Below are 124768 nucleotides of genomic sequence, written 5' to 3'. Positions count from 1 at the left end.
AGAGAAAATGGAAAAAAGTACAAGGCAAGTGGATAATTTAATGATAAATTAGTAAGTTCAATGAATAAAGTTAAAAAAAAAAATGAGAGTATAATGGTTTTTACATACTATCCAAAAATAGAAATAGGAACAACATTTTGGGTCTCCAAAATAGGAAAACAAAAACTATATTGTGGGACAGAGGGAGTATATTTTTTAATTTTTTTACAAATTTGAGTAATTTTTACAATGAAAAAAAATCCAAGCAAAGCTAGAATGCCTGATTTTGAAAATACCAACCTAAAAGTAAAATTAGCTTAATATGAGTAATGTGACTATGTGAGTAAAGAATACAAAGAGTTAAAAAAAATGTCAACTACTTCGTATCAAGTAATTGTAGCCATAATCCTATGGTGGCAATTGGGAATAAAAGTTTACTACAATAGTTACCTAATTTAATTAGCTACTGAAATTCACAAAATATAGTAACTTAACTTTCTAATAATGGTTTTTATAATGAAAAAACAAATCTAAAGTGTTGATCTATAGGCCTAGTAAAAAAGGTTTTCTGAATATAAGGCGATTGCCACGTAATTATGGTACAATTGTACAGTAATAAGCACCCAACTCCTTAGGTAAAACTTCAAGTAATTACAATATATGATCTTAAATTAATAATAATAATAATAATAATAATCATCATTATTATTCTTCTCCGTACTTTAAAAAGAAAAAAAAAATGCCCTAAACTAATGGAATAAGTTCAACAAAAATTGTATTTACATACAAGTACAAAGTAAAAAAGGCTACGGAGTAATTAATACGAGCAATAGTAAAACCTGACTAATGGTAACAATAAATAAACAACTTTACTTTTAGTTGACATCAAGCATCAAGCAAAAAAGTGAATTAAAAAAGCGACGGCAACAATTACCTAATGTTGTAAATGGAAAGTTTGTTAAAAAAAAAACCCATAATAATATTTAAAAATGAATATGACAAATCGTCCTAGTTTAACTTATTCAATTTTAAAAAAATAAGTTTAAATAAAATAAATTTGGAGAAAAAGTTCAAAAAAAAAGTTTACATCAACTAAAATAAAAAATAAAAAAAAAAGTTTTAAAAAAATTAATATAAGTTCAAATAAATTTAATTCAAACAAAATTAGAGATACTAATGAGTGCCATAATTTTATTTTATTTTTAAATATCAAATGGTGAATATAATTTCCTACAATGTTTTTTTTTTTTTACAAATTTTTTTTTTATAGATATTTCCATTTTTCCAAGAGTGGATTATTGGGATATAATGTAATACCCCACAATTTTAAATATTATTTTCTTAATTATTTTAATTTAGGAAGGGTATTTTAGTAATGTTATGTTATTTGAATATAAGAGCCAAATTAAGTTTTCAAATTTAGGCGCCAAAATATTGGAGTAGATATGAATATTTTATCACTTTTGAATTTTAAAGTCTTTTTTTTTTTTTTTTTTGAAGAGTTGAATTTTAAAGTCTTATTTAGTTATATTTGGATTTTAATGTCTAGTTTTATAATTAATCACATAATAATATTCCAAAATTTATTTAACTAAACTATGTAATTTAGGGCTTGTTTGGCATCATTTTTTGTTTTATGTTTCTTTGAAAACAAAAAATCAAATACAGAAAACAAGAAAAAGGTGTTTCCACTTTTTGTTGTCAATTTTCAAAATTACCATGAGTTTAATAAATTTGACTAATTTTTTTATTCATTATATGACATATATCATACGATTTTAAAAAACAAAAAACCAAAAAACACAAAACCACAGTGATGCCAAACAAACCCTTAGTTTAGTGTTTTATGAATTTATTTTCAGATTTTATTTATTTAATTTAGGATTTATAGATTAATTATATATAATTATTAATTATTATCTTAAAAATTCTGAAAAGTAATGATTAATTATGGAAATTAATTTTCTGATTTTCAAAGTGATTTTATCTTTCGAAATCAATCTTTAACTAATTATTTTGAAATATCTTGAGCTTTTTACAATATTTTTACCGTGCAAGTCAAAATTAATCATTTTCGGTTTATAAACTTATCTAGCTTCAAATTCTTGGTCATGAAAATTATTAAATGATATCATATTTATCCTAAATTTTCAGATTTTTAATTAATTAATTATTGAATTTCCGAATTGATTATATATATATATATATATATATATATATATATATATATATATACATACATATATATATATATATATATATATATATATATATATGATTTTCTTATTTCTTTTCACACTCTAAATTCTATCCTTTGCTATTCATAAAACCCTAATTTTATACTCCCTAAACACTATATATAAATACCCCTCCTCACCTCTCATTTTCTTCACACCAAAACTTAATTCTCTTCTTCTCCCTTAATTTACTTTCCCTAAACCTTTTCTTACTTTTCTTAACCTTTTTCGTAGAATAATCAGCCCGTATACATTTAAAGCTAGTTTTCGGGCGGAGTTATATTTCAGGAGTTATGACGTTTGCAAGTTCTGGCTATAATTTCCAACGCGAATTCAATCTATTAGTCCTATTCCTTTAATTCTTCTATGGTTAGTTTTCTAAAATATATATTTCTTTTCAAAGTTATAACTTTATGAAGTCTTGATCCTTAAAACATAATTATAATGTTTGTTTAGGAGATCGTTTGTGATTGTAATTGGTGGGATACTAATTCTTGAAGGATGAGGTATGTATAGATGGCTAGACCTTTGATAAAGGTTTATATATATATATGTTTGAATAAATTGTTTAAAGGATTGATTTTGAAATTACGTTTGAATTAAATTGAATTTATTTATGATCAAAGGAATTGAATTAAATTTGCAGCTTATTATGGGCCTGAGTATTTAATATTTATTATTGTCCCTCTATCCGGGACTGGTTAAGTAAGACCATGAACTTTGTATGATCTGTTCTTTCCTCGAGTATAGTCTTACTTGCTTGGGGGGTATGCACACTTAAGAGAGAAATTGATTTTTTTGGAAAGTTCTATCTTTAAATAATTTTTGTTGGAAGCCTATATTTGGAAAGTATAATTTTGGAAAGTGACGAATTTTGGAAAAGTCATATTTTAGCGTTTGAATTAATGTAATTATTTCGAAAGCATGTTTGCCTAATAAAAGAATTTGACATGTCTTGCATTTATATGTATTTAACATTTTTGCTAACACGTATTCCTATTTATTTTGATTCGCCTTGTTTACCAATTTTGATAAGCAGTCGTGATTTCAGGTGGAGTCTATGTGCTGCATCATACATCGGGAGTTTGGGATTGATCACCTGGTTAAGAGTTTATTTTGAAGTTTCATAATGAGTTTGTACTCACCAACTTTGGTCAAGTGTTTAATAATATAAAGTTAGTTTTGATTTCCGCTGCTAAGTCAGTTGGTTTGAGTTAACCTTATGTTTTCACGTGGCGGTAATCGCCCAAATCTATCTCTACTCTATTTTATCCGTATTATTCTAGTATTTTGTAGAGGGAGATTTGGGGCCTTTACATATAAGGGCAAAGCGATTCAAAAATATCTTAGCTAAACCGTCCACATAAGCACCCGATTTTTAAGTACCGTAGATATTTATTTATTATACGTACACTTTTTGCCCATCTTCTCTTTCCTTTCTCACTTCTCTATTTCCCCTTTCATCCAAACACCCCTTTACTTTCTCTCTCTAAAAATTAAATAAATATTTTAAAAATTAATCAATCATCCTTTTTTTCCTATTTTAATTTTAATTTAATTTAATTTTTTTTTCTTTTTTTTTACCATGGGAGAAGTTAACGGCGACTACGACGGCAGACTGTACATCGCCGGCGAAGAAGAAGAAGACGACGAAAAAGTTCACGAGTGGGAATTAGGTTTACCTAACTTTGCCGACATAGCGCCGTTAACTCAAGGCTTAATTCCAATCGAACTTTTATCGGCGTCTAACATCAAGCCGGAACCTTACCGGACCTCCGGCGAAGTCACCCAAGCTTCCGAGGACACTCTCTCCATCCTCTGCGGCGCGAATTACAAGGATTTATGTGAGGAAAATAACGACGATGAGTCAGGGACGAAGAAGCAACGGAGGACTGATTCGCCGGATGATGCTGATTCTGCGGCGGCGGAGGTTGCGGCGGATGCGGCCATGTGAGGCGGCGGAGGCGGCGGCGGAGAGAAGGCGATGAAGAGGTCGAGGTTGGTGTGGACGCCGCAATTGCATAAGAGATTTGTTGATGTGGTTGGACACTTAGGGATTAAGAATGCGGTGCCGAAGACGATTATGCAGCTGATGAATGTAGAAGGTTTGACTAGAGAGAATGTTGCGAGTCATTTACAGAAGTATCGGCTTTATTTGAAGAGGATGCGAGGTGATTCGATTGACGGCGGGTCGAATTCGTCTTCGGAGAACGGGAATGGGAAATCGGGTTTGGTACCGGTGATGGGAATGGGGATGACAGGGATGGGGAATTACAATGGATTTGAGCAGAATCAGAATAATCATAATTATAGTCATAATCAAAATCATAGTAATAGTAATAATCATTATAATTATAATCAGTTTAGTAATGGTGGGAATGGAATGATGATGCAGTCAGGGAATAACTATGGTTCAATGGTTTTTTATCATCAATCTCCTACTGTTGGTCCTGGTAATAATTGAAGATGGAGCTGATCTTGGATCTTCTCTGTTATATTTTTATGACAAAGGTATAAAATTTTCTGATTTCATTAATTTTGAGCAAATGATGATTTTGATTTTGTTTTTGTGTGAAAGTTTTGAATTGTTTGGTTATTGACTTGAATTGTGAAATTTGATTGTTTGATTTATTCTGATTCTTGGGTAGTTGGTTTTTTGTGCTAGATTGTTGTGTAGAATTGGAACTAGCTTTGAAATCTTAAACTTGATCTGCTAATTAGGATGTGTTAAATTTAGAAAGGAAAAGGGTCTACCTTTGAAAGTTCTATTTTTCCTGCTTTCATTATTTGATAGCTTGATTGTCAGTTTTCCATGTATTTGGATGGAGAGTTTAAGAATGGTCGGGCTGTTAATTTGATGTATGTTATCTCGATCTTTCGGAAATATTGTCAGTAAGATAGTGCAAGTTAGTCTGAAATAGTAATGAAATCTAACACTTTCACAACTAAATTTGGAAATAGGTGGGTATCTATCTGTTTTGGTTTGGTATTCGTTTATGTAGTAAGTTTATACTTGTTGCACATGGAGGCTTTTATATTGATCAAGAAATTGATGTGGTTGAATTGAGGATGGGGATTAACTTCAGTATCAGTGGTCTTGCGTGTTTTGTTTCGAAATGTCGCATGTATTAGAAATCATTAGGGTTGTATGATGTTGATCTGAAAGTATATATCATGCAGCATGATTGTCCATCTTATTTTTGCTATTGAATAGGTTATTTTCCTTGTGCTAACGAGAGGGACACAGCCCCAAAACAAACAGTTTTTGATTAGATTATGCTTTGTATCTTATAGATTGAGTGACTGAACATTCCAACATTGGGAAGGCACTTCAGAAAACAGAAGTGCTTCACATAAGTGACATGAAAGAAATTCAAGGGAATCAAATGCCTCCAATGTATGGACGACTCGTGTTCAAGTCTGAAGAAGTTAACACTCCTGTCTGGTGTATATCTTTCCGGTGTCAGTCTTGTCACCATGTCTAGAGGAAAGATTCTCTCATGGTTCATGTAGGTTATATATATATATATATATCACAGTCTCAAGGATATGATCTAACGTGTTTTTGGGATTGATGTACAATTGATTTTAGCATAACATTGTATCTTTCTTTTCAGTTGTGAAGCTGAAGCAACACAAGAAAGAGAACTACATATTAACTAATAACAAATCTAACTGCTCTGTTGTCTTTGATAACCAAGCAACACCGTCTCAAGAATTTGTTTCTAATGTATTTTTGAGATCACATTTGGTTTAAGCATATATAACGTTGTATCTTCTTTTTCAGTTGTCAAGCTGAAGCAACACAAGAAAGATGAACAACAGATTAGCTAACAACTTTGCTTTTTTTTTGCCTGTTCGGCATACAAGTGCATTGAGTATTTCTCTCTCATTTTCATTTGCTCCCTTTACCGACATATTTTTCCCTCCCTCTTTCCTTTTACTTCTTACCGAGAAGTAAGGTAAGGGTGCCAAGGGGGTGGGGGATGAGCATCATCGTATATACATATATGTCTTTGTGCTTACAGAAGTTGAAGGCCAATCTTAGGGTTAAGATTATGGGAGTTCTTTGGGGGTGGCTTGCCTAATTTATAACTATGATATGCTTATAGGGGACATGTTTGGGTTATTTGGAGTTGTTAGATGCAATATTTTTATCTCACATTTTCTAATCTGGGAGTTTCTTCTTTCTTAGGATAGATAGCTGAGTCAATGCTTCCAGTTTATGTTCTCTGAAGATGTTGATTGGATTCAAATGGGTATGTTAGAGGGTGGGTGGTGGCAGGAGGGGTGATGCTTTACCAATTCAGGGTAGTATGAAAGTGGAATTGGAGGTACGATCATGAGTTAGAGGGTTGTTTGCGACAAATATCAACAGAGGTATCAATCGGGCAAATATGACGCACTTTGCTTTAAAAGTTTAGATTGAGTAGAACCTGGAAAGTAAGAAGTGTGATATACGTTTCTTGGACAAAAATCACTGAAAATCTAAAGGTGGAGGCCGAGGGTGACACTTATCTTTTATGGGATTCTTATAAGCTTAACTCTTGATCAGAAATTTAGGATTTTCCAAGGCCTGCTTTTTAGATAACCCTCAAGTGGTTGGTGGTCCATTTTTTTGAGCTTCAAGTGTTGATCGATTAAATCTTTATGAGCTGTATTGGTGGTTAAAACACCCCTACCCCTTGCAAAAATATATACGTATTAAAAAAACACAGCTTGTGTAAATTAACTGAGGGTATGTTCAGGAAAAACAAGTTTGTAAAAATTAAATCTAGATAATTTAAATTCAAGTCTAATAAACGATACTTAAGTTCAATTTACATCTACGAAAAGGGTATTTAGGTTTATTTATTGTTAATTTCTCTTTCTATTTGTTTTATGATTATCATAACAATCAAACTTTTTATACTTATAACATTATCTTACCTTAGCTGTCATTGCAATATTTTTTATACAACAGTGAAGTTGTATACATTTAACTATTTAAGTGATGCAGAGAGTGAGGGATAACTCAAGTGGTTAGAGCTTTTTCTCCGGTTCGAGGAGATTTTGAGATCGATTCTCACCCCGTCCTTGTGGTTCTCAAAACAACAAAAAAAAAAAAAAAAAAAAAATTTAAGTGATGCAAAGCTTTGTCCTTTGGTCCCTTTGTACATATAGAGCTTTTGTGCAATGGTTGATTGATTGTGTGGCTACGCTAAGATGGTTAATCTATATGTAATGATTAACTAGCTTCTTGTGTATGTATCAATAATTCAAAATTAGAAAATATTGTGAGGATTCTATTTTTAGGAATAAATTTATGGTCTATTAGACGTTTACCAACTCTTGTAAAAAAATAGAAGAGTGAAAAGTAAAAAAGGTCATAAAGTACTTTCAAATGTATTATTGAGCAATCACTATGAAAGGATTGTAACTATCAAGGTCAATGTATCTATGTTGGTTATTTTATTATTCGAGTAATTAATATACTCTGTAGAAAAGATTTGGTTAATTACCAATTTACCAATTCCGTGTAAAAGATTAAGATCGTGAAAGTTTAATGCATCAGTGATAAATTACAAATTTACAACTAGGGTCGAAGGTTGTTGAGTGTCATGTGTCAAAGTCAATGAGGTTATTTTCTTACGACATGCCATTTGCATAAAAAATAAGTTTAGGGGTCATTAAAAACTCATGAAACATGACCTTGTCAAGAACCTAAAACACCATTTTCATTTGCCAACAGCCCAACAGATCGATCTGGAAGGGACCACCATATCTTCTTCTTGCAACTTGCTGTAATTAAAAATCTTATCCATAATAAAATATGATTTCTTTTTTTTTTTTTGAAGGAAAATAAAATATGATTCCTTGAATAATACTACTATAGTACTTCGTATTAAATAATTTGATAAAGCAAGAACGACCAAACTTCCCAATTACAAATTTAATGGCAAATTGCGGTTTAGAGATGATGTAAGAGTTTTAACTCCAAAGTGGAAAGGATTAATTAATAAAAACGAAACAAACCCAAAAATGACACAATTCCAAAAAACAGTGTTGCTTTTTGTTAGGAAATTTGCACAAAAATAAAGTACTTGCTCATCAGAGTCATTACCCTACTAACTTAAATTATTTTCTAAGTGGATAAACTGACCTTTTGAGTTGTCAAAGGTGACATTCTAGATAATGATGATGTAAAAATACACTTAGGTACAAAATCTAAACAACAGAAATTGTTTCCATTTAGGCACAATATAAGGATGTCTTGTTCACCCCCTCTTAGGGAAGCTGTTGTGTATCAGGCAGCCTCTATCCAGCTGCACCCGGGAAAATTTTTCGATCTCTTCTTCTTCATCAGCTTCTTTAGTCTTGCGGCGTTTCCCCAACTTCCTGCTCCAGCATATAAATTTGACAATAAACTTGTCCCAGAACCCTTAGGTTCGAGTTCTGACAGGTGTTTTGCTGCTACTTCTGCTAGCTCTATGTTACCATGCTGTCTACAGGCTCCTAATAATGCTCCCCATACGAACAAATCAGGTTGAATAGGCATTGCGTTGATTAAATCATAAGCCTCGGTTAGTTTCCCTGCTCTACCAAGAAGATCTACCATACATGCATAATGCTCAAGTCTCGGCTTAATGTTATAATTCTCTTGCATTGATTCATAGAGGCTTCTTCCGAGGTCTATCATCCCACCGTGACTGCAGGCTGTTAGCACTGCAGTGAATGTCAAGTGACTGAGCTTCCCTGCATCCTCAATTTCCATCCTCTTGAAAAGTTCTATTGCTTCCTTACAATAACCGTGGTTAGCATATCCAAAGATCATCGAGTTCCATGTAGGGGTATTCCTTCTAGTCATGTTATGAAACAAAGTTGATGCCTGAGATATACATCCACATTTAGCATACATGTCTATAAGCGCGCTCTGCACATATATATCCCGCTCTAGTTCAACCCCCAAAGCAAAACCATGAATCTCCTTCCCCCTTGACACATTTGCTACATTAGCACAAGCAGATAACAGAGTGCTGACAGTATTTGTATTCGGAAAACATCCAGAATCCATCATTTTTTGGAATGTGACAAAGGCTTCGTCATTTTTAAAATTCTTCACCAACCCTGATATGATAGAAGTCCATGACACCACATCTGGCTCAATCTTGTTATCTCGCATCACTTGGAAAAGCTCATCTACCATTAAACTATCCCCTGCTTGCGAAAATCCTGCAATCAAAGTATTCCATGTCACCACATTAGGCCTCAATTTCATCACTTGCACATTCTCTACAAAACTCAATGCCTCTTTCACTAACCCTACATGAACATACCCTGCAACCATAGCATTCAGAGCAACCAAATCCTTCTCAATCATGTTGTCGAAAACCTTCCTTGCTTTATCAACAAACCCACATTTCGAGTACATATCTATAAGAGCACTACCAACAAACACATCATTATGAAACGACCTCCTTAAACTGAATCCGTGTATCTCCTCTCCGGTCCGCCTTTCTAACAGATGTCCACAAGCTTTAAGAGCACTAGGAAGCACAAAATTGTTGGGTTTTACACCTTCTGCAACCATTTCACATAAAAAATCCAATGCTTGCCTGTAAAACCCACATTTGGCATATGCCCCAATAAGGGCTATCCATCGTCGATAATTACACTCGGGCATTTCATCGAACACTTGGTGTGCAATACCCAATTCCCGACATTCGACATACATTGCAATGAGCTTGGAAGCAATATGACTTAAATTAGCTAAGCCATTGATGATCAAATGAGCATGTAACGCTTTACCCGACATCGAAGATCGATTTAGAGTGTAATTTTCGATGCATTTGATGTAAGAATCTGAGGATGTTTGAAGTGAACGGTTTATGAAGTGGGTTCGGTTGTAGGATGTCAGAAAAATGGTTAGTCTGAAAATTGGAAACATTTGACTGAATTAACTGATTTTCACAAACTACGAGTAACAGTCATATTACATTACTGTACTACTGTTGGTACGGAGTAGTACTACTGTTTTATCCGTACAATCTGACTTCATGTCTGGAACCAGCAGAACTGCAGAAGTACCAAATCTAGCTCTGATAGACATGTTCATCATAAGTACAGCTGTACAAGCTGACTTCTAGTTTTTTTTAACTAAACAATAACGGAGTAATAGTAATGTTTTTCAAAAAAATAATTGGGTTTAAGATTAAAATGAACATAAAATTAATAAAAAGTTTAGACGTTTAGTGTCAATACATATGTTAAGTTGGTAATCCAATCTTATTTTATTTTTTTCAAATAATATAAAATCTATCTTTAAAAAAGGAGAAATAATTGGAAAAATGTTGTTTAGGTAAAACCTAATCCATCCTATAATTGAAGTAAATTAAAACGTAATGAACCTTTATCTTAACCCTGCTCTCTAACATGGGGGTCCTTTTAAGTTTCTTTTAGGGGTTTTTAGTATGGTAATGGTCTATTCCTTTGAGAAGGGACCAAAGATACCCACGGTTAAGGGTATCGACTCACTTGTAAAAGTGACTGAAATTATGTTGTTAAGCCTTGGTCATCTTATCTTCCTTCCCTTCTTACCTAGTATAAAAGAGTGTTTGTGTCTTGTTGAGCTCGAGTTTATGTATACCAACAATCGTGTGTGTTCCGCTCTTCCGTTCTATTCCCAATATCAACAAAAATGGGGTTACATAGCCAACAAAGGTCAAATGTGGTATCTCCAGCAGCATGTTTGAGGGCAATCACTTGGATTTTCAAGCCGGCATTTTCTTGTGAGGAAGTTGTGTTTAAGTTTTATAGGTTTTGTAATCTTTGTAACATTGAAGCTCCAATGAGTAGCTCAGCAAACTTGATCCGTAGTTTGTAATAGTTTATTTTGTCAATTAGGCGTATGTCAAAAAAAATATAAAAAAATGATATCAATGAGATGTAAGGCATTTACTACGGAAAATTTGGACAAATTTTCATCAGTGGATCTTTGAATCTATGAGATTTAGAAGCATTTTCTATTAACATACAAGACAATCCTCAACAGTACAAAATAGTTTTGGGACAATAATTGCTGGTTCAACAAATTGTGTGCAACAGTACCTTAGCATCCTTCAGCACGATTTCACTAATTATTACTTATATAAATTTCAATTCTAGCCTTACCATTATTATACTATTGAAATCATTCTTTTTTTTTTTTTTTTTTTTTGAGATAGATTGAAATTATTCATTAGATTTAAACTCGACCTAACTAAGTCATTTTTATATATTAAAGTAAATCGTACTACATATATCTTAATCTAAGTCATTACTCATAATTAATCTCGAGGAGCAATAAATCAATTAATGGCCTACAGAAAAAGAAGACAACAATGACACCTAAATTTGTGGCCAAATATAACTCCTATGGGCCTCCCTACACCACTCCTCCTTCCCCTTCCACAACCATCCAAACCTTTCTTGCAAAAAATTGAACCAACAAACTTTGCCATTTAGCCAAAAATTCCTGTAAATGCGAAAATTTTAGTACCAAAAAAAAAAAAAACATTGAATTAAATATGCGTAATGGATTCACACTTCCTTCAACTCAATTAAAATCAACTCCTCAAATCCTAATTTTCTCTCATCACAATCAAAATTACTCCCCAAGAACATATCTTTATCCCTTTACTCTTCACCTTCAAACTCATTTTCTCTCTCCTACTTCTGTACCTGTACTTAGATGCTGCTATGGCAGTCATGTAATTGATCTTTTGGTGCTGGGTTCACATTCTTCAATACCCAGTTCAATAAATTTGAGGAAGAAGCAGAGATATAAAGTAAAAGCTAGTGTTAGAGAAACCCCATATCAAGTTTTGGGGGTTTCTTCTTCTGCTACTCCTAATGAAATTAAAAGGGCTTATCGAAAACTTGCTCTTAAATATCACCCAGATGTTAATAAAGAGGTATTTTCTTACATTTTATTTTAATTTTTTTGATTTGGGGTTTATTTGATTTTACTTTCTTGTGCTTGAATTGGATGCTTGTAATTGATTAGTGAATTGGGATGTTTTGATTGTAAAAAATGGAATTTTTGTTTGTTGGAAATTTTCATATGTACTTTATGGTGGTGATGGTGTTTTTGCTGTTATTTTGGTGCATGTATGGATTGGGAGCTAATGGGAATTCATGTGGACAAGATTTGATCACAGGTTTTGGGTATCACCCGTTGCGACTTTCGAATTGCTTAGTTAGGTTTTAGCTGATGGTTGAACACCATTGTTTTATTTGAGAATACTGCAATTTCCTGTTTCTTTTTACTGAGATGTTCTGGAGTTGGAATAAGGCAATATAATCATCAGTGATTAGTTATGTTAGTTAGCTTCTGTTTTGTGTATCAGAATTCAGAAAATTTATGGCCTTGTGCTAGCTGTTATATTGTGGTGACTGATGGCCTTTAATTATGGTTTTTGTGTGGAATGGTGGATTGGCAATGTAGTGTTCATCATTCACCTATCACGTTTGTAACATATGAAATATCAATTGACTTGTTGCTAAGGATTTTAGAGAGATGAGATTCTTAGTTTGAGTTGCATCATCCTTAATCATTGCTAATTGGCCTAGACTATGTTCCTTCGAGTTGTCATTGCAGCTATAAGGTGTCAGACATCTCTTAGGAAACGTTAAAACCATTTCCCTCCATGTGCCTGACGGGGTGATTCCCATGGATTCCATGACACCCGGGAGGTCATTTGAGTGGTCGTAACCATCCCCTTTGTCTTTTAAGCGCCAGTTTAGTCATATTCGTACACACTTCCCTTAATTAGCTTAACCACGGGCCTTTATGTGACCGAATAATGGTCGTATTGGGATGCATCTCCTTTGAATCTGTGATTTTTCGACTCGAAAACTTCGAAATATAGCCTTTCAATTGGCCCAAAAGCGTGGATAGACTTTTAAACAATTTTCGAGTTTTTTTTAATCCGGAAGGGAAATATGTCGGGGTGCTCCCCATAGACCCCAAGACACTCGGGAGTCCATTTGATGGTTGGAATCGTCCACTTTGCCTTTAAACTGCCAATTTATCTGTTTACACTTTATGTTTCCTTCATTAATTCAAGGGCACCATGGGACTTTATATGGCCGACTAGTGGTCAAATATGGTTTCAAACAATATTATATGGCTCTGATATGCATCCCTTACATTCTTGAAATCGATCTTGGGACCTCTAAAATTGGTCCAAAAGCATGGATTGTTACCTTCAGTTTTGGACTTTTCCGGACCGGAAAGAAAACTTTCGGAATTCTTCGCATTGACCCCAGGACATGGGAGCCCATTTGGATGGTTGAAACTACCTACTTTTCCTTTAAGCAATAGATTTAGCCATTTTTGTACACGCCTTCCATAATTGACCCAATGCCAGATGCCACCACTGGTCTTTAAGTGACCAGCTAGTGGATGCATCCCTTACATTCCCGAGATTAAGTCCTGAAATCTCAAATATTGGTCCAAAAGTGTGGATCTTCACTTTTGAACATTTTTTTACTTTTTCAGAACAGAAAAGGAAATTGGTCAAGGTTCTTCATATGGACCCCACGACACCTCGAAAGGCCATTTGGGGTGGTTAGAACCATCCATTTTGCCTTTAAACCATCAATTTAGCCATTTTCGTACAAGCCTCCTTTAATTAAACTAAGGTCACCACATGCCTTTATGTGACTGATTAGTGCTCATTTATGGTTCCAAACAACGTTATATAAACTCGGGATGTATCCCCCACAATCCTAATATTTTTCGACACTAGGTCTCAAAACCTTCAAAAATTGGTCCAAAAAGCGTGGATTATAGCCGTAAGTTTTGAACATTTTTTACTTTGTTGGACCGCATAGGAAAGAGGTTGGGGTGTTTCCCATGGACCTCATGACACCTCGGGAGGCCATTGGAGTGATTGAAACCGTCCACTTTGCCCTTGAAGCGTCAATTTAGTCATTTTTGTACACACCTACCTTTTTAATTCAAGGCTATCACAGGTCTTAATGCGACTGACTTATGTCTGTATATGGAATTTCAAGGGTTGTCTGGGGCGCACCGGACACCACAAAACATGCGGTGTTCTTCCAGCTGCTGGACTCGTCTGGCCACGGGCACGAGTTCCTATTGCTTTGTATGTACTAAATCTATGTAGCTGACTAGCTAATTGATCCAACCCCACTGATATGGGCTGAGGCTTTGTTAGGTAGGATAAATGAGTTACATGGAGGATTAGATAAGGTGTTGCAGAGGCATGTGTGTTTGCTGCAGTTGCTCATACTTATATAGGTGATTTCATAGTCAATTGTAAGACAACTTTTGGTATTCGTTCTAATAACAATGCATGTGTTTTTCCCTTCAAGCATGGAATCTTAGTTTTGGGGGTTTACTATTCTCAACCTTCTACAGTAGTTCTAAGTTCATTTCTCAATTTACAGGCAAATGCTCAAGAGAAATTTATGAGAATAAAGCATGCATATAATACGTTGATCAACTCTGATTCTCGAGATAGATATGATGCGGGCAATCGCAGATCTGACTTTTCGTATTCATCTTCTGGAAGAAGTCAGAGCACCCAAGAAGAGGAAGAATTCTATGGATTTGGTACATTTTCAATTCATCATAGTGGTCTATACATACTGATTTATTATAGTTAACATTTTAGGTGATTATGCATACTCAGGTGATTGTTTCTATTGATTACTCACCAGACTGAATTGGAAATAAATAATAGGCACTTGTTTTTATGATTGTCGTTATAACAATTATACTTTACGGACTGACAAAAATTCCATATTGAGATTATTTTCTAGTTGTTTTAACCTCATACAAGTAGCTTCCTAGTTAGGGAATTATGTTGAATAGGTTTTGATCTAGTGTGTTGGTGGATGTAAATACCGGAAATTCTAACTAAATCTAGTTGACTAAAGTATGTATAATACCTTAGCAAACTCTTGATCATATGACTAGCTGCAACAAGCTTGCGGAGAGAAATATATGTGATTCAACACATTCATAATTCCTTGAAGGTACATGCTCTTTTGCAAGATCATGGTAGCGATGCCCTGTTGTCCATATATGATATATATGGTTCTATGCCCCAATATTGAAACTTTGAAAGTGAATACCACCACACCTTTTATGATCTGTCCTGTGTGGTCTAGCGCTGTCGTAGGAATGTATTCTTATGCTGAACCCATAGCTGTTGCAGGTGAATTTTTGACGGATGTCCAAATTACAGTAGGTAGATTATTTATCTTCTTTGACATATGCAAGGCTACAGTGATAATTATGTACCATCTCTTCAATACTAGCTACCTAGCTAGCAGAAATTGCTTCTCTTTTACTTCCTTTTTTCTCCTGGCGCATGAAATTGTTCAATAAAAGCATAATTTTGCTTCCTTATTGCTGCTTAAGTCTAGTTTTGGGTGTTGCAGGTGACTTCTTTAGAGATCTACAGGAAGAATTTCAAAACTGGGAAGCCAATGCCTCATCACAAGGGAAGCCGAAGAGCTTATGGGAAGAGTTATCGGTGAGCCAATATTTACACATGTTCTCATACTTCAGGTTTTGGAAGTTGCAGTTAGCAGCTAAATGAGCTAAATATGATCTACTATTATCTCATACAGGAAATAGGTGAAGAGTTTGTTGAATTTTTGGAGAAGGAACTTAATATAACCAATGAAGATATTGGTGGTGAGGCACCTAGAGAAGATTCTTTTAAAAGTTCTGGTGCTCAAAGAGCAAATAATGTTGATAATGGAACAGGAGGGAAAAACAAAAACAGCATTGAAGAGAGTATTGACGACATTGAAGCTGCTCTTGCTCAATTAAAGAAGGAATTAGGCATATAGCAGTAAAATTACTTGTTCTTTTGCTTAAATTTTGGTGTATATTATAACACAAAACTATATCATGATACCTAAATACCTTTTTGGTCATGCTTTAGTTGTTTACAAAGATTATGTCCTACACAGGAGAACCTATGCTCCAAATGGAGATGCTTCTTTTCAAATGAATATAACTTGAGTTTAATCAAGAACTCGACATATTATCTATAATTATTATCGATATACAAGTGCTAAATATTCACCAGGACAAGTGTCTTGTTCATTCATATGTGCCATAATAATTGAAGTTATCCTTTCGACATCAAAAGCAGAAAAAATGACCTTTCAATTGAAATATTGAATACTGAATACAGTAAAAAAAAAAAAAATAATAAAATAAAAAAATAAAAATCAGTTCTTATTTTTGAATTCCTAGAAATCCGCCATTTACCTTCAAAAAACTAATTTGGCCTCTCCATTCTACACAACTCTATCAAAAGCTAAATTAACCTCAGTATATTAAGGCACGATTGGAAACAAAAACTAAACTGAGCTCAAAATCTTTCCCCGAACCGGAAGAATATTGCTCCAGTACCAGAATTGTGATCAACAGCATACTCGGCTCGCACAAGACCTAGCTTGACACCAGCTCCATAAGATGAGCCCTGACCCATTCTTCTATAAACTTCTGTAGGATTGCCCTTGACGTCTTTGGAAGTTCCAAGATCATTCCCGTGTTCTGCAAAAATATACGCATGTGTGTTTTTGATAGGTATCCGCAATTCAGCAGCAAGCTGTGGACAAAAAAAAAGAAAAGAAAGGTTAACAACACTTGTAATTCAAGCTTTGCATCTCTATCTTAGCAGTTAGCACGATAAAACACAACTATCACTTCTCATACGATAAAAGGCCATACATTATATCGAGTTTATATGCATCTTTCTCATAAATTTCAATAAAGATTCATCTATGTTAATCATGTCATCAATATTTACCTATTGATTCTGTGCTGAGTGCTGCCTATAAATAAAACTGTGAAGAACTGAAGATAACTATAGCTGAATAGAAACTTACCTCAAGAATGCTTCTAGCTGCACCAAGTTCTCCCATGTTGTAACCCCTAACAGAATAGGGTCCTCCAAGGGTAAAAGCATCATAGCTAGGAAGGTCTCCCACACAGCCACCATAGTGACCATGAAGGACAAGAACAGGCGGTGGTGGCTTCCCAGCACCTTCTTCTACGTTCTTCAACTGAAGAAACCTGGTTAATGTCAGTTGATGGCGGTTGAAGAGTGGGTTTTTACTGCCTATGCCCAAGCCTTGGTCCACCTGCAATCAGAAGACAGGAATCAAATCAAGTTTAAGTTTTTTTTTGCATATGAAGATTCATTCAAGTCCAAAAAATGCACCAATGAAAGTAAAACAGCATAAGCAAGATATATTTATCACGCTGGTTAAAAGATGCCAGGCCAATTTGACATATTGCCATGAAATCTTGTCACATCTAACAGCATACTAGAGCATTGACCCCCACCCTCTTCCTCCCTCCAAACACTGACTGGTTTAAACAACACTATGTCCAAGAAGCTTTTAAAGAGTTTCATTTAAGGAGATTCAAACATATGCAACCTTACCCCCTGTAGATTGCTTCCTATAGCAAAGTTTGGCAATTGCTACAAATAATTATTTCCATCAGGAATTAGTTTTTGACAATCATGTAAGCTTATCACCTTTTGCTTTCTGACCCATTAACTGGCAAAACCAGTGGGGAAAAAAAAAATTATTGCTTTGACTGTAATTCTTTTTATTAACATACATATATGAATGTTAATACATAGTATAAAGGATGTTTTTAGATTCATCTCAATTTATATTCAGCATATCAGCTTTGCATACTTTTTTTTTAATTGATAATTAGAGATATTAATGGTAAAGTGTGACAATCAAACTGTTGCATTTAGCCTAGAAAGGAAGTAGAAAAATTGATACTATGTAACAATTTTATCTTACTACCCTAATGGGAGAATGGTACACAGAAAGTACTAATTAATTTGTAAAGCTATACCATCAATGACATAAGAGAATTGTACCTCCTTTTCCATTTTGCCTAATGTTTGTTCAAGCTCCTTTTTGGATGTCTCCAAAATTTTTTATATTACCACAATTAGTAACTATGGAGTACCATTTGACATCTTCAATTCAAACCAACTTATTATAGATTGAGAAATTCCAACATTAATCTGGTTAAGACAGCTAAAAAACTACCATACTCAATAAAACATCTAGTCTAGCTAACATTTTGGGACAGATTACACAAAATGTACAGAATAAAAAAATGGCGACTTCATGGACAAGTACAATATTGCACAGAAACAGCTAAAAGCTCACTTGGGGAAGGTAAAATGGTAAAACAATTAAGCAAAGAAGTTGACACAGCCCACCCCGCCTCCCAACAGGGTTGGACCTCAAAAACTCAAACTAGAGTTTTTTTTATTACTGCATTAGGCAAGTTGACATGGGACATTAAACAAAGAGAGCATATGCTCAATCTCATGGGTTCATTCGCAACCATACATAATTTCAATTAGTACCCCCCCCCCCCACAACAAAACAAATCATTGCAAACAACCTATCTATACTAGAATTTTTAAACTTAGAAAAACCTGTAAACTCATAACCATAAGATATGTGACTTAAGCTGCTCAAATTGGAATGTTGCATAGATAATAGGTGAAATCCACAATGTGCAAAAGAGGAAACTATGCTAGACCACTTCCGAACAAGGAGAATTCCTGTCTGTTTCTAAGGTGTTCATAGCAATAGTGTTTCATTTGTCAGTCAATCTTCATGACTATAAAGACTTAAATAATCGTAAATTAGGGTACTATGTCTAATACATTCCTGTAACAGCTATATTAATAATAGTGCATTGATACAGTACATTAGTACAATGGGAGAAACTATTCAAAAAGGAAGGACACAAAAGTTACCTGAAACACATTTCTATCACCAACTATAGCTCCATTTACAAACTTTGTGTTATCTCGTGTAATATTTGCTTGTAAGAATGCCACTCGGTCAATACCAGTATCGCTTAAAGTTGTTGGGGGTCCATCAGCACTAATTCCACCATTAGGCAACACCCTTTGACCAGCTATGGCGATATGGCTGCTTTCATCTCGTGTTGTTATCTCTTCAACCACAAGCCCATAAGTAAGCTTGCTCTGCCGGGTAAGATTCTGCAAAAGTGGCATCATTTTGCAACAAATATGACTAATATGAGAGGAAGAAACAATATAGAACTAGGCTAGCAAAGTCAAATTTAGAATCAAGTACCAACCTCAGTAATATTAGCTTTCACACCAGACCTATCAACCCAGATAGGAGGAACTTCATCCAGTCCTGGGCCACCAGTAAACACAGGACTCAGCTTTCTGCTATTGAAGCAGCTTGTTCGGAAAGTGCGGTTTTTGGGACTATATACACCATCGATATACGGATGCACATATTCGAACTTGAAAGCAAGATCATCCTGAAAATGTGCTAGTTAGAACCAGAAGAATAACATCCCCAGGAGGTGAAACACAAAAGAGTGGCCTGAACATTTTCATTCCTGAGAATGATACTGATATCTCTTGAAATAAGATAAGCTATAAATACAGATAATCACTGAACAGAGACTGTAACAAATCTGAGCATCAACCAACTGACCAAGAGGATATGAAGGCTAAGGACCAAGAAGGGAAACATATTAATGGAACAGTCATGCTTAGAGGGACAAGAGATGAGCCGCCTTTTAGGGTGAAAATAGTATCACTTGGTGCATTTATTTTTTATTAAGTGTAATAAAAAAAAAGAAATTTTTTTTGAGGACTAGTAATTATAAGTAATATTACCTGTGGGTTGAAGAAGTTACTGGTGGTCACTGAGCCAAGGAATGATCTATTGAGACCTTTGATGTTTCGGTGTTCAAAGGAGACAGTTCCGCCTGGCTGGATAGAAGCCTGGGGAGGTTTCAGGAAGGGAAAAATTAAAAAAAATCAGAACTTTACACAAAATTCATAAGTTGTGATAGGAAAAGATAATGAAACCTACCAGTGTTGGATGCCCTTGACGTCCAGGAACAATACTCCACTCAGTACTCACTTCAGCAGACTTCTGATCAAGTTCTTTAAGCTTAATCTCAACAATTATTCCTCCTTCAGACTTTTCATCAGGACGTGGATTCACTTCAATGTTAGAAAATAAACCCAGAGAGTTTATGTTTCTCAAAGCTTGCTTTCCTGCTTCTATGTTAAAGACATGACCTACTCTAAGCTGCAAAATTGGACACCACAACAAACTAATTAATGCTTTAGTATAACACAGAAATACTTTAGATTACAGCATAATCAGCAACTATGGCCATTTTTTCTTGTCATTTCTGATTACATTAGCAGATAACTTAAAAGTAAAAACTAAGCAGCCGGCACCACAATGATGGCCATATCATTATGTATAGCCATGCATCAAATAGTAAATCTATAACTTCCACAAACTATGTGTGCTTAACCTCATATTGATCCTAAATTTTCCGATACACTTCTAATCTTCTATATGTGAAAGTTAACGGTCCAAAAATCCTGCACATACTGCAGAATATGAATATTTTCATTTCCTTTGTTTTCCAACAGCCATGTATAGTTCTAATAATATTGACAATTTATGAAGTGAATTCTAAGTCTTAACCACGCAAAATAATAGAATAGTTTCAAATTACATTAAATTGACTTTATCAGTGTTTCCAATGCTCATCCAAACTCACATTTTGACAAGAAACACAGCAGTACATGTATTACGTATTACTCGACATCTTCATCACCTTTCTTGTTCAGGTGATTTGGTGATTACGGGGTATTACACGTATCAAACTTCTTAGGTATCATTTTAGACCACTGATATGACAGCTTAAGGTACTGCTACATTATGCTTGGAAATATCAACAAATCTCAAATATTAAATGTTCAAAACGATTAATTAACTATGGATTTGCAACGAAGATTAAAATGCTATTACCTGCTTAGGCAATTCCCTCCAAACAACGGGAAATTGAGTATTCCCTTCAACTACATTTCCAAGTTTATCCTGGAATTGAATCAACAACTGGGTAATATCCCCTTCCACCACCTCACAAACAACTTCCTTAGTATTCAAATTCCCAAAATTCACAACTTGAGCGCATGCATACCCCTCATCATGGTACCATTTCTGAACTGTATCTCTAATCTTCTGCAGTGACCTTGCAGTCACCTTCCCCTGATCACTCAACATCTTCATCACATCCCGATAGATTGGGGTTGGCAACAAGCATGGCCGAGCCCGGTCAATCCTCCTCCTATAATCCTTCTCCTGGCTTATAAAGAAATCAAGCTTCTCCTTATCAGTCATATCAGGATCCATCTCCACCGGCTTCGTTTGTGGCATCAACCCCACATTAATGCACCTAAGTACCAATAATCACATACATTAAAATCAAATCAATACCCATAACAATTTCTCCACTAATTACTTGCTACTTCCCCATAAAAAACCAAAATTGAATCAAAACTTCCAATTAAAACTATCATACAGTAGTTCATTCCAATTATACTGGATAAAAACATCACAACAATCAAATCTTTACAGAAATAAGTAAAGAAAAAACCAAAATAAAACCTGAATTTCTCAGCAGATTGCCAGGTACTTTCAAGAAAAGATATAGTAACCTTAATAGAACCATCAGGATTAGTTTTACCCTCCAAATCAACCCTCTCAAACATTCCACAAGTAGCTAGGGTTTCAAGCTCTTTCTGAAGCTGCGCCTTTGTATAAACACCATTAGGTCTAAGAGAAACCATCTCAAAGAAAGAATCCTCGGTACCAACAGTGGAACGACGTCGTTGATCGAAGAAGAGGATATCGGAAACCTTATACTTCTTAAACCCACTAAGCTTATTAAGCTGAACAACAATGTTAGCAGGAAGACCATGAGGATCCCAACCCTCGGTCTCTTCGTCTTTGGCGAAAGCGGGGGGAGAGAAAAATCGTGACCACCACGACCCATCTCCCCCTCCACCTCCCCCACCTCCGCCATTAAAAAAATTGTTACCTCCGCCACTGCCGCCACCGAGGGTAAAGAGTAGGATGCCGGCGGGAACGGAGATGATGAGGGTTTTGGAGATAATGGGGTGGGAGAGGAGGGATTGAATGGGGGCAGAATTGGAAGAAGAAGAAGGGATGTTGTTGTTGGAGGTGGGGTTGTTGTGGGAAGAGAGAGAAGATTTGATGGGGTTGGATTTGGGGAAGGAAGAAGGGAGGTGGGTTTGGGTTTTGGGGCGGCGAGAAGAGGCGGAGTTTGCGGCGGTGGAAGGGTGGAGGGAGATGCGGATGGCGCCGGGAAGAGTGATGGACGCCATTGGGGATAAGGAGAGGCGAGAGGAGGAAGGAGGAGAAGTGACAGAGAAGAAATGAGGATTTTGTTTTATAAGAAAAAGGGTTTAAAGGGAAGAGGAAAGTTTAGCTGGGTTCTTGTGTTGCACCCTGCAGGTGGATCTGTGGATTCACTCGCGGGGTGTTTGGCACGTGGGAATGGCCAATTTCTTGTTTGACATATAATTGGGAATAAAATTAGGATTAAAGGTCAAATTTACTATTTTATCTTTATTGCTTCTATCTCAAAATTTAACCTATTCCCACTCCCTAATTTAATTCCCATCAAACAAACATGGGTTTATGGAGACTTGATATTAATAATCCCATTCCCATCATATAATCCCACATACCAAACACCCCCTCGAAGTACTCCCTTCACTCTTTAAAGATATAGTGATACGGATTTTCATCGTTCTTTAAAGATCGTTTAGGTTATGGGTCTTTATCAGGAATAAAATTGTCCTATTATATGTTTTGAGTCAAAGTCTCTAAACTCTTATCAATGAATCATGAATAGTGTAATTAAATCAAAAAAAAATTTATATTAATGAGATTACACAATTACGGCGATGATTAAATGGGTTAAAGAGGTTGCCATGATGGAAAAATTGAGTTGCTTTTATCTCTATTTCTTACAAAGTGGTTGCTTCAAGGTTGATTTAGGCTAAACCTAACAAAATATCGAAGAGAAGATTAATTCTCTATAGAAGGGCGGTAACATTACAGACTTGAGTTCGATAAACAAATGTCGGCTATACTTCATATAATGTGTGTGATTGTATGTGTGTTTTCTAGCTAGATAATGTTTGGTGTTTGATGCTTCTAGATATTTGCATTTTATACGGAGTAGTTTGCAAGTTTAATTTGTCATTGGTATATAGTTTGATTTCTAATAATATAATTTGGTTGCAATAATTATATTTGATTTTGGTGATCACAATTTGAACACAATTTGAAAGGAAGTGTATTTAATTATTCGTGATATCTATTATGTTTGAAGCTCATTTTAAGACTAATGTCCAAGCTTTATTAAAATCTTAACAAAATTGTTTTGTATTTGACCTATATGATATATCCATTAATGATTTAATTGTTAAGCTTCATTTTCTACTTTATGTGATTATATATTCCAATAAAAGAGTTTCTTGAAAAATGTAAGGGGAAAAAAAAGATAAAGAAAGAAAATGCTTCATTTTTCACAAAGATTGAGGCTGATGTTTAGGAAGTTAGTTATAAAAACTGATCAACTTATCAGGTGGACATTGATAGTTTGCCAAGTGGCTAACTAGAAAAGAGTGCTTCCTCAACCATATGTTTCTAACTGTCCTGCTAAAGCTAGAACATCTTTTAACCAAATATTACACCATTTTTTCTTACATTTTTAATCAAAACTTTAATTACCATATCAACTTTAGTTTTAGTCTTTGAATTGATTTACCAGTTTATTCAATTCTCAAATTATGGCTGAAATGGATGTCAAAACTATTGAACAACTTCTTCATCATCGTATGTAATATCGACTTGTTAATTGCTCTTTCGGTATTATACCTCTATTATGTTTTCTTTTGTTATTGTTATTTATGTAACATAACTATTTTGAATAATTATGTGTGCAGCTGAAAATCCAATATCCGGTGGGAATACATTGTCGACGGTAGGAAGAGCTCATGACCAAGAAGACGACCACTTGCACCATGGAAAGAAATTATCTGTTCTTGCCAAAGTAAAAGAGAAGGCTAAGAAATGGCGACAAACTCTAGTTAGAAAGAAATCGGGACATGATAATGATGGTAATCATACACCTTCATGGGGTGTGGCCTTGGAAGATTATGTAGATGAAGATGAACCCGATCACAATATTGGATCTCTAGGTATTGTAACTCAAACCTTGATTTGGACTTATTAATTCAACTCAATATTTATATGACGAAAAGGAAGCAATTCAAGATTGTAAAAACTATAGATAAACTATTATTGTATTTTTGGTAGATAGGATGATAATATGTTTGTTGTGCAAATAATTTTAGTCCATCTTTAGTTTATAGGATCAAATTGGATGTCTCAATCTCTCGACATCAAATTGTTATTTTTTATATTTTTTTTAAAAAAATGTTCTTGAATATAAATTTAAATTGCTAGTTGAAGGTTAAATTTTAAAGATACAATTAGATTATGTTTCAATGGTTCTTTTAATAAGCTACTTTTTCCTTTAGCTTATGAGTCCAATCGCGAACCCAAGGGTTCTAAAGAAGTTAGCAAACACGAAAGAGCAAATCCATTGACATCCGAGAAGCAAATATACAACAACAATGCCGAAAGACAAATTGATAATGAGGTGAAACAAAAGCTTCCTACTTTAAGGTTGAGGACTATTGGACCTACTTTGGGTAAAAGCTATTCAGCTAATGCAGTAGGATATCCTTCAGTATCAGAAGATTCAATCAACGAGGCTCCTCGAGCCCAAAGCTTGGGCAATCATTTACGAGAAAAACACCCTAGTCCGAGTAAATTCACCCTTGATACACTAATTGCTCAAAGGAAATCCAATAAGCAAAGGGAGAAATTACCTCATCCTGAAGAATTATTGACAGGAGAAACTGCTATCGACGAATCTTCTGAAAATGATATCATTAAGGAGAAGGAAGAACATCATAGTAATGAGGCAGTCACAGCTCAAAATGTGATCGACGAAAGTACCACTAAGGAGAAAAGAACTAATACTGAGGGTGATGATGATAACATCAATGCCACAAGAGAGCAAGAGCAGGAATCTCCAATTACAAAGAAGACCATGTCTGAGGCTATGTCAGAGAAGTTGGCACCATCTTATGCCACTGCTACAGAAGCAATCCACGATATCAACAATACCAGGTTTTCGAATACCCAACAATTGCCCATGGAAAGTCCTCAAAGCATTAAAGAAGAGCAAAAATGGGACAAAGGTGTTTCAGTCAAAGAGTACTTTAAAAATAAGTTAGAGCCCGGGGAAGATGAAAAGGCGCTATCTCAAGTGATTACAGAGGTAATTAGTCCTAGGAGGAGTCCTACTGAAAAGGGTGTTGTAGAGAAAGTAAAAACAGCAGTGTCTATGTTGCTTCAGACTGAAGAGCCATCTTCCCCTTCATCAATGAAGAGTTCGCGATCATCCTCTTTAATCCCAGTGTCCATCAATGCTCATGAAGGTATCCTTTATCCTACAAAAGATTTTCTTTTGCTTCCACCATTTTTCAATACATGTAACAAGTTGACTTTTAATATTTTTACGAATCCACGATAATGATGTCATACTTGGCTAATACATGCTTTTACTCTGCAGTAGTTGAGGAAGAAAGCCAAGAAGGTGGTATGCAAGCAAACTAAAAGTGCACAAAATCACAACTTCACAAGTTGAGGTTCATGCCTGGACCTGTTCATAGGCATTATATATCGGACCATAGTTTATATACATGGACCAAGGACCAGGCCCATTTGCATGCTCATGTAGTCATGTTATAAGGGTTATGAACCTATACGGCCTCTATATTTTTATGTAACTAGGAAACCAATCATTTTGTGGATGTTATACAGAGATGACTAGATGAGAGATCCCATCTCACAATTGTGCTAAACTAGTGGACTATTCCTTTATCTTTGATTACTAGTCATGTTGATTTACAGATTAATAATTTGAACTAATATAGTTACATTGCATTGGCAGTGTAATCTTATTATTAAAGGAAGTAATGTTAGTTAAAGACTCACGACTATTCTTGATACTCCCTCTCTTTATATATTTTTTTACGTTTGTTTTTGCGAGTGTAATACTATACATTTGTAATTAAAAGGTTTAGAATTTGAAATGAGGATGAATTTTACAATATCTCATCATCAATTGAAATTTCATTTGAAAATTTAGAGAAAATACAAGTTTATCATCTTGATAAATATAATCTGTTTATCAAGGGGCAAAACTGTATATAAATCAACAACTTTTTATTAAAAATGGGCTCACAAATGTCGATATAATTACTAAAATGCCATGATGATAGGACAAACTTGTTGATTTATTTACGATTATTTTACCATTTGATAAACAAGTTTTGTTTATCATTGTGATAAAATTGAGGCTCCCTCAAAAACACAATTTTTTATATGTGACTGGCCATACCGTGTGGCAGAGGTTACTTGTAGAGGGTTACTCGTTTGTTCAGGGGTTACTTATTTTGGGTTATTCGTTTGGTAGGGGTTACTTATTCAGGGGTTACTCGTTTGGCTAGAGGTAAATTATAGGGGTTCCACTCCTTTAGTGAAAACCGAGAGACAATTTGGGCCTCCACTCCTCTAGCTATAGCAAATCTTATCCTAGTGAATATATGTCAGCAGCAAGTGCCCCAATATCTTGAGTCTTCGAGAACTTCTGGATCCGCTTCAGCAATGTAACCGCCTCCTTCTCTAATTCCCCAAGTAAAGAGAAAGAGAAAGGAAGGAAGCCATATCTAATTGCCCGGCAATCAGATTCGTACTTGACTATAGTTTCCGATGAGCTGCATCAGCCACAACCCGTATTATTATTATTATTATTATTATTAAATATCAATTATTATTATTATAGAGTAGATTTTAACGGAATAGAGCAGGAATCAGCAAAGCAGAACAGCTCAAAACAACATAGTCTTGCACGGTAGCCACTAATCGGATGTTTCATTTCTTTCACGAAATTTAGCCGATTTAATGCCAAGCAAAACCCTAATTAACACACACAAAAAAAAAAAAAAAAAAAAACAAGAAATGTCAGACCAATCAACTCGCAAATCCTTAGTCTATGTGCAATTTTATACATCTTCTTCAGTAATTTACTGATTCTCGCGGCTTTCATCGTATTATAGTTCTTCTAATTCATAATGATACAGTAATTATTTGAATTACAACAAATAATTACTGTAATTCGGTGTATGATTTCCTATATTTCAGAGATATCCGGAGATGGATTCTCGAAGCTCTCCTTTTCTTCTCCGAAGAAATTTCAGACTTGTTGCAGCGTTTAATTTTGACCATCATAAGCGATTGCACCATTTCTTTATTTATTAATTTATATTTAGTAGTATAATTTGCTATGTTGTTTTTGGTGTGTCATGGAATTATAGTTGTGGAAAATGTTTATTAAATTAAAGTCGTATAACGACCAAACATTAATAAATATTATATAGGTGGAAATTGATTTGTCTGATTCACATGATTTTGAGCACATCTTATTATGACTAATAACTCGAAAATGATACTACTTTGAGCTGGTTTGAAATGTCAAATGTACGCAATTTACCTCTACAAAAATAATGAGGTTTGTTTTTAATCGACCAAAGTTATGCTAAGTTTTTGAAGAATTCATGACCAAAGTTATGCTCTTGTACATCCTAATAGGTTAATAATACCTTCTCCAACTTACGTAGCGCGTAGAAGATTAAGAGGATTCAAATGAAATGTACATTTTTAAAGAAAATTAACTAGAACAATAGTAGCAATCACAATTATAAGAAAATTATCTAGCCACCCATTTACTAACGTAGGCCACATGCTTTGACAAAATAAAGAACGGGCTCTTCATTTCACATAGGTGATTTTCGTCAAGCATGCCTATTGTACAAGTTGCATAGCTTTGTTTAATGTATAATCTTTTTTTTTTTTTTTTCACCAAAAAACAATGCAAGTTTAACCGATCGAGCACGATTAGGCAAGGGCTTCTCTAAGTCAATGAAAATATCTAAAAGAGACAATGTCACTCTTTGTATTCCACATATTGTGCAAATTAATCTACGCAATTGAGTGGTCTGATCTTTAGTTTACTCGAGTATAAGATCAAATTTTGATGTGATGACCTATGAAACTCGTTGCTCTCTTATGTTTCATGGCTGAAACTTGCTCACACCTTCACCTAATATTAGTGCTTATTTTTTTTGTTCGACTTACCTTTGCTCAAGATGAAAAACAGTTCTTGTTCAATGGCTTCCGAGGAGCCAAACTTCATCTTGATGGGCTAGCAAACATCCACCCTAATGGTCTAATTCAGATGACCAACACTACGATGCAGAGTAGTGCTCATGTTTTCTACCCAAAACCCTTGAAGTTCAACAAAAGTCGTTCATTTTCCACAACTTTTACATTTGCCATCGATGTTGATGTGCCTGGTCATGGTGGCCATGGAATTGCCTTTGTTATCTCCTCATCCATGAAATTTGAGCATGCTATTCCTGAAGAATATCTAGGGCTTTTCAATACTTCTAATAATGGCGATTACTCTAATCATGTATTTGCTGTAGAACTAGACGTTATTCAAAATCCTCTGTTTGAAGATATCAATGGCAACCATGTCGGCATTGATGTTAATGGCCTAAAGTCTATTGATTCTGCTTCAGCGGCGTACTATTCTGATGAAGAAAGGAAGAACGTGAGCCTTCGTGGAACACCTATGCAGATTTGGATAGATTATGATGGAGAGAAGATGCTTATGAATGTGACATTAGCTCCACTTAAACATCCAAAACCCCAAAAAAATCTCTTGTCTACACATGTTAATCTTTCATCAGTACTCCTTGATTCTATGTATGTCGGTTTCTCATCAGCTACCGGTCTTACTGGAACTAAGCATTACATATCAGGTTGGAGCTGGAGTCAGATTGGTCAAGCCCAGGATCTTGATCTTTTCAAGCTCCCTCCATTTCCCAAAATTAGAACCTACAGAAACAAGCTGAAATTCCTTGTAATAGCATTGATTGTTGTTTTATTACTGTTGTTGGGAATGATTGCTGGAGTTGCTCTTGCATTATGGAGGAAGAAGTATGAAGAGCTGAAGGAACCATGGGAACAGGAATACAATTCTCTTAGATTTTCATTCAAAGATCTCTATGCAGCTACTAAGGGTTTTAGAGACTCTGGGCTTATTGGTTCTGGAGGTTTTGGCAAAGTTTATAAAGGTATGATTCCATTTACACACACCCAAGTTGCAGTGAAAAAGGTTTCACATGATTCCAGGCAGGGTATGAGAGAATTTGTATCCGAAATTGTAACCATGAGACGGCTAAGACATCGAAACTTGGTCCAGCTTCTAGGTTATTGCCGAAGAAATGGAGAGCTTCTACTGGTGTATGAATACATGCCCAATGGAAGCCTTGACAAGTTTCTCTTCAAGAGTAAGAGCTCCAACCTTTCTTGGTCTTGGAGATTCAACATTGTAAAGGGGGTGGCATCTGCCCTTCTATATCTTCATGAGGAGTGGGAACAAGTCGTTCTTCATCGTGATGTGAAGGCAAGTAATGTTCTTTTGGATGCTGACATGAATGCACGGCTTGGTGATTTCGGGCTGGCTAGGTTATATGATCATGAGAGCAATCCTTGTAGTACTCGGGTAGTTGGAACATTTGGATACATTGCACCAGAGCTCAGTATAACAGGCAAACCTAGTACTGCCACTGATGTGTTTGCTTTTGGTATATTCTTACTCGAAGTAGCCTGTGGAAGGCGGCCTAACAGCATACATGATTTTTCTACTGGGGACTTTGATTTGGTTGATTGGGTATACAACTGCTGGAAGAAGGGAACAATTCTCGAGACAAGTGATCCCAAGTTGAAAGGAGATTACCAAGGCGAAGAAATGGAACTTGTTTTAAAATTAGGCCTGCTGTGTTCCCATCCCAAGCCTGAAAGAAGGCCTAGCACGAGACAAGCGGTCCACTTCCTTAATGGGGATGCAATTCTGCCTGATATTCCTTCAGATTATGACCATCAAAGCAATAATTTCTTCGGTGGTATTTGGGGAAGATCTATGTCCGTTTTGTCATCTTCATCATCTGGTATATCTCAGGCCACTGTATCTAGTGATAATTCTGTTTTACATATTGGCCGATGAGTCTCTGTATTTTAATTCTTGTTTATACTTGATAGTAGGTTTTGCATTTTGTGTCTTGCAGAAAGCCTCATAGATATGCAGAAGGATGTATTCAGACTTTGAATCTGAAGTAAATAGTATTCCTGTTCTCTTTGGTGTTTGCTTCTATTTGATATGAAATTATACTTCTAAAATTGAGTGAAATGGTTATAGCTATTTGCGTACACAACTCTAGATATTAGATGCTTTTGAGATCTTTGTGATCATTCTGTGAGTTTTGTAAATTTTATGTGCTTTATAGTTTATACTGTAGATAATATTATCATCTGACAAATTCTCAGAAATTTTTTTGACCACTTTAATGATTAGAATTCAGAAATATTGATAGTTCTTGGTTCCTGTGAGACAAATTCTGCTTCTAGTTCTTTAAAATTAAGGAATTGGACAATCCACACACAGTATGAGCTTGGAGATACTCACATCTCTGTACTCAGATTCCTCAAATCTGTAGTATATCAATGTTAACTCTATTATCTTATTTAACTTCTGGAAACTTTGATGTCTGAAAAATGTAATTTGAGTTACAGGAGTACATAACAAGAGTTCAAATGACAACGATTTTAATCAGTATGAAGGGGATGCTTGAGACTTGAGTATTGACATATGATAGAATTCAATGGTTATAATTTAGCCTGTATTATTTCTGACATTTCCCTGCATAACTGTCTCTGCCCTCTTATTCTCTTAACAAGGCATTGCTGACTATATTTTGCTTGATTTTCTTAATTCCCTGTCTTTCAGGTAATCTAATACGACAAGTGCTGCGATTTAAGTGGAGCTTCGTTCGTTAGATACAGTAAGTTTTCTTCTTTTGTTTTGACTGATTCGTGAGTTTGTGACATTCGAACGATTTTTATTGGATAACTTGAAAGAAAATTAGAAGAATAAATGATCAGAGTTTGTGACAGTTAAGTAAAACATTAAGGTGCAAACATGTCTGAAAACTCTAATATGCCTCTTCAGTAGTTAAGTTGACTCAAGTACTTCGTATATGTTTCATAGAGTATAAAGTGGGCCAAATCAGGTAGGGTTGGGCCTTTTTATTTTTGGATTGGGCTTCGGGTTGAACTCATGTTCGTCATATTTGGATACATGGACCATGACCCACTTGCTAGATTGATTACTCCTAAGCCTGTTGAGCTCAGGCTAATCTGGCATGCTTTGCCTGTTGAGCCCAAGTACCTAACCATTTTGTGGAAATGTGGGTGTCACATTCACATAGAGATCATATCTCACATTTTCATTTGCTTAATTTAATAGTCATACTAGTCGTGTGGATAATCAAGTAGCTTACTTAGTTAAAGTATTGAGTGGTACGGAGTACTACTTAATATCTGGATCAAATCTTGTCTACATCGTTTGTCCTAATGGCTCTATATATATATATATTAAATTTCTGGAAAGTGATTCTAGAAGCGGTACTTTTTCTTCTCCAATGACATCTCAGTTGAGTCGCAGAGTTTGATTAAAGGTGAGGAAATTGCAATAATACTACTTTGTCTTCTCCAATGAAATTCTTTTATGGAGTACTAATTATTTTTTGTTTTGGAGTATAAAATTTGCTAATTGTGTTTGGTGTGTTATGGTTGTGGAAAATTCTTTATGTTGCATATAAAAAGACAAACAAGTGGAATTATTAAATTGAAGCCGTAATATAAGTTATGTGGGTGGAAAATCATTTGTTGAATTTACATGGATATAACAATTCTTCTGTACCCTAATACTATAAGTTATGTAGGGTATTACTATGAAGTATGAACGGGGTTGAAATGTCAAGTTTACGTGCTAACCCCTAAGATAATACAGAGGTTGTTTCTAATTATTGATCGAACTTAGGCTTTAAGTGATGGTAGACCAAAGCCGTTGTAGTATGTGTTTCATGCAAATTGAACTAAGTATTCATGATAAAGCCTCGTCCATGCTTTGAAGCTTAGTTCAAAGGCTTAATGATCTTTGGACTTCTAGCCAAAGCTTGTGATAAAGCTCAAATCTATATAGCCAAGCTTAAGCCACGGCAGTGTAGAACCATCACATCTTTCATGATCCTTAGTGACTCCTGACTAATACTAAGTTGTCTCGTTTGAGACTACCCGAGTACCCGTGCTAAAAAACATTACTTAATTGCTTACATAGATTTCTTCAAAAAACTTAAAATTATACCCTAAATTCCTCAAATATTAACCCTACCACTAATTTGAGTATCTTGCTTGTCAATAATCATGATACTCCATAGTAATAATAATAAATAAAGGATTACGGGTAATAACCGTAATATGGGACCACTGAATAATCTTGTACCACATATTACCTTTTCCTTCTTTTTTTTTTTTTTGGCAATGACCTTTTTCTACTTATGTTGCGCGCACATGTGGGAATTGATGTAGGACATGAAGGCAGTGCACATCTTAGGATTATTGTAGTTGTCACTGTCCTTGAACACCTTTTCCAGCCACCCATACTCTAATGGAGACCACATACATTTGACAAAATGACCAAAGAACAATAAACAAGGCTCTTCATTTCACATACTAGTAGATGATTTTACATTAAGCATACCTTCAGAATAGCAGTGCATACAATTGTACAAGTTGCATAACTTTGTTAAATATTTAATCTACCTTTTCCACCTACAAACAATACAAGTTTAGCCGAGGGGGCATGCTATAGGTAAGGACTTCTAGATACATACAAGAGGTTTCTCATGAGTCAAAAATTCTCTGAAAGTGAAAATAACACGTATTCCATTTCCTATAAAAAGAAATTAAGTTTTGTGTGGTCTTTAGTTTACTTAAGTATAAGATCTTATTTGATTGAAGTTCTGATGTTTCATGGCTGAAACTTGCTCACATCTACTCAATAAATTAGTGCTCCTCTTTTTTGTAGTACTTACCTTTGCACAAGATGAAAAACAATTCATGTACAATGGCTTCCAGGGAGCCAAACTTCATCTTGATGGGCAAGCAAACATCCACCCTAATGGCCTTTTACAGATGACCAACTCTTCATTGCAGGGTAAAGGTCATGTTTTCTACCCACATCCCTTGAATTTCCACAAAAGCCGTTCATTTTCCACAACTTTCACTTTTGCCATCAATACTGATGTGCCTGGTCATGGAGGCCATGGAATTGCCTTTGTTATCTCTGCATCCATGAACTTTGAGCATGCTGTTCCTGCTGAGTATTTAGGAATTTTTAACACCTCCAGTAATGGAAATAAGTCTAATCATGTATTTGCTGTAGAATTAGACACGGTTCAAAATGCTGTTTTTGGAGATATTGATGGAAACCATGTTGGTATCGATGTGAATGGCTTAATGTCTGTTAGTTCTGCTTCAGTGGCGTACTATTCTGATGAAGATAGGAAAAACATCAGTCTTCAGCTATCAGGTGGAACACCTATGCAGATTTGGATAGACTATGATGGAGAAAAGATGCTTATGAATGTGACATTAGCTCCACTAAAGCATCCAAAACCCAAAAAGAATCTGTTGTCCACTCCTGTTGATCTTTCTCCTGCAGTCCTTGATTCTATGTATGTTGGTTTCTCCTCATCTACTGGTCTTACTGCAACTGAGCATTACATATCAGGTTGGAGCTGGAGTCAAATCGGTCAAGCCCAAGATCTTGACCTTTCCAAGCTTCCTCCAATTCCCAAGATAAGAAGCCACAAAAAAAAGCTGAAAATCCTTTTTATAGTATTGATTGTTGTTTTATCACTGTTGTTGGAAATGATTGCTGGAGTAGCTTTTGCTGTATGGTGGAAGAAGTATGAAGAGCTGAAGGAACCATGGGAACAGGAATATATTTCTCATAGATTCTCATATAAAGATATCTATATAGCAACTAAGGGTTTCAAAGATTCTGAGCTTCTTGGTTTTGGAGGTTTTGGCAAAGTTTATAAAGGTGTGATTCCATCTACACACATCCCAGTTGCAGTGAAAAAAATTTCGCATGATTCTAGGCAGGGTATGAGAGAATTTGTAGCCGAAATTGTAACCATGAGAAGGCTAAGACATCGAAACTTGGTTCAGCTCCTAGGTTATTGCCGTAGAAAAGGAGAGCTTCTTCTAGTGTATGATTACATGCCCAATGGAAGCCTTGACAAGTTTCTTTTCAAGAGTAAGAACTCTGATCTTTCTTGGTCTCAGAGATTCAACATTGCAAAGGGGGTGGCATCTGCCCTTCTTTATCTTCATGAGGAGTGGGAACAAGTCGTTCTTCATCGTGATGTGAAGGCAAGTAATGTTCTATTGGATGCTGACATGAATGCGCGGCTTGGTGATTTTGGGCTAGCCAGGTTATATGACCATGAAAGCGCTCCTCGGAGTACTCGTGTTGTTGGAACTGTAGGATATCTTGCTCCTGAGCTGAGTATAACAGGCAAACCTACTACTGCTACTGACGTGTTTGCTTTTGGAATATTCTTACTTGAGGTGGCCTGTGGAAGGCGGCCAAACAGCCTGCAGGAATTTTCTACAGAGGACTATGTTTTGGTTGATTGGGTATACAACTGCTGGAAGAAGGGAGAAATTCTTGAGACAAGTGATCCCATGCTGGAAGGATATTACCAGGCTGAAGAAATGGAACTTGTTCTGAAACTAGGCCTGCACTGTTCTCATCCTAACCCAGAAGGAAGGCCTAGCATGAGACAAGTGGTTCAATATCTTCATGGAGACGCAAATCTGCCAGATATTCCTTCTGATTATGACCATGAATGCAACAGTTTCTTTGGTGGGAGTTGGAGTATATCTATGTCAGTTCCATCATCCTTGTTATTCGGTGTATCTCAGGCCACAGTATCAAGCGATAATTCAGCTGTACATAATGGTCGATGAGTTTTTGAATTTACTATTTTACAATCTTATTGAAAGTAGGTTTTGCATTTTGTGTCTTGCAGAAATCCACATAAACATACAGTAAATTGTCTTTGGCCTATATAATGTAAGAATTTGGATCTGAAGTAAAGAGTTTTCTGGTTTTCTTTTTCTTTGCTACCTTGCTTTTATTTGCTATGAACATTTACTAAAAGAATTATGGTTACTGTTATTTGCATACATAAATTTATGTGCTAAGACAGCTTTTGAGGTTTTCTGGCTTATACCATGAATAAGTCTGATTGTTCCTATTACTATTATACCAGTTGTCTGTTCTTCAATGCTGAAAAAATTTGGGCTCCCTGATGGTTTTAAAATCACTGTTGTCTATTACTCTCTTCAGACTGTAAAAGACAGGGGGGGGGGGAGGAAGAATGTGAGTAAAAAAAAAAACAAAACAACAAACAAAAACAGACAAAATTAAGTCTGAAAGCTCACCGAGGTCTTCAGCAAAGCCTCGTCTTCTTCAGCTGCCCTAGCTGCAGCTTCTTCTTCAGCAGCCCTGGAGGACCCTTCTCCTCCTTCACAAGCTTCAATAACCCGTGCAACCTCTTTGGCCGTACGGGCAGCTTCAGCTTCTTCGTCCAGCAGCTGAAACCAGGGATCTCTCTTCTTCCACCAAGGCTTCTGCCTCTGATACAGAGCAACAACCTCAATTTGGAAATGGGAAGAGTCTAGATGAACTTCTCTATGCCTCGGTTCAGTGATAGAGGGAGCCCGATCAGTTACAACTCGTTCTCGGTTGACGCCAAGACGAGCGTAGTTAATGCCGACGTTGGTCTCGTCCCGCTCTGAAAAAGAAAAGGGGAAAGGTCAGTTAAGTTAGGTTGGCACAGCATAAACAAGCGAAGTGAAAGAGGAGAAAAAGAGATAATTAAAAGGCCTCGGCCCCAGCCGAAGAAGCTTACCATCCTTAAACTTTCGGCTGAGGCCGACAGCTGCTAGCATGTTCTCTTGGAAAACATAATGCGTATCGGGGAGCCAAGTCTCCGGGATATGCTGCATTCGGCCGCTGCCCCCCCGGTTCGGCAGCTTGCCGAAGATATTCTGTTGATTAAGGTTCGGATCTGGGCCGTTATCTGCGGGGGGACCTAAACTTCCCATGTCGGGATCAGGCTCAGCAAGGTACCGGGGAGCGCTGAAGATGCAAGGGTGGCCCGGGTCCGTGGGTGCCCTAACCCAAATCCATTGACCTCTCCAGTCCTTGTCTGAAGAGTCGTTCGGCCACATGGTTAGGTACTGGGGCCGAGACTCAATCCGGTACCACCCAGAACCATGACTTCCGTGCCCACTTTGAATATTTGGCACTAGCCGATGAAGCTTTTTGAAGCAGTGCAGGTTCGGCACATACCTGAAGAACTTGCAGACCCATAAGTATGTCATCACCCTTCGGATGCTAATAGGAGTTAGCTGACATAGGGAAATATTGTAATGGATCAGCAAGTCTCGGACGAATACGTCCAAAGGGAACCTCAGCCCATACTGAAGTTGTCTTGTGTACACCCCCACATACCCCGGGGGTGGACGATGGATTCTATCGGATGCCACGGGCATTCGGCACCAATACCCATCAGCTTCAAGGATGTCGTAATGCAACTCAATTTGTTCGGCAAACCGATACTGTTCAGAATTCTCCACCCACCATGAGTAGGGGCGGTTCTTTATCATGGCCGAAGCTACTTCGACATCCTCCCACTCTGAAAACCCGGGAAGGATATCCCAAAGGACAGCGGGAACTTCATCGTCCCGCTCAGAAGCGCTCGGCCCCTCCGTTCTCTGAGGAGGAGCCGAAGAATTTGGAGTCGCCCTAATCCCTTCAGCAGGGTCAGACTCTGCTCTTTGTCCATTCCAGGTCCCAATCCTGTTCCTGGGATCGGGAATTGGCCTTGCTCTTCTTGGAGCACGGGCTCTACCCCTAACTCCTCTCGCCATTGATAATTTCGAAGAAAAAAGTCGAAAAAAGGGGAAGGAGTTCAAATTCGAAGAAAAATAAACTAAAATCAAAGGAATTTACCTTAATCTGAAGCGAAAGTTGCCGATTTATGAATTGGTAGTGGCGATTCTCAGTTTCTAAGCTTAATGCTCGGGGAATTTGCGAAGTTTTGATGCGGGTTCTTGGGTTCTCTCGAGAATTCTGGGTTTGTGTTGGTGAATAAGTGAGGAGAGATGACGCGCCTCTAATTATATCTCCAGAAATGGGAATACGGGAAGTCCGCGTTTCAATTTCTCTTAAATACCCCACTAAGTAACCGTTAAACACACGACCTTGCGATTAAACTGCCCATTATCCGTCCAACTTCCACAATTATCCGCCTTAACTGTTGTTATCTCATTAATTACAGTTTAATTACGGTTTAAATTCAAATTTTTGGATTAATTAAATCATTCACTTCCCTCCTTTTCTGATTAAATCAAACCCGACCCGTCATCCTTCCAAATCGGGTCTGGGGGGCAAGTTGTTTGGGTCCAATTTAGTCCAATTGGGCCTAGGCATTAAATGATCCAATTAAAAGCCCAAGGTCAAGGTTCATCTCTCCAATTGTGCTAAAGTCAAAGATCAGTCCTCAAGGCAAGCCAATTGGGCTAAGGCCCAACTTCTCCATATATGCAAAGGTATAAAAGCCATCAATATTACATTTGTACATTCATTCAAGCAAAGCCTCAAGCAATTAATTCTCTTGCATAGTGTTCTCTTTCTACACACTGTACTGACTTTAGCATCGGAGGGGCCTTCCTCGGCAACACCCCCGAGGCTAGTTTACGTGTGTTTACTGTGCAGGAAACCTTCGGCCCAACATCACTTGGACCGAATCCAGTCTTCTCCACTTCATCGGACAAGGTCCCATTGTTTTCACCCGAAACAACTGTGATCATTCCTAGAGTCTTGTCATTTTCATGTACCGTATAGATTATTTCTTGGTTACCTGAGGGACATATTCTGCTGTTAACTTTAGCAAACTTGGGAATTGGACAATCTTGATATATATGAGTTGGAAAATTCTCACATCTCTTTACTCAGAATTCTCATATATATCAATGCTAACTCATACAAAAACAAACTCCAATTTTTTCAGTTACAACCAAACACAGAACAGAGACTACATTTCATTCAACTTCTGGAATCAAGTACATAAAAAGAGTTCAGATGGAGAGTGCTTTCTTTCAATAAGTAGGTGATGTTTTATGTATCGACCTATTACTAGAATTCAAGGGCTATAATCTGTTTTATTGCTGACATTTACTTGCATGGTTGGCTTACTGCCCTCTTATGAAGGTAATATTGACTATATTTTGCTTGGTTTTTCTGATTCCCTGCCTTTCAGGTAATCTTGTACGACAAGTGCTGTGGGTTAAGTGGAGCTTTGTTTTTCAAATTCAGTAAGTTTTCTTCTTTAGTTTTGACTGGATCGTTACATTTGAATGATTAAGATGATAATACGATATGGAGGACTCCAAAGAAAATTTAAGAAGAATAATGATCAGGTATTGTGAGAGTTAGGTAAAACATTAAGATGCAAACATGTCTGAACACTCTAGTATTCAGGTATGAATCACACATTGTTTTAAGTGTTTTCAAGTGATACTCCTGGTTCTTTGTTGAGCTATTTTTCCCAAGAGCAACCAATACAGCTAAATTCACATTATGTTAAAGTGTCAAACCCTGCCTTTTGTGATTTGAATCTGCAACCAATATACTAAATAGAGAATATACTTTTTGTGGCTCTAATTAAGCTACATATTAGATCTTATCTTTACATTTCAAGTTTATCATGATACATACTTGTATAATGTAGGAAAACAAAAATACTTTGTAGTCACACATTTACCATTGTATTACCCTAGTGCTTAGAACGAGTCTCCACTTAGGGCAGGGCAGGGGAGTCAGATATGTATCACCTGTAACCGCCTGCAGTAGCAGATAGGCTGTTTTCATCCAGAAAAATGCCTCACAATTATTAATGTAAGATGATCTCACCTAAAACTAACTTCCTGTTTCAATGTTCATGGAGCTTATGAACAGTAATGTTGGAGATTTCAAATCTGAATGACTGCAACGAAACTTTCCAATATTAATTTACTATAATACATTGAAATTTAGTAAGGTGTAGAAATCTAAAGAAGAACAATATCGCTAGTTTTGCAGCATAGTAGTTCAGGTGTGATGATCTGGGACTCATGTCTTGACGTGGATACAAAAATACTGATTTCTTTGGCAATGATACCAAATTAGAATAGAAAATGGTCGACCTTAGCATGCTATTTCCCATATATACTACTGAAGCATCACTCTTAATAGTTTTATACTTCTATCCACATCAACCTTAGAGGTCAAGCCAATGTTCATCCATTCTTTTTTGTATCCTTATTCTTTGAAAGTGCTTCTTTCTGCCATGTTATGTTTTTATGCTTCCTGCCACAATAAATGAAGGAGCTTTATGTTGAGAAATCAAATTTATGGGATACTTATATTAGTTATCTTTTTTGAATAATGGTTGCAATTTTCTGGAAATGTTTTGATTATTTTGGTAAACAATTTTAGTTATAATAATGTTATACGAAGTATATAAAGAGATGCTAGCTGAAAGAACATCTTACTTCAACAAGTCTATTAAAGTTCAAACGAGCTTATGATAAATTAGTAGTACCATATGTTTAATTTTAACCCCTGACATATTATAAAAAATTGGAAACTATACCCTTGTCTTATTTTGACATTTTATACCCAAATTTGGACTTTTATAGATTAATAAAAGCTTGAAACTTTAACTTTAAAATATCATAATACTAGTCAAAACATGGATCAAATAACATTGTTTTTGTATTGTATGTCATTTTATTTGCCGGGAATATTATTAATTTTCTAGCTAACCTTTATTTAGTGAAACTTTTATACATAATTGGTCCTCCAAGATTTTTGTACATTAACTTGGTAGGGTATGTTTATTGGTCAAAAAACTAAACAAGATTTGGTATAGTTGGTTGAAAATTCAATTTATAATCTCGAGGTTACAAGGTCAAATCCTCCCAATTATAGGTGCGTATAAGGGTGAAATTCCCTTATCCTTCCCACTCACTTCCTGTTATGTTCGCAAAAGCTGAATAAAGAAACTGGGAAGGTATGTTGATGTTCAGTTAGGGTCCTCCATACCTTTAAAAAAAATGGTAAAAAATAGAAAAAGAGAAAGAAAAAGAAGGGAGACTGCAATTAATTCAACTGGATAACAATAATTCACAAAAGTTTGTGATTTGCTGCCTTTTTTCATAGTATTTGGTGATAGAGTAGTTTAATTATGGTGACGGCTAGACCTTTGTATAATAAGAATTCTATTTTGTCTCGCTTTTGACATTCTTTTTAAAATTTCATTCCCAATCCACCATCTGGACTTTTTCAAGCTTTTGTAACCGGGTTTCACACTGAAATTGATGGGTCTGGCCTTAAAAAAAATGATAATATAAAAGGTATCCTGTGAGGCATATAGTTGTTAAAAAAGATCTTAGTGATTTTCTTATAGGATAAAAATATTTCTTGATTCTGTTTTGTTTAGTTCTGAGTCTGACCAAAGAATCCCTGAAACTCCTTTCTATGTTCCTGAGTTTCATGGCAGAAGCTCGTTTACTGCAGTCAGTCCTAATCCTCTTTCTTTTTGTGGTTGTCGTAGCTCAAGATGAAACCCAGTTTATCTACAATGGGTTCCGAGGAGCCAACCTCCATCTTGATGGGCTTGCAAACATCCAACCAAATGGTCTTCTTGTCCTTACCAACACTTCAAAGCAGCTTAGTGGTCATGTTTTCTACCCGAAGCCTTTCAAACTCAATGCAACTCAATCCTTCTCCACGAGTTTTGTGTTTTCCATGTATCCTGATGTGGAAGCTCATGGTGGTCATGGACTTGCCTTTGTCATCTCCTCATCCATGAACTTTGAACTCGCTGTTCCAGCTGAGTTTCTAGGACTTTTCAATCTTTCAAACAATGGCCTTGCTTCTAATCATGTCTTTGCTGTAGAGTTAGATACTATTCAAAATGCTGTTTTTGGGGATATTGATGGCAACCATGTTGGGATTGATATCAATGGACTAATGTCTAATGATTCTGCTTCAGCGGCATATTATGATGCAGAAGGGCGGACGAACAGGAGCCTTCAGCTTACTAGTCGTGAAGCTATGCAAGTTTGGATAGATTATGATGGAGATGAGAGGCTAATGAATGTAACATTGGCTCCACTTCGTCATCCAAAACCAGCCAGACCTCTGTTATCTACTCACCTGAATCTTTCTGCAGTATTTCTTGATTCTATGTATGTTGGGTTCTCTGCAGCTACTGGTCTTACTGCAAATGAGCATTACTTATTAGGTTGGAGTTGGAGTCAAATCGGGCAACTCCCAGGTTTTAATTTCTCCGAGCTTCCTTCACTTCCCAAGATAAGAACTCAAAAGAGATGGCTGGAAATTGTTTTTATAGTACTTCTTGTTGTGTTTGTACTATTGTTGGTCATTATTTTAGCAGTTGTATGTGCTATACGGAGGAAAATGTTTGAAGAGGTTAAGGAACCATGGGAACAGGAATATGCATCCCATAGATTCTCTTTCAAAGATCTCTATGTAGCAACTAAAGGGTTCAAAGATTCTGAACTTCTTGGTTCTGGAGGTTTTGGGAAGGTTTATAAAGGTGTACTGCCTTCAACAGAAACCCAAGTTGCAATAAAGAGAGTAGCCCATGATTCAAGGCAAGGAATGAGGGAATTTGTGTCTGAAATTGTTAGCATGAGAAGGCTTAGACATCGAAACTTGATCCAGCTTTTAGGCTATTGCCGAAGAAATGGGGAGCTTCTTCTGGTCTATGATTATATGCCAAATGGGAGCCTTGACAAGATCTTATTTCAGAAAAATGAATCCAAATCTGACCTTTCTTGGCCTCAAAGAATGAATATTATCAAGGGGGTGGCGTCTGCCCTGCTATACCTTCATGAAGAGTGGGAACAAGTTGTGCTTCATCGTGATGTGAAAGCCAGTAATGTTCTGTTGGATGCTGATATGAATGCTAAATTGGGTGATTTTGGGCTAGCTAGACTATATGATCATGGTAGTAATCCTCGAAGCACCAACATCGTTGGAACAGTTGGGTATCTTGCACCTGAAATCAGTTTAACAGGCAAGCCAACTCCTGCCACGGATGTGTTTGCCTTTGGGATATTCTTACTCGAGGTGGCTTGTGGAGTACAGCCTTTCCGCTTGCTCAATTTTGCTGAGGAAGACATTGTTTTGGTTGATTGGGTTTTTGACTGCTGGAAGAAGGGAGCGATTCTTGAAACAAGCGATCCTAAGCTGGGAGGATCTTATGTCAGCGATGAAATGGAGCTTGTTCTAAAGCTAGGCTTACATTGCTCACATTGTAAACCAGAAGCAAGGCCAAGCATGAGACAGGCAGTACAGTTTCTTCATAGGGATGCAGTTCTACCAGATGTGCCATCCGATTATTATCTTGAAAGGAATGGCCTGCTTGATAAATATTGGGGAACATCTGGTTCATATCCATCCTCATTTCAGGTGTCAACTAACTCCTTTTTTTCTGTTAATTCAGTCATTCGTCATGGCCGCTGAATATGCAGTATTCTGAATATAACTAGATGATTGAGTTAGTTGATCTATTAGCTACCATATGTAAAAATGACCATGTTCTTCTGAAATCCTGTGGGAAGCAGGATTTACACCTTGTATTTTATGAAAATCATATTGAAATAAAATCTTATTTTCTTTATTTTCATGAATTAACTTTGCCATTACATATACTCTGTATGTCTCTGAGTCTGAAATCAGAGTCCTGTAGTAAAGAGTTGCTCTGAAAATTTTACACATAATTTGTATCTGCTAATGTACGTATAATGATACTTGTATAACTATTGATGGTGTTAGTTGCACCAGTGTATATTATGTGATGGACCACACGTGGGCTTTTGGTTGCGATGCATTCTTACTAGACTATTTACTATTAGTCCCTTTGTTCGAAATCAATAGTCACATATACATTAAGATGTCAAGAAAAATATGTGAGCCTAAAGTGATGTTCTAGAAGATTTAGAAAAATCTTGGCATAGCAAGACTACGGGAAAAATCATGAAATGATGAATGTGATAATAATTTATGACCTCTGAAGAAGTGAAAAGACAGATTCTAGGAAAAAAAAAAAAAAAAAGAGTAATACAGAATTAGTGAATTATTACTCAGCAAAATGGTGCATCTTTATTCAATATCCAAACGTGGAACTCTTCTTAAAGGTTTGTCATTTTACAAGTCAAAATAAAGCACTCCCCAAAACTGGCTAATTTTGCCAAATATGAAATACCAAATACAGTCATTTAACATAATGAATGTAGAAAACTAGCAATATTAAATTCTAGTGTCCAAAAACGAAAAAAAAAAACAAGAAAATTGCATCCCATATTCCCATCACTTTCATAATAACAACTTAATGTAGTTCATACAGCTTTACTTTTGTTGTGTGTGTTATATTTTAGATTGCAGAGGATAGGCAGAGAAGTATTGTAAGCCACAAAGATTTATTATTACTTCGTACAAGACTTAGGTAAGGCTTTTAATGCTGTTGTCATTATACTCATTACTAAACTGTGTAAATATGATTATGAAATCTACGACGGTGTTTGGTTGGAAAGAAAGTCTCGTTTCCTTTGTTTGATTGTTAAAAAGTGAAAATATTTTCTTTTCGCAAAGGTGGGAAATAATTTCTTTTACAAGGATATATGGGATGTTACCCTTCCTCCCTCTTCTTTTCCCTTTCCTCTTTTACTTCTAGCTAGAGCCAAACAAAGCAAAACAAAGATATAATTCCCCTATCCATCGAAAATAAATTTTCACCCCAAAAATGAAGTTAAAATCTTCAAAAAGGACCGTAATCATATCATAGTGTCAAGTACCTGACCTAGGTAATAAGGCAAAATGAGTAGTCCATTTTAACACGAGCCCTGTGAATAAAAGTATTTATTGTTCTAAAGGACACAAGGTTTATGAATTTTTTTACTCATACCTTTGGTCTTTATTTCCTTTGTTTTGGTGACCAATCACTTTCATAGGAGAGTGCCTTTGATTTTTCTTGTAACTTAATTGACCTGCTGCCCTTTTACAAAGGCATTTCATTGACTCCATCTTTCTCGGTTCCCCTCTTTAGCCTACCAACCATATAATATTTGTTTTATGCTAAAGCCTAAAAAGCTTAATGAAATGAAGCATTGTTATTTCTCTTCATTTTGCTGTGTTTAATATCAGAAACTTCTCTGTTTTAACTTCTTTCATGGCTTTCAAAATCATATTTCAAATTATAGTGATTTGTTTTGGGATCTTGTTAACACCCACAATCTTTGCTCAAGATTCAAAGCAGTTCATATATCAAGGCTTCCAACAAGCCAAGCTTCATATTGATGGAGCTGCAACAGTCCACTCTAATGGATTGTTGCAGCTAACAAACTATACAAAACAGCTAACTGCTCATGCTTTTCATCCACAACCTCTAAATTTCTCTTCTTTGTCGTCTCTCTCGTTTTCTACCCATTATGTTTTTGCCATGTACCCTGAAATTCAAGCCATAAGTGGTCATGGAATTGTGTTTGTTCTGTCTCCTTCGACGAGCTTTCCTCATGGTGTTCCAGGCAAGTTTTTCGGTCTTTTTAATTCTTCATCAGATTTCAAGCCTTCAGATCATATATTTGCTGTGGAATTAGATACCATTCAGGATTATGAATTCAATGACACTGATAGTAACCATGCTGGAATTAATATCAATAGTCTGATATCAAATGCATCAGCTTCAGCAGCTTATTATTCTGATGCTGAAAAAGTGAATAAGAGTCTGAATCTTATAAGCGCGAAAAGAATGCAGGTTTGGATTGATTATAATCATAAAAACATGTTAGTCCAGGTAACAATGGCTCCTATTGAAGTCCCTAAACCAAGTAGGCCTTTGTTATCATTACATGTCAATCTTTCTGAAGTTCTTACAGACACCATGTATGTTGGTTTCTCATCATCTACTGGGTCAGTGGCTAGTAGTCACTATCTTCTTGGGTGGAGTTTTGCCCATGGCAGGGAAGAGGCTCAAAGACTCAATTTATCAAAGCTTCCTCCGCTTCCTCATTATGGAAGTCGAGGTAGGAAATTGAGTGTTGGTTCCATGATCCTTCTAATTGTGATATCAGTGATAGTGGTAACAATTGGGTTAGTTTTTTATGTCATAAGAAGGAAGAAATTCGAGGAAGTGATGGAAGATTGGGAGCAAGAATATCTCCTGCAGAGATTTTCGTTTAAGGATCTTTACAAAGCTACAAAGGGGTTTAAAGACAAGGAGCTGTTGGGAGCTGGAGGTTTTGGGAAGGTTTATAAGGGGATTTTAAGTTCACCGAAACTTGAAGTTGCTGTTAAGAGAGTTTCACATGGTTCAGGCCAAGGAATGAGAGAATTTGTGGCAGAAGTTGCTTGTATGGGGAGGTTAAGACACCGTAATTTGGTACAACTCCTAGGGTATTGTCGAAGGAAAGGAGAGTTGCTCTTAGTCTATGATTACATGCCTAATGGCAGTCTTGACAAGTATCTTTATGAGGATGAAAAACCAAATCTTTCATGGAGTGCAAGGTTCAAGATCATTCGTGGTGTGGCTTCTGCGCTTGTATACCTTCATGAAGAGTGGGAGCAAGTCATTGTGCATCGAGATGTTAAGGCTAGTAACATTCTTCTAGATACTGACATGAATGCAAGGCTAGGTGACTTTGGACTAGCAAGGTTATATGATCATGGTACCAATCCTCAGACGACCCATGTTGTTGGAACTGTTGGATATCTTGCACCCGAGCTCACTAGAAAGGGAAAGGCAACTACTAGCACTGATGTGTTTTCATTTGGGGTGTTCATCCTTGAAGTTGCTTGTGGAAGGAGTCCTATTAGCCTTCAAGGTCCAAATGAAGAAACGTATTTGATTGATTGGGTGTATGAATGCTGGAAGAAAGGGGCGATTATTGAAGCAAGTGATCCTAAATTAGGAGGGAATTATGTTGTGGAAGAATTGGAACTAGTTTTGAAGCTAGGCATGGTTTGCTGTTATCCAAAGCCTGAAGGAAGACCTAACATGAGGCAAGTTCTGCAGTTTCTGAATGGAGATAATGCTTTGCCTGAGATGGTTCCTTTTGACACTAAAGCTGCTCACTCTACACACAATAATCAAACTTTGGGTTCGTTTCCCACATCTTCTGATGGCAATTCTGCTAATGTTTCATATAGCAGTGAATCCATACTACATGTCGGTCATTAGATTAGTGAGTATTGTACGGTCACATGTATGTAATTTCATAACCAACCCTGCTTCTGCAAGGTTTTGTAATATAGTTTCTGATATTCTAAGTAATTTTCCAGGGAAATATTTCAGGTCATTTTTTGATATAATGTTTCAAGTTGGCCTGATGTTTTGATTTGGACTTTAAGAACAGCTCATGTATTGAATGCTATCTTGTAAATATCAAATCTATTTAGTGAAATCGCTGACTGAAAGCTTCCCAGTACAATTTTTTCGCAGAATTTACTTAAGCGTCTCAAGTTGGCCTGATGTTACTTTGGTTGTTGAGAGTGAATTAAGTTCTCTGTGTAAAAGTAAAACCTGTCTCAGTAAAATCGCTGTCTGAAAGCCCTCAGGAACACTAGAATTTAGAATATTTTTCTCAGATTACTTACTTATAATGTTTCAAGTTTGTCTAATCTTTAATAAATATGTTGAGAGCGATTAGTGTATCGAGTTCTATGTGAAATGATTATATTAATCTTTGTGAAACTGATGTCTGAAAGCTCTAGAGTCAAGAACATCAGAATTTCTTCTTACCTGTTCTGAACATTATTTGCTGTTCTGAAAATGTAGATTACTGATTAACTTTCCTTGTCATCAGGACTAATCAGCATAACTTGTTAGGTCCTATAATCCTTTGATTAATATTTTTGTCACTAGATTTATTAAATTAGTAGGGTAAGTAATGTCACTTATAAAGTTATAATCCCATGCAAGTCTTTTTTAATCCTTTATATTTACCAAAAGACCTGATTACAATATTCAAAGGAAATTTCCAAGTTGTACTTCTGTCTCAAATAATCAAAGACATGTTTGAACTGTGGAAAGAGTCAATTGTTGAAGATTTGGTGCACACTTTATAATTTTATGATTATCAGCTATCTTCCCATTACTTTATTAGGTAATTAAAAGTCAAAATCTTTGAATTTTGGATTTTCTTTAATCTTCTAGACACCAAACATAATTACAATTTTGAGGGGATATCCTGTTTTTCATATCTTTTGATGATTGATTTATTTAAGATTTTTTGTTCCTGTGTTATTTATATAATCTTGACCATGATATACAAAGTGTATAAAATTCTAAGACAGTATTTTGAGATATCTTGAGATGTTATGTTTTGGAGACGTAAGCTACTGTTATATGACTAGTTGTAAATCATTCTTTCCCTTAGTCTACCCAAATTGAACATCCCAAGTCCAATTAGAGGGAGGATTAGAGGCGGTCAGTAGTCCAAGCTGGCGGATAAGGACACGTGACAACTGACCGGCATATGAAGCTAGATAGAAGAGGGGGGGGGGGATGGAGCCAGCCCTCTCACTAGGTAGACTAGTCTGAGCCGGACCCACCATGGCCCGGTAGCTAAGCTGGGTGAGTGAGATCAATCTAACCCAACCCGCTTGCCATCTCTAGAAGTCTAGAGGACCATTGTTACATCACTTATGCATCACAAATGGTTGAGTAATGATAATTTGACTTCTGTGATTTCTATCCACCCATTTTAGACTTGTAAATATCAAGTTTCAATACTTTTTTCAAACTATTTTAAGGGAGTTGCAAAATTTCCTTTTGGATTGATCTAACTGCTCAATATTTTAGACAAAAATTAAGGAGGCACAATTCTTTGACTTCTGGAGTAAATCACAAGCAGTCAAGTAGCAATTTTTGCAAGTGTGTTTACCTCGGTTTTTCTTGATCATAAAGTAAAATCAGCGATTTTTATTTAATCATATAGTAGCTCATTTGTTCTTCAGTTACAAAACTACAATCCTATGATTCACTTCTGTTCTATGTCTAATGTCTATATCATTCAGAAAACAGAATTTTATAATTCTTTTCTTACTTTCCACAATATCTGCCTTTTCTGAACAACAAAACCAGTTTATTTATTATGGTTTTACAGAAGCAGGCCTTCATCTCGACGGCCTTGCACATATCCATCCTAATGGCCTACTGCAACTGACCAACACCACAAAGCTGCAGAAGGGTCATGCTTTCTATAAAACCCTTATGAAACTGGACACAAATGCTTCTTTTTCTACTTCATTTGTGTTTTCTATATACCGAGAATTGGACGTACCACATAGCGGACATGGGATCGCCTTTGTCATCTCACCGTCCATGGATTTCAGCCACACGGTTCCAGCTGAATACTTGGGGCTTTTCAATGCTTCCAACAATGGTTCTCCTGCAAATCATGTATTTGCAGTGGAATTAGATACAGTTCAGAATGCACTTTTTGAAGATATTGATGCCAACCATGTTGGAATTGATGTTAATGGTCTGAAATCAGTAAGTGCAGCTTCTGCAATGTACTTTTCTGAAAAAGAAAGGAAGAATAAGAGCTTGCAGCTTACAAGTGGAAAGCCGATGCAAGTATGGATAGATTATGATGCTTTGAAGATGTTAGTGAATGTGAAGTTGGCTCCTATTGAAGAGCCAAAGCCAAATCATTATCTCTTGTCTACTCGCATTGATCTCTCTAAGGTTATAGTGAATCCAGTACATGTCGGGTTTTCTTCATCTACTGGATTATCTACTAATATACACTACATACTAGGATGGAGTTGGAATCAAAGTGGCCTAGCTCAAAGCTTAGACCCTTCTAAGCTTCCTTCACTTCCCCGACTAAAATATCCAAGAAAGAAATTAAGTCTTGTTGTTGTAGTTCCTCTAGTTGTGTTAATATTATTTTTCATCTGTATTTTCCTAGTTGCTTATGTGATCATAAGAAGGAAGAAGTATGAAGAATTGCACGAGGTCTGGGAGTCGGAATTTTCTGTAAACAGATTTTTGTACAGGGATCTATACAGAGCCACAAAAGGGTTTAAAGAGAGTGAGCTTCTAGGTTGGGGAGGTTTTGGAAAGGTTTACAAAGGTACATTGCCTCATTCCAATAGCCAAGTAGCAGTCAAAAGAGTTTCACATGATTCGAAACAAGGCTTGAGAGAATTTGTGGCTGAAATTGCCAGCATGAGAAGGCTAAGGCATAGAAACTTGGTACAACTCCTCGGTTATTGTCGGAGAAAGGGTGAGCTTCTTTTAGTGTATGATTACATGCGTAATGGAAGCCTTGACAAGTTTCTCTTCAGTGACGAGAAACCAAACATTTCCTGGCCTCAGAGAATCAAAATCATCAAAGGTGTGGCATCTTCCTTGCTATACCTGCATGAAGAGTGGGAACAAGTTGTTCTTCATAGAGATGTAAAGGCAAGTAATGTTCTTTTGGATGCTAACATGAATGCTCGTCTGGGTGACTTTGGTCTTTCGAGATTATATGATCATGACACCGGCCCAAGAACTACCCGTGTGGTTGGAACAATCGGATACATTGCACCAGAGCTAACGATCACAGGAAAACCAACTACTAGTACCGATGTTTTTGGTTTTGGAATGTTTATGCTTGAAGTGGTTTGCGGAAGGAGGCCAATATCCCCACACTCCCTTGAAGAAGAGAATTTGGTGGATTGGATTCTCCAGTGCAGGGAAAATGGAGAAATTCTTAAGACAATTGATCCTAGGCTGGAGGATAACTACATTTCTGAAGAAACGGAGCTCATTTTGAGGTTAGGATTGATGTGTTGCCATGACAATCCTCAAGAGAGGCCTAGCATGAGGCAGGTAATGCAACTTTTGGATGACAGAAACAGCAAATTCTCTAAAAAGTCTTACACAGAGTCTTGTGAACCATCAACTCCATTTCCACAAACACCTGACTCTGCATCAGTTTGTTCTGTTTCTAGTTCTGATTCAATCCTCTTTCATGGTCGTTGAATCATACGATGCTCGTATACTTCACTTGTTATTGTGTTATACATAGTTCACATAATGACCTAACATTTTATTGTAAATTTTTTTGACCAACGTGTAGATGTGAATATAAGTCATGTTAGTGCTTCTTTAATTCTTAATTTGCATTTTAGTTTTTAATTTTAGACTGATGTCATCAATATTTCATGCCTAATATTTTATTTAATGCGACTCTTTAAAGAAGAATGGAAAACTAAAACAAATAATTATGAAGACGAAGAAAAACATTGCCCAAATTTAGCTGAATGGTAACTTTCTAAAAAAGGAACAGAGTAGGGAAGAAAGACAGTTTGATGAAAGATCATAGATGAGCCATCTAGAGACATCTACGGATCTACCCATCTACCTTGTTGAATTTTCTTACATACTTTTTAGCTGCCCTTATTAAAAGTACTTAGAAATTATCATCAAGTTAAGCAATCGACATTAAAAGAGCATAGTACACAATTTTTTCACGTATACAGGTCTTAAATATCATAGGCCATCCCAGGTCACTATGTAAGCGACTTGACACCAGGATAACGTACAGCAGGGGTCATAATCCATTACTAAGATCCAAATTAAATAGTGCAAAGGAAAAAGATCAAGTACCTTACATAGAGAAATTTGTATGAATGTGTTTAAAAGGAGCTGCATCACCTTGAACATGAAATACTCATTACCATTACCTTATGAAAACTATTTAAAGAAATCAATAATAATAATTATGGCAATTAATGCAAGTTTTGGCTGACAGGAAGGTAACAGCAGCAGTCCTAAGGAAACTTACAGTGTCTTATTATTGTCCGCTTTGGGACTAGCCCGCACGGATTTGTTTTTGGGCACCTTCCCAAAAGACCTCTTATTATTAGGAGTATGCACTCACTTATAAGAAGTCCTCTCTTCCTTATTTCTTCCATGTGGGACTTGGGATGAACTACCCCAACAATTTCCACCCTCACCTATCTCTGCATCTGCTAGTTTTGTATGTAGCATTGATTCAATCCTTGTGCACGGTCATAGAACCGTAGGATGCTCATCTTCTCTGTTTGTTACAATGTCATACACAGTTCGCCTAATGACCAAAAAATCCATCAGAACGAAATACACCAAATACCTGTTAGTAAACAATATATGGTGATGTAACTATAGAATTACATGTGTTACAAATGCCATCTATTTCAGTTAAAACATTTATTTCAGTTGTCATTTTCATTTTTTGACAGGTTATATCAGCTGTCCTTAAGTGTAGGTTATTGAGTGGAATATTGAATAGGGCATATACACATCTATTTCAGACAGCCAAGTAAAAGTAATTTCTGGTCTCTAATATCATAGGACATCTAAACGACTTTTCAAGAGACTTATCACTTTATTCCAAAATAAATTTATGAAACATTTTGTATCACTCATTTGAATTCATCCTAATCTACTTTGACCTACACATAAGACATTTGATGCAAAGGAAAAATTAGATAAACTACCCTTGAAAATATACCTCTTATGCCTCTAATGGCTATTGTTCCTGAATCCTGAATACCTCCACTAGTTAGTAACAATGATTCTTATACTTACTCTTGTATTAGCTGTACATACCTTTGCGCAAGATGAAACACAGTTCATCTACAATGGTTTCCAAGGATCCATCAATAAACTTCAAGTTGATGGAATCGCGACTATCCTCCCAAACGGTCTTCTCCAAATGTCAAACCATACACCCGTTAATCTTTCCCATGCTTTCTACCCACATCCCATGATCTTCAAACCAAATCATTTATCATTCTCTACCACTTTTGTTTTTGCAATGTTTCCTCAAGTACAAAATATTTCAGGCCATGGAATCTTTTTTGTTATTAGTCCTACCACAAATTTCCAACATACTCTTCCATCTGCGTACCTAGGACTCTTCAACACTTCCACCAATGGCCGTTCTTCTAATCATATAGTTGCTGTAGAATTAGACACTCTCAAAAATCCTGATGTCGAAGACATTGATGGCAACCATGTTGGGATTGATGTCAACAGCCTCATATCTGTTGATGCTGCTTCAGCAGCATACTACTCTGACAAAGAAAGGTCGAACAAAACCCTGCTGCTAAATAGTGGGAAACCAATGCAAATTTGGATAGACTATGATGAGGCTGAGATGTTATTGAATGTAACATTAGCTCCATTTAGAGATCCAAAGCCTAGCAAGTGCTTACTGTCTAAGCACCTTAATCTTTCTGCCATACTACTTCATTCCATGCATGTTGGTTTCACTTCTGCTACTGGCCTTCTATCAAATCGTCATTGCATACTAGGATGGAGCTGGAATCAAAGTGGGAAAGCGGAAGATTTAGACCCTTCCAAGCTTCCATCACTTTCACAAGTCAAACATCAAAAGCAAATCCTAAACAAACTTATTTTTTTAGTTCTACTTATTGTAGTTTTACTATTGTTATTATTGATTGTTGCAGCTGTTTGGCTTTTTTGGAGGAAGAAGTACGAAGAATTGGTTGAACCTTGGGAAAAGGAATATACTACTCATAGATACTCATTCAAGGATCTCCATGTAGCAACAAAAGGTTTTAAAAGATCAGAGCTTCTTGGAATTGGCGATTTTGGGAAGGTCTACAAGGGTAAACTACCTTCTATAAGTCACCAGGTTGCTGTGAAACGAGTATCCCATGACTCGAAACAAGGGATGAAAGAATTTGTTGCAGAGATTTCTTGTATGAGAAGGCTAAGTCATAGAAACCTGGTTCCGCTCCTAGGTTACTGCAGAAGAAAAGGGGAGCTTCTTTTGGTCTATGAGTATATGCCTAACGGTAGCCTTGACAAGTTCCTCTTTGGAAAAGACGAACTAAATTTGTGTTGGTCCTTAAGATTTAAGATCATTAAAGGTGTGGCATCAGCCCTTTTATACCTTCATGAGGAGTGGGAACAAGTTGTCCTTCACCGAGATGTGAAGGCAAGTAATGTCCTGTTAGATGCTGAGATGAATGCAAAGTTGGGAGATTTTGGTCTGGCCAGACTCTATGATCATACAATTGATCCTCAAACCACTCATGTGGTAGGTACCATTGGATACATTGCACCCGAAGTCAGTAGAACGCAGAAACCTACCACCAGTTCTGATGTTTATGCTTTTGGAATGTTTTTACTCGAGGTGGGTTGTGGGAGGAGGCCAATGGGCAAGCAGTCTGATGATGTTGCAGAGGATTTCCTCAGTGACTGGGTTTATGATTGTTGGAGAAGGGGGGAAATTCTTATGGCAAGTGATTCTGCAGTAGAAGGTGATTATCAGGAAAACGAAATGGAGCTAGTATTGAAGTTAGGCCTTCTCTGTTTGCATCCTAAGTCAGAAGAAAGGCCTACTATGAGGCAAGCAGTACAGTTTCTTAATGGAAGTGTAACTTTGCCTGAAATACCGTCTGACTACGAAACTGATAGTGGCATTTTCTTTGGTGAGGTATGGGGGAAATCAGTTTCATTTCCATCATTTCCATCGTTATCTGGAACTATCTCTCATGGAAACATGTCTAGTACAAATTCAGTCCTTCAATATGGCCGTTGAATCATTTATATTCAGAGTGTTAGCTGTTAGTGTACTAGGTCGGATATTGAGTTAGTCTACCTTAGCTTTTTGATAAATCGATCTACTTGCAGTACAGTTAAGTAAATCTAACGAGCACTGTAAGAATGTTGAACCATGTCTTATTACTCTTATGATATGCTATTTTTCAGAAATTGGTTTTCTTTCCTTTATTCAACAACCTTCTGTGTATGCAAAATTCCAATTTTATTTCATGATTTTACCACGATGAGCCATGAAAACCTTTCATATGCTCTATAGTCTAGACCGTAATCATTCAACCTTACTCAAGGTCACTCAAGGGGAAGAAGTTGTTAGATATACCCTAGAATACTTGGAATCTCCAACTATATTGAGCTCATTATATCTAATACTATCAGTTTCCTCCCAAAATCAACAAACTTCCGAAACAGCAATTTTCCTTACCAGAACAGACTACAGGGAATGTGAAACAAGTTTTTTTAAAAAGGTTCTTTAAAAAGGATATATCAGCACTGAAACTCCAGAAGCATCAGGTGCAGTAGATAACAGAGCACTAAATTAAGGATCCATAAATATAATGATGAACTTTCTTTGGTAAAGCTGAAACAGAAATAAAGTTGGATAAGTATTGACATACACTGTAGGATTAAGTCCGATTAACTGCATCATCCAAGATTCCAAGATACTTGGCTGCCCAGTTATCTGTAACAGTGAGGTAAAAGAGTCAATATAAATTTAGAAATGGGCATTGGTGTGACAATTTATGCACAAACATGAGTTTAATGAATAATCATCTGAAATAAAGTATGAAACACCTCTAACAAGTTCCTGATGTTGGTGACTGTAATTTGGCAAATAAGATGATAATTGGTGGGTGACAGGGTATCAGAACTTTCATGATTTAAGAAGATTGGGTAATGTTTGGACACTATGCTTATAAATTTCAGAATGTTTAATCTGCTGTCTTTATCACCGATTACACTCAAACACCCTGCAAAGACTGGCATAAAAACTGCATCTAGTACTGATTTAATCGCCGTGCATGATTGCTAAATCATACATAATGAACAAGTAGTATATGCCTATTTTAGTTGTTCTTTGGTTCTTTAATTGCTTTTTACTGGTTAAACAGTTTCACACATACATTTTAATTGTTTTGCTCTTCTTTTAAGTTCTGCGTTTTGGTTATGACAAAAAAAACTGCTCATTTTCTTTATGTAATTACTTTGAAAGGAGAACGAAGATAAACAACGAAGAAAATCTTTGCCCAGTTTTTAGCTCCTAATTAGTAGTGTATGTTTTAGGCTGCATTTAAGAAATTCAAAACAGACAAAGGAAGAAAGAAAGGTAATTTTGAAAGACGACAAGTGTTACATCTATATCTTCATAAATGTATCTTATAGTAAAAAAAAAACATCAACTATTCAGAATAGAGCATATATAGTACAGAAATACTTATTGCCAAAACATACATATAAAGGTCTTCATCAATATGATAGGACGTCCATGCGACTTTTCAAAGACTTGAGTCACTTAACACCAGAGTAACGTGAGACTTGGTTCTTAATCCACTAATGAGTTACAAAACATGTTACTGTATTATTGCAAAGGAATAAGGATCAAGTACTCCAGAATAAATTGAATAATTAAACTTAACATAGTAAATGAGTAATAGTTTGCAGTAATAGTAATAGTACGGTTATAAAATAAAAAACGAAGTGAAAGTAGCTATATTACCTTGGACATACAGAATTCATTAACATTCCTCCGTGCAGCCGAGAGATACATTGGAATATGTCAAATGATGCATTGTATTTTAAGTGAAAACTGGCTACCCCTAGGAAAAGAAAAAAAAAAAAAGGTTATAAATCATCCATATCGTGTTGAATACGAAGTAACATGTAAATATGCTATGTGATAAAACTTTGCCTTAAAAGCAACCTATTGCCACACCCTATACTCTTATAGTTCAAAAGCTATCTATTAAAAGCATGGGTGAAATTTTCCTTGTGCCGCTAATTAGTTTTGCTAAGGGTGGTATTGGTAGCTTATCTTTGATAATTCAATGTGTGCCCAACTATAGAGATTCTAAAGTGTGTTGGCTATTCTTGCATTGTAAAACACGCAGCTGTACTGCGCTGTTGAACATTGTAAGGTAAATAATAATTCCAGCTTCGAGATGGAGAAATTTCCCACCTCAAACCATTCAAACACTATATTAGACTCCTATAGTTGTCACATTCTCCCAACTCGTCATAAAAAGACATGATACTATAACTTTATATAAATAAAAAATTGTGTTATTTCTATGATTTCCTCATCTCTTGACAAGTGGATCACTCGTCCTCTCAACACCTTTTTCTCTATTGGACTAAAGAGTGAGGGAACCCCATCTAACATTTCCTCTTCTTCTGATCTTATGGTTACCCTTCCCCTGCCATTTCCCTATTTTTCCAAGAGCTTTCCATCTGCTTGACCGTGTCCAATATGGCGCTCTCAGGAAATAATACTCATAGCAGTTAATGGTCCTACTATTGTACTAGGAAATCTATTCTATTGTGACAAAGCTACATTGCTTTCAAATCTCTTTGGCTACACTTGAGCTCTATTACTTTGCTTCACTTTTTCATTCCTCAAAATCAATTATATTCCTGACATAATACCCCCATAAACACTTTACTAAGCAAAAACTTCCGAATTTCAATCTTATTGGATATTGTTCTTGAATCCAAACTATAATGAGCATGATTATATTTGTTCTTATATCTCTGTTAGCTTTACATGCATCTGCTCAAAATGAAACGCAGTTCATCTACAATGGTTTCAAAGGATCTATCAATAGAATTCATGTTGATGGACTCGCGAGAATCCTCCCAAATGGTCTTCTCCAAATGGCAGACTATACAGCCCACAATCTTTCCCATGCTTTCTATCCACATCCTGTGATCTTCAAACCAAATCATATATCTTTCTCCACCAATTTTGTATTTGCAATGTATCGTCGTGTAGTAAATCATTCCGGCCATGGAATCGCCTTTGTTATAAGTCCAACCACAGATTTCTGACATGCTCAACCATCCACATACCTAGGAATCTTCAATGCTTCTACAAGCAGCCTATCTTCCAAGGATAATACCAACCAATCTTTGAACCATATATTTGCCGTAGAGTTAGACACTGTTAAAAATGTTGAAGTTAATGATATCGATGCCAACCATGTTGGAATTGATATTAATAGCCTGAAATCAAAAGATGCTGCTCCAGCATCATACTATTCTGATAAAGAAGGGGTGAAAAAAACTCTACGGCTAACTAATGAAAAACCGATGACAATTTGGATTGACTATTATGAGGTAGATATGATTGTTAATTTAACATTAGCTCCACTTGGCCATCCTAAGCCTAGCAAGCATCTCTTGTCTAAGTACTTCAATCTTTCCACCGTACTCCTTGAACCTATGTATGTTGGCTTCTCTTCTTCTATAGGTGTGGTTGCAAATAGCCACTACATACAAGGATGGAGCTGGAATCAAAGTGGGAAAGCACAAGATTTAGACCCTTCCAAGCTTCCATCACTTCCACGAACCAAACGTCAAAAGTTAAGCTTAAGCCATCTCATGCATCTTTGTGGTTCTGCTGAGTGTTGTTTTACTACTGCTGTTATTGATTTATGGAGCAGTTTTTTTTGTATGGAGGAAGAAGTATGAAGAGTTGCTTGAACCATGGGAAAAAGAATATGCCCCGCATAGATTCTCATACAAGGATCTTTATGTAGCAACAAGGGGTTTTAGAAACTCTGAGCTTCTCGGAGTTGGAGGGTTTGGGAAGGTCTACAAAGGTGTATTGTCTTCTACAGGTGATCAAGTGGCTGTAAAGCGAGTCTCCCATGATTAGAAACAAGGGATGAAAGAATTTGTTGCTGAGATTTCTAGTATGAGAAGGCTAAGGCATAGGAACTTGGTACAACTCCTAGGTTATTGTCGAAGAAAAGGGGAGCTTCTTTTGGTCTATGATTACATGCCTAATGGCAGCCTTGATAAACTCCTCTTTGACCAGGTTGAGGGATCAAGTTTGTGTTGGTCCTCAAGGTTCAAGATCATTAAAGGAGTGGGAACAAGTTGTCCTTCACCGTGATGTGAAGGCAAGTAATGTCCTGTTAGATGCCGACATGAATGCAAGGTTGGGTGATTTTGATCTGCTAGACTTTACGATCATAAAATTGATCCTCGAACTACACATGTTGTGGGAACCATCGGCTACATTGCCCCAGAGGTCAGTAGGACGCATAAGCCTACCACCAAATCTGATGTTTTTGCTTATGGAATGTTCTTACTTGAGGTGTGTTGCGGGAGGAGGCCAAATGGCAAGCAGTCTGACAACGAGGTAGAGGAATTCCTCAGTGACTGGGATTATGATTTTTGGAAGAAGGAAGAAATTTTTAAGACTAGTGATCCCAAAATGGGGGGGGGGGGGGGGGGGGGGGGGGGCTATCAGGAAGAGGAAATAGAACTGGTCTTGAAGTTAGGCCTTTTGTGTTTGCATCCTAATCCAGAAGAAAGGCCTAAAATGAGGCAGGTAGTTCAGTTTCTGAACGGGAGTGCAGCTTTGCCTGATATACCATCTGAATATGATATTGAAAGCAGCAGTTTCATTGGGGAGGGTTGGGTAGCATCGGGTTCATTAGCTTCATCACTCCCATCATCGTCAGGAACTGTTTCTTTTGGTGTTATGTCTAGCACAAATTCAGTCCTACAATATGGTCGTTGAATCAACAATATCAAAGTGCTGTTACAGCACTTACTATACTTAGTCAGATATTGGGGTTAGGCTACCTCATGTGCTTGTAACATAATATGTAGATCTGATGTGCAATGTAAAATACTAGATTATGTCTTACTAATTAAGAGCTATTTCACAATAAGGTTTTCTTTCCTGCATTCAACAGGCTTCTGAGTCTGTAAAACTCCAATTTTTTAATTACTATGTATAATGATGAAAATTTGAAGAATGAAGTTAAAAGTTTTGACATACCCTGTTGGATTTAACTAGCATAATCCAAGACACTAGGCTGCTCAGTAACCCCAGTTATCTCACCTCATCTGTAACAGAGATGGTGAAGAGTCAAAATCAACATAAAATGGGTATTGGTTTGACAATTTAGGCACAAACAAGAATTCATTGAATGATCAGGTGAATAAACATGAATATAATACATAATTAATGACTAAAAAATCTAATCAGAAATACTAGTCAACAACAAATGTGAGTACATGACTACATGTTGGTGGGTCTTTGGTTCTTTATTTTCTTCTTACTAGATAGACAATTTCAGACATACAGTTTTTTTTTCCTTTTATCTTTTATTAAGTTCCACATTGGTCATGAGTCATAACTGAAAGATTGCTCTTTTTTTTTATGCAATGACTCCGAAAAAACAATGGAAGACAAACAATGAGCAAAAACTTTGCCCAGATTCTAGCTCCTAATCAGTAGCGTATGTTTTAAGCTGAATTTAGATGATTATAAAAAGCAAAATATAGATATAAAGGTATTCAATGAAAGACTACAGGTTGAATAGATCATGTATTATTGTAGTACAGAATAATTTCATACAGCCTAGTCAATATATATAATAATATACAAGTCAATATATAAAAAAACATGTAAACATGCAATGTGATAACAATTTGCCTTAAAAGCAGTAACATGTAAATATGCAATGTGAAAATTCCAGCTCTGATATGGAGGAAATTTCCCGCCTCAAACCATCCAAACACTTATACGGAGTATTGGATTCGTTCTATCCAACATTAGTTGTCACTTTCTCTTGACTCGTCATAAGTCAAGATATGATTCTATTACTTCACAATAAAAATATTGCGTTTAAATCTATGATTTGAATATCTTACCCTATGGATCCCTCGGCCCTCTTTCTCTATTGGACTTGGGATCAAGGGAGTCCAATTTCGGATATGCACCTAACCTTTCTTCTTCTTCCATGGCCCCCCTTCCCCTGCCTTCTCCCTAAATTTTCAAAAGATTTCTGTCTGCTGACCGTGTCCAATATGGTGCTCTCAAATGGAAACAATAGCTTGTAGTAGTTAAAAAGTATATATAATACTAGTAGTGGTTTAATGGACCAATTAGGCAATTACTTCACTAGGAAATCTATTATTTTGTGACAAAAGCTACATTGCTTTCAATTCTCTTTGGCTACAATTTGAGCTGTATCATTTTGCTTCACTTATTTGTTTCAATAAAATAATTAGTCCTAACACAATCCTTCCCATAAATACTCTACTAAGATAACACTTCAAATATCAATATTATTGGCTATTGTTCCTGAATCCTAACTCTAGGCCACCCAATTAGCAACTATGAGCTTGATTATATTTGCTCTTATTTTTCTTTTAGTTGTACATGTATTTGCTCAAAATGAAACACAGTTCATCTACAATGGTTTCAAAGGATCTACCAATAAACTCCATGTTGATGGTATCGCGACTATTCTCCCCAAGGGTCTTCTCCAAATAACAAACAATACAGCCCAAAATATTTCTCATGCTTTCTATCCACACCCTGTGAAATTCAAACCAAATCATATATCATTCTCCACCACTTTTGCTTTTGCAATGTATCCGCATAGTAAATCATTCTGGCCATGGAATCGCCTTTGTTATAAGTCCAACCACAGCTTTCCAACATACTCAACCAGCCCCATACCTAGGAATCTTCAATGCTTCTACCACCAGCCTATCTTCCAAGGATTTTACCAACCAATCTTTGTATCATATATTCGCCATAGAGTTGGACACTATACAAAACTCTATCGTTAATGATATCAATAACAACCATGTAGGAATTGATATTAATAGCTTGAAATCTAAAGATGTTGCTCCAGCATCATACTATTCTGACAAAGAAGGGGTGAACAAATCTCTATGGCTAAATAGTGGAAAACCGATGACAGTTTGGATCGATTATAATGATTTAGATATGATTATTAAAGTAACATTAGCCCCACTTGGTCAACCTAAGCCTAGCAAGCATCTCTTAGCTAAGCACTTCAATCTTTCCACCGTATTCCTTGATTCTATGTATATTGGCTTCTCTTCTTCTACTGCACGTGTTGCGAATAGTCACTACGTACTAGGATGGAGCTGGAATCAAAGTGGAAAAGCACAAGATTTAGACCCTTCCAAGCTTCCATCACTTCCACGAATCAAACATAGAAAATTAAGCTCAACCCAGCTGATTTTTGTAGTTCTACTGAGTGTGTTATTACTAATGTTGTTATTGATTGCTGGAGCAGTTTGGTTTCTATGGAGGAAAAAGTATGAAGAGGTTCTTGAACCATGGGAAAAAGAGCATGCACCACAAAGATTTTGTTGACCAAGTGGCTGTGAAGCGAGTCTCCCATGACTCAAAACAAGGGATAAGAGAATATGTTGCGGAGATCTCTAGTATGAGAAGGCTAAGGCATAGAAACTTGGTACAGCTCCTGGGTTATTGCCGAAGAAAAGAAGAACTTCTTTTGGTCTATGATTACATGCCTAACGGAAACCTTGATAAATTCCTCTTTAACCAGGCTGAGAGATCAAATTTATGTTGGTCCTCAAGATTCAAGATCATTAAAGGGGTGGCATCTGCCCTTTTATATCTACATGAGGAGTGGGAACAAGTTGTCCTTCACCGTGATGTGAAGGCAAGTAATGTCTTATTAGATGCTGACATGAATGCAAGGTTGGGTAATTTTGGTCTTGCTAGACTTTACGATCATAACCTTGATCCTCGGACCACTCATGTTGTGGGAACCATAGGCTACATGGCCCCAGAGGTGAGTAAAACGCTAAAACCTACCACCAACACCGATGTTTTTGCTTATGGAATGTTCTTGCTTGAGGTGAGTTGCGGGAGGAGGCCAGTTGGCAAGCAGTCTGACTATGAGGTAGAGGAATTTCTCAGTGATTGGGTTTGTGATTGTTGGAAGAAGGGAGATATTCTCAAGACTACTGATCCCAAAATGAAGGGAGACTATCAGGAAGAGGAAGTAGAACTGGTTTTGAAGTTAGGCCTTCTGTGTTTGCATCCTAAGCCAGAAGAAAGGCCTAAAATGAGGCAAGTAGTTCAATTTCTTAATGGGAGTGTAGCTTTGCCTGATATATCATCTGAATATGATATTCAAAGCCGCAGTTTCTTCGGAGAGGGTTGGGTAACATCGGGTTCATCAGAATTACCATTGCCATCATCGTCTGGTTTTGTCTCTTTTGGTGTCATGTCTAGCCTCAAATTCAGTCCTCCATTATGGCCGTTGAATCAATAATTCAGAGTCCTGTTAAAGTGCTTGGTCAGATATTTGGTTACTCTACCTTTTTCTTAAACTATTGTGCTTGTAACAGTGTAGATCTGATGTGCTGATGTAAAATGTTTGATCATGTCTTATTATTTCAGTGATTTTCTTTCCTACATAAACCAGCCTTCTGAGCATACAGAACTATAGTTTTTTTCACACCAGTAAACTACTTGCAGGCGTGACGTGAAATTTTTTGAGTGCTCTATACCTGAGAATTAAAAGAATCTCTCACTTTCTCAAGGTCGCTCTTAAGGAAAAGAAGCTATTCCATGTTAGGAAACGAACCTTGGTATACTTACGCAAAATAACAACTCCTATTAATGAGATTTTTTTTCCGACTTTATAAACAGCTTTAAAAAAAAAAAAAAAAAAAACAGAATAGCGAGACAGATTGAATTGCGAAACAAGCATACCTTGAACTCTTGAATAGGCTGACAGTAATACGTATTTGCAATTTCACATAATTATATACAGTATTTTATATCATAGGCTTATAGGAAGATTAGCACAAAAACTCTAGAGATGCATCAGATGCAATAGAAAGCCGAACACTCAATTCGCCATCAAGACATAGTAAGCGGATTAAGCATTCATCTAATGATAATACTCTCACAATAAAGCTGACAGAATTATGAAGTTGGATAATACTGACATACCCTGTATTGTTTAACCAACATAACGCAAAGAGACTAGGCTGCCCAATTATCTGAAACAGTAATGGTACAAGAGTCTTGTTAATGGTAATCCGTTTGGCATTCTAGACACAAATTAAACATGTATACCGCGAATGACCAGCTAAAACATCTATAAAAACACCTCTACTAACTAGCTTTCTACTGGTTCCTAGTCATGGTAACAGGTAATTAAGGGAAGTAAGAGTAATACAGTTAGATAATACAAAGTAACATATTTTAGAACTATGTGAAGACTGGCTATTTTTGCTAATATTGCGTATAAGAGATAAGGTTTTATACCGTAACATCCACTTGATATTTCTTTAACCTCCAGCCTTCATAGTACGAATATCACCGACTGCACCCCGTACACCCTGCATTGACCGGCAATTTGAAGACAGCAGCTCTAGACTTGGGACAAACAATTTTCATTTTAGTATACTACTGAACTAGTATAGTTAATATGGCATTAAATACAAAACAGAACAAAAAACAACTACCTTAGAAAAATCAACTGCCTTAGAAAAATAGTGACTAGAGTGAGAGTAAGAGTTGTGTATATCTCCTATTCAAAGGACATTTTACGAAAGGAAGCATTGCAAATGGTTAGAATTGAACAAAATGAGAAGAGAATGAATATTATGCCTATGATCGTTTATACATCCAAATTACATACTTCGCATATACTCATTACCTTAACTTTCAAATAATAAGCCATCAATACTGCGCTAAAAAAGACATATTTATACTCAGTAAGACCGTATTGCTCTACAGTAAAAACATTTAGGTGGCGTTTGGTATGAATAATGGAAATGGAGTGGACAGAAAACAAATAAGAGGGAGGAAACTAGGAAATGAATCATTTAACACTTACCTTTTTATTTGTTTGGTTTAATCATGGAAAAAAATCACTTACTTAAACCTATCTTTCTTTATTTTTATTTGAGGAGAGTAAGGGTAACAAATGGGTGGAAACCATTACCCTTAGGTAATGGTAATTGTTACCCAAGCCTTCCAACCAAGCACTTGGTAACGGTAATGGTTTACTTGAATCCGTTCCCAACCCAAAAAAACTCTTACCAAACATGCTCTTACTGTCAAATCAGGGATGGACAACAAAACAAGATGCCTTTCCGGACAGGGCAAACCAAGTTGATAAAGAAGTGATGTATCATTTGCTTAAATACCTTGTACTGTAATTAAGGCAGATGATTTCTACTTGAATAAAGCATCCTGTATTCATGTTGTAAGCACTGACAATTTTATGGCTCTAATGGCCATTTCTCTTCAGTATCTCCTCCACATATCAACGATTATTCTTATACTGGGTGCACTTACCCTTGTTCAAGATGAAACACAGTTCACCTACAATGGTTTCAGAGGATCCATTAACAAACTTCATGTTGATGGACTCGCAACTATACTCCCAAATGGTCTTCTCCAAATGACAAACTACTCAATGCGCAATACTTCCCATGCTTTCTATCCATATCCCGTGATCTTCAAACCAAAGCATCTATCATTCTCCACCACTTTTGCTTTCGCAATGTATCCTCAAGTACCAAACCATTCTGGCCATGGAATCGTTTTCGTTATTAGCCCATCCACAAATTTTAAACACGCTCTCTCATCTATATATCTAGGGCTCGTCAATGTTACCAACAACGGCCTTTCTTCAAACCATATATTTGCTGTAGAGTTAGACACCATCCAAACAAGAGAGTTTGGAGATATTGACGATAGCCATGTTGGAATTGATGTTAACAGCCTGCGCTCCATCGATGCTGCTTCATCATCTTACTATTCAGATAAAGAAGGGGTAAACAAAACCCTGCTGCTAAATAGTGGTAAACCCATGCAAATTTGGATTGAGTATGACGAGGTACAAATGTTAGCTAATGTAACATTAGCTCCACTCGGTCATCCAAAGCCTAGCAAGTGCCTCTTGTCTAAGCACATCGATCTTTCTACAATACTCCTTGATTCTATGTATGTTGGTTTCTCATCTTCTACTGGCAAAATCTCAAACAGTCATTATATACTGGGATGGAGCTGGAGTCAAAGTGGGAAAGCGAAAGATCTAGACCTTTCTAAGCTTCCATCACTTCCACGAATCAAACATAAAAAGTTAAGCTCAAACAAGCTAGTTTTTGTACTTCTTCTCAGTGTAGTTTTACTGTTGCTTTTAGTGATTGCAGGAGTATTTTGGTTCATGTGGAGGAAGAAGTATGAAGAATTGCATGAATCTTGGGAAAAAGAATATGCCCCACATAGATTATCATATAAGGATCTCTTTGTAGCAACAAAGGGATTTAAAGAGTCCGGGCTTCTTGGAGTTGGAGGTTTTGGGAAGGTCTACAAGGGTGTGTTGCCTTCTACAGGTGCAACAAGTTGCTGTGAAACAAATCGCTCATGATTCAAATCAAGGGATGAAAGAATTTGTCGCGGAGATCTCTTGCATGAGAAGGCTAAAGCATAGAAACTTGGTACAGCTCCTAGGTTATTGCAGAAGAAAAGGAGAGCTTCTTTTGGTCTATGATTACATGCCTAATGGCAGCCTTGATAAACTCCTATTTGACAAGTTTGAGAAATCAAATTTGTGTTGGTCCTCAAGATTTAAGATCATTAAAGGTGTGGCATCTGCCCTTTTATACCTTCATGAGGAGTGGGAACAAGTTGTCCTTCACCGAGATGTGAAGGCAAGTAATGTCCTGTTAGATGCTGAAATGAATGCGAGGCTAGGTGATTTTGGCCTTGCCAAGCTTTACAATCATAGCACTGATCCTCGGACAACCCATGTGGTGGGAACTATTGGATATATTGCACCAGAGATTAGTACAACACGAAAACCAACCACTAGCACTGATGTTTTCTCTTTTGGAATGTTCTTGCTCGAGGTGGATTGTGGAAGGAGGCCAACTGGCAAGCAAGATGAAGATGAAGGTGCAGAGGCTCTGTTTCTCAGTGATTGGGTTTATAATTGTTGGAAACGGGGAGAAATTCTCAAGGCAAGTGATCCAAGGATGGAAGGAGATTATGTGGAAAACCAAATGGAGCTTATCTTGAAATTAGGCCTTCTTTGTTTGAATCCGATAGCAGAAGGAAGGCCAACAATGCGGCAAGTAGATCAGATTCTTAATGGCAGTGCAACATTGCCTGATTTGCCATCTGAATACAACCCTGAAACCAGTCCTTTTTGGGGAGGACTCGGGAACATTGATTTAATGCCATCGTCGTCTGGAACAAGCTCTCACGGTGTCATGTCTAGCACAAATTCAGTCCTCCACTATGGTCGTTAATTTTTCATAGATTACAGAGTGCAGTTAGAGTACTATGTTAGATTGTTAACTAATGCTCAGAGTTTAAGTTGTGCGCATAGTTTATAAACTTGTGTTTTGTAATACTAATGTAAATCAAATGTGTAATGAAAATATGTTGGGTCTAATTTCTTCAGATAATGGTTTTACCCAAACACATTATCCTAATTTTCCTGCAAGAAACAGCAATTCTGAGAATTCAGATTCATAGTTGTTTCCAAATTAGTTAACAGCAGGTACAATGTGAAACCTTTCAAGTACCTAAGAACATGCAGAATCAATCGCTTTGTATGTGAAAGAAGCTGTATAATATTAGGAAACCCTGGTTATATTTATTCATTAACGTTGCAGGCTATTAGCCTAGAGTTAACCAAGAAATCTTGAAATCTTACACTATTTAATCAGACAGCAGTCTCTCCTACACTCTAAAAGTCTGAAGCTCATTTTTTGGTTATTCATTATTCCAAGTGATGGAAAAAATTATATCATTTATTCGGTTACTCTACATTAGTCTAGGGTATGAGACACTAAAAGGTACGCCCAAAATACGTAAAAACTTACCTTTGGCTTGTGATAAGTTATAGTGAGACCATCTCTATGAGATTTTGCCTTCCATTATATGCATATCTCATGAAAATGGGAAGAGCAGATTAATTATCTTCCTGGCATAATGAGGAGATATATTGCTGAATAGAGTTGAAGTACCTGGTCTAGACTCTTGCAAAACTATAATCTGGCTTCAGTTGTTCTGCTTTCCGAAATTGGAAGCCCTCTCCCAGGGTGCAATATAAAGAAAGAAAAAGTGTGCTCCCATCTTCTTGGACTGCCACAAAATGACTAGTAAAAAAAGAAAATGTTTACAAAGCTTATTTATTAATAGTACATGAGATGTACGAATTTGTATTTACATGGAAGGAATAAATACATTTTCTTATCATGTAGCATCTGAACCAAATCTCATTCCGATAATTTTGCCTCGATTTCTTCCAGACTTAAGCCCTTGGTCTCCGGTACCAACGTCAATATAAATACAAGAGACAGCAAAGCAATTGCTCCAAATAAGAGGAATAGGTTATCAGCTCCAAGCAACTCCTGCAGATTGCAGAGCAGATCTTAGCACAGAGTTTTGCAGGCCAAGGAAGCAATCGAGCAATAAAACTATAAATAAGGGGTCCCTTAATACCAGGAAAAGGATGAAAACCCTACCTTCAATGGTGAAAAGGCAAAAGTCACAAGAGCATTTGAACCAAAGTTTGTTAAAACAGCAAGACTGATTCCTCGTCCTCTTGTGCGAACAGGGAATATCTCTGACACCATTAGCCAACTGATTGGACCAAATGATACCTGAAATCCAATTCATAACATAATACAATGTCAGTGAAAAACATATGTTCCGATTCTTTTTGAAGGTGATTGGATAAAACACTTTAGTAGCAAATAAAAAAAAATGTTTAGATACCTGAAATCCAATTCATAACATAATACAATGTCAGTGAAAAACATATGTTCCAATTATTTTTGAAGGTGATTGGATAAAACACTTTAGTAGCAAATAAAAAAAATGTTTAGAGACCTACAAGAGGACCAACATTGCAAACCAGTTTATAAAATCAGAAATACAGAGTAATGGACTGTGAACAACTCTGAAAAGAAGATTAAAAAGTAGGTTTTAGAAATTACTTGATAACTACCGACATAAAGCAGCAAAGCAGCTACAGCAACAAAAGGGAGGCCTCCAAGAAACTTGTAATATGCAGCAAGGAGGAACAAGGACACGGCCTGTATAATAGCTCGAAAAAGTTCAAACACCAAATAAGCATCTCTTCCCCACATTAAAAGGACAAAGAATAAAATATAGTTTTAGGGAACAGATGGTGAAGTATACTTACAATCCCACTAACACCTCCTATTAACAAGGGTTTCCTTCCAAGATCATCAACCTTAAGAACAGCTACTCCTGTCATAACAAACTGCAGGAAGGAAATGATGAGAGACAAGAGTTCCATATGCGATTCCACTGTATACAAACAACAGATTGTTGCTCAATGCTAGAGTAAAAAGCAATCAAGTATACCTTGAATAGGCCAATCAACACTGAAACTCGAGTGGCATCGGATGCAACAGAAAACCCAGCACTCTATTTCACAGTCAAGGAAAAATAAGTCAATTTAGCATTTCTTCTATATTAGAAACAGAAAAATAAAAACTGGTTAAGCTTCGCCTTACCTGTAGGATTTGACCAGCATAATACAAAACACTAGGCTGCCCAGTTATCTGAAGACAATCATGGTGATTAGTAAAGGAGTCCAAATATTTTCTATAACCAGGTTTTGATGCAGCTTTCTAGGCACAAACATGAGTTCAAAGAAAAGAAAGCATGATCCATGTACAGGGAGTGGACTCGAGAATGCATGCCCACCAAATTTTCTCCAAAAATACCCCCAATTTGATCAGCAAAATACCAATTTCACCACCTATATAGGCCATATTTATTCAAAAAAATGCCACAGCACAGAGTTCACTCCCTGTGCATGGTGTATGATCCCAAGTTCAAAGAATGAAAGAATCACCTGCTGGAAAAGTACGAGACCTCCACCGATGATGAAAGCTTTCAGATTAGGCCCTTGAAACACCTCTAAAAAGCTTCCCTCTTCCTGATCTTGGTAAGAAGACTTCATTGAAACTAGTGTATCCTCAATTTGCTTTTCAGACATTTTATCCCCAGCGGGTCTGCCTCGTAGTTTGCTCAGAGCAGCAATAGCCCGCTCCTTGTACTCCTGCAAAGATCCTTGACCTTTAACACCCCTAAGAAGCAACCAGCGAGGTGAAGTAGGCAGAGTTAACATCCCAAGACCCATAACTGCAGCAACCGGAAGACTCAACCCAAACATGTAACGCCAGCCTCCAACCACATCAATATTAAAGTTACCAACAAAGTAACCCAACTGAAGAAATGCAAATGAGCTACAAGTTAAGTCAAACATTAGGTAAAAAAAGAGAAAGGAAGGGAGGGGGGCAAAGAGAGAAATTAATCGTAGAAGTAAGATACCAAAATGCCAAGAACTATGAAGAGTTCTTTCAACGAAATCAAGGTTCCTCGAATCTGAGAAGGACAAGTTTCTGCAATGTAAAGAGGGGCCCCATGCATAGCCTACAATAGACCAATTTCAGCATACATTCAATTACAATACTTGGAAGTTAATTCACTCAATATCAAAACCATTAATCACTAGGATGCTCACCCAACCAATGCCAAGGCCAAAAAGAAACCTTCCAATCAAAAGAATATTAAGACTAGGAGCAAATGCGGTGGTAAGGCCACCAATTGCATAGAGAGCTGCAGCGATTAGTAGTTCTCGCTTCCTTCCTTCAGGATTTAGGAGACATAAATATCTCTTAAAATTTGTTAATCCCAAATCCATCAAAAGTATATCACAAACAAATCAACATAACACTCTAGCTAAAGTCATACCAAGGAAGTCAGCTATTGGATAGACGATAATAGAACCAAAAAGAGCTCCATACAGTGAGCCACTCACCTACATTACACGGAAACATATCAGAAAGAAGTCAACTAATATCAACTCTATGTCAAATCAAGGCGTGATTGATACAAAAGCTTACCACCAAACCCTGTTGAACTGCTGAAAGATTGAACCATGCTGCACCACTAAGCTCAGGAGACTGCATCAACAGTACATTACTAATTACATTATCTATAATTTTACAAAAAATCAATACTACTAAAACCAGAAGTATACCTGTAGTGATATTGTAGCTCCAGAAGTAGCACCAATATCATACCCAAATAGCATACCACCTAGTGCAGGGAATAGAAACCTGGAAATTAATTAGCAGCAAAATCTGTTAGAAGTTCTTAGTAATTTGGGCACAAATTTCTAATTAGCAGTTACTAATGTAGAAGTTTCTGCAAACAATATAGAAATATAGCATATTGGGGCCAATTTTAAACATAATCATGATCCTCAATTCTTAACTTTAACCAATTTAGTAATCAATTGACCATGTTAATTGACCCAAAATATGACAATTAAACATATTCAAATTTTAAAAATTACATTATAAAACAAACCCATCAAAATTCAGAACTATAATCTCATACCCAGCAAGAAAAAATTCAAAACAATACAAACAAAAAAAAAATATTGTTCACTTGGCCAGAGTACTGTGAAATTGACCCAAAATATGACAAATAAAACACAATTTAAACTACATTATACTATAAACCCATCAAATTTCAGTACTTTAAGTTCAAACCCTGCTAGAAAAAACCAATTTTGGAGAATGATTAAAGGGGGAAATACTCACGGTAAAATTACAGAAGACCATGCAAAGACCTCTGGTTCAATAGCATCATGCTCAACAGGGTAATCCTCTTTCTTCTGGGAATTCACTTTATTAAGTAATAATGAAGTTTCAAGACAGTAAATTGAAGGATTTTCCATGATAAAATTTCTTCTTCTTCCACTGAATTGCAGTTTAGGGAAGAGTTTAGTTGAAGAAGATGATGCATGAGAATTAATGCGGGACCAAGAGGAGATAGAAAATGATTTCTTGAATTCGCGAAATTTGAGGTGGGGGTGGTGGATGACCCAGGCACTGGTGACTGACGCCATTTTTTTAGAGGCACAAACAATTGATCATAGCCTAACTACCACCCACCCAAATATAAAGATTATTATATTTTATACTGTAATAATGTGTGGGATGATAGGTTGTGTTATGTCAATTATGTCTACAAATATTAGCAGCTACTGTAACATCGTCATGATGGAGACGAGATTTGGGTTATGTTCATGCGATCTGATTTGATCAAATAGGGATTTGTTAAACATCGCCCACAAATTACTACATAAAGCCCGCATTTTATAATTTTTTGACAAATTTGCCCTTTTTATAATTTTAACCGAAAACAAATTTTTCGCACTAAAAAAATGTGGATCACCGAAGAGACGTCGTCGGCGGCGATATGCACCGGAGAGTCGCCATCGTCGCCGGAAAACGAGGTTCGTAACGTATCGTAAGGACGAAATGGTGGCTGGCGCCTAGCCGAGAAGGCCATGTCGTGGTTGTGGCGCCTAGCCAGGACGCCGCCACCGTGGCATAGGCGCCTGGTGGGGAAGCCTCACCCATGGGAGTGGCGCGTGGCCAGGACGCCGGAGCCACGGCCGGGGCGCCTGGCCAGGACGCCGCCACCATGGCGGCGACGTCCTAGCCAGGCGCCCCCACCGTGGCTCCGGCGTCCTGGCCAGGCGCCACTAGGGGCTGCTTTAAAATTATTTTTTTTTTTAATATAATTTCTCTTTTTTTTTTCTTTTTTTTTGGTTTTGAATTTTTTTTTTGTTTGTTTGTTTGTTTTTGTTTTTTTTTTTGATTTGTTTTTTATAATTATAAAAACTTAAAAAAAGAAGAACATCAAAATTTTTTTTAAGTAAAAAAACAAATTCAAAAAAAAAAAACAAAAACAATAAACAAGAACATAAAATTAAAAATTAAAAAAAAAAAAAAGGAACATAAAATTTTTTAAAAAAAAAGCAACAAAATTTAAAACAAAATATAAAAAAATCAGAAAAATAAAATTTAAAATTTAAAACCAAAAAAAAAAATTATTTTCGAAAATAAAATTTCAAATTTAAAACCAAAAAAAAATTAAAAAAAAAATATATAACGAGGCGCCTAGGCCAGACGCCGTGACGGTGGCGGCGGCACCTAGCCCAGACGCCACTACCACGGCGGCGGCGCATTGGCCAGACGCTGGTGCCGTGGTGGTGGCGTCTGGGCTAGGCGCCGCCGCCACCGTCATGGCGTCTGGCCTAGGCGCCACCGCCTCCGAACTTTTTTTTTTTATTTTTTAAAAACAAAATTAATAAAAAATACCTTCTCGCCGGAAAACCGCTGTCCACCCGCCGCCGGTGCCGCCACTTCCTTGCCGGGCCGCCTCGACATCGCTCGGAAAGTTTTTTAGAGAGAGAAAGTGGAAGTAGAGAATAGAGAGAAGAAATTGTGTTTTTTACTTTGAGGGCAAAAGTGTCATTTCACTCTAATTTTGTGGGCTTTATGTGGAGATTTGCGGGCGATGTTTAGCAATCCACATCATTAAATCCGTATTAATATGTTCTTTTCAAATATAAAATGTAAAAACAAAATTAATTACAAAATTAAAGATTTGTAATGAAAAAAAAAATTAAATAAGATTTAATTTGATTATTTCTAAAATAAGCAAATAATTCGTATCAACGTATTTCAGAATTTTGAACATAGCCTTGCCCAATAAACAGTACGGAGTATACATTGATAGACATAACTAATTTGCAAGAAAGTGTTGTTAAGCTTTGTGATACAAGAAGATTGTTAAAATTGAGTATACATTTTTTTTCTGTCAATTACTCTAAATTCCAGCAGACGAATAACTGTGTTTTTTATATCAAATACTTAACATTAATTTGACTCTTGTTTTACATTTGTACTTGTAAATTCGTAATTGTAATCCATTTACACTTTCTCTGAAATAAACGTAACTAAAAAGTCATAAAAACGACACTCCTAAAACATCAAGGCTATCTTCAATCACATGATTTCACTCAGCACTAGACCTGGCAAACGTGTCGTGTCGCGTTCGTTTTCGTGTCGGAAATTAAACGGCTTGGGGAAGGTCAACACTAACTCAACCCATTTAATAAACGTGTCGTGTCGTGTTGCCCAATTATTTAATCGTGTCGAAAACCCTTAACCCTAACCCACTTTTTTCGTGTTCGGTTCGTGTCGTGTTGTCGTGTTGAATTGAAAAATATTGCTTATTCAATAAATTTATCAATAATTTCATTAATTATTGGGTTTTTATATTAGGCGGGTTGGGTCGTGTTAATTTCGTGTTGAGAATCTCAACACTAACCCAACCTGTGTAATTAAACATGTCGTGTTATGTTAACCCGTTTAATTAAACATGTCGAAAACCCTCAAGACCTCAACACTAACCCGTTTTTTCCGTGTTCGGTTCGTGCCGTGTTGTCGTGTCAGTTTTTGCCATTTCTACTCAGCACCACCCTCTTCAACACACACAATAGCGAATAGGCAACCATTCCATCATACGAAGTATATGCATTACCTAGAGTTTAGGAGCGAATCTAGGCGATATGGTAGAATTCTGAGCACTACTGGTACTTGCACAATAGCGAATCTAGGTGCGTAATCAATAATATTGCCTACTGGTACTTGCACTCCATGGATGAGCGCTTCAAATCATCAATGAATGGCATTCTTACATATTTTCAAAATAACAAAAATCAAACTATTGCATAGTGTCCATCAAGAACATTAGAAACACCAGTATACTAAACCACAGATTATAATTGCGTCATAGTAACTGATAACATGATGTTTAACCTAATCTACACAATCATGGTGCTAAAAAGAGACAGAGAGCTGGGAAAAATGCAATCTCTAGAAGATGATCCAAATGTCCGAAGTGTACAGAACTAATGGAATCACATATTCCATTTAAGAAATGATGATAATCTGACTTAGCCATCCGCATTAAAGGCCAAAGGGCTCTTGCTTTATATACAACTGGCCAACCACTTTCATCCAATCTCTAACAGCATATACTGATTCCATTCTTTAACCTCAAAAGATCTAGCTAACGATAAACCAGGACAAGACAAGAGATGCTGAGTGGCAACTCGGACAACTTCCCTCTAAGAGCCACTGAACTTCCCTAAAAGACTTCGTTCTCTCAAAATTAGAAATCAAATTCTCCTGAAGCCTGCCAGAAAAAATACCACAGGTAAGAAAATTAGAAAGATGTCCGGCTTTCACAGGTGAACTGGTAGCAAAGCGCACTGACCTTGTTGAACAAAATGTCCTTGTTGTTTATATGCATTATGCCATCCTTAAGGGTGCACTTCCAACGGCTCTTGGTACGTGTCACCTGAACAACGCATGATAAAATTCAATCAAACACTTGATAGAAGCAGTATTTTAAACTACAAGAAACACAGGGTACATGTACTAACTAGTACTTCATACTTTGTAACTAGGAAGCATTAGCATACCTTATCAAACTGAGCCAGAACCAAATGTTGTGTGTTAAGCTCTTCTCCTTGGTCGATGTCATCCAAATCATCATCATCATTCTCATTCAAAGGTGGTTCGTCATCACCGTTTTCATCAAGATCATTCTGGGTAGGGGGAGCAGGGGTGCTAGCTTGCAGGTCTAAGCAAATTTGAGATAAACAAGGACAACATGAGGAGACCTTATGCCATGCTAAACCAATATTTTTAAGGTATAGCAGAAATTTAGAAGCATACCAGGAGCTGGAGTGTTCACCACATTGTAGTCTTCATTGACGGTTTGATAATTGTATATCTGCAAGGTAAATCGCAAATAATGTTGAAACTGCATAAGTAAATAGCCCTTGCATTCAATACTGATCCTTTCACAACACTATAAAGCTCGTGAAAAGGTAACCTCAACTTCACATAGTAATACTTCCACATGAAAGAGAGTTCGAGGTCTAGAATTTTTCAGATTTCACTCACAGTTTTATCTCTAATTTAGCATATCATGAACAAAAAAACATGAAGAAATATCCAGATATAAGATTAATAACAAGACTTGAGACTGGAGCAACATATGAAAATTGAAGCTAGAACTCCAGATTTTTTTCCACAGCTCATCAAATTTCATGCCCATTTTTATAACTAGCCCAGAGCATTAATTTTCAAGCCTTAGCACAGGATCCTCTTTCATACACGTGAAATTTTTGTTTTGTCATTTTTATTTTCAGAACCTGACTCTAAACTAGATTGTACCTCTGAATATGAGAAGTTTCAAGCCATTTTTCTTTTTTTATGCCCTGAGATAAACCTAGAATCAAATATTACACCCCCTGATCTAGACAACATTCACTAATAATTATAATTGATATGACAAGTTATGAACAAAACATTTGAACAAGCGACAGTATCTCAAAATTGCTGGAAGAAAGACATAAAACTAAGGCAGCAGTATTACTTAATGAACTGGAAAGAACACGCATCTCAGAACTTAAAAACAACAGGCTAAATATCTCTACCGGTTATCAGTCAAATAATAAGTCAGAAAGAATGCAAGTTATCTGTATATTTAAATATTCTGAATTTTGGGAAGATTAGAATTCGATTTTTTTAAATCATGAACCTTTTGTTTGGACTATGCTCGACTCATTTGAAGCCATAATTCATACCAACCCATTTTTTACTCTAAAAAAACATACAAACCAATAATCTCCACACGCATGATTTTCGACTTCTAAAGAGCCCATTTGCATGCACCTTCTTATACAAAAATGTTTTTATTCGAGCAATAATCTCATTTCTTGAACAGAAACAAGTGATTGCCAATTCAATGAGTTCTCCACCAATATCATTAATATGGTAACCAATATGGGATGGAGTGGCATCCCTATCATTAAAACACTGAACTGCCATTCCTCAATTTTCATGAACCCCGCCTAAGCTATTTGGCACGAGCTTGGACAAGAAAGACATCTTAAACAGACTTTTTACTGAACAGTTATTCCATCAGAACACAACATCCCTCTTCTTATACAACAAGGGCATTGCAAACATCGTAAAGTAAAACGGCCAAATCAAATGAAAATTTGGTTCAGCAAGCACAAATTATTGCTAAGATATAATAGGTCTAAAGAAGATAGCACAAGCTTACAACCATAGAATTAAAAAGAAAACCTTACATTGGGTGTGGAAAGCATGTCTTCATAAGGATCAGGAATTGGTCCATCTAGTTGGGGAATCCTAGAAGAGGATTCTTTCTGCTGCGCCGATGTGACTTTTACAGTGCCACTTCTTCCAGAGGGCTTGCTCTGAATGATCTGATACAAAATCAAAAAAATTATAAACCCACTAAATTCTCAATGACAATGTTAAAACAAATCAGCATCTTTATAGATGTGACAGATTCTAGATAAAATGAATATTATATCCGGCTAAGAAGACTAGGTCCATATAGCCAAAAGTAGATAAAGATTTTCTTCAAGATCAACCAGAAATTGAACCCATCAGCAATCAAATTAAAATCTAGACAGAGGTATACTAACAGTTAAACAAATTAAAATCTAGACAGAGGTATACTAACATTTAAAAAAAAAAAATTACTCTACATCTATATTATTTTGATATCAAAAATCAATCTATTATCTTTAATAGCATCTATCACCTCATGAAAATAAGAGCAACAAAAGCAGCATATATTGCCTCTACAGCTCTTATCACATGATTTTAACTAAAGGCTTCTAAACACCAGCATATGTAGGAGAAAAATTACACAATAAAAGCCAACGTGCGTAGCCTTTAAATAAGTAGAAAATCAACATAACACACAAGACATTTGTTTTTTGTTGAGATGGATTATCAATAAGTGGAAATACATGGAAAGTAGGAGTTGTGGATACCGAGGATAAGATAAAGAACCACCTTTGTTGGTGTGGGGATGTGAGATGTTGACTAGAGGATGCATCAATACGGAAGGTGGAACCATGGAAGGTTGGAATAAAAGAAATAAAAAGCCTAGAGAGGACAAAAATGACTTGGAAATAGGAGTTTAAGAATAACATGAAGAGTATGGGTTCGCAAGACCATGTAACACTAAATAGAAGCAAATGAAGGAAGATGACCTTCCTGGATGACCATGAGGGATAGATTCTTGGTTCATGGAGCCCCCGTCCTATAGGGAATAAGGCTTTGGTTTTGTTTATTGTTGGTGTATACAGCAAGAACACGTTTACAAAAAATATAAAAAAATAAAAAAAATAAAGAGCTATATCAATCAGCAGCTTAGGATTTGTCTAAAAGAAATGACATTTTAAAACATAATAGTACATGCACAGCCAATGAAAATTTAACAAGCCAATTACAGAAATATTTAGTATCAAACAAACAAGATGATTAGACTTTTACCTCCAGTTCAAAAACATCACCTACAGCATCCCCAGCTCCATCTTGCTGAGGTATATATCCACCTCCCTGATACTGTGGTGGAAATTCATCACGTTTTCTTTTCCCGGTAGGCCCTGTAAAGAAATCCTGGATATTTTTCCCAACTAGAAAATGTCAATAAGATAGTCCACATAAAAATCGTATTGATCATAATTACAATATTGTGAAAGCAAAAGTCATCAAAATCTAGCATCCTAAATCACCGAAAAAGAAATTAGAAATTATCCTCCCAAAGACTAAAATTCACCTGAGTTGCTGGTTGTGAGGATCCTCTATCTACCTCTTCTCGGCCTTCCACATAAGCTACATAACAAAACCAATGATACTGCTTATCAGGGAAACAAGAAATAAAAAATGGGTGGAAAGGAAACAGGACATAAGAGGAAAGCATAGCACAATATCTCCTTAATGTCTTACTCACCCACATTAACATCCACACCAAGTGGAGGCCTCTGATTCATCCATGGTGAAGGTGGTTGCTGCAAGATAATTAAAGATTCAGCATTGATTCTGTAACCATCTATCAGGGTGAACAGACAATAAAATAGGAAGCTGGAAAGTTGGAAACACTGAACCTAACCAACCACAAGTTTATAATTAGACCTAACAGCTGAAAGAATATTAATCCCCCATATTCCAAAGGTATCAGTCTATCGGATAATTAGCAAGGCTTGAGGAGCCAGATATTAATATTCAAATCCTCTAAAGTCTAAATTTAGTTCTAAATTCTAACAACTACGCCAACATCAAAGGATTTAGTTAAATAATGGATAAATATAGGCTACTTCAGCAATAAAAATAAAAAGATCAAGATTTGTGAGCCATTTTAGCAATAAACAACAAAAAGATTTGAAAATACCATGTAAGGGCTAGGCCTTCCAACTCCAGGCTTTATGTCATTTGAGGCACCAACACCTTCATTAGAAGTCGGAGTAGGATAATCTGAAGGTCCTGTAGGAATGTTATACATCGAGCTGTCTGCAGTTCCTGGCAAAGGAGTCTGAATTGGAGTTTGCAGCGGCGTCTACGACAACAGAGCAAAATCATCAAACGTGATTCCTAAAGGGGAAATTTTCTATGATAATATAACATTGCTTCTTACTTAATTAGGAGAAAGGAGAGAAAAAAAATTAACAGAAGTTTTATCTGTCACAAAATTCATAATAATTAAAAACATCCAATAAATAACTGACATAAACCAAAAACTATTTGTTTACCTGTGTTTGACTACAACAAAAAAAAACAAACACAACTCTGCCTGTACAAACTTAAAAGATAATTTGACCACAACTTCACTACAGCAGTATCAAAATTTGAAGGAAAAAAAAATGACATTTATATGACCAAATACCTTGAAATCTGCCCGTATGTTTGTTAGGATAGACACTAAGTGATTAAGTGGTGGTTTATATTGCAACAAAAATTATACGGTATTTACCAAAGTTCCTTTTTATTTCAAATATTGATAATTAAAACTTGTGCCATGTATGGAATATATAAGGGGGGGAGGGGGATGGAATCGAGGTACTTATACTCTAATGTTGCATAGCAGTAATAGCAATTCATACACTCAAGGAAGGTTTAAATACTCCACCAACTCCTTAGAATTCCATGTTCATTTTATAGGTTGCTCAGGTGAAAACTTTCAGGAGAATATTTGCACTAATATAAACATTTACCAGTAGATTAACAAAATATACCTCCCTTATTCGCCTACTCAAAAAAACCATCCCCTTTCATGTTTTTTATTGGTTTCTTTGTACAACTTCTATAGAGATACACACACTTACGAAGTATATACTACATATACAAGAGCTATCAATCCTTCAAGAGCACCTGCTCATTACACAAGATGGTTGTTCATTCACTTTAGTTTCCTTTCATTTGTTTGATGGCAATATTATAACTGCCAATTTCCAACTACAAACAATTATTTTTCCTTTACAAGTTTTGGTTGGGTAAGGACGTAAGGCGAATCTTTAAAATTGAACTATAAAACAAGAAACATATTCAATAAGCCAATGCCTTTACTTACATTAATTGGATAGAATACACTAAACCATCAAATAAAAAAAAGTTAGAAATGCAAACAAGTTTCGTAAAAATCAACATTTTCTGTCACCATTTCTTAAGTTGATAAGTAAAAAAAATCTGAATATTACAGTTTCTTAACCATTACTCCAGCATAATCCTAAACAGTGCCCAAATCACTCACCGGAGGGAAAAGCATCTCAGCAGTGGGAGTTTCATACTCTTCAGTTCCTTCATAAGGCACATTCAAATCATGAACAGGCGTTATGGCAGCTCCCGGCCCCGGCTTCGGCACTGACGGCCTCTCACTCGGCTGTAACACAGCTCCCGCTTGCATCATTTTCAACTCCCAAAGCTGTAAACAAACCGCAGAAAATTACACATCAATTTCACGAAAAAATCCACAAATCAAAAAACCCTAAAATCACTCAGATCAGAACATCTTCCACCAATCTCACTCCAAATTATCAATAATCAAACCGAAAACCCTAATTAAACACCAAAATCACAATTTAAAAGCAAAAAATCGAATTCATTTCTTCTGATTATAACAACATAAATACATACTCCTTGTAGTTCTTGGAGGACTTTTTCGCCGGGACCGCCATCGGCAACGAACTCTTCGCGAACTTTCTCGATAACATCTTCAATAACATGGATGTAAACAGCGCTAGTAGTTGAGGTCGTCATTTCTCAATAACTCACAAAAAAATTCAAAAAACTCCGAGATTCTCCGGATATCTCCGCCCGAGATAACCAAATCGGAGCGATTTCAATTCGAGTTGAACCGATTCGACAAGAAATCAGTGAGTTTTACGGTGTCGATGTTCGGACACGATATCAAAAGAGGTTGAGAGAAGGGTGAGGGGGCGGAGGAGGTGGCGGAGTAGAGGAGAGAGAAAGGTGGAGAGAAGGGAGAAGTGGTGGTGGGGAGAGCGGAACAGAAAAGGAAGATTAAAGAGTGGAATATAAATAGGTTTGCATCCGTTTATAATGCTCTGGGTCCACGTGTCAAAATCTGCAGTGTGGTTGAATGCTTTATAAGATGCCTCTTCTACTTATCGAGAACAAGGTTTCCAGATTTTTAAGTGGACGTAAACTTGAGAATTTGCCTGGAACACCTGTTGTTTTTCTAAGTTGTGAACTTGTGGTTGTTTGATCATATTGTACTTTTTTTTTTTATATATATATAATGAAATTTATGAATTCTTTACAAAATAATGAAATTTATGAAACTATTGATAAGAGAAATTAATACCACAGGGTTTTTTTTACACTTCTCTATTTATGTCCAAATTATCTTATAAATTTCAGCTATTAATTTGACATTTGAAATTAAGAATTCTCTCGCTATGCTTATTCATTTCCTTACAAATCAATTTGCAAAATTCTCAAGATAACCACGCTAGATCTTTAATCAATCAAAGTTTGTGGTTTGACTATTAATGGCCTTTAGTTATATAAAGTAAAGATATATTAAATCAAAGTTTGTGATTATTATTGACAAATGAAGATCATGAAGTATTAATAACATGAGAATAATGTACTGGGTGCGGCACCAAACAATTCGTGCATCAAGTATATATGATATGCAATATTTGATATAGGATATGTATTATTTGAAAGAAGATATGTATAACTTGGTGGAAGATATGTGTTATTTGATAGAGGATACGTACAGTTTGTTGTAGGATTATTGTTTGTTATATGATATGTAGTATTTGATAGAGGATGTGTACAATTTATCTTTGATAGAGGATACGTACAGTTTGTTTGAGGATATGATGTAGTATTTGGTGGAGGATATGTATTAGTTGATAGAGGATTTGTACAGTCTATTAAAAGATATGTAATATTTGATGGAGGATATGTAGTATTTAATAGAGGATATGTACAATTTTGTTGGAGGATATATATTATTTGATAGAGGATATGTACAATATGTTGGCTTACCTATTGCTTTTGTTTGCTGATTTCACCCTTTTATTGGCTGATATGCTTCATTTCTTGGCTGATATGTTCAATCTGTTAGCTGATATCTATCTTTTGTTGGCTGATATACATAATTTCACATCGATATCATCCAACTTATAGAGGATATCATCCAACTTATAGATGATATAATCTAGATAATAGAATTTATATTTATAAAAATAATTAAAAGGTCAACCGTGGCGGAACCACCATTGAAGGTCCCATACTAAGCTCATGGGTATAACATAACATGCTCATTTCTCAACCAAAATACATGCATTTGCTATCAAAACGCTCACAATTCAACATATAATCACATAGGAAAATCAATTTCAACAATTATACATCTCACAAGAAAGCCCCAAATCGAATTTTTTGGGCATTTTTCGAAATATCCGACAATCTCAAGCAATTATCAAGTCAATTCAAGCATAAATCATGGACAAATATAATCAACAATCAACGAGTTTCTCGCCGTCGACGATACCACCGCCAGTAACAACGTCGTCGATGGGAGCGATCGTTAGTATAAAGCAAAAAACCGCTCGACTGACAAAACATTTGGTCAGACTGGACTGACGCAATAGTTTGTGTAATAACATTTTTGTTTGGCGACCAATAACAAATAGTTGATTTGTGGCGGAAGCATTAATATTAGTGTTGTGAATGGCAATTAATCTATTGCATGTACTCCGTACAAGTTTGACATTGATGGCATAATGTAGGTTGGACAACAAAATTTGCAACAACTAATGAGATGCGAGCCGAGGGAGCTTTAGAGTAGATGACTTTCCTTTGCACGTTGAAGCAATGGCGTGTGTCTTAGCTTTACAATGGAGTCGTGACTGTAACCTCTCATAATAATATGTTAAGCATAAACATTGTAACTCAAGTTATCCTTCTTCTACGATGTATGATTGACGCCTCCATGGCATTGTATTAGACTATTTGAGAAATTTAGTTTGGGATTGTTATTCAAAACGTGCAACATTTTAAAGGTGGATATGGACATGGTAAAACAAACACACTGCATTGCTACCAACAATCATACTTGTTTAATACTTCCTCTGTTTTCTTTTTTTTTTTAAAAAAAATAAAAAAAATTGCACATCGGACACAAAGTTTAAGAAATGATTTACTCTGTAAATAACAAAAATGCCCATGTAACTACAAACAAAGAAGATATAATAAAAGAGAGGAAATAAGGGTATATCAAATGTGAATGAGGGTAAGATGGGTATTTGGTGTGTACAGAGTGAACACAAATAAAAAGTGTATAAAAGCATACCTAAATAGAAATGGTACAATTATTATGCGTGCGGCAGGTTGGCTGATATATTTTACTTGTTGGCTGATATGTTTCATGTGTTGGCTGATATGTTTCATTTGTTGGCTAATATGGTTTTTATGTTGGCTAATATTTTCCTTTTGTTGGCTGATATGTTTTTTTTTTTTTTTTTAATTTTTGATATATTTCTTTTGTTGGCTGCTATTGATATATTTCTTTAGTTGACTGATATCTTTATTTTGTTGGCTTATATGTATATTTTAATTGTTGGCTTATATGTTTCATTTTGTTGGCTGATGTGTTTATTTTGTTGGCTTACCTATTGCTTTTGTTTGCTGATTCCATCCTTTTGTTGGCTGATATGCTTCATATATTGGCTGATATGTACCTTCTGTTGGATGATATGTTCCTTTTGTTGGCTGATATGTTTTATTTGTTGGCTGATATGTTCCTTGTGTTAACTGATACATTTTTATTAATGTCTGATATGTCCCTAATGTTGACTAATATCAGACATTAATTAACTAATATGTTCATTTTAATGGCTGATATACATCATTTGCTGGCTAATATGAACATTTCCACGTCACACAATATAAACCCAATTACAAGTACCTGATTCCTTTCTAAAACCCTTCACTGCCCAAGGCAGCCCACCTTCCTTGTTTCTCTCTCCTCCTCTCCCAAAAAATGGTAGTTCCTTGTTTTCCTCCTCCCCCAAAAAATGGCAGTTCCTTGTTTCTCTCTTCTCCTCAATAGGAGTTCTGTGTTTTTCTCTCCTCCTCCCCTAAAAAATGAACCATGCAACCACCGAACCCACCGACCCCTTGTCTTTCCTCGTTCAAGCCGACGCCGCGCAGCCACCACCACCTCTACCTTAAGCCGACGCAGCGCCATTAGCACCTCCAATTGTTAGTTTTTTTTTTTTTATTTTATTTATTTTTATTTAGAGTTATTTATTTGTTTTAATTTGTGATTTGTTTTTATTTTGGGATTTTGGGGATGTAAATCTGGATTGTGGTTCAATGTGTTTGATTTTGCAGGTGGTGGAAGGGTGGAGTGCCGCTACACCTTCTCGTGGCACAAACTATTAGGTGCGGACTGTCGCACCCAATAGTTTGTGAAAGCAAAATGGTGCAATAATTTTTTTTTTTTAAAAAAAACAAACAAAGGAAGTAGCTTTTTTTATTCCAAAAAAAAAACACAAGTTTGAATTATTATTATTATTATTTATACAAATCAATTGGAATAATGTTGCACAGGTAGTGTGCAACATGAACTTTTCATGCTTTTAAATTTGACTAATTTTTAAATTACCTAATATAAAAATTATACAAAAATAAAAAAATAAAAAAAATTAGACATAACACATGTTTGATTTAGTGCTGTCCAAATTCCATAAGCACTACCTTTTGTGTCTTAAGGTTTCTAAGAATCTCTAGAAAATTCATAACATGTTAAGAAATTGGTGAAAAATTGTGGAAGATCGAACTTAAAATAATTGGTATATGCTTATAAAGCTTCTAGATTCACGTGGATAATTCAAAGAGTGTGTATGTAGGATTGTAGGTGATTTTACACACTTCATCCATAGCCTGTTAGCTTATAAATATGTGATGGTGGGCATTATTTAAAAGCATGCAATCCATCTACACCTTCCAATGTTTTACCTCTCATACACTGATAATACTGACCCTAGTATATTATTGTTCGTGGTTTTTTTTTTTTTTTTTTTTTTTTTTTTTGCCTCTTGTGCACTCGCGACTCTCACAACATGACTTATGTGACTATCAAGGATTGACGAGGTACAAATGATATTTGAAAGGCGTCTTGAAAATATTTCAAGAAAATGAATTAGTGTTGAAATAACATGTAATCGAGTTGAAAGATGGTGAAAAACTTTTTTTACATGTTCAATTGAATGAATTTTCAGGGAGATATTAACAAGATAAATAAATATCTCATTTTTCTTGTTCAATTATATTTGGATTAACAATATAGCATGGATATGATAAACAAAAAAAAATCTAATAAAGTATAATGATAAATTATACTATGTAATTATAATTGAGAAAATAAATGGAAAGTGCACTTTTTTTTTTCTTCTTTTGCAATCCATTTTCATTTATAAAAATAGGGAAATATATCCATCAGGGTTGATTAGCGACAAACATTCCATGCAAGTGTAATCACAATCTACAAGATTTACCAAATCTTGAAATAGATAAGAGATATCGATTTTTAAATAGTTCATCCTATACACGATTTGAATGCATAATTTAAAGGTATCAATATTATGTATTATATTTGGGTTTCTTTTAAAGTTATATGTTTTTCTTGAATACTCATTTACCTGCCAAATTTAAAAGAATTTGTGGTTAGTTGTAGCACATTTTTATTAGTTATATAAAAATAATAATAATAATAATAATTGTTTTAGAATCAATGAAATAAAAAAGTTAATGTTACTCGATCATATTATTATTATTATTATTATTATTATTATTATTATTATTATTATTATTATTATAATAATAATAATAACAAAAACCTACAAAGTCAAATGATTTACAAGAAATTAGTGGGGAGCCGAGATACTATTTGGGCCCCCATCCCTCTAGCTATAGCGAACCTAATCCTGTTAAAGATGTGAGCAGCCGCACGAGCATCAATATCCTGAGTCCTAGCGAACGCCTGAACCCGCTACAGCAACGCAACATCATCCTTCTCTAATTCCCCCAATGAAGAAAAGGAGAAAGGAAGAAAACCATAGCCAATATCCCTGCAACGCGCCCCATTCTTGTCTCGCTTCCGCTGAGCCGTAGCCGACACAATACGACCAGAAACGAAGTTAGACAACCCAGATTGTGTCAATGGAGAAGACCCCGTCAAGTCAACACATACATCTAGGCCTCTATCCCAAGAATAAAGCAACACATCTGCTGGTCGAAGAGCCCCGTCGTTCCCTCCAATCAACCCAACGTTGACCTCCTTCCTTGCAGAAATCCTAGAGCAGAAACAAATATCAGCAAGGGTATCACGAACAACGTTGTGCCGATGTTTAATACCCACCATCCCAGCACAAGACACTGCATGATCCCCATTGAAAACCCTTGAGCAAGCAGAACAAGGTGTCAAAACGGAGAACAAGGGAACACCAAACCGGTAGCAAAGAACACAACGGTAAGTCTTACAATTCATAGTCTGACCCAAACCTAATATCGGGATCGCTCGCAACCAGATAGAAGTGTGATATCGGGACCGCTCGCAACCAGGCAGAAGTCTTACCATTCATATTATTGTTATTTATTTTGTTTTTTTTTCAAAGAAAGGATTATACGGAGTATGTAACAAGTATATGATTGACAGTTGCCACTACATATTACGGAGTAACTAAAAAAAGATGACCCTCATAAACCATGTGATTATTAATTTATTATATTACTTGTATATACTTCGTAGGTAAGTGGCAATTGCATTCGTATTACTCAAAAATTTAACAAATCACAAGTACTCATTCGTATTACAAAAATTTAATCAATCACAAGTACGAGTACTCTATAATTAATTTAGCTGACATCTACTTCCAATTATATGAAATTACAATTTTACATGCCAGCACAAGGAACACTTGTCGATGATGGACATGTGTTCCCAACAATGTCTAATTGGGTAAATTCACACCCATACTAGGGCTACATCTTTCTTGCATTCAGCAGAAAGCATATTTTCTCTCTCACTCTCGCACACATGCTCAACCGATTCACCCCATTTCCCCCGACGATGCCTCTCACCAGATGAGCGGCTCCCATTCTTCACCCTAAATTTTTAACCTAATTGCGTCTTTTTGATCATATATCTTTTGAATCATCCACTCTTTGTCTTTCTTATTGTCCAATTTCAATTTCAATTTCAATTGTTCTTTCTCCAAACCCTAGAAAATGTCGGGCGGCTTTTTCCGGGTAATTTATCTCATCTATCCTTTTCTGGAATTTTGTAGTCTTGGAACTGCGTAATGTTGATGATTGATGTTCTGATTACGAATTCATTCTTTTTAGATCGGATGTAATTGAATATGCGCTCGAATTAAAATGTTTGAATTTATGTTCAATTGTGGATGTAATTGTTTTCGTTTCAGCTATTTTGATCATGTATATGTTGAAATTGCTTGTTTATACTTTATAACGCCTGGTTGATTCTGTGTCATCTTGTTGGAGTTTATATGATTGGAATTTTGAATTTTCCATTTGAATAGGGCACGTCAGCTGAGCAAGACACTCGGTTCTCAAACAAGCAAGCAAAGTTGCTCAAAACGCAGAAGTTTGCTCCCGAACTCGAACATTTGGTTCGTTTTCTCAGTATTATTGTCATCATTTAAGTATTTGCTAGGGAATTGAAATTTGAACTAAATGTAATCTGTTGATTGTTTGTATGGTGAATTTTGTTGATTAGGTTGATATTTCAAAAGTTAAAATGGATGTTATTAAGCCGTGGATCGCTAAAAGAGTGACTGAACTCCTTGATGGATTTGAGGACGAAGTGCTGATTAACTTCATCAATGGACTTCTTGAAGGAAAGGTATCTATGTTACTATCTTAATGTAACATTGGAGTCGGTTGCTGGATTTAATTTGTTGATGCATCTGTCTTTTTGAGTCAATTTACTTTTAAATTGTTTTCAGTACAATGCGCTTACTTGCCTTACATCAATTTCTACAAAATACATCTAATGGTGATGCCTTTTTGTGTTAGATACTTGGACAACTGCATGTCTTTGGATATACAGACACGTACTCTATGACTCAAATTTGTTAGAATTGTTGTTTTTCAGTTTTTTTCCATGTCCATGTGTACTGTTGTTACAACACTTTGCTCACTTCTGTCACCATGAAACACATTATCTGCTTTAGTAGCAGTGTTTTTGATGATGGACTCAATTGTGGAGTCTCACAGAATAACCTGTTTACTTGCAAAGGTTACAAATTGTATTTGTCTCATCGTAAAAGGTATTTGTTGCGTTATTCTCTGCATAATTTGTGGCAGGTTGTTAATGGAAAGCAGATCCAAATTCAACTAACTGGTTTCATGGAAAAGAATACTGGTAAGTTCATGAAAGAGCTTTGGTCGCTTCTTCTCAGTGCACAGAAAAATGCTAGTGGTGTACCCCAACAATTCCTGGATGCTAAGGAAGAGGAAACTAGGAAGAAAAAGGTTCTTATCTTTATAGTGAGGCTCATTGTTCAATACTGAACTTTCCGATATCGTGTGATTTACTTTTGTGAATACTTGCAGGAGGAGAATGATCGTATCTTTAATGAAATCCAGAGAAGGAAAGAGAAGGAAGGAGAAGATTCTGAGCAAGAGAAAGTGAGGCAAATGGTAACTTAATATGTTTCATGCTAGAGCTAGCTTCTTGAGAGTTGGGTTGTTTGATTTTAACTCTCTTGTTTCTTATGGCCACTCAGCTTGCTTCTGCAATTATTTGGGTTCATGTCCTTACCTCAAACTACTGTAGGATGACGGGCTTGGAAAATATTCTAATGACGAATCAAATAGAAGACGAGAAAGAGGTTCTGGTGTGCAATCTGAAGATGAGAATGGAGCTGATGTGAGAAATGGTTTTGGAGGAAGGTCCAGGTTGGTTGTTAAACAATTATTGTCGATTTTATATCCGTGACTTTTTGATGTACACTCCTTTTAAGTGTTGTAGATTCCCGTTGGTCTTCTATAGTTCCATTGGCATGTGCAAATGGTTTTAATGATTAAACGGAGTCTTTATCCCACCACAAAGGACTGTTTGCTATTGAAAACTACATCAGTTTTATTTAAATATAACATTTTAACTGTGATGGTTCTATTTCAAAAGGGTTTCAGTGGTGTTTTTTTTATATTTTATTTTTTTTTATTTTATTTTTTTATTTCTATTTTTAATTTCAATATACTGTATGCCTTTCTTTCAAAAAAAAAAAAAGGTATTGTATACCTTTTCACAGTTTATATTATTGCACTTATGATTAGCTAATTAAGAGGTTGCCTAAAATTTGAAGTGTACTAGCTTTTTGTTGGTAGGCTGAAGCTTCATAGTGGCTTTAATATATGTATTTTGGGATTAGGTATGTGGTATTCATTACTTTCTCCGTTCTGCAAATATTGCACCATTTCTCTTTTAGGAAACTTTTACCATTTACATTTACCAATCTACCCTTACTAAAACCCACGTGAAGTGTACTCCACCCCACTTGCATATACTTATTCATTTAAGTAATTACTTGCAAGGAAATCACTTTTGTCATTTTGCCTTTCTCTCTCCTCTTCTGATTTCTTGCCCCTCCCCCATGGTGCAATATATGAGGAACAGAGGAAGTAATATTTTTCTACCTTGTCTTCTTAAATATCATGAACGCTAAACCTCCTTATGATGAGGTTATCTATCCATGTTGCTTATCTGTGTCAGCTACGAGATGACTAAATATGATCTTGTTGGATTCTGTTGAATATTCTTGAAAAAAAATATTTATATTGATCTCGTTTTAACTTTGTGTAATGCACATTTCTGTAGCATCTGTTTTTGCATTTGCATTTTCAAAGAATTTGGAGTAGAATTTTCACACTCTATATTCTGGTGTGGATGGTTGTCGTGGTAGTTGAGGAAATAGATCATTTTGTGCTCAACTTACGGATTCTGCTGTCATGCCCGTCTATTTGTCATTATTTCTGTGAACATGGTGATTTCATCCCCTTCCCCTCTTTTTCTGAAGTGTGTTTGAATTGCGTCTTGTGGGTGCATCAAGTTGTTTTGGTTTTGGGTAGATGCTGCATTGTCTCTTGACCTCCTAACATTTGGGTGTGGAGTATCATCCTTAGACATCTTTGGTGATTTATTTGGCAACATAAATATTGACGTACAAACTACCTCTTTATTGCAGAGCATCCAAGTCACCATCTGATCAGTCTCAATCACCTCATCGGTAAGTATTCTAGCTATTTCTCTTGCTTGAACAATATGCAAATTTGTGTGCTATTAGATTTTCAGTGGCATCATTTTTTTGATTTTTTTTTTTAGTTCCTTAGAAGCATTGGTCGACTGCTCGTTCTAGGTGTATTACCAAGTCATATTCCAATTTTAAAAGTTTTCTAAAGTATGTGGTCTTTACAGCATAAAGTGAATTGAACGGGGTCTGTTTTTTCAATTTTGTATTTTGCTCTTTTGTTGTTAATGCTCTAAGTCAATGAGTATGCCACTTCCATTTTTAAGAGTTATTCAAATTATGTGGTTTCGGCATGTTTTTTCAGTAGGTTGCTATTTGATGTCAATTTTTAGTTGTGTTTTATCCACCTTTTTTTGGATGTTTATAAAATTACTGTTTTATTATTTAATGTTGCTACTATTTGAGTATTAGATATCATATTATTTCTATGTTCTATATATTGTATTTTTTTTGGTCATCTTTTGTTTGTTTCCACCAACCAACCACCACATTACAATTATCTTTGCTAACTTCATTGGATATATTTGTTTGCTAGTTGAGTACTGACTTCTTTAGCAGGATTCACACTAGATTTTGGTGCTGCATTGTGTTACTTACTATTTACTTTCTTCCCCTTCTCTTGAAAATCTTTATATACACCTGGGTGCAAGGTGCACCCAAGAGTATTTTCTTCTCTTAAATCTTAAAATGAGCAAAAAAACCACCCTTGGGTGCACGCACCTCGTGCACCTGGGTGTATGTAAAAAGGTTATGCCCTTCTCTTAGTTGCTGAGGTGATCAGGATTCACAATGTTGATACTTTTTCCGAGACTGATTTAACACCTTTTTTTTTTACTTGTAGAGAAAGAAGTGTATCGCGGAGTGTTTCTGGTTCTCCTAGGGCAAAAAGGCAATTGGTTTCTTCTGGAAGAAGACATCATTCGCCCCGAAGATCTGTCACACCTAGGAGGCGGTCTACCCGGGAGTCAGTTTCTCCAAGGCGTAGGTCTCTTTCTAGAAGGCAGTCTCCATCTCGTACTCGTTATAGGTCTCCATCTCCTGTGAGGCGCCGATTTTGTTCTCCAGCACGCAGAAGGTCACCATCTCCAATTCGACGCATGTCACCTTCTCCTGCCAGAAGAAGATCACCATCTCCTTTAAGACGTCGTTCTCGGTCACCTTTACGACGTCGGTCTCCTTCTCCTAGAAGGCGTCGATCACCTTCTCCGTGGCGTCGACGATCACCATCCCCTAGGCGACGCAGATCCCCCTCTCCTGTTCATCGCCGTAGGAGGAGGTCCTCTTCAAGTCCGAGGTCTCGGTCCCCAGGTCTGCGTAGGTCTCCATCTCCTATTCGACGTAGGTTCCAATCCCCTGTCAGAAGGCCTTTTCCAGTCCGACGTAGGTCTCCATCTCCTGCACGGCGTAGGTCTCCATCTCCTGCTCGACGCAGGTCTCCATCTCCTGCTCGACGTAGGTCCCCCATGGCAAGGGGATACCGTTCTCCACCTCCAGTGGAACATAGATCTTTAGCTCCAGTTCGGAGAAAGTCACCTGTTCCAGCTCGTAGGCGATCACCTACTCCATCACCAAGCAGATCTCCGTTGCCTGCCAGTCAAAGTTCCAGATCACCTGTCAGGCATATTTCTGCTTCACAAGTTAAGACGAGATCACCCAGAATTCAGAATTCCCCACATGGATCCCCTAGAGATCGTAACAGGTAATTTATGGATCAATCAGTTGCAGTGTTGTATTTGTGAATTTGTATTCTTTAAGCATCGCTCTTAACTTTGTTTTTGCTGAAGCATCTAGCAGTTTAGCTCTAATTTGCTCAAAAAGTATTCTTCTCTCTGTCTCTCTCTCTCTCTAACCAATAAAGATGTTTTCAATATAAGTAATGTCAAAGATCTTATCTTTTGGTGGATTTACAGTGATCATGAGCCTGCAATGATGGCTCGTAGACAGCCTATTTCATTGTCCCCCCAGAGAGATAACCGAAAGCGTTCACCCAGAAATGTGCCGTCTGTCTCACCTCCTCCAGAGAAGTCAAATGCGGTTTCACCACTAGCCCGCAAAAAGAGTTCTGTTGAAGATGGGAGGTCTTACTCTGCTGCCCAATTTAAATAACAAATTTTTGGTTTATTGGGACTTTTATAATAAATTTAACTTGTATTTCTTTCCTGTGCAGGCCAGCGAGTCCATATGACAGTCCTGTTAAAAAATCAGAGGATAAAACAACCCTTAATGGAAATCGGAGTCCTAGTAGATTGAGAGGCCACAAAGTTCGTCATGGAAGCCTAGAAACGAGTGGAGATAGATTTGATAATGACAGGTTCATTTTGTCAAATATAACCAATTATTTTTCATTTTACTGGAAGTGTTCATTTCAAAATTGCTTTTTTTTTTTTTAAAAAAAAAATTCTTGCTGAAACATTATGGTGAACATCAATCTCAATTTTGTAGGGAGTATCAGGCGGACAAGTACAAGTTAGAAGAAAAAAATTCAGGACGCTCATCAGCTGGCAAGCAGAGGGATTCTCCTGATCGATCAGTTAGATACCAACATCGTGGTAATGTTGGTGCAAGACAGGACGATGAGATAACAAGGTATTGACTGTTATATGAATTGTCTATTTGTGAACCATTATCTTGTAAAAGCATTTATCCCTCATTTATTATACTTTATTATTGACTGGTTTACAGTGAAGAAGCTTCTTTGAAGGAAGTTCGTGCTCTGAAAAAGTCACCACCTAGAGGTGGAACTGTATCAGATGAGAGGTCTGACATGTTGTATCCTGGGGATGTTTCCAAGTTGAATGAAAAGAGGAACTACCAACAGAAAGATACTAGGGACAACACTGTGTCTGACTCCGTAGTGAAATTACATAATAAACGAAGAAGTCCTAGTGTTGACTCTGAATCTGGATCTGAGGAAAGTGAGAAGCATAAAGCTGAAGTTTCTGAGAAGAGGAAGCATCGAAGGTCAAGGCGAAGAGAAGTGGCATCTGATGACACTAGTTCTGAATCTGAGATGGAGGATAGGAAAGAAGCTAAGAGAAGAAAGAAGGAAGAGAAGAAAATACGAAAAGAGGAGCGGCGTAGGCGTCGTGAGGAGCGGCGCCGGAGGAAGGAAGAGAAGCGTGCTGGTAAACGGAAGCAAAAGTCAAAAGATGCTGATGCCCTGTCTTCTGATGTGGAAAACAATGAGAAGGATACCAATGCTGCAAATGGTGAACGTCGTACAAAGAAGTATTCAAGTGATGAAGAAGAGACAGAATCGCAGAAGAAGAGGCTTGAGATTGAGCTACGTGAAAAGGCTCTTGAGTCACTGAGAGCAAAGAAGGGGATTAGTCGTTGAATATGCTGTTTTTGTAACTTCTGATGTTGCCTATATTTTGCAACGTTGAACAATTTCTTATGGCTTTGATTTTGTTTTTGTTTTTGTTATTCGTACTTTATGTTTTTAATGCTATAAATGTAGTTGATATATCTTTAATGCGGTCTGTGTTTGCTGCTGGCAGTTGAGATGGATAGTTGAGGATTTCCTGAGATATCTCTTGAGTCTTGACTGCGACTATATGCAGGACTTGCTGCTATATATTCTGGTAATGACTGTTTCCATTGTTGGTTTCTCGTATATGTTGAATATCCGGAGAGCATTGATTTTGGGTGTTACTCATCCTGCTGTTGTACGACTGCCCTTATTTGTGTGGTTATTGTTAAATTTATTTAATGATGCTAGTGAATAATAACTTATAATAGTTATGTTCATTCAATCTATTGATTGTAATGTATTGTAAGGAAGTAATACCTAATGGTGCCATTATCCAATGTTGTTTTTAGTACTAAGTCAGCTTTCTGGTTAATTGATAGATCATAATATTCCAACTAGATGTGGTTGAGAACCTGAGCTGGCCTACTTATTGAGCAAAATTCAGGTGAAGTATTTCAGTTCTTTGACAGTCTCTTGGGAGAAGATTTGTGTACAGCATAGACTATAAAATATGTCAATTGGAATTAAACAGCATAGGGTTTTTGTTTTTCTTTGTTATTGTGTATCTTACTTTTGTGTCATTGGCAGCTTGAAAGGAGTTCTTGGGCTGTGTATAGTTTTTGACTGGTGCTTGCTTTGGATGCTTGCTCTCCATTTCTCCATACGGGTAGAATCCTGCATGTATAACTACCTTACTTCAGTCAATAGGTATTGGTATCGGTCTCTCTTTGTCAATTCATTGCTTCTGCATTGTAAACAATTTGGGCAGGGGATAGGTATTGGTATCAGTCTTTTCTTTGTCAGCTCGTGCTTCTACATTGTGAACAATCTGGTCAGTCTCAAATCATGAACGATACATATTTGCCATCTGTCTCTCTCTTTCTCTCCCGGGTTGGTTTTCTGGGATAGCTCTGTTACTAGCTTCATCATTGTGTCACTGCTGACTATTTTGCTGTTTACTTTTTTCCCATGTTTATCCTATTAGCTTCTTTTGATTAACTTGCATTAAGCTTTTCTGAACAGTAAATGGTATGCATAAACGCATAGTATTAGCAGAACAGGAAGTGAATTTTATCTTCTGAAGTGGTTTTGAGTTTGATTTGATGTTATGAAGTCAATGTTGATGTTTTTGCTATGCCAGACTACATTCTACTCATGGTTTTTCATGTACTAGCAAAATGAATTGTATTTGTATAATTGGAGCAGACTTGATGCTGGTATAATTCAATTAGAAAGTTTGTTTAGACATTGATTAGCATTTTATGACTGGAGTGATGGCAAACTTAGCATAATTTTTGATTTATAAAATCACGTAATAAGGGGAAGGAATTACTATTCTGTATCATTATCAAGTGTGATGGTTGTTTTGTGCTGTTAATTTGGTTTCAATTGGAAAGATTACTATTTTCTGCTATTTTTGTTGATATCCCCGTTATTATCATTACTTTCTGTTTTGGTTAAGGCTTACCTGAATCTGACTGCATTAATGTTCACGGTTGGGTCAAGTTACTCGTCGATATGTGCTTCAAAGCAAAGATCTTACCTTTATCTAGAGATTAGTGGTACACTATTTTCAATATTGTTCTGTATGTTTTACATTTTTCACCAAAATATGCTACATCAATTGTGAAGTTGAAATTACCAAGTCAGGTTTGTACTGTTAACCCGTGTTTCGGAATTGAAGAGAGATTATGCTGGTTAGGGAACAATTTGTGAATGAAGTATGTCAGTTTGGATCTGTTGTCAGATTTGTGTTCTGGTTAATGGCGTGCTTCTCTCGATTGTTCTTGTTTTGAGGCAGTAGTGGTCTTTATGGAAGAGTTTTCTTCTACACAAATCAAATTACCAGATTTTCTCCTTGCCATTAAAAATTTCATGCCGTAATATTATGTTAGAACTTTGATGATGTTGGTTGTCATCTATCTGTATGTAGGTATGGAGTACTAAACATAAACTTGGTCTCTGTCAAATTATTGATTTTGTGACTTTCAATATTGTTGATAAGAAACACGCTAGTTAAAATTCTCTATTAATACAAGGTAACTTTTTAATTGGATCAATATTTTGCTTCGTGCAACTATGCTAACAGAGGCTTTTGGGCCAGATTGACACTGTAAACATAAGTATTGTGTTACATCAGCTGCAGTTGTTAGCTGCTAGCTGATGTTATACCAGTGTTGTCGCTGCAAGTTATGACTGCATCTGTTGTATCCGTTTTGTCTTGCATATTACGGAGTAGCAGTTTGCAAAAGTTGACTAGTTTGAGAACTACTGTGTTTTTTGTTTTTTATTTATTCTAATGTTATAAGTATAATAATCTCTTCCCATCCTTGTCTTGTAAGTCCGCTGTAAGCCTGTAACAGCTTCCTACTATGTCGATTACTCTTTAACAAACTCATTCAAGCCTTTAACCTCAAGCATACACTGGTTGATTTTGTTGCTTTCAGTATGATAAATAAGGCAAGTTTGTTTAACTCTTTGGAAGTTTGGATCCGTGTTTGCCCATATCGCTCGTAGTCTCTACTTTTCCCTTTTCTTGGGACTTCTGACTTCAGCTAGCTTGAGTAAAGCACCTAAGGCAACATCCTTGGCAGCCATTGAATCTCTCATACTTCCATTCTTCCATCAATACTTCTCTCAGGTTTATATCATAATCAATACATTCCCCCCCCCCCCCCCCCCCCCCCCCCCCCCCCCCCCCCCCCCCCCCCCCCCTTTTTTTTTTGTTGTACCTTATTATATTTTATGTTTGCCAATGCACAAGACTAATGGCACGACTTCACCTGGTAATATAATTACGATCATGTGGTGTTTGCCTAATAATATAATTACAACTTTGCATGAGGCATTTGATCGCAAGGGATGGAGTAGGAAGATATTTGTGGATGACTATATGAAATAATCATTTTTGGTTTATGTAGCCGACTCTACTTATTGGATTAAGGCTTTGATTTATTAATTGGTATTTATAGAGCAATTTAATATCAATGAGCTCTTTCCTTACACTGAAAATGATGTAGATTTCCAACAATGATTGAAAAAAGAAATTAGTCACTAATTATGGTTGATGTTAACTAGGCTAATTGGTAAAGTCGTGAAGGTTGGTACTTAAGACTTGAATTATTATTATTAATATCCATGCGCTTTTAGTTGAGTGCTTTTCCTAATTAATGCTACAAAGAAATGTACCATCCACGTCAGCTATTTTTCGTTTTTTTTGACAAAACCAAGTAGTGGTTATTAAGAAAATCGATTTTTCCTCTCCTTTTTACTTGGACAGTATAGTGGAAATTTAAGAAAAAATGATTTTAATTTGAAAATTGAATCTATTCGTAGCATTGTTTAGGAAAAGCACTTCTTTTAGTTCTCTAAAAAAAATGTATGATTTTTATTACTCCGTAAATACCCGCATTGACTGGTTATAATAATGGATTGAGATTTGTCAAAAATTTCCCTATTCCCTTACCCATATAAGGGCGCTATCTGAAAACTTAGTGGTCATCGTTATATTGTAGATAGTGTTTGCGTGGCTGATGTCAATTGGGTAAAGATAAGCAGATGGGTTGTCTTCTTTCTTCTGCCTGTGTACTGCACATTGCACAAACTAACAGAATTGAAACTAATGTTAATGAATGGATCACAAACTAAAATCACAAAGATTTCTTAACTAACTAAGCCTTAATTTTTTATTTTTTTTTGGCAAATCCTATGGCTCATACTGTCCCTTCCAATTCATTTCTGTTAACAACTACACCTCATTCTAGGCTGCTGGTTTACAAGAAACCAAGGCAGCTTACTGTATTTGCTAAGAATGCCGGGCCTTTCTCGTCGTTTCGACTAAGAAAACAGTCAGGTGATGAAGCACCTTCCGAGGATGATGGCCAAGTTAAAAACAATAATCCCTTTCAGTTTGACTGGAGTAAGATATCTCAAGTCGATGTCAAGTCACTGATTCCGGTTGTCAATAATTCTTCTGGCTTGGTGGGCCCTGGTAGGCAGAAGGATGCTGGGACTGTTTTCGTTGTGGGTGCCACCGGGCAGGCGGGCGCACGCATTGCTCAGAAGCTATTGCGAGAGGGGTTTAAGGTCCGCGCTGGGGTGCCAGACCTTGGTGCTGCACAAGAATTGGCTCGGTTTGCCTCAGACTATAAGGTTGTTATCTTCTAACCGTTTTATCTTCTTTACTAAATTTCTTTTGGTGATTGAGAGATTAATAATTTTGCTACTTTTTACATTAGTGTTTAAAAGAAATAAATGATGTTAATGTTAGAGTTGTAGATCAATGCTTTGTAAATAGTAAAGCAGGGTTTTAAGAAGTTAAAACTGTAGAAGCCATGATATGTTATAATATTGCACAGGGGGAGAAAAAAACCTTACAATGTCAGTTATGTTTGGTATGCTGTTTACTTACATTTGAATAGTTGGCAGATTATATCGAAGGAGGAACTGAAACGCTTGAATGCTGTTGAATCCACGTTCAACGATGCAGAATCAATTGCGAAAGCAATAGGGAATGCAAGCAAGGTGGTTGTTACAATTGGTTCTTCTGAGAATGGCCCCAACAAAGAGGTCACCACATCAGATGCTCTACAGGTAGTTGAAGCAGCTCAACTCGCCGGTGTGGGTCACTTGGCAATCATCTATGATACTTCACCAGTTGCAACAACCAATAATGTTCTGGACGGAATCTCCTCCTTTTTTAACAACCTTTTCTCAAAATCTCAGCCATTGACGATTTCTGAGTTCTTGGAGAGAGTCATCCAGACTGATGTCAGATACACGTTCCTCAGGACGACATTTACTGAGGATTTTTCCCCTGAGAGTTCTTACAATGTTGCTGTGGCCACAGAGGGGAGTGCTGGCACAAACGACTACAAAGTAATGTAATGTATGCGCACAAATGTAAAAAAAGAAAAGAAAATGGCTACTTTTGTATGTTTTTGGGGCTGTCCTGTTTTTTGGCGGTTCTAATCTTAGTCCTTACATGTACAGGTAGCAAGGTCACAGATGGCTACTCTGGTGGCAGGTCTTTTTTCAAATACAGCAGTAGCAGAAGATAAGGTAGGTTGACATATTCTGCACATATCACAATGATCTTATTTAAACATGGTAAAATTGCAAATAACATGGTCTAATGCCAAGTTAAAACTAGAATGTGTATTTGATCGTTGGATGCATCATAGTCAAGTTAATATTTCTTGGACTTCACATGTATAGGTCAGACGCATTTTAAGGTGCTTGTTCTGAAACGAAGTGATCCACAAAATGGAATCAGTTGATATATTATTGTGACTAGTTTTGCATTTTAAAATCAACCAACGAGATTAGAGAAAACTGCCAAAGGCCACTTTGCACCAATTGAATCACATTAACATATGATGCCAAATACGTAGTAATATTCTCAGGACCAAGAATTAGTCTGCTGATGTACACAGATTTCTAACTTAGAGAATTGTATTCTTCTCACACAGTCAAATTATATATTTCTGGGAATTCAAGGTTCCATTTGTTACATTTCAAGTGTGTTCAAAATTGGGTTTGGAATGCCTAGGAACGAAGGAAGCTTTGTGGTTCTGTTCTTGTTCCTTCTCCAACGCATGACTTTTCACCTGTGAATACATGCTTATCTGGAGTTCAATGTGTAGTTTTTGTCCAAATAGTTTGGACTTCCTCTAGGCATTCAAGGAGAGTTATAATTCTATCATTTGAAAAGCTGAATATTTTCTTCCTTGCTATGTAACATTTTCAGGTGGTGAACGTGTATGCGGATCCATCAGCCCCATTAAAGACTTTAGACGAACTTTTCAGGTATTGTTACATTCTGCCCTATGAACAAGTAGTCTAATGGCCCATTTTGTTCCACCAAAACAACACATGCGCTAAAAACTATTGGATTTCAGTGCCATCCCAGAGGACAATAGAAGGAAAGAATACGCAGAAGCAGTTGCAAGAGCTAAAGCAGAAGAAGAAGCTATAAAAGCTGCTGAGCAAGCCCAAGAAGCAGCCGAGGCTAAGAAGCTGCTCGAAGAAGAAGTGAAAAAGTTGGCAGAGCAAGAAGCACGAGCTGCTAGTTTAGCTGAGGAAGCTAAAGAGAAGGCAGATAAAGCAGGAACCTCATTGGATAGCTTATTAAATAGAGCTAAAGACATAGGCTCAGGAATTTCCTGGGACCAAATTGGATCACAGCTTTCCAGTGCAGTAAAATCATCTAATATTGAGCTCCCCAAAGTCCAGGTTGCTACTGTGAGAGGACAAGCAAAGGCCCAGAATTTACCTGCACAAAAAGCTGTGACCAAACAAAGTACTCCGAAGCAAAGATCTAGACCAAAAGCAAAACCAACACCTGCAGAGGAAAAACCTATCAGTAAAGAGTCGAAGAAGGAAGTAAGGAACATATTGGGTGGTCTGTTCAAGCAAGAAACTATCTATGTTGACGATGTTTGATGATTGCTATGATTTTTCTGGTCCAACTATCCAAAGTAGCAATACTTCTGGTGCATTATGTTCTTGAATCCTGGTTTCTTGTATATGTATGGTTCCAAGTTCTGGTTTCCTGTAATTCCAGTGATGTATCTGTCATCTAAAGATATGTTTCATGCTGTATATGTATTACATCTTCCCCTCCTTTCTTTAGCCGAAGTTTATTGGTTGAAAACTGAATGAGAGATTCAGGAAATCAAAGTATTACATAGATTAAATTTTTTATTTTGTAATAAACTAGTCACTAGCTTACTACATCAATTCTAAGCATAGCTAATTCCCGAGAAAAGGAGCAATTCTTCGTTTACACGAGTGCTCGATCTTAGGAGTTGCCTTGCTTTGTGTTGAATTTTGATGTTGTGGCAAACTTGAAGCTTCTTACACACTACACAAACACCTTTCAGGGACAGTTTTAAGTGAATTTGTCGATTAACAGTCTTATACAGAAGGTAGAGCAAATGAGCAATACCCGGGATGTATACCTCTCCACAATTGCCAACACATTTGCTTGTAGTTTTAAATGATAAGCTTCAAAGCCTTAAGAAACCATTTAACAACCTTTTTTTTTTTTTTTTTTTTTTTTTTTTTTTTTTTTTTTTAAATGCAAACTCTAAATTTACCTTTTTAACACAGATTTCCCTACTGATTCATTGATTTTGTAGACAGTTTATGAACACTTAACACCATTTAAAAAATCAATGAGGTTGCTAAGAGCAAGCAACGTTACCAAAAAGAAAGGGTAATTTTATTTCTAAAGCTATCTTAATGTTCAGTGTATCATTCACTAACATCATGGTCGTGTCAAATATTTGAAGGTCATAAACTAAATTTTAAGATTGGATACATTAATAACAATACTACCCCATTTCAGAATATAACTGACATAGTTTGACTTTTTGCGCTATTTATAATACTAAATTATCACGTAAAATGTTGTCAAATAAGTATTAATACAAAGTATAAAGATTCATAATATTAACTTCTTCATAATTTTTAAATATTTACTTATAAATACTTGTACATTAATGCTCAAATCAGTGCATTGAGTGTACCAAATTTAAATGTGTCAGTTATCTTATTACAAAAGACGTACTAATTATAACGTGACCGTACAACTGTGGGAGATCAGTATCACACATCGATCCAAGAGTCCTTTGTATCATTATTGGTGGGCATTTCTCATGCATTTCAATCCTTGTGCATCACGAGAATTAATATTCAGTTAGCCTAAAATGCAAACGAGTACAAATGTACTTATGCTAAAGGCAGGCCAACGTAATACATAAACATTGGGCAAGATCCAAGAAACTCCTTGGTTTTTTGGAGGCAGTCTGGGACACTAATGTATAGAGTCCACTAGGACTCTAACACCGCGTTGGTATTAAATTGTGTTTAGATGGTATCATCTAAATACGAGCAAGGAATTATACTGATACCAACAAAATATTTTTACATTCGTTGGTATTACTGAATAAGTATTTTGGTATATAGATGATACCATTTAAACACAATTTAATACCAACGCCGTGTTATTAAAGTCCTAGTGGACTCTATACATTAGTGGCGTAGACTTTCCCGATTTTTTGCTCACATGATCATTGTTGCCAAATAAGGTGTTTAAAAGACTTAAAACTAAGTTCATAAGTCAAGAAAAACGAGCAGCTCCCTTGTACATTTGTATCAAAACCTTCCACTTTTAAGTTTTAAAGGAAAATAACTCTTTAGCCTTCACATGCATTGTCCTTTTTTTTTTTTCCTCACCAAATTCATAAGCAACATACAGTATATGATATATCATGCATGATAAAACCCTTTAATTATTCTTTAATCACCTTTTTTTTTTTGGACATAATTTAATCACCTAATTAAGTTATACTGTATATTACTTCATTTATATGTATATTTTTTTGGTCTTGATGTTTGTTTTTCAAATTCCAAATTTAAAATGTTAGCCCAACTCCAACAAAAATTCACATTATTATCTGATAAAAATATCAACACCCTATACAAACCACTTATTTTGATAAGTTGTTTCCTCTTCTTGTTCTATAATTTCATACCTAATCGCCAAATCGATCAATCTCCACAATGTTCATTTAGATTAGAACAAGCCATTTATTCATATCATCAACACCATACAAATGATCCTACAAATATTAGTCACATTGTAATAGGGATAGCAAGCACGGTCGATTTAGTGAAATTTAGAAAACCATACATTGAGTCTTGGTGGCAACCTAATGTAATGAAGGGATACCTCTATCTTGACCGCGAACCTACACAATATCTACGGCCTACTTCATCTATTCCATATCGAGTTTCTGAAAACACGTCGAAGTATGAACCCTCAACAAACATCCAATGCTTTTCTTTGACCATAAGCTGAATCCATTTTTTTTTATCTCTCTACAATTGAGAGTCTCTCTCACTAGAAGTGAGGTTTCGTTTAGTTGCACTAGGGTTTGCCTGTTCATCTTCTTCTCAATCCGCATGCAAATTCTGTTGCTTTCCTTTTTAGGCTGCCTAGGTGGGAGGTTTATCTCCAGGTTTCTTGTGTGTGTGGATTAATTATCTTTCTTTTTCAACATCCAAGAGGATCAGCTTCTTGGGCTTAACTCTTTGCCTCGTTTCCCAGAAAAGTTATCAACCTTTTTTTTTAACTTTTGGCTATTCCAATAACGCTGGTTTAGATCCTCTCGTTTTCCCAGCAAATCATCTTAGAGCAGTAAATGCTCATCCTCTAATGGTGCAGTTCATTTATTTCTAGAGTCGGCTACCCTTTTAGGAGCCTATTTCTCTTCAGTTTTCTTGCTTCCCATGCTTGGAAATTTCCACATTCCAAGAGCTCAAGTTGGCTTATAAAAGAGACGATTTGTTATCCCAGTCTTTCAACTTCTCCCCTATCTTTTTTCTTCGTTATTCCTGTCTTTTCAAAGTTATTCTCTAAGTCCTTTCTTTTCCAATATTCCTTTCTTCTTCAGTCAGTTTTCTTAACTCTGATTTGATATATCATGAGCACTAACAGAAACTCACCAAACCCTCATAATGATCACCAATCTAGGAATATGCGAGGGGGACCTCTTATTCCTCCTCCTGAGAATTTCGATCTCAGGAATGTCGCTATAAATTTCAACTCCTGTGTTATTGGTTTGTTCATTGGTCCTCACCCTCCTTCCGAACACTTTGTTCAACACATTGTAACTTCTCGGTGGATAAGAAGGGGAGAAATAAGGATTCATAGGTCGGGTCCGTACTTTTTATTCGAGTGCTTGAACAACCAGGATCTAAAGAATTTGGTTCTTGCAAATACAACTATTATTGATGGTAGGATAATTAACTTCAGGAGGTATCAAATAGACTTTGTACCTCAACATATGAACTTTACGCTCGCACGAGTGTGGGTAAGGGTTTATGGTTTACCCCTAGCCTATCTTACTTCTAGTTGGGCTAGACAAATTTTAAGGCACGTGGGTTACATTGAAGAATTGGAGCACGAAGGAGAGGAGCTTCCAATTCATGCTGAGCTGAGAGCTCAGGTTCTGATTGATCTTTCCATTCCCCTAATACCGGGGTGTTTTATATCTTTGGAAGGAAATAAAGTAATTTGGGTGTACCTTAGGTATGAAGGTATTTTCAAGTTCTGTAAATCATGTGGTTGTGCAGGGCATGCCACATCTCGATGCTCACTCCATGCAGTGGTCGCAAGGAGGAGGGTCAGACGTAGGCCGAATGAGGTTGAAGAAGATGGGTTACGAGTGCTTAATGGACCGGCGGAGTATCCATTCTACTCGAATCTTATCCGTGGGCTTTCGGATTGGTACAGATTTCGCAATACGGGGCTTGATCTCCGGCCAAACGAAAACCCAGAGGAGCCTGCTCCGTATAGGAGAGGTCAAAGGGTGGAGAGAGGCTTTGAAGAGGGTCATCCCTATGAAGACTCATTTTCAACTCAAGATAGTGATGAGAGTGAGCAATTTCACTCTGGAAGGGATGATTGGTTAAATGAAGACTCGGAGCTAATTGAACGAGAAATGGAACCTGTTGGGCCGGATCTTGTTTGTCTCCGGGTCGTCGTTTGGGTCTTAGTGGTGATCCATACGCAGAATTTACTCAACAGAGAGTTTCTCATCTATCTCCGATGGTGAATCAAGAGGAGCACAGAAGTGTAGGTGGGGAGGCGTACAGACAAAATGCTGATCAGTTAGGGGTTTCACGAAGGGAAGGCGTAGTAACTTCAAGCATGGCTGTTGGTGTTAAGGTTTCAGAGACTCTAAAGGAGGAGCAGCTAGGGCCTCTCCCGACGAGGCCATTCTTTGGGGGCTCAACGTTTGAAGTGGGCGAGCCATCATCAGCAAGACAGGAGTATAGACAAAGGGGGGGGGGGGCTGGAACGTTGTTCCACACACTGGGGATTTCAGAATGGGCTTCGTCCCCATAAGTTTTGAAAGTAATCAGGAGGTGTGTTATGGACAGGGGGGAGTACGGGCTTCGGCAATGTTTTCTTCTTGGGCTAGTCATGCTCATGGTTGGCTAGAGAGTCCTTCGATAATGGCTACGAGAAGAGTAGAGGAAGTTGAGCAACAAGTTGATGATGAGTATGAGAAAATCATCGAAGCAAGCACAATCTTGTCTTTGGGAATCCAGAATGCTAGGAGATTGGAGATCCAGGAATTGTGTGGCAATGCAAGAGCTTCATCGGCGCCTTTTCTACGGTTGTCAACAACGGACTTAGCGGGGCTTCCGAATCTCCCCACCACGGAGTTTGATCCCCCTAATACGCCGGTATCTCACTTTAGCTCTTTTAATTTTTTACAGAGTTGTTTAACTATGATGACAGTGCAACCACCAAGAAGAGAATTCGAGAGGAAGTTGGTCACAAGCTGCATTCATGTGATGGAGATTCGGTTAGGTACAATGAATCGGATTATGAGTGGGTGGAAAGAAAGAGGCTCAAAAGGTTGCATAGGTGGTCCGAAAAGGGAGGATTTTCGATCTGGCTGAGAGATGAGAAAGGAGGGTGTAGGTTCGCTTCGAAGGAAATTTCGGATCCTGACATGGCAAGAGAGTTCGGGGTAGACATAGATGTAGATCTGCGTATGAGGGGTAGAAACAAAAGGCCCCAAGAACTTTCTTCTTCTTCTTCTGAGGCTTCTAAAAGGCAGAAAAGCGAAGAAGTGACTTCGGCTTTGAAGGATGTCAGGGATGATATGGATATTGATCTGCAATTACCTATTTTTGACTCGATTAAGCTTACAACGGAGGGTGAGGAGGCTGCTCTTATCCAGCCCCCAACAGGTTTATGAATGTTGTGGCCTGGAATTGTAGGGGCCTTAATGACCCACATACCCTTGCAATTCCTTATCTTGTGTGGCTTTATCGTACAAAAGTGCCTAAGTTTTTATTTGTATCGGAAACAAAAATGGATGTTGATTCGGCTTCTATTAGGTTAGGTATCTTAGGCCCTACTACCACTTTTGAGTGGAATTCGGATGGTAGTAGTGGCGGTCTATTAGTTTTAGTATGGTCTAATGAAGTTGTTGATTGCTTGTTCTCTTCTAAAAAATTTATCTTGTGTAAGATGAATGAATCTAATGGTAGTTCGAAATATATCTTGTTTGTTTATGGTGAACCTCAAGTTGAAAATAGAAGGATAGTATGGGAACAATTGCAATGGTTTTTAGAAGAGTTTAAAAATGTTCTTGTAATAGGAGATTTTAACCAAGTTGAAAGTGGAAGCGACAAACTAGGGGGTTCAACTAGAATTAGAGGCATGGATGCCTTCCTGGATTGGAGGTTCAGTGGCAATGTGACAGAAGTTCTTTTCTCGGGTCCGAGGTTTACCTGGACCAATAAAAGGGAGGGTGACGAGTTGATTCTAGAAAGGTTGGATCGGGCCTATGTAACAGAGGAATGGATTGATCACTCTCCGGATGGGAAAATTATTCATGAACCAATAGTGTGTTCCGACCACGCGGCTATCACTTATCTTGATCAACCTACAGCAATGGTCTCTAATAGACCTTATCAGATCGAGAATTGGTGTCTTACGTTCCCAGAAATCAAGGAAATAGTGGGGCAAACGTGGAAGGAGGAGTTTTCAGGGTCTCCAATGTTCCAGCTCTCAAGGAAGTTAGAAAGGCTAAGGTCTAAGCTCCAATACTGGTGTTTGGAACATAAGCAAGTTTGAGGGATAAACTGGAGGAAGCTTACAAAGGATCTTAGAAACTCTGGGATGAAAATCACCTCAATTCAAGAAGGAGAGGGGTATATTCGGCAGATAAACCACCTTATCTCGGAAAGTCAACTGAGTTTTAGTTTTTAGAATCAAAGAATGAAAGCGAATTGGATCAAAGGTGGGGATTGTCCGACGCCAACTATGTACAGGAGAGTAAAGCAAAGGCAGTCACATAATCTAATCCTAACTTTAAGAAATGAGGAGGAAGCATGGATGGAGGGTCAGGGTGAGGTGGAAGAGGTAATTTTATCTTCAATCAAGAATATCTACAATCCAGTATTACCTGAGAATCATGGGGAATACATAGATCTTCTTCTTCGATAGCTTGATATTCCCATTCTCTCGGAAGAGGATAGAACTTGGCTTGATAGGGATTTCTCGGAGGGTGAGATTAAAAAATTGATGTTTGATATGCATGGCTCGAAGTCGCCTGGGCCGGATGGGTTTACAGTTGATTTTTTTAAAACTTACTGGAATGAGGTAGGGCGCCTGGTAGTAGATAGCGTAATGCAATTCCTGAAGACATGAAATATGCTCAAAGAATGGAATCAATCTCTACTGGTGTTTATTCCTAAGGTTAAGGTTCCGCAACTTGCGAGCCATTTCAGACCCATTAGCCTATGCAATACTGCGTATAAATGTATTTCCAAGTGTTTGGTGAACAGGTTAAAGATAGTTCTGCCAGGTCTTATTACGGAAAACCAGCATGCCTTCATCCCTGGTAGGTATATGGAAGACAATATCCTTTTAAGTCATGAGCTGATGCATCTAATAAACTCGAAGAAAAGGTCTAATTTTACAGCGGTAAAGATCGATATGTCTAAGGCATATGACAGAGTGGATTGGCTTTTCTCCTAAAGGTATTACAAAGTCAGGGCTTCTCTAGCCACTGGATAAGGATGATCTCACAATGCATATCGACGGTTATTTTCAAGGCAATTATAAACAGGAAAATGACTGATCATTTTGCCCCTAAGTGTGGGGCTGAGACAGGGGGACCCGCTATCACCGTATCTTTTCATTCAGTGCATGGATATCCTGTCAATAATGTTGAACTTGGCTGAGGATACCAAGCAAATCCAAGGCCTAAAGGTATCCCGAAGGTCCTCTTCCATCTCTCATCTATTCTTTGCAGATGATGTCATGCTTTTCTTCAAGGCAAATAAGGAGTCATGTATGTGTATCTCAGATATACTTTATAGGTTTGGTAAAGCCTCTGGCCAGCAGCTTAACCTTCAAAAATCAGTCATTAAGTTCTCGCCAGAGATTGATACGGAGATAAAAATGAGTATGAAACATATTCTTTCGATGCCGGAAACAGCTAGCATGGGGATTCATCTGGGGGATCCAAGGGAAAAAGAGTTCATACTTCCAATTCTTGGTGGATAATGTTTCGGAGAAAATTATGGCATGGGCTTCTTTAAGGCTTTCTCAACCGGCAAAAATGATTCTTATCAATACGGTGTTGGTAAGTATGTCGGCACATGTTATGAAATGCCTGAAACTCCCTCAAAGTGTTGCAAGCAAGATTGATGCTTTGATTACTCATTTTTTGTGGGCGGGAAAAGGGGCTAAAGGGATACATTGGGTGAGTAGAAGTATCATCCAACTTCCTAAGAGTATGGGAGGTTTGGGAATTAGAGGTAGTTCAATTACCAATGATGCTCTACTTTTCAAGCAAGCAACAAGGATGCACCTTAATCCCCAGCTTTTACTCTCAAGAGTGCACAAGAGTTTCCATCCATGTGGCATTAGTGGAATCACTGGTCAGCTGTTTAGAAGAAGGAACTCGTCAATGGGAAGAATAAGTCTTCAGTAGGCCATCCAAGCTTTTAGGAAAGGTTTTTCTTGGAAGGTGGGAAATGGTAATAATATCAAGGCTATCAGTATGCCATGGGTTGATGGTAACATTCCAATAGTGAATTCAAGCCAAACCCTTAGAGCTGCGGTAAATTGGGAAGTGAAAGATTTCATCAACAGGGAGAATAACACCTGGAATGCAGGTAGAATAAGGGAGTGTTTCGACTGGGAAAGTGCAAAAAGAATTCTGTCAATGGAGCTCCCTCGGTCTTCGGAGGAGGATGACTTCCTTTACTGGAAATATCATCCATCAGGGAGGTATACTGTTAAAACTGGTTACTATTATCTATCAAAGGAAGGGGAGGTAGAGAGATCAGAATTCTTGGAAAGGGATCAAGAATTTGTGAAGCTAGTATGGAGAATGATCATTCAACCTAAATGGAAGGTTTTCCTTTGGAAGCTTTTTCATGATGGTATTGCGGTTAAGCTTAACCTGGTTAGAAGGGGAATAAGAGTAGAAGCTGTCTGTGCCCATTGTGGGGTAGAACTGGAAGATAGCCAACACCTCTTCAGATTCTGCATTCTGGCAAATGAAGTTTGGGAGAACAGCCCCCTAACTATTTTCCCTGACTCTACTGGATTCAACTCTTTGAAAGGATGGATCCAGCACTATATCCCGCTTTTTAACAACGAGGATGGTAAGAACAGCAAACGATGTGCTTTGTTCATTGCAACATTATGGGGGCTATGGAAAACTAGAAACGCAAGATGCTTCAAAGATACAACGGGATCGATAAGTGTAGTAAAGGAATTCACTGATCTAGCCATGGAAGATCATGACGCGTATACACATAAGACAAGATCAATACATGAGTTGGGGGCCACTGAAACGGATGATCCGGTCATTCCCCCAGGGTTAAACTATGTGCATCTGGGAAAGGAACACAACGACTTCGATAAGTTCATTGTGGAAGTCGATGGCTCCTGGGATAAAAACACGAGGAGAGAAGGGATAGGATGGGCTGTTAAAGAGAATCACAACGGTTTTGACCTCGATAGAGGAGGAAAACATGGAGCAACAACGTCTGTTTTACAATGTGAAGCCTGGGCTTGCCTGGAAGCTATGACGTGGGCTCGTGAGAAAGGGATACATGGCATTCTTATTCTATCGGACTCTATGGGTCTCCTGAACAACTTGCAGGATAAATCTGGTAAGGATATCTCGATTGTATGGTTATTAAAGGAGATTAGGAAAATAGGGGCCTCGTTTCAAAGGTGCACAATCTTAAAAGGCCAGCGAGATCAGGTAGGAAAGGCTAATGACATAGCTAGGAACTGCCGGATTAACCTTGTTAACTTGTTGTAGGTTTTGTTTTATGTTTTTCATCATTTGCTATTGTCAAAAAAAAAAAAAAAACAAAAAAACAAACATCCAATGAAGAGTACTATACATATGGTTAGAGTTGTCGCGGAGGCTTTTAGGGAAGCACGCGATCAAGGAGTTAGATGGTTCGTTATGATAGATGATGATACCGTACTTTTCTTAGAAGATTTGGTAGATGTTTTGCAAAAATATCATCATAAGAAGTACTTTTACATAGGGGAGAATTCAGAGTCTTTGTTGTTAAATTTTGAGAACTCGTTCGAGATGGCCTTTGGTGGAGCTGGTTATGCCATAAGTTACCCTCTTGCTCAGGCATTGACGAAGAATTTGGATGTTTGTATTAAGAGGTACCCGGCTTTGTATGGGAGTGATCATCTTATGCAGTCTTGTGTCGCCGATTTGGGAGTTTCTCTAACTCACGAAAAGGGTTTCATCAGGTAACTTAACAAAAAATCATTAAAAAAATTCTATGTTTCTTTTAACTTTTAACAATTTAGCTTTTGCACTATCTATATGCATACCAATTATAAGCAATTAAGCTTATTATATTTGCGAGTAATGGTAACAATGTTACATTGATGAACCCCATAAACGGCAGGCCAACATTTGACCATATAATACAAATAGTCTAAACTTGTATGTTATTAACATGATGATTTAATCGTTGACATCCATGACGTACATTGATCTACACAACGACATATTGGGATTTTTATCATCACATCCACAAGCTCCAATAGTTTCTCTTCACCACCTCGACGTGGTTGAACCTCTCTTCCTGGGCATGGATCGCTCCAAGGCATTAAACCACCTAATGAAAGCGGCTAAGGCGGATCAATCAAGACTTGTACAACAAACGATCTGCTATGACAAGAAGAAAAACTGGTCATTTTCTATAGCATGGGGTTACACAACTCAAATCTACGAGAAAATCATACTCCCGAGTGTATTAGAAATGCCCCTTGAGACGTTTATTCCTTGGAGAAAACCTCCTAAACATCCATACTTGTTTAACTGTCGATGGCTCTCAAGAAACTCTTGTGACGTACCACATGTTTTTTTCTTCGAATCTGATCTGTTGAGATAATTGATAAGAAAAATGAAATTGTCACGAGTTACACACGAAGAACAACAAGAAATTTGCCACCTTGTTCACAACCATCAACAAAAAACGAAAGTAATTTTCTTCCTAGTGAAATTATCAAGATTATAGTTATTTCTCCTACTACCAAACATGTTGCTCAGGTAAATGAAACTTATCCCAAATGATTAGCAATACATGTTCATAAGATTGAATTTTTGTCGAACTAATTACTTAATTAATTTGACCAATTCCTAATTTATCAACAGGATGGAAGTAGACGAGAGTGACATTTTAGATCAAATTGAGAAGAATGTAACCACGATCAAGTATAGAACTTGCGCGGATAATGAAATATTGGGTTATGATTGATGTTTATAATTATGTGACATTATATGTACAAGATTCAATTTTCTTCCTAAATGTAGTGGATTTATTTTTAGATAAATTTGCTTTTGTTCAATGAAAATTTTCTCAATACCTTACTCATTGTAATTGTGTTATTTTATGATACCTTTTTTTTTGTCCATTCACACATTTGCTTGTTCTTTTCTTATGTATTATTGCAGTATCGGACTCCATAATTCTTTTTTTAAAAAATACTCCATATATCTTTAAAATTTATACATAGTATGTTCTTTATAATTTAAGTATAATGAAAATACAATTATTGTAACAAAAAGAATATGAACAAATTATCTTCATATTCATATATTCATTATACCACGGTGGATTTCATATTTAAATGGATATTGTTTCATCTGAAACCTCATAAAATAACACAAAATGGTTGTAAAAAAAATAGAAATAAATTAAACTTTACATTTTCCGTTAACCAGTCTCGAGACCAACAAGTATTAAGTTACAAGTCTTACCATCTTAGCTATTTATTTATTGTGTTTTTCTATCAAACAAAATTATAGTTAACTTGGATAAGATAATTAGTGTTTACAAATCTTTTTTAAGTCATAAAATTTTAAGATGATTATCAAAATACTAAGAAAAAACAGTCAAACGTGAAAAACAAACTAAACCAGTACAAACTGACCACGCATTAGTTATCTTTATAAGGTGAAAAATGAATACTCAATACTTAAATTTTGTTTTTTCAAGACGTATAAACAAAATTGAGCTGCAGCAGCACTACAATGAGAGCAAACTCTAACTTACCAAGAGTGCAAGCTCTACATTTTTTTTGTCTCAAATTACTTGCTAAAGTAACACTTGCAGATCTACGGGTTTAGGAGTCAAAAAAATTTAGGAAAATTCTCCAAAATGAATATCAGCATTGTTAATCCCACCTCAAATTCATCTCATGTCCCTTCAATTTTCCAAAACCCATCTTTTTTACCCAGATTTTCATGGTTAACCCCCAAAATTCCCTCAAAAAATCACCCAAAAATTCACTCAATAGTTGCTTCCTCAGTTAACAGCAGCAGCAACAACAATCAAAACACAACCACAAGCAGGAAAGATAATCGGTGGTCTCTTTATGGAATGACGGCTTTAGTCACCGGCGGCACGCGTGGAATTGGGTTTGTCACTCTCTCTAAATTCATTCAGCCCTTTTGTAATTACAATTCCAAAATTTAAAAAGATGTGATTTTTATGTGAAATGTGGTATTTGTTTTCTTATGAATTAACTTAAACGGTATCTGGGATTTTGTTTAGGCATGCAATTGTTGAAGAATTGGTGGGTTTTGGAGCAATTGTGCATACTTGTGCTAGAAATGAAGTGGAGCTTTATAATTGCTTGAAAACTTGGCAAAATCAAGGGTTTAATGTTAGTGGGTCAGTTTGTGATATTTCTTCTTGGGAGCAAAGGGAGAAGCTTATGGATTCTGTTTCTTCTGTTTTTAATGGCAAGCTTAACATTCTTGTCAGTCAATGTCTAACTTTTATCTTATCTAGTATAAATTTGGTTAATTTGGAGTAGTGTTTTATATGTATGATTGATTGATAGTTCATTGCAACATTTGAGGGCTCAAATGCTTTGTGTTGTGTTGGTTGATTTTCAGAAAATATTAGTTTGTCACAGTGATAAACAAAATTTTGTTTATTAAATGGCATTTTCATAAATAAATCATGTGACTTTGACTTGCTTATAGGCCAATATCATGTGATAATGATGGTGTAATGCTTGTGTATATTTCTTTTCTAAGAGGTGTAGAAAATTATATCGAAATTGGAGAAGTTCGTGGTATTGGAGCTTCTCCTTCCCCAAATGTAGGTGTCAGAGGAAAATGATATTAGTTTGATTACTTTGATATTTGAGCGATTTTCTTTCAGCTCGGTTATCTTTAACTGTAGAGGGTTCAGTGTTTGTTACTCCGTAGTTTGTTACAATACAGAACCTTGTTACATGAGTAAATTACATATCCATGTAGAGATTTGACTGGAGGAGAAAAATGTATAAATATGGCAAACTAGAATCTACTATAACTACCCATCTACTGTAAGTGGGAGCTTCTGTGAAATGACAATCATCAGATGCTTTGTTCTTTCCACTTATTTATGCTAATCTGAAGTTGCTTTTAAAGCATGATTTTGATGAAATTTATCCAAGAGTATTCATTGGCCAAAATAAGACAAAGGAAAGACCAAAAGAATGAGGAAGCATCTTTTCATGTATTAGGTGGAACAGATAGGCTAGGGACATAGAGAGGGGAGGGTGGAGTGGCTGTAAGCGAAACTTGGTGATGTTCTTACCTCACATCTATAAGGTAGTTTTGCTGGGTGAATCTACCTCAATTTTTCTCCTGCTTTTATAACTCCTCCCGTGCTTTATCAGTTGTCTTGGATGTTTCTGTATATCAAAAATGATTGGGTAATAGTATAAGAACGGATATTATGAATTCTTTTTTTTTTTTTTCTTTCTGCAAAGTGAGAAATAGTAGACTATGAGTACATTACCAGTTCGATTAGGTCCTTGGAAATTGTTGTGCTTCTGACCTATCTCTTATCTTTTTGTTTAAGAGATTGTTTGGACGCTGAATGAATGAGCAATCAACCTTCTGTTTGTCCCGAATCAAGAATTATTTACATTGTGTATTTTTTTTTTTTTTCTTTTTTCTGATTGGTCTTCCTCTCAGATGACACTGAAAATAGCTTGTTGCTGATTACTTGTGTTTGCAGGTCAACAATGTTGGCACAAATATACGGAAACCAATTGTTTGCTTAACTCCTCAAGAATATTCAACATTGATGACTACAAATTTTGAGTCTGCTTTCCATTTGAGCCAGCTGGGTCATCCTCTCCTAAAAGCTTCTGGGTGTGGCAGTGTTATATTTGTCTCTTCTGTCTCTGGTTTTGTTTCCTTGAAATCAATGGCTCTTCAAGGAGCAACTAAAGGTGATCTAGTGATCATTGTTTTTTGTGACCTGTTATGTAACTCCTTAATAAGTACATGTCAATAAGTCTATGCATTTGAACTATTTTGGTTTGTAGGAGCAATTAATCAGCTGACTCGAAATTTGGCCTGTGAATGGGCAAAAGACAATATAAGGAGCAATGCTGTTGCACCTTGGTACATCAAAACCACTATGGTAGAAAAGGTAGTTATAACTTTCTTGGTTACTGTATATACTCTTGTGCTATTGCTTCATTCTGAAACCAATGTTATTACCAGTGAGCCTTAGCATTCTGGCTGATAATGTTAAGTGTTGTTGTTCGTTTTAATCATCGCTTCGTAAAATCAAAATCCAAATGTAGAGAATTTTTAATTAGAATTGTTGTCTATCATATATGAGAGATATAATTTCCTCTTGCAATTGTATTATGCAAAAACAGGGTTTGTGTCGCAAAACAATTAAATTCAAATGCTTGCTATGAGCCTATGACCTGCCAGTTAATGGATGGCGAGTAGGGTTAATGAGCTATTTAGTAGTAAGGGATTAGTTTAACATTTATTCTGCTTTATATTTTAATTATTTCAGGTTTTAAGTAACGAAGAGTATCTCAAAGAAGTTTATTCCTGTACACCACTTTGTCGTCTTGGAGATCCAACAGAAGTCTCATCTTTGGTTGCATTCCTCTGCCTCCCTGCATCTGCTTACATTACCGGTCAAATTATTTGTGTTGATGGCGGAATGTCTATCAATGGTTTCTATCCCAGAATTGATTTCCAATAGCTAGTAAGCTCACTTCCTCTGTTAAATTATGTGCAATTGGTCTTTACCTTATTTATGTCTGCTTGTTAAATTAATATTAGCGTAGCTTGTCTGTTCACTGACTTCACTCTATTTCCTCTTCAACTACCATGCTGTCCCTTAACAAATGGAAACTTCTTTCTTTTGATTAAGTTTTTGGTGTCCACCTCATTTAATATTCCTCTTCTCTCTCTCTCTCTCTCTATTGGGGGGGGGGGTGTGGGTGTTGTAGGGTAGACAAGGCAGTAGGCTGGTGTTGAATTCTTAAGATAGTTTCAAAATAGAGATAAAATAAGTTCATCAGGAAGGAACCTATGATTTCTTCTTATTGTTTTCTGTTTTGAGGTTTTAAACAACGGCAATTTCATGAAATGCCACTCAGCACTTAAAAAATTCATGAACTGCCATCGTGTTGTCCAGAATTCACCAAATGCCACTGACAAGCAGTAAAATGTCATGTCATGCCATTAATGAGGTATGGCCGTTAAGTGCTCAGTTACTGGGAATTGACGTTTTTGCCCTTATTGTGTTTAATGGCGCCATTACTCCCTGAACTAACCCAATAACTTTAAAAATTAGAAGTTCAGGAGTCGAAGTCGCCATTCTGTCACCCTTCTCTGTTCTTCATGCATAGTCTTCATCGGTCAACCCTAGAATTCGATCAAGATCGAAGCTTTTTGTAATTCTGAACTTTGATCAAGGTGGTATTAGTATCACGAAGTAGTAACTGCAGTTGTATTTGGGAGAATTGAAGTTGTTATTCGCAAGGAGGGGCAGCAGAGGTAGTCAGTCGAAGTTTGAAAAGTGTTGTTACGCTCCCAAAACTAGCACGCAAGGTAACATTTTTTCCATTAATCTTCAAATAGAGTACCGATTTTGTCAATTTTTCCTGATATGCGAATTAGGGTTAGAGAAAGGTTGTTTGAGTTAAATGTTAGTGATGTTATGTTTAAAATCATGTTGTTTTACTGAATTATGGGTTTGATTTTGGCAAATGTGTTTAAAATCATGTTGTTTTACTGAATTATGGGTTTGATTGTGGCAAATGTGTTTAAAATCTTGTTGTTTTACTGAATTATGGGTTTGATTCGTTCAAATTAGATTTTGTGCAGAGTTAGAATATTATGTGGTTTAGCATGTGTGTGTGTGTGTGGATGTGAAGGAGATGCTGGTTTTGATGTCTTAATTAATGATACAGACCGGACTAGTTTATTGGATTTGTTTGAGTATATGTTCGAGGACTCTGTAAAGCAAAATGTGTGGCTCCCTCAGTACTTTGCTTTGCTTGTTAACAAACCTAGAACTAATAGGAAACTGGAGTTATGTGTTGATGGTGATATGTTGAAAATGTGGGAGTGGAATGTGGGTAAGGAAACAATAGATGTATGGTTGGAGGAAAGGGAAAGTCCTGGTTTGGTGTTTAAGGATGCTGAAGCTAGTTGGTATAGAAGGTTAAAACAGAAAGCTGAGAGGGATAGGTTAGAGAATGAAAAAAAGAAGAGGTTAGCCGAAGAAGAGGAAGCTCATAGGGAGCTAGATGAACAACCTTTCACTGTTGCTATAGAGATTCCTATAGAGATTCCTGATGTAGATGATGAGGACTCAGGAGTTGATTATGTTAGAGTGTTTCAAACTCGGATGAGGTTTTCCCAGGCCCATCCCAGCCACAACCACAGGCAGAACATGGTTCCTAGCCATCTAACTCCACCAAAACATCATCAAACCCTTCTCCTGCTAACCACCCCATAACTAAAAATGTTAGGAAGAAATAACACCTAAGAAAAGGAAAACAACAGCCCCACGACATGTACCACAACCCTCTTCAAACACAGCAACATCCCCACCACATACACCACAACACTCTCCAATCCAAGCAACATCTCCACTAGCAACACCACCACATTCTACAACCCAACCAACACCCCCACCCCAAACAGTACCATCATCTAGTGCAGCCCCTAGGAAGGGGTCTAGATCTAGACCCCTTGGTTTCAGAACAAAAAAGAGTGCTGGGAAAAAGACTGGTGAGGGAAGTCAAGAACACAGTGTGAGTAAAAGGAGATCAGGGAGAAATAGGAGGTCACCAGCTAGGGGTGAGACCAGTGATGATAATACTGAGGATGATAGATGGGATAGTGATGATGATGATTACATAGAATCTGGGAGTGAGCTAGATGATGATGTTGATCTTGCTGACTTCATAGAGGAAGAGGTTGATTGTTTATATGATGACAGAAGCAGTTTGAGGATTACCTTGATGGGAGTTCAACTATGGACAAGACTTATAAGAATGGCAAAGTCTGGACTCTCCAAGAATTTGGAGCCATTACACTAGAGCTCTGGTTGATCTTGTGGAGAAGAGTGACCCACTGAGTTATATTGCAAGATGTGCTATTGAGTCAATTGGAGAATTCATGCTTCTTCAATGATTGACAAAGTCAGGTGGGCAATCAAGACACTAACAGGGGAGCATGAACAACTGTGGCAGGCTGGAGAGTAACCCTGTTGTGAGTTCTGCTTGGCTGTGTAGACATATCCAATCAGATATTCAAAACTCAAAACAACCTGACATCTCAATGGAGTCTTTAAAGAGAATTTGTTTGGAAAGGTACAGAGTTTAAGTTAAAAAAGGCTCTCTTATAAGGTCAAGGCTATGACCAAAGAGATGCTATATGGTGGTTTTGGAGAGGCATACTCCCTGTGCTGAGATGGTCAAACAAACCAACCCAGGGAGTTATGCCTTAGTTACATGAACATAAGCATCTGCAAATGTGCAACCAAGATTTAAGGCTTGTTTTTTCTCATTTGTTGCCCAAGTTAGAGGCTTTTTGTCAGGCTGCAGACCTTTTATAGGCATTGATGGGGCCCATCTCAGTGGATATCATAAGGGCATCTTGTTAACAGCAGTTGGGATCGATGGGAACAATGAGATATTTGTCATTGCTTATGGCATTGTTGACACAGAGAGTTATGATAGTTGGGGGTATTTTATGAGGAATTTGAAATGTCTATTTCAAAAGGCTGCAGACCTTTTATAGGCATTGATGGGGCTGCAGACCTTTTATAGGCATTGATGGGGCCCATCTCAGTGGATATCATAAGGGCATCTTGTTAACAGCAGTTGGGATCGATGGGAACAATGAGATATTTGTCATTGCTTATGGCATTGTTGACACAGAGAGTTATGATAGTTGGGGGTATTTTATGAGGAATTTGAAATGTCTATTTCAAAAGGAGGGCTGCAACAGAGATGATTGGACCTTTATTTCTGATAGGATGAAGGTGAGCTACATATCACTGCAACTAAGATTATGTTTTAAAAATGACATGCACATTTTGTTTAATAAAGAGGTCTGACTGTACATGCAGGGGGTTTCATGACACATTCCCTAGAGCAAGCAGAAGGATATGCTGTCAACTGTAAGACTAATGGATTTGGTGGAACAACTTTTCACAAGCTCTTCTGGATTGCAGCAGATGCTTACAATCCATATGTCTTTAACAAAAGTATGGGGAAGATTCAAGGCCACAATGCAAAAGCTATCGAGTACTTGAACAATACCACTGATACATCACTGCGTTGTGATCACAATACAACCAATTTTGTTGAATCATTCAATTCCTGCACCAAGCCATAGAGGGATCTACCTGTTCTAAAATTGCTTGAAGGTAATTAAATGCTTTGTTGTCTACCAGCATCAATTTGACAATGCTTCCGTTGTGGTGCTGACCTTCAAATGGTTTCCACTTTTCGGGTATAAGGCAATGGTGCATGAATAGGATGGCTCCAAGGTTTGATAAAGCATCATCCCTGGGTGATTTGGACCTCACTAAGTATGCAACCAAGATCCTGCAGCAGAGATCTGATAAGTCCAGGTTATGCTATGCAATTCCTGTAGTGGTGATGAGTATGAGGTCAGGGACCAACATGTACATTTTCCTGTGAAGCTAGGGATTGGAACTTGTGGTTGTGGGAAGTGGCAGCATTTAGAGGCTTCAACCTAAAGATTTTGTATCTCCTTATTTCACAGGGAGGGCATACAAAAGCACTTATGCTGAGCATATGCTGCCACCTGCAGTGATAAGATCTCCAGGTAGACCAAAGAGAAAAAGAGGGCAAAATGAAGGAAGGAAAGGGAAGATGCATGCCACAGTTAAGTGCAGCTTATGCAAGGAGTTGGGCCACAACATGTTGACCTGTGCAGCAAAGAAAAAGAATGCAGCAACTGAAGCAAGCTCTTCAAACAACAACAAGAAAGCAAAGAAAGCTGCATGAACACCAAACCCCTCTCCTTTTGAGTTCCCAGCAGACTTGTTTATGAACTATAAGAGGACAGCGATTCAAGAGACGAGGGTATTCATCAATTTCAAATCTCACTCGTGATCGTAGTTCTACAGAATTAGAATTGTTATTTGATTCAATTTTCATTGTATTTATCGTTTCTGATCTCTTTTGTAGAAGTCGTATGACTTCTTATTAATGAATTGATCTTCCCTTCAAAAAAAAAAAAAAAAAAAAAAAAACCTGGCTTGGATTATCAGGAGCTTCGAGCTTGTTCTAATAAGTTGTATGTAATCATGTACTCTCTCGGAAGAATATTTATTGTCACATTATCCCGCCTCTTCATCTATTTCAATTTCACTCCGTTGAACCTCCTCTCTATATGAATAAGTTGTTTTCTTCATCTGAAATTCACTAACAATCTTATCTTATTAGCCATGAATTCTTATCTGAACTTGTTAGTCATATCTTATCTGATAATGGTGTTATTTACTTCATTATAAACGTTACATCATTCTACTACTCTAATCCATGTCATGTACGAAATATTGTATTAATTTATACTCCATATCATCGTTCATTGCAAAAATTCCCTCAAAAAATTCTCATTTTTCAGTCTTGTGTCCTTATTCACATGATTTTGTTTGACTTTAAGTTGATTAATACCTAATAAAACATGATACTATATTGATTGAGCTCGAATTGTTCATTGAGTAGATATTAATGATGGAAATAATGACATTGTCAAATAAGGTGGGATGAAAAATCCAAATTGACGCTCCCACAGCCACAAAGGCCTTATCATCTATAACCAGCCTGCCAAAAATGACTTGTCTATATTGATTGCAATCATGGCATCTTAGCATATAAGAACATATATTTGCTGAAGTGCTGGTAGTGTAGTGGTGAAGAATAAAAAAATTCAGACTGTAATTTAGCAGAATTGCAGAAGGGTGATCTGATGTCTGACTCCGGTAGCAGTTGCAGAAATAAACGATGGTCTCTTACTGGCATGACTGCTCTTGTTACCGGGGGCTCTAAAGGAATCGGGTATTCTTTCTGTTCCCTTTTCCTTCATTATTATCATAAACTTGCTGATTTTAAGTGTTCATACATGCATACTCAAGTTGGTATTATATTGAGAAAGATTTCTCTTTTGCTTATTTTGATTGCAGACATGCAGTTGTGGAAGAACTAGCAGGACTAGGGGCTAAGGTTCATACATGTGCTAGAAACGAGTCTGAACTCGAAGCTTGCAAACGTGATTGGGGGACCAAAGGCTTTCAAGTCAGTTGTTCTGTTTGTGATGTAACATCTCGATCCCAGAGAGAGAAGCTCATGGAAACTGTCTCCTCTGAGTTCAATGGCAAGCTTAATATCCTGGTTAGTATATATTCTTAGCTCTCATTTAGTCATTTGTGCAATGCTCCTGTATTTCTTACATTGAAACTTGAACGGAGCATAAGGACATGCTCCCATCCACCGCCTTCACCAACCCATTTCGAGACTGATCTAGCCTGGTCCATTGGGCCACATCTACTAGAAAAGGACATATTGACCTTTTGCTTTCTTTTTCATTGATTTGTTATAACTAGAAATTTTTGGGTTTAAGGCTTTGTTGTTGTTGTTATAACTAGAAATATGTTGTTTTTGGTAAAATCCTATGTAGGTGAGCAATGTTGGGACATGCCTAAATAAGCCAACAGAAGATTTCACAGCAGAAGATTATGCATCTATAATGTGCACCAACCTTGAATCAACTTACAATATATGCCAGCTTGCATATCCTCTTCTTAAGGCATCGGGTTTTGGCAGCATCATTCTCATGTCTTCTGTTGCTGGCGTTGTGGCTGTTGATGTTGGCTCACTTTACGGCACATCAAAAGGTATGAATCAGTCTCCATCACATTATATACAAGAAATAGTAATAGGCAATCATAAAGTTCTCAAATTATAGCAATTGGCCTTTTAAACATTTGATGAAAAGCAATGGCTAAGACAACTGATTATGAAAAGTTTAGCTGTTTCTTGTATTCATTACTTTTAATTTAGTTCAATACGAATTATATGAGTGTGAAGTAATGTTTATGTATTTTTTTTGACAGGAGCAATGAACCAATTAGCAAAGAATTTAGCATGTGAGTGGGCAAAGGATAATATCAGAATCAATTCTGTTGCACCTTGGTACATCCGTACCCCTCTTACCGAAGAGGTAATAACATAACATAATACTGTATTCCATTTACAGCATAAGATCCCGTACTCTCTCTATACAAATAATCATTTTTGGTTTATGTAGCCAACTCCACTTATGAGATTAAGGCTTTGATTGATTGATTGATCTGCATTTGTGATTTTTTTTTGGGGGGGGGGGGGAACGGGGGGCGGAGGCTGTAAGCCTTTAAATAGGAAAATGACCTCGTCTCCTACAATATTTGAAGGTTTACTTCAACTACTCGTTTTATTGTCGTAAAATTTTGGTGAATATGAATTTAAAGATATTAATGCTCAAAGTATAGCCTTAGATATCGTGGGTGCCTGATTGTGCGCCTATACTAACAAAATCTGAATACAAGTATTGGTTGTCATCCTTTTTTCTGAAAAGTTGCAGACCCTTAATGACAAAAAATATTTGGAAGGAGTAATAGGAAGAACTCCTCTTGGAAGAACAGGGGAGATGGAAGAGGTGTCTGCCTTAGTGGCATTTCTATGCATGCCTGCTGCTTCTTACATTACTGGCCAAACCATTTGTGTTGATGGAGGTTTTACTGTCAATGGCTACCACCAAACTTTTTACTAGACTAGATAACTTGGCTCGGATTCCTGAATTTTAAGTAGGGAATCGGTATCTTCAAGCCTTCAATAAGTTGTACCAAGTTATGTAGTCCCTCGGAACAAAATGATTGTCACATTATCTTGACTCTTCATCAATATCAATTTCGCTCTGAACCTCAATATAAATATGTTGTTTCTTTTCATCTAAATTTCACTAATTTTATCTTGTTAGCCATGAATTCTTAACTAAACTTATTAGTCCTATCATATCTGCAAATGGATATGTACTTTATAAATGTTACCGTGATCAATACATAGTTTCAATATCTTTCTTTTTCATATGTTGGAACTTCTTACGCTATTGCGTTGAAAACTTTAGCATAACAAGCGAACTAAATACTGTATTTTTTGGGTCAAAGGTTCATTTTAAAGCTACAGGGTTCATTCAAACTACTCTATGCTTTACTTCATATCATTTACTAATACACGGAATACAAAATATTGTACAAGTATTGTGCTATACAAGTATTATATTTCATTATAAATTATAATACTCGTATAAACTTTAACCATATTTTAAATTCTAAAAAAAAATATATATTTTAAATTGTACTCCCTCCGTCCCATAATATAGTTCTTGTTTTCCTATTTTGGAGACCCAAAATGTAGTTCATGTTTTCATTTTTGGATAGTATGTAAAGATCATTATACCTTTTTTTTCATTATTCATTATACTTCTTACATTACCCTTAAATTTTGCACATACCTAGTACTTTTTTCAACTTTCTCTCTCTAACTTTTGACTATAATTGTACTTTTCACTTTTATTAATATATTTCATCCACTTTCGCCTCTTATTTCTTAAATACCGTGAAAAATCACAAATATAAGGGACGGAGGGAGTACATTGCTAAATAAATTCCCTCGAAAAATTTGGTTTCGCCTTTTCTTTGATCAGTACTTTGTACTTGTTTAACATTTATACTTATACTACAAATTTTATTTTTTTTAATTAAAAAAATAGGGGTCAAGTGAATATTATTTATTTTATTCCCAGCTTTAGGAATCGTACACTCATAGCTAGGTGAGGAAATTCCATTATTTATTTCTTCTAACAACACTTCTTCTAAAAAGTAACAACCTTTTAATTTAATTAACCCAAGCAATCCAATCATAGCTTAAAATTTCACTTCATATAACCCTATTATTGGATTAAAATATGTGATTAAAGTTTACCAAACGTAACAACTAAGGATCTACTTTGTAACTTACATTATACGAAGTACAAGTATATACTTCGTATCATTTTATTAATACTGCTTGACTATAGTTTATTCATAACATTTTAGTAAACCTCTGTATATAAACCCATGTACAAGAAGTCGTTCAACTATATCTCACGTTTGCAACAAATGAGTTGACATTCACCAAAAAGAAAATTTTAATGAAAGTTTAATTTATCAATCAGGTGCCAAACTTTAACGACCAATTATTGGCCTAACCTTCAAGGAAATAAATATTTGAACCTTACCAAACACTTATTAAAAAAATTAAATTTGAAACTTGGGTTTGGGTTTACTTGTGATTGTGGTTCTAAAGTGTAAGTTTATGACAAGTATGTACTTAGAATCGCATATAGAATAAAAACTGGGTTTGTCGGGCTAACCCACTTATGGTCATAGCTTGTCATGACTTATCAACTTTTCAACAGCTTGACTCACAAAGGGAGTGTTGGGCATCCCCAAGGTTTCGGTTATCCAATTCAATCTATTGGTCACTTTAATTAAGTATTTGCATCCTTATATTACAGAATACTAGTTAGTTGACGGTGTCCAAGGTTGTGATATGAACCAGATCGTAAATTTGTATTTTGTAATGATCCCCGCTCACATTCTGCCAAGCAGGCCCGAAGCTTCAAACTGTGCCACGAAGATTTATGTTGAACCCAACCTTAGTGTAAACTTTGTTCAAATCCCATTATACATGATTCATCATGCAATAAATGAACTTTTAAACAGCAATCAGTTGGAAATTTGGAGATTTGAAATTTCCATGTTGTTACGGTGTATTATATCCTCAAATAATTAAGTAGATAGTGGAGTTTTGAAATTTCTTTATTGACATATTATAATTGACAATTTCACATGCATTGAATTTTATATCACGAGGAAATTAAGGTTCATTGTATATGTGTTTACATATTTCTTAGACTTCCTTCAAAATTCAATTTCTTTTTCATGGCTGAAATTTTTTGCAAATTAAACAAGGAACATTGACAGCTGAGCTAAAGAACTTTCTCAGCAAGAAAATAAATGAAAAGGTTTTTTTTTTGCAAATTAGTGCCTGATAAAAAATGATTTACAATATAACTAGTAGGAGTATCACCTAATTTAATACTACCTTCATTTGTTTTTAGTTGACACGTTTTGACTTTAGCACTATTCACACACTTTTTCTTCGACCGTGTTTTGTGTTTTATACGTACTCAAAAATATAGTAATGTGAGATCTTGTTAGATTTGTCACGATATATACTTTCATAATTTTTGCTTATCGGTAATTAAAGATATAAATGGTTGAAATTGTGCATTGGCAAACATGTCAACTAAAAAGAAACGGCGAAAGTATATTTTTGGAACAAATTTGTACAAGGAAAACTCTATTCCAGCACTAGTACTAGTGTCTAATGCAACATATACAAAGTAAAGCACGCTTGAAAGTTACGGTTTTATAAAGTAAGACCCTGTTCTTTTGAGCTTCTTGGCAAACAAAGCTGAGCAGAGCAGTACAAATTGAGTTAATGAGGAGAGTAGAGTAGCTCAAAAGAACAGGACCTAAGAGTAGTTATCATAGATTCATAGGTGTACATTCATTTTACCAAACTAACAAGAAATATCGACTTCTCTATACATATGTATGTATGTGTTTTATAGTTCCAATGTAACGTGCTCAGTGTATATTCAAGATTGATCTTCATTGCACTAATTTTCATTTATTTCAGTTAAAAACAAAAAATTTATTCTTGGAAATTTAATCTACCCGTGAAGTTAAACCGGCCACCGCTCTAATAGCTTATGTCGTCTGTAACATTGTAAGTGCGGCCGTGCGGCCGATGGTGGGCCCGGTGCATATCCACCGAATGACCTTGGTGTGCTGATACGAATAGCTCAAGCTGAATGCAAAGATTCACTTCTTTAAAGTTTGAACCATGTTTTCGATCCCATCGTGTTCATTTTTTCATACATGAATAATTATCGAGCTGCACATTGTACACCACGTACACAAGGTGCATATTCTTAATAGAATAATAGATCAAGCAAATCGATTTGTCTAATACTCGTAGTATTTTCTAATGTACAAATATAAGGTGCATATGAAATGTTTGATTACAAGTATTATAAAACGGAGAAAATAAAAATTATTATCAACGTATTTGTACGACACATACTTGAATTTAGGCCCTGACTTCAATTTTGGTACGTCCTAAGAAACAGAAATGGC

At 36.6% G+C, this 124768-nt stretch overlaps 17 protein-coding genes and 5 pseudogenes across 26 annotated transcripts; 18 read left to right on the top strand and 4 right to left on the bottom strand.

Annotated features, from left to right (window-relative positions):
• The first annotated feature begins 3581 nt into the window (after nucleotides 1–3581).
• Nucleotides 3582–6108, top strand: LOC110688379 (annotated as a pseudogene).
• Nucleotides 6109–8196: 2088 nt separating this feature from the next.
• Nucleotides 8197–10366, bottom strand: LOC110688378 (pentatricopeptide repeat-containing protein At5g59600-like). Its single transcript, XM_021865119.1, has one exon. The coding sequence runs from the start codon at nucleotides 10141–10143 to the stop codon at nucleotides 8503–8505; it is 1641 nt and encodes a 546-aa protein (XP_021720811.1). The 5' UTR covers nucleotides 10144–10366; the 3' UTR covers nucleotides 8197–8502.
• A 1119-nt stretch (nucleotides 10367–11485) lies between these two features.
• Nucleotides 11486–16252, top strand: LOC110688377 (dnaJ homolog subfamily B member 8-like). Of its 2 annotated transcripts, XM_021865117.1 has the most exons (5): nucleotides 11486–12148; nucleotides 14652–14817; nucleotides 15425–15457; nucleotides 15651–15745; nucleotides 15843–16252. In XM_021865117.1, exons 1-5 carry the CDS (start codon nucleotides 11762–11764, stop codon nucleotides 16065–16067), a joined length of 906 nt encoding a protein of 301 aa, XP_021720809.1. In that variant the 5' UTR covers nucleotides 11486–11761; the 3' UTR covers nucleotides 16068–16252. The 2 variants fall into 2 exon arrangements, with proteins under 2 accessions (XP_021720809.1, XP_021720810.1); XM_021865118.1 differs by lacking the exon at nucleotides 15425–15457 and having other exon boundaries at nucleotides 11493–12148.
• Nucleotides 16253–16357: 105 nt separating this feature from the next.
• Nucleotides 16358–22564, bottom strand: LOC110688375 (protein TOC75-3, chloroplastic). Its single transcript, XM_021865116.1, has 8 exons — nucleotides 21738–22564; nucleotides 21099–21525; nucleotides 20139–20360; nucleotides 19940–20047; nucleotides 19384–19575; nucleotides 19034–19282; nucleotides 17118–17372; nucleotides 16358–16837 (listed from the first exon to the last, which is right to left on the bottom strand). Exons 1-8 carry the CDS (start codon nucleotides 22475–22477, stop codon nucleotides 16598–16600), a joined length of 2433 nt encoding a protein of 810 aa, XP_021720808.1. The 5' UTR covers nucleotides 22478–22564; the 3' UTR covers nucleotides 16358–16597.
• A 1389-nt stretch (nucleotides 22565–23953) lies between these two features.
• LOC110688600 lies at nucleotides 23954–25853 on the top strand. Its single transcript, XM_021865365.1, has 4 exons — nucleotides 23954–23999; nucleotides 24110–24364; nucleotides 24707–25675; nucleotides 25810–25853. Exons 1-4 carry the CDS (start codon nucleotides 23954–23956, stop codon nucleotides 25851–25853), a joined length of 1314 nt encoding a protein of 437 aa, XP_021721057.1.
• A 2316-nt stretch (nucleotides 25854–28169) lies between these two features.
• LOC110688374 (L-type lectin-domain containing receptor kinase IV.2-like) lies at nucleotides 28170–30545 on the top strand. Its single transcript, XM_021865115.1, has one exon. The coding sequence runs from the start codon at nucleotides 28348–28350 to the stop codon at nucleotides 30370–30372; it is 2025 nt and encodes a 674-aa protein (XP_021720807.1). The 5' UTR covers nucleotides 28170–28347; the 3' UTR covers nucleotides 30373–30545.
• Nucleotides 30546–33239: 2694 nt separating this feature from the next.
• On the top strand, nucleotides 33240–35654 carry LOC110688373 (L-type lectin-domain containing receptor kinase IV.2-like). The gene has a single exon (XM_021865114.1). It carries the CDS (start codon nucleotides 33240–33242, stop codon nucleotides 35244–35246), a length of 2007 nt encoding a protein of 668 aa, XP_021720806.1. The 3' UTR covers nucleotides 35247–35654.
• Nucleotides 35655–39141: 3487 nt separating this feature from the next.
• LOC110688372 (L-type lectin-domain containing receptor kinase IV.1-like) lies at nucleotides 39142–43052 on the top strand. The gene has a single exon (XM_021865113.1). It carries the CDS (start codon nucleotides 40870–40872, stop codon nucleotides 42883–42885), a length of 2016 nt encoding a protein of 671 aa, XP_021720805.1. The 5' UTR covers nucleotides 39142–40869; the 3' UTR covers nucleotides 42886–43052.
• Nucleotides 43053–44434: 1382 nt separating this feature from the next.
• LOC110688371 (L-type lectin-domain containing receptor kinase IV.2-like) lies at nucleotides 44435–46844 on the top strand. Its single transcript, XM_021865112.1, has one exon. It carries the CDS (start codon nucleotides 44591–44593, stop codon nucleotides 46595–46597), a length of 2007 nt encoding a protein of 668 aa, XP_021720804.1. The 5' UTR covers nucleotides 44435–44590; the 3' UTR covers nucleotides 46598–46844.
• A 1283-nt stretch (nucleotides 46845–48127) lies between these two features.
• Nucleotides 48128–50567, top strand: LOC110688367 (L-type lectin-domain containing receptor kinase IV.2-like). The gene has a single exon (XM_021865109.1). The coding sequence runs from the start codon at nucleotides 48419–48421 to the stop codon at nucleotides 50393–50395; it is 1977 nt and encodes a 658-aa protein (XP_021720801.1). The 5' UTR covers nucleotides 48128–48418; the 3' UTR covers nucleotides 50396–50567.
• Nucleotides 50568–51346: 779 nt separating this feature from the next.
• Nucleotides 51347–71038, bottom strand: LOC110688370 (D-xylose-proton symporter-like 3, chloroplastic). 2 transcript variants are annotated; one of them, XR_002504582.1, is made up of 20 exons: nucleotides 70643–71038; nucleotides 70075–70153; nucleotides 69938–69997; nucleotides 69786–69852; nucleotides 69556–69680; nucleotides 69363–69464; nucleotides 68884–69258; nucleotides 68540–68587; nucleotides 68388–68450; nucleotides 68203–68283; nucleotides 67994–68092; nucleotides 67520–67657; nucleotides 67239–67405; nucleotides 67019–67150; nucleotides 63297–63407; nucleotides 62979–63028; nucleotides 59001–59068; nucleotides 55707–55806; nucleotides 54607–54671; nucleotides 51347–51485 (listed from the first exon to the last, which is right to left on the bottom strand). XR_002504582.1 is itself a non-coding variant. In XM_021865111.1 (13 exons), exons 1-13 carry the CDS (start codon nucleotides 70948–70950, stop codon nucleotides 67271–67273), a joined length of 1680 nt encoding a protein of 559 aa, XP_021720803.1. In that variant the 5' UTR covers nucleotides 70951–71038; the 3' UTR covers nucleotides 67132–67270. The 2 variants fall into 2 exon arrangements, 1 of the variants encoding a protein (XP_021720803.1); XM_021865111.1 differs by lacking the exons at nucleotides 51347–51485; nucleotides 54607–54671; nucleotides 55707–55806; ... (1 more) ...; nucleotides 62979–63028; nucleotides 63297–63407 and having other exon boundaries at nucleotides 67132–67405.
• LOC110688366 (L-type lectin-domain containing receptor kinase IV.1-like) lies at nucleotides 51728–54168 on the top strand. The gene has a single exon (XM_021865108.1). It carries the CDS (start codon nucleotides 51969–51971, stop codon nucleotides 53967–53969), a length of 2001 nt encoding a protein of 666 aa, XP_021720800.1. The 5' UTR covers nucleotides 51728–51968; the 3' UTR covers nucleotides 53970–54168.
• Nucleotides 56090–58896, top strand: LOC110688365 (annotated as a pseudogene).
• LOC110688369 lies at nucleotides 59980–62464 on the top strand (annotated as a pseudogene).
• LOC110688363 lies at nucleotides 63416–66966 on the top strand (annotated as a pseudogene).
• Nucleotides 71039–73576: 2538 nt separating the features above from the next.
• Nucleotides 73577–80574, bottom strand: LOC110688362 (transcription initiation factor IIA large subunit-like). Its single transcript, XM_021865107.1, has 11 exons — nucleotides 79928–80574; nucleotides 79545–79715; nucleotides 78189–78353; nucleotides 77751–77808; nucleotides 77577–77632; nucleotides 77291–77416; nucleotides 76069–76206; nucleotides 74642–74699; nucleotides 74386–74546; nucleotides 74178–74261; nucleotides 73577–74096 (listed from the first exon to the last, which is right to left on the bottom strand). The coding sequence occupies exons 1-11, from the start codon at nucleotides 80048–80050 to the stop codon at nucleotides 74073–74075; spliced, it is 1164 nt and encodes a 387-aa protein (XP_021720799.1). The 5' UTR covers nucleotides 80051–80574; the 3' UTR covers nucleotides 73577–74072.
• A 5745-nt stretch (nucleotides 80575–86319) lies between these two features.
• On the top strand, nucleotides 86320–94424 carry LOC110688360 (serine/arginine repetitive matrix protein 1-like). The gene is made up of 14 exons (XM_021865104.1): nucleotides 86320–86584; nucleotides 86878–86967; nucleotides 87075–87200; nucleotides 87665–87832; nucleotides 87914–88000; nucleotides 88137–88258; nucleotides 89548–89589; nucleotides 90452–91309; nucleotides 91521–91688; nucleotides 91778–91921; nucleotides 92053–92196; nucleotides 92293–93194; nucleotides 93463–93527; nucleotides 93671–94424. The coding sequence occupies exons 1-12, from the start codon at nucleotides 86564–86566 to the stop codon at nucleotides 92945–92947; spliced, it is 2625 nt and encodes an 874-aa protein (XP_021720796.1). The 5' UTR covers nucleotides 86320–86563; the 3' UTR covers nucleotides 92948–93194; nucleotides 93463–93527; nucleotides 93671–94424.
• Nucleotides 94425–95799: 1375 nt separating this feature from the next.
• LOC110688361 (protein plastid transcriptionally active 16, chloroplastic-like) lies at nucleotides 95800–99785 on the top strand. 2 transcript variants are annotated; one of them, XM_021865105.1, is made up of 5 exons: nucleotides 95800–97234; nucleotides 97511–97960; nucleotides 98075–98143; nucleotides 98832–98890; nucleotides 98983–99785. In XM_021865105.1, exons 1-5 carry the CDS (start codon nucleotides 96791–96793, stop codon nucleotides 99524–99526), a joined length of 1566 nt encoding a protein of 521 aa, XP_021720797.1. In that variant the 5' UTR covers nucleotides 95800–96790; the 3' UTR covers nucleotides 99527–99785. The 2 variants fall into 2 exon arrangements, with proteins under 2 accessions (XP_021720797.1, XP_021720798.1); XM_021865106.1 differs by having other exon boundaries at nucleotides 96957–97234; nucleotides 97504–97960.
• A 7900-nt stretch (nucleotides 99786–107685) lies between these two features.
• On the top strand, nucleotides 107686–108963 carry LOC110688599. The gene has a single exon (XM_021865364.1). It carries the CDS (start codon nucleotides 107686–107688, stop codon nucleotides 108961–108963), a length of 1278 nt encoding a protein of 425 aa, XP_021721056.1.
• Nucleotides 108757–110352, top strand: LOC110688598 (annotated as a pseudogene).
• An 832-nt stretch (nucleotides 110353–111184) lies between these two features.
• Nucleotides 111185–118874, top strand: LOC110688358 (tropinone reductase homolog At5g06060-like). Of its 6 annotated transcripts, none has more exons than XR_002504581.1 (7): nucleotides 111185–111597; nucleotides 111734–111941; nucleotides 113198–113414; nucleotides 113511–113617; nucleotides 113999–114196; nucleotides 114791–117493; nucleotides 117581–118874. XR_002504581.1 is itself a non-coding variant. In XM_021865100.1 (5 exons), the coding sequence occupies exons 1-5, from the start codon at nucleotides 111338–111340 to the stop codon at nucleotides 114191–114193; spliced, it is 987 nt and encodes a 328-aa protein (XP_021720792.1). In that variant the 5' UTR covers nucleotides 111185–111337; the 3' UTR covers nucleotides 114194–118874. The 6 variants fall into 6 exon arrangements, 1 of the variants encoding a protein (XP_021720792.1); XR_002504580.1 differs by having other exon boundaries at nucleotides 113999–114686; nucleotides 114794–117493; XR_002504579.1 differs by having other exon boundaries at nucleotides 113999–114686.
• Nucleotides 118875–119298: 424 nt separating this feature from the next.
• Nucleotides 119299–121471, top strand: LOC110688359 (tropinone reductase homolog At2g29360-like). Of its 2 annotated transcripts, none has more exons than XM_021865102.1 (5): nucleotides 119299–119543; nucleotides 119669–119876; nucleotides 120163–120379; nucleotides 120599–120705; nucleotides 121099–121471. In XM_021865102.1, the coding sequence occupies exons 1-5, from the start codon at nucleotides 119455–119457 to the stop codon at nucleotides 121291–121293; spliced, it is 816 nt and encodes a 271-aa protein (XP_021720794.1). In that variant the 5' UTR covers nucleotides 119299–119454; the 3' UTR covers nucleotides 121294–121471. The 2 variants fall into 2 exon arrangements, with proteins under 2 accessions (XP_021720794.1, XP_021720795.1); XM_021865103.1 differs by having other exon boundaries at nucleotides 119316–119543; nucleotides 121105–121471.
• The last annotated feature ends 3297 nt before the right edge of the window (nucleotides 121472–124768 follow it).

Source organism: Chenopodium quinoa, unplaced genomic scaffold, assembly GCF_001683475.1.
Source record: "Chenopodium quinoa cultivar QQ74 unplaced genomic scaffold, ASM168347v1, whole genome shotgun sequence".
In the NCBI taxonomy this organism is placed as follows: Eukaryota; Viridiplantae; Streptophyta; class Magnoliopsida; order Caryophyllales; family Amaranthaceae; genus Chenopodium; species Chenopodium quinoa.
This window is presented reverse-complemented; position numbering and strand designations above follow the sequence as displayed.

Coding starts and splice junctions, on each gene's coding strand:
- LOC110688378 (XM_021865119.1), bottom strand. CDS start 10,143: ATGTTTCCAATTTTCAGACTAACCATTTTTCTGACATCCTACAACCGA.
- LOC110688367 (XM_021865109.1), top strand. CDS start 48,419: ATGTCTATATCATTCAGAAAACAGAATTTTATAATTCTTTTCTTACTT.
- LOC110688358 (XM_021865100.1), top strand. CDS start 111,338: ATGAATATCAGCATTGTTAATCCCACCTCAAATTCATCTCATGTCCCT. Junction 111,942..113,197: donor ATGGCAAGCTTAACATTCTT/GTCAGTCAATGT, acceptor TTGTGTTTGCAG/GTCAACAATGTTGGCACAAA. Junction 113,415..113,510: donor TCTTCAAGGAGCAACTAAAG/GTGATCTAGTGA, acceptor TTTGGTTTGTAG/GAGCAATTAATCAGCTGACT.
- LOC110688377 (XM_021865117.1), top strand. CDS start 11,762: ATGCGTAATGGATTCACACTTCCTTCAACTCAATTAAAATCAACTCCT. Junction 12,149..14,651: donor ACCCAGATGTTAATAAAGAG/GTATTTTCTTAC, acceptor CTCAATTTACAG/GCAAATGCTCAAGAGAAATT. Junction 15,458..15,650: donor GGATGTCCAAATTACAGTAG/GTAGATTATTTA, acceptor TGGGTGTTGCAG/GTGACTTCTTTAGAGATCTA.
- LOC110688370 (XM_021865111.1), bottom strand. CDS start 70,950: ATGGCGTCAGTCACCAGTGCCTGGGTCATCCACCACCCCCACCTCAAA. Junction 69,681..69,785: donor TCCAATAGCTGACTTCCTTG/GTATGACTTTAG, acceptor TAAATCCTGAAG/GAAGGAAGCGAGAACTACTA. Junction 69,465..69,555: donor TTGGCCTTGGCATTGGTTGG/GTGAGCATCCTA, acceptor GGTCTATTGTAG/GCTATGCATGGGGCCCCTCT.
- LOC110688360 (XM_021865104.1), top strand. CDS start 86,564: ATGTCGGGCGGCTTTTTCCGG. Junction 86,968..87,074: donor CTCCCGAACTCGAACATTTG/GTTCGTTTTCTC, acceptor TTTGTTGATTAG/GTTGATATTTCAAAAGTTAA. Junction 91,689..91,777: donor AGTTCTGTTGAAGATGGGAG/GTCTTACTCTGC, acceptor TTTCCTGTGCAG/GCCAGCGAGTCCATATGACA.
- LOC110688361 (XM_021865105.1), top strand. CDS start 96,791: ATGGCTCATACTGTCCCTTCCAATTCATTTCTGTTAACAACTACACCT. Junction 97,961..98,074: donor CTGGCACAAACGACTACAAA/GTAATGTAATGT, acceptor TTACATGTACAG/GTAGCAAGGTCACAGATGGC. Junction 98,891..98,982: donor ACTTTAGACGAACTTTTCAG/GTATTGTTACAT, acceptor ATTGGATTTCAG/TGCCATCCCAGAGGACAATA.
- LOC110688373 (XM_021865114.1), top strand. CDS start 33,240: ATGGCTGAAACTTGCTCACATCTACTCAATAAATTAGTGCTCCTCTTT.
- LOC110688372 (XM_021865113.1), top strand. CDS start 40,870: ATGTTCCTGAGTTTCATGGCAGAAGCTCGTTTACTGCAGTCAGTCCTA.
- LOC110688599 (XM_021865364.1), top strand. CDS start 107,686: ATGCCATGGGTTGATGGTAACATTCCAATAGTGAATTCAAGCCAAACC.
- LOC110688600 (XM_021865365.1), top strand. CDS start 23,954: ATGGCTGAAATGGATGTCAAAACTATTGAACAACTTCTTCATCATC. Junction 24,365..24,706: donor TCACAATATTGGATCTCTAG/GTATTGTAACTC, acceptor TTTTTCCTTTAG/CTTATGAGTCCAATCGCGAA. Junction 25,676..25,809: donor GTCCATCAATGCTCATGAAG/GTATCCTTTATC, acceptor TTTACTCTGCAG/TAGTTGAGGAAGAAAGCCAA.
- LOC110688371 (XM_021865112.1), top strand. CDS start 44,591: ATGGCTTTCAAAATCATATTTCAAATTATAGTGATTTGTTTTGGGATC.
- LOC110688374 (XM_021865115.1), top strand. CDS start 28,348: ATGAAACTCGTTGCTCTCTTATGTTTCATGGCTGAAACTTGCTCACAC.
- LOC110688375 (XM_021865116.1), bottom strand. CDS start 22,477: ATGGCGTCCATCACTCTTCCCGGCGCCATCCGCATCTCCCTCCACCCT. Junction 20,361..21,098: donor GGAGGGAATTGCCTAAGCAG/GTAATAGCATTT, acceptor CCAATTTTGCAG/CTTAGAGTAGGTCATGTCTT. Junction 17,373..19,033: donor GTGATAGAAATGTGTTTCAG/GTAACTTTTGTG, acceptor TTCTGATTGCAG/GTGGACCAAGGCTTGGGCAT.
- LOC110688359 (XM_021865102.1), top strand. CDS start 119,455: ATGTCTGACTCCGGTAGCAGTTGCAGAAATAAACGATGGTCTCTTACT. Junction 119,877..120,162: donor ATGGCAAGCTTAATATCCTG/GTTAGTATATAT, acceptor AATCCTATGTAG/GTGAGCAATGTTGGGACATG. Junction 120,380..120,598: donor ACTTTACGGCACATCAAAAG/GTATGAATCAGT, acceptor TTTTTTTGACAG/GAGCAATGAACCAATTAGCA.
- LOC110688366 (XM_021865108.1), top strand. CDS start 51,969: ATGATTCTTATACTTACTCTTGTATTAGCTGTACATACCTTTGCGCAA.
- LOC110688362 (XM_021865107.1), bottom strand. CDS start 80,050: ATGACGACCTCAACTACTAGCGCTGTTTACATCCATGTTATTGAAGAT. Junction 78,354..79,544: donor CTGAGATGCTTTTCCCTCCG/GTGAGTGATTTG, acceptor CTGTTGTCGTAG/ACGCCGCTGCAAACTCCAAT. Junction 74,547..74,641: donor GGTGAACACTCCAGCTCCTG/GTATGCTTCTAA, acceptor AAATTTGCTTAG/ACCTGCAAGCTAGCACCCCT.